This window comes from Lampris incognitus, chromosome 3, assembly GCF_029633865.1.
Source record: "Lampris incognitus isolate fLamInc1 chromosome 3, fLamInc1.hap2, whole genome shotgun sequence".
In the NCBI taxonomy this organism is placed as follows: Eukaryota; Metazoa; Chordata; class Actinopteri; order Lampriformes; family Lampridae; genus Lampris; species Lampris incognitus.
Window position 1 is genome coordinate 23473069 of NC_079213.1, and position 144179 is coordinate 23617247.

Sequence of the window (144179 nt, forward strand, 5' to 3'; positions counted from 1 at the left end):
CTCGTACAATTTCAGCGTTTTTTTGTTAATTACGGCTATATTTAAAGCTTACCTTTAGTGCAACGGTTTGATTTAATCAGCTAATTTGATCAAAATGACCACATCAACCCGAGCGAGCGGAAAAAGTCAGGCACAGTGGACTTCTTTGTTCTCCGAAGACAATGTAGCCAATTGGTAAATCTGTTAAATATGTTAAATGATTTTCCACTTAAATTTAGTATAGTTTAACTGTTAATATATGTAATTGTTACACTGTCAAGCCATGTAAAATGTCATTTGATGTATTTAAATTGTGAAGCAGATTGTGAGTGTATTTTTATAGTTTTGGTTGTCATTGCATGTTTTGACCAGTAAGTGGCAGTGTTGCGGACTTTTATTGTAACTCCGTGCAAGTCATCCAAGTGCATCTTGGGTACTCTTTCTGCAAGTTATCCAAGTTCATCTTGGGTATTCTTTCTTTTTTTTTCTTGTGTGGAGCACCTGAAGATTGCGGTGTGACGGTGCTCTGACTCCGCAGTAAGTAAGGACGCTACTGGAGTTGATGTTCGGTGATTTTGGGCGCGAGCCGTCGACCACTGTTCGCCATTGCAGGCATGACAAGGTAACTGACAGAGTGAGAAGTTGCGCGATCTTCAGGAAGTTCCACATGTCTTTGTTAAACCCTGTTTAACATACATAGTCCACTGCCGTATTTTGCACCGTATGTTGTATGTTGTATTTATTTTCCTTTTAAAATCTTTTCTGTTAAACGTGCCACATCTGTGAACATTTATGAGCTGTTTGCTCGAAAGACACAGGAATTTATGCACTCAGTAAAACGATCTGCATTCGAAGGTTCAAACAATAAAATTAAAGCTACAAGAACCCCGGAAGTAATTGTGTCCTGTGTGGTATCTAATTCCACGGGCTACAATAAGACTAACGTTAGCAAGAAGGCGACCGGGCCCCCTGTCACGCTGGAGACGCTAATCATTGAGCTGGAAAAATCCAGGAAAAGCATGACTGCTGAACTCACAGCCAAGATGAACGAGACTCTCGCCCCGATTCATTCAGTTCTTGAATCCATTACCACAACCTTGGCCAAACACACCTCTACTATATCGGAGATGGAAACTACCCTCTTGACTCACTCGGACAGCATTGCGAGCCTGGAGCACGAAGTCGTGCAGCTGCAGTCTAAGGTGGCTTCGATGACATAAGAGCAAACTACACTTCAAGCGGCTATGGGGGATCTGATTTGTCATTCAAAGCATCAGAACTTAAGAGTTATTGGTCTGCCCGAGGGTATTGAAGGCAAGGATTCGAGAAAATGCATGGCAGATTTATTCAAGGAAGTCGTTGGGGGCGCACTGCCGGAATCCAGCCCTAATCTTGATCGGGCCCATCACGGCGTCGGTCCGAAGCCTTGCCAAGGGTCTCTCCCTGTGATAGTGCACTTTCATCGATACACCGAAAAGGAGGGATTACTGCAATGGACAAAGGAACACCGCAATATGGTCTATCGAGGCCACAACATCAAGTTTTATGAGGACTTCAGCGCTACAGTGGCAAGGAAGCGAACCGCTTTTAACGCGGTGAAATCCTCGCTCTTTCGGAAAGGTATACGTTTTGGCATGCTATACCCTGTCCGGCTGCGCATCACCTTCAACGGCATGGATCATTTCTTTGACTCCCCCGAGCAAGCTGAGCAGTTCTACCAAAAATGCATACATAACTCGTGTACGACTGAAGCTAAGTAAGCGTCATGGCCATGGCTTTACTTGACTTTATATGGGTCTTTATTTTATCACTTCTTGCTGGTAGACACGAATATAATGTCTAAACATGCTGAGGAAGTTGATCTATTTTGCCTCTTGAATGTGAATATGAGCAGTAATTTAAATCATGCACTGTTTGAATTACATGTTATATATGATAGTGTTTTATTGTCCTTGCTTTATCATCGTCTCTATTGTTTTATATCACTGACGTTCTTGACCTGAGGCTTTGCTTAAATTGCGCAGCCTTTGTGCTGCTTACAAGGGCTAAACCTGCTTCTACTTCCATCTAGCCTGCATGGCCCATCCACAGCGTTAACTGTTTTCTGCGTAGTTGCATTTCTGCTTTGTTTCATAGGAAATTATCTATGTAAGGTGTGTGTATGTGGCTATGCTGAAATCCATCGCTTTCTTTGCATGAAATGTAGCACCCGCAGGGGGCTAATTTAATTTAATTCATTTTATTTATTTTTCAAAATTTCTCGATTTTTCTTCAAAAAGTTCCAGTTGTTAATTGCTATTATTTTTAAGTGTTCTGCTACTTTTACTACGTGCAATCTAGCCAGAGTATATATCTAGTCTGATACAGCTGTTTCATACTAACAACTTGTACTGTTTTTTGTCGCTTCATTGATTTTTTTCCTTTTTCTCTTCTCTATTTTGATTTTATTCTTCTCTCTTCTCTTTCCCAAAACATTATCAGTTCGGCTGGCCTGCTATCTCTGTCTGCTCTTCAATTCCTGTTACAATGTCTCTATTTAACTGTTAAAAGTGTTCATATGGCGTATATTCTGGACTGTCAAGAGGCGAAATCTGCTGCATAGCAAATCGGTTGTGTACTATCCTATCCTGCAACTTGTCTTGTTCTGTTATGGCGAGCTTAGGAAATTATTTGTTGATTGATTTCAAATGAATTCACTGTGTAAATTTTTGTTTTTGGGAGAGAATATTGATTACTGCAATGCACTGGGAGGTTTTTCATGTTTTTTTATCCTATGTTAATGTGCCTAGGATGCTTCTGGGATGGTCACCTCATTTCTGCTTCTATCTTAAATGCTTTAGAAGTGATCAATGGCTAATCCAAATACACCTCAGAGAGGAACAGATGGGTCTTCTATTAGGCTGATGAGTTGGAATGTCCGTGGATTGGGGGGGGGGGCAGTAAAGCGATCCAGAGTGTTTTCCCAACCTTAAGTAGATACCATAAACCCAGGTTTTGCTAAGCCGGCGTTTAACTCTCGTTATGTTCGTCCGTCTGTCTGTCTGTCTGTCTGTCTCTCCCTCTCTCTATCTATCTATCCATCTATCTATCTATCTATCTATCTATCTATCTATCTATCTATCTATCTATCTATCTATCTATCTATCTATCTATCTATCTATCTATCTATCTATCTATCTATCTATCTATCTATCTATCTATCTATCTATCTATCTATCTATCTATCTATCTGTCTATCTGTCTATCTATCTATCTATCTATCTATCTATCTATCTATCTAACTATCTATCTACAAAAGTATTGTGTTTATTAACCCTTGCATAACTTGCACCTTAGATGCACCGTGACTGCCTTCAGATTCGCAGTAAACGTGGTAATAATTCTGAGGTGCCTTTTAGTTAGATTTGTGGGCCAACCTTAACCAGTGATTATACCTCTACTCCTGTATTTTCAGTGTGTCTGGTGTGTGGTGTGTGTCCTTGTGAGAGTCTATAAACGGCCAAACTAAAGCACTTGGGGCCTTGATTCTTTTTGGAGGTTATTGGGGATGATCAGGGGCACCTATAAAAAACAGCAGAAAATTAAATTAAAATTATGCATAAATATGCAAAATATGAATATTTATAAAAATGGCTAAAAACCACTTTTATCGGCATTTCAGATGATTCTGAGCATCTTTGATTTTTTTCCCCTATAAAAAATTTCTGGGACTTAGAAATGTTTGGGCATTTTGCAAAATATGCATTTTTGCAAAAATGCACTTATGATTATCATTTTTTTTGAAGGTGGTAGGTATTGTTCCAGAGAGGACCAGAAAAATAGCTGAAAATTAAAATAATTGTAATAATTACGCATAATTATGCAAAATATGCATTTTCTAAAAATGGCTAAAAACCACTTCTCTCAGCATTTCAGATGATTCTGAGCATTTGGGGGGAGGGAGTTGGAGTGGGGGGTTTAGGGGCAGGGGCAAGGCAGTTAGCTGGCAGGATGAAGAGGAGGGAGATTTAGACGGGTGGATAACCAAACCGCTACATTGTAGCGGGGTTCTTCTAGTACAGTGGTTCTCAACCTTTTTGGGGTCCTGGACCCCCTGCGTATTTTTGATCTACCCTGAGGACCCCTCCACCTGATCTTGGGGGAGGGGGGTTGCAATTTTATAGAAACAGTAGAAACTGCATTTTAAATTGCATTATAGCATTTATTCACTCTTTGGGGCAAAAATAAGAGCTTTCAGTTGTAACTTAGATTATTGTATGAGGAAGTCAGGAGTTGCAGAGAAGTATGTAGGAGTGGTGCAGGATACGTATGAGGGAAGTGTGACAATGGTGAGGTGTGCGGTTGGAATGACAGATGGGTTCAAGGTGGAGGTGGGATTACATCAAGGATCGGCTCTGAGCCCTTTCTTGATTGCAATGGTGATGGACAGGTTGACGGACAGATCAGGCAGGAGTCTCCATGGACGATGATGTTCGCGGATGACATTGTGATCTGTAGCGAGAGTAGGGTGCAGGTTGAGGAGAGCCTGGAGAGGTGGAGGTATGCACTGGAGAGAAGAGGAATGAAAGTCAGTAGGATCAAGACGGAATACCTATGCGTGAATGAGAGAGAGGACTGTGGAATGGTCAGGATGCAAGGAGTGGAGGTGAAAAAGGCATTTGAGTTTAAATACTTGGGGTCAACTGTCCAAAGTAACGGGGAGTGCAGTAGAGAGGTGAAGAAGAGAGTGCAGGCAGGTTGGAGTGGGTGGAGAAGTGTGTCAGGAGTGATTTGCGACAGAAGGGTATCAGCAAGAGTTAAAGGGAAAGTTTACAAGATGGTTGTGAGACCAGCTCTGTTATATGGTTTGGAGACAGTGGCACTGACGAAAAGACAGGAGGCGGAGCTGGAGGTGGCAGAGTTGAAGATGCTAAGATTTTCACTGGGAGTAACGAAGAAGAACAGGATTAGGAACGATTATATTAGAGGGACCGCTCAGGTTGGACGGTTTGGAGACAAAGCAAGAGAGGCAAGATTGAGATGGTTTGGACATGTGTGGAGGAGAGATGCTGAGTATATTGGGGGAAGGATGCTGAATATGGAGCTGCCAGGGAAGAGGAGAAGAGGAAGGCCAAAGAGGAGGTTTATGGATGTGGTGAGGGAAGACATGCAGGTGGCTGGTGTGACAGAGGAAGACGCAGAAGACAGGAAGAAATGGAAACGGATGATCTGCTGTGGCGACCCCTAACGGGAGCAGCCGAAAGTAGTAGTAGTAGTAGTTGTAACTTAGATATAGTTAACAAAACAGAATTCTTATGCAGTAACTTTCAGATATATGTAACAAAACAGAATATGTATTCAGTAACTTTCAGATATATGTAACAACAGAATTGTTATGCAGTAACTTTCAGATATACTATGTAACAACAGAATTTTTATGCGGTAACTTTCAGATATATGTAACAACAGAATTTTTATGCAGTAACTTCCAGAAATATGTAACAAAACAGAATTTTTATGCACTCTGCAAGAACAAAAACAAACATAACTATGAAATCTCAATGGATATTGTATAGTTAAGTCTTAGTTTTGTCTGTAGAGGCAGATGGTGTGTGTGTTTTCAAAGCAAAGCATCCTCACTGTTTGTGTGCCACTTGGGTGTGGTGTGGTGAAAAGTTCATGTGTGGTGAGGTGTGCTGTGTAACCGTTAGTGAGACACTTGTACTTGTCTGCCGCTCATGAGTTTCTGTAACCTGGGTTGAATAGTGGTAACAACTGTAATGATACCTCTCTCTTGAAGTCTGTTTCTCTGTTTGGTCTTTATGTGTGTCAGAGCTGAGAAAGTGACCTCACACAAGTATGTAGACCCGAATGGCTCCAACTGGTAGAGAGCCTCTTTTGCAAGCTCTGGGTACTCCTTCTCCACACAGCACCAAAACTGTGTTAGTGATGTCTCTGAAAACTTCAGTCTGAAGCCACTGTCTGAAGACAGGTCAATGAGGCTCTCATGGAGTTGCTCTGGTGCTGTATCCATGCTGCTGGGCATGAATGGCCTGCGTATCCAGTCATGTCTAGTACACATGTCCTCAATGTCTGGGAAGTAGGATTGAAACTCAGCTGACAGTTTGGCCAGGTGCATTTTTACAGTTTTCAAAATGTTCTGTTTCATGTCAGCTATCCAAGAGTTAAGCTGAGGGAAATTACTGACATCCCCCTTTTCACACCGTCTCAACCAGAGGTCAGTTTTCCTCATGAATGCTGAAACTTTATCAAACATCTGAAGAACAGTTTTATCATCACCTTGCAAGCTCGTGTTCAACTCATTCAGACGGCCAAAAACATCAGCAAGGTAAGCCAGGTGAGCCAACCAGGTCTGGTCTTCAAGTTTAGCAGCCAGAGGATGTCCATGCTCGGAGAGGAAATCGCGCACCTGCTCTCTCAGTTCCCATAGTCTCTGTAGTGTTTTCCCCCTTGATAGCCAACGTACGTCTGTACGTAGCAGCAGCTGATGATGGTCACCGCCTGTTTCGTCGCACAGCTTGTGGAACAGTCTTGCGTTGAGAGGTCGTGATTTAATGAAGTTAATCACTTTCACAGCGTCAGTCAAAACACTGTCCAGTTCTGGGCTCATGCGTTTTGAAGCCAACACTTCTCTGTGAATTATGCAATGCATGCTTTGGATGTTGGGGTTTGCCTGCCAGATGCGAGAGACAACTCCGCGGTGCCGACCTGTCATAGATGCTGCCCCGTCTGTGCATACATGCGAGCAGCGCTTCCAGTCCAACGCGTGCTCCGTGAAAAAACAGTCAATCAAATTAAAAATGTCCTCACCCGTAGTTTTTTCAGGTAGTGGCTTGCAGAAGACGATGTGTTCAACTATATCGTTGACTGTGTCATCTTTGAAACGAGCAAACATGACCAACTGGGCTTCTCCATTCACATCAGTAGACTCGTCTAGCTGTACTGAAAAAGAGCCCGCTCTTTTCAGTTTATCGGTCACCTGCTGAACAATGTCACCAGCCATCTCATCCACTCTGCGGCATATTGTGTCGTTAGACAGTGGTACTGACCGGATTGCATCTGCTGCTTTTTTATCCACCATAGTTTCAGCTAGGATAGCTGCTGCTGGTGCAATTAGCTCCTCTGCTATTGTATACGGCTTTTTAGTTTTAGCGATTAGCAAAGCTACCTGGTAAGATGCTTGAAGGAGAGTTGCTGAAGTCTGACTTGCGGCACGCATGTGATTTTGCGCTCCCCTGAACTCCGACAATTTTCGTTTGAAGAAGTCAGCAGTCTTGCCCACCGATGACTGGTGCTTAGGTGCCGCTGAAGGTGTGCCGGTTTCATGGCGTGGTTTGACAGTACCTCTCCACATAAAAAACACAGAGGCTGCTGAGGTTCCAAATCAGTTGCCGTAAATCCAAATAATATGTAATCTTCTTTGTAAAGTCTCTTTTTGCTGTCTGTTTTGGTTTTCTTTTCGGGTGGCCCCGAGTCTCCTTCGTCCGTTTTTTTTAATTTGAACCATCTCTCCATGTTGTCACGACTTCTTCTTCTTTTTCTTCTTCTTCTACTTCTTCTTCTTCTTCTTCGTTTAACTGTGCTTATCATCTTCTTCTTTGTTTGTTTATAACATTAGCTTAATTTCAAGCGCTAACCTGAATCTTGCAAGTTACTTAGTTTTCCCACACCTTCCTGCAGATGTTTCACAATAAAATCATTATTAAGAAATGAATGGTGTACGCCCACTGAAACACTAGGGGGCTCATAATTTGGAAACGTATGCAGATCGTGTTAAGTTTGTATTAACAGCGTCATGCAGTAACTTTTAACAATGCAAACGGGAGCGAGATCTCTTATTAAAATACAATAAATTACACTTCTGAAACAGATGTAATTAGAGAAAAAAGTCCTGTTACCCTTTATAGTTTAGGTAGATAAAGGTCTCAGTCACATTTGAGTAAAATAATCCTATTTCTATAAATGTCATAGGATCTTTTTTTTAAAGATATTTTATTTTCACGGACCCCTTGCAATTACACCACGGACCACTAGGGGTCCGCGGACCCCCGGTTGAGAAACACTGCTATAGACTTTACACCAAAGAAGAGGTTTCCAAAGGAGAGGTTGCCAGCAATGAAGATGATGATGCTGCAGCCCAGTATGAAGCTGCTGTGAATAAGGCATACAATGAGCTGTTCCTCTTCATCAGGATGGAGCTTTTTGGCAATCCTCAAGTGATGACAATGACTGATCTCTCTTCTAGACTGGTAGCTTCAATGAACTCCCAAGGCTTTGCCCAAGTCAAGGAATCAACCAAGAAGCACATAAGGCGAAACCTGGAGAGTGAGTTTGCTGGAGCCTTGCAGATATTCCCTGATGAGGAAGGAAAATTCCTCCTCTATCCCGATAACTTGTCCATGAGGGAACTTGCCAAAGAAAATCAGTCTCTCAAAAGGGAGCTGCAGACCCTGAAAAGTGTCAGTGCACAAGATGTTATAGCCAAAGCAGCCATCAAATTGAGAGCAGACATTAAAAGTCAAGATGTTCCTCAAACCTGGCCGCCTGAAGTCAAACCAGAAGCAGAATGTCCTACCATTCCAGAGTCGCTCATTATCTTCCTGTACTCTCTACTCACAGGCTCAAATGATCCTGATCATGCATCCCAGAGAGTGCAGTGCCTTCCGCAGACATTTGGCCATGACATAGTATATGCAGTGACATGTGGAAATACCAAGCCTTCCAAGCACATTGTTCTGCCATTCAGTGTCAAATCGTTGACAGGAAATGTAGAGTTGATAAACATCCTCAACCGACTTGGTCACAGTGTGTCCTATTCACAGATGGAAGAGATCAACACTGCCCTGTGTCTCCAGAAACTCTCATCATCAGGGAGTGGCATTGCCCTTCCAGCTAACATCCATCCTGGCATATTCACAACTTTAGCCTGGGACAATATCGACCGTCTTGAAGAAACTGTCAGTGGTGAGGGAACATCTCACAGAGTCAATGGGATTGCTGTGCAAGCAAAGCCAGTCAACCCACTTCCTGTCCAACCCATGCCCACTGTTCCCAAAACAAAGAAGAGAAGCATTGATGGACCCCCACCAATGTTACCAACTTACAATGCTGGACAACGGGTAGGGCCACCACAAAGCAAAAAGTCAGATGCCGATACTGCAGCCAATACTAAGCTTGCCAGAGAGAAAAACCTTCTTTGGGTCCTAGCACGCATGTCACAACAAGAAGAACAGTCAGTCAGCAGCTGGACAGGCTTCAACATCCTGACTCGAGGAGAGATGACGGTCATCCCCGACAATATAGGCTATCTGCCTACCATCAATGCTCCAGCGACACAAATGTCTACTGTCAACGAGGTGCTTAACCAGTCACTGAGCATCATGCAGTGCTTAGGCCTGAGGAAGATTGTCTGTGTCTTTGACCAAGCCCTGTATGCGAAGGCTGTCGAGATCACATGGAAACACCATGACAAGTTCCATGATATCATCGTTAGGCTTGGGGTATTCCACACCATCTGCACACTGCTGGCAATAATAGGAAAGCGTTTCCAAGATGCTGGACTCAAAGACCTCTGCATTGAGTCTGGCATGATTGCAGAAGGCTCAATTGCTGGTGTTATGGATGGCCGCAAGTACAACAGGGCAGTGCGACTACACAAGCTCCTGTATGAGGCTCTCATGCGACTGACCTTGAATGGTTTCCTGTCCTGGTTGGAAGAAACTCACAGGAATGACATGGTTCACCTGAATGAGACACTGAAGACCATTGACAGCCTTAGGAAAGAAGTCTCACAACATGCTTTGAAGGAGGTCCTCGAGAACAGCTCTTGTACACGCATCATGGATCTATTTGAAGTCTACCGTGAGTTCCTTAGAGGTGGAAACAGCAGCCTCTCGAACTTCTGGATGTCCTATTTGGACATGGTTGAAATCTTGTTGGGGCTCATCCGAGCATCCAGAGAGGGAGACTGGATGCTACACTTGGCTAGCATTCGAGCAATGATCCCATGGTGCTTTGCTTATGACAGGATGAATTATGCACGCTACCTCCCCTACTACTACGCCCAGATGTCTGAGCTGCCCATCACACACCCAGATGTGTACACAGAATTCATGGAAGGAGGCTTCTCAGTCCAACTGGGCTCCACCAATCCCTTTGGCCGAATCCCTGTTGACCAAGCTATAGAAGAAACAGTGAACAAAGACACCCAAACAGCTGGAGGGACAAAGGGATTCAGCTTGAAGCCAGGAGCTGTGACCAAATATTATCTCACAGCTGAGTATAGAAGCATGTACCTCAGACAGCTGAGAGACCTGACAGGTCAAGGCAGGTGCAAATGGTCTCATCCAGATCTACAGAGTCCAAGGATCAAGAGAGATGAAGCAGATGTCCAGTCTCTCATGGACCTTATGGAGAATAACTGGCTCAATCCTATGTCCCCTGATGAGATTGATTTGGTTAGCCTCTCCACTGGCAACATGGCTCCACCTGATGTGACCATAGATCTCTTGAGAGCTCTTGAGAAAGGAGAAGAGGCCTACCAAGCATTCCAGCAAACAAGGTTAGATGCAGACCCACCACCTGTGAAATTCCACGACAAGATGACCAAGCAAAGTCTGAAAACATTCTCCAATGTCAGCACAAAACAAGCTCATGGAAAGAAAGCACAGGATGTGGTTCTGAAGGCAGATAGAAACCTTTTCAGTCACATGATCCTGGTGGCTGAAAGCAGGAAGGTGAATCTGAAGGATGTCCTTGCCTACCCATTGGGCCCACTACCATGGGCACTGGCAAATGCTGATGGGTCCTTACGAAAAACAAACAAGGCTGCACTTGCCAGAGAGCTTGAAAAGAATGTATCTCCTGCAGAAGACATCCCAATCCCATCTACTTCCATCATTGATGGGATGAGCCTGGTCCAAAAAATGAATGACAACAACAAAACCTTTGCACAGGTGGCAGAGTCAGCCTTGACCCAGGTCCTCCATGAGGGAGCACAGAGAAGGAGGATTGATGTTGTTTTTGATGTCTATCACCAGACTTCGATCAAAGATGCTGAACGACTGAACCGGGGTGGAGACATCACTCTCCAGTACAAGAATCTTGCAGGGGGACACCCCATCCAGCAGTGGAGAAAATTTCTGTGCAGTTCCTCCAACAAGACCAGTCTCATCAAGTTTCTGGTGGAAGAGTGGAAACTCCCACGATACAGAGCTATGCTGCATGGCAAGGTGTTGTACATGACCTGTGAGGAAACCTGCTACAAGTTGACAGAAGATGGGTGTGAGGAAGCAGCAGAACTGCACTCCACACATGAAGAAGCTGACACCCGTCTGCTCCTGCATGCATTGCATGCACCAAATGCGGGCTCAAAGTCAGTTATCATCACAGCTGAGGACACTGATGTCATGGTGCTTTGTCTTGGCTTCCAGAAGGACATCACCTGTCCCATCTACCAGAAGTGTGGGACTCAGAACCGCACACGGTTTGTCGACATCACCAAACTGGCAAGTTCACTTGGAGACAGCATCTGTGACAGCCTAATTGGCTTACATGCCTTCACAGGCTGTGACACTGTCAGTGCATTCGCTGGTCGAGGGAAGCTGAATGCCCTGAAGATAGTGAGAAAGCACACTTCCTGCCAAGAGACTTTTAGACAACTGGGACAGACATGGAATGTGAGTGATGAGCTGTTCCAGAAAATTAAGCAGTTCACCTGTCGGATGTATGTTGCTAATAGCAGCACTGCTGAGGTGAACAAACTGCGTTACCAGCTCTTCTGCACCAAAAGGGGAGAGGTTGAGTCCAGCCAGCTGCCACCATGTAGAGACTGTCTCTTTATGCATGTTCAACGAGCCAACTATCAGGCAGCAATATGGAAGTGCTGTCTGCAGGCTAACCCTGTGGTGCCAAGCCCTACTGAGTATGGATGGACAGACGATGAAGGCAAGCTGGCCATTTACTGGATGCGCTCCCCACCTGCACCAGATGTGGTCTTGGAAATGCTAACATGCAAGTGTTTGCATTCATGCAAAATGCCAAGCTGCATGTGCCTGTCAAATGGACTTCCATGCACAGACATGTGCAGGTTACAGACCTGCAGTAACCAAAAACAGCAGGATGGTCCAGAACTGGACTTTGAACTTGGGGAGTCAGATGATGAGAGAAACGAGCAGTTTGATGAATGACAGTGTGATGATTCTGATGGTATTACTGTGGTAGTAGTCTATTGATGCACAGGATGTTGATTCTGGACTTGGTTACCCAGAGCTTGATAACAATAATGTAACCATATTCACATATACCCATTACCCTACCCATTACCATTACATATACCCACTAATGATATGGGATTACATGTATCATTGACTAAGTATATGTAAATGTCAATGTTGTTTAAAATATTAAAATAGTTCATTACCTCACTATGGTATTCCTTTTTATCATGTATTTTGATTGTGTATTTAAACAAATGTATAGAGACCAGTTTGTGACCTAACTGGCTTTGGTCTAGTTCTCATTTAAGGCTCACAATCACCTCACACAATGAAATAGTATGGGTATATTATACATTTTCTGAATCTTTACAGTCCTGTGAGTATTCCAGTTTTTGTGTTTTGTGTCCCTGATATTCCTAGATGCCACAGGGCTAAAAGAAAGTATATAGTTTAGGCGAAAATTGCAGAAAGATGTGTGTTATTGACGGGTTGAAGAGCTCAAGTGACCTCTATATTTGTGAGAAATATCCACAACAGGGCTTGAATGAAAGCTAAGAAGGTCCCCTTTAAAATGATACCAAAGACAATATTATAGAACATTGAAAAATGTCCTGACCATGAGGCTAAACCAGGATATGCACCAGCGTCTAAAATGCAATTTAGTTTAGCGGGTGGTTAACTTCATGAGCTGATAACTGTGATACAGCTGCCACTCAGGAATGGTTAGCATACCAAAATATCATCTACAGACATGGATCCTTTCAAAAATTATAAGTAAGTTTTGCCACCTTGAGTGTACCGAAATAGGAAATTTTGGGCTCTGGCCCATGGACTAAAATATTTTACTCCGCTCTTAACAGCAAATCCAGGGTGCTGCTATTTTGATTAGCAAATGTGTCCAGTTCTCCCCCACACCGATTATTTCTTTCTTTTTCTTTTTCTTTTTTGAAAACGTTATTTTCAAACTTTCAAGTTTTTTTGGAACAGGTATATATACAAGACACACGAACAACAACAACAAAAAAGAAACGTGTAGGAATCCCTCCTACCCCTCAAGGCTCAAAAAAATAAAAAAAGGACTATTCAGGGATTTCTCATTCCAATTCCACATCTACTCATATATTTTCGGAATGTGTGTGTGTGTGGTGTTAGTTTGTGTGTGTGTGTGTGTGTGTGTGTGTGTGTGTGTGTGTGTGTGTGTGTGTGTGTGTGTGTGTGTGTGTGTGTTAGTTAGTGTAGCTAGCGGGACCGAAAACTAAAGCATTTATGATCCTAATTCTTTTTGGAGGTGGTAGGTATTGTCTCAGAGAGTAAGGGGAAAATCCCAGAAAATTCAAATTATGCATAATTATGCATAAATATGCAAAATATGAATTTTTCTAAAAATGGCTAAAAACCACTTTTCTCGGCATTTTAGATGATTCTGAGCATTTTTGATTTTTTTTTACCTAAAATTTTTTTATGGGGACCCCCCCCCCCCTTTAACCTGGAAAATGTGACCCTCTCCGCCTTTAATGTTATTGTGTATGCAATGTCATGTATGTGAAATATGCTTGGTTGGAACAACTATTGGCCTCAAAGGGGCAGTTAGGGCACAGTTAGTGACAGGTAGCAAGCAATCTACTCATATTTTCGTAGTGTGTGTGTGTGTGTGTGTGTTAGTTAGCGTAGATAGTGGGACCGAAAACTAAAGCGTTTATGATCCTAATTCTTTTTAGAGGTGGTAGGTATTGTCTCAGAGAGTAAGGGAAAAATCCCAGAAAATTAAAATTGTGCATAAATATGCAAAATATGCATTTTTCTAAAAATGGCTAAAAACCACTTTTCTCGGCATTTCAGATGATTCTGAGCATCTTTGATTTTTTTCACCTATATAGAAAAAAATTCTGGAACTTAGAAATGTTTTGGCATTATGCAAAATAAATGCATTTTTGCAAAAATGCACTTATGATCCTATTTTTTTTTTGGAGGTGGTAGGTATTGTTCCAGAGAGGACCAGAAAAATAGCAGAAAATTAAAATAATTATAATAATTATGCAAAATATGCATTTTCTAAAAATGGCTAAAAACCACTTTCCTCGGCATTTCAGATGATTCTGAGCATTTGGGGGGAGGGAGTTGGAGTAGGGGGGGTTTAGGGGCAGGGGGAAGGTGGTTAGCTGGCAGGATGAAGAGGAGGGAGATTTAGACGGGTGGAATAACCAAACCGCTACATTGTAGCGGGGTTCTTCTAGTAATAACCATATTTTTGAAGACGATATAAAGTTGTACACATAAGTATTGTCGTTACAACCAGGTAAATAAAAAGTACATTCAATAAAAGGGAAAACCTTCAATAAAGTCTATGAAAGGACTCCAGGTCAAAGTAAAGTTTTTGCGGGTTTTACATATTTTATATCGGAGCTTTTCTAAAGGTAGAAAGGACAGCACCTCCCTTAATGTATTCTCACATATCTGTAAACAGACCATAAACCCTGATTTTCACACAGCCACCTTTGGCATACCATCCCCTAACTGTAAGGTCACAACTTTGCAGGCAAATGCTCTAGCATTTGCCTCGTTACTAGCACACAGACTTATCCTATTTAACTGGAAGTCGAATAAAGCTCCATCATTTTTGCAGCAGTTAAATATCTGTCCCCAATAATTGTTGAGGGAGGGGCATGCCCAAAACATGTGTCCCACCGAGGCTGGACTATGGCTGCACCTCGGACAGCCAGGGTCTGTGGTGGGAAAGATTCTGGCAAGCTTGTCCCCTGAGTAGTGAAGACGGTGAAGCACCTTAAACTGAATTAACCCATGTCGTATACACAATGAGGACGTATGTATACGAGTTAAGCTGTCCCGCCATGCCTCTTCAGAAAGCTCTACACCTAAATCTCTCCCATGCAGTTTTTGTTTTGTCCCAGGATATCTGTTTTAATCCCTGTATCAGTGTGTAAATTATAGAAACCCATTTTTTCCCCAGAGGGATCCATCTCTAGTATAACATCTAAATGGCTCCTGGGTGGCAGATACGGAAATGAGGGAAACACTTGCTTGGCAAAACTACGGATTTGAAGGTATCTAAAAAAAATGGGATCTGGGTATGTTATGGTCTTTGGTAAGTGTTTCAAATGAGGCGAATGTTCCGTCTTTAAATAGATCACAGGAAAAACACCAGTCCATTTCTATGCCAATGTTTAAATGCATTATCTAATACAGATGACGAGAAGAATTGACTATTTGCTACTGGAAAAAGACCGCCAGCATGCTTTAATCCAAAATGCCTCCTAAACTGTAGCCATATCCTAAGTGAAGCTTTAACCACCGGGTTTGGTATTGGTATGTTATGATTATGTGGTAGTAGAGAGGTGAATATCGGTAAAGGATTGGATAAGAGTTCCATGTGAACCCAATCTGTACCCTGTTGATTCTTATATGTAAATGCCCAATGTAAAAGTTTTACAATGTTCGCAGCCCAGTAGTAACAAATAAAGTTAGGCAAGCCTAATCCCCCTGTCTCCTTAGGGACCTCCAAGTATATTTTCTTCATCCTGGGGTTTGAATTGATCCAGATGAGTGATGAAATTAATCTAGCTAATCGTTGAAAAGTTGTCTTAGGTATGAATATGGGAATCATTTGAAAAAGAGAAATCTGGGTAAGACTGTCATTTTAACCATATTAATGCGGCCTGCTGATGAAATTGGTAGCGTTGACCACTTTTTAAAATCTTGTTTTGTTCATTCTATTAGTGTTTTAAAGTTATGGTTATATAACCTCCCCATTGTATGGGTGACTTTGATTCCTAAATATGTAAATACATTATGTTCAAGTTTAAATGTAAAGCTAGAGTAGTCTCTATCAGTGTGGTTAATCGGAAAAAGCACGCTCTCTGAATAGTTTATCTTATAACCTGACAGGTGACCAAAGTTATCCAGGGTAAGTAATAGTCTTGGTATAGATTTTATTGGTTTGGTTATACAGTGGCTTGCAAAAGTATTCATACCCCTTGAACTTTTCCACATTTTGTCATGTTACGACCACAAACATAAATATTTTTTATTGGAATTTTATGTGAAACACCAACACAAAGTGACACACAATTGTGAAGTACAAAGAAAATTATACATGATTTTAATTTTTTTTTACAAATAAAAAACTGTGCAAAAGTATTCAGCCCCCTTTTCTCTGAGTGCAACCAATTGCCTTCAGAAGTTGCCTGATGATTGCTGAATGATCGAATGTTGACCTAATGACTAAATAGAGTCAACCTGTGTCTAATCTAATCTCAGTACAAATACAGCTGTTCTGTGACGGCCTCAGAGGTTTGTTAAGAGAATATTGGGGGGCAAACAGCATCATGAAGTCCAAGGAACACACCAGACATGTCAAGGATAAAGTTGTGGAGAAGTTTAAAACAGGGTTAGGCTATAAAAAGATTTCCCACACTTTGAACATCTCACGGAGCACTGTTCAATCCATCATCCGGAAATGGAAAGAGTATGGCACAACTGCAAACCTACCAAGACACGGCCGTCCACCTAAACTTACAGGCCGAACAAGGAGAGCACTGATCAGAGATGCAGCCAAGAGGCCCATGGTGACTCTGGACGAACTGCAGTGATCCACAGCTCAGGTGGGGGAATCTGTCCACAGCACAACTATTGGTCGTGCACTGCACAAATCTGGCCTTTATGGAAGAGTGGCAAGAAGAAAGCCATTGTTCAAAGAAATCCATAAGAAGTCCCATTTGCAGTTTGCCAGAAGCCATGTGGGGGACACAGCAAACATGTGGAAGAAGGTGCTCTGGTCAGATGAGACCAAAATTCAACTTTTTGGCCTAAATGCAAAACGCTATGTGTGGCGGAAAACTAACACTGCACATCACTCTGAACACACCATCCCCACTGTCAAACATGGTGGTGGCAGCATCATGCTCTGGGGGTGCTTCTCTTCAGCAGGGACAGGGAAGATGGTCAGAGTTGATGGGAAGATTGATGGAGCCAAATACAGGGCAATCTTGGAAGAAAACCTGTTGGAGTCTGCAAAAGACTTGAGACTGGGGCAGAGGTTCACCTTCCAGCAGGACAACGACCCTAAACATAAAACAGGGCTACAATGGACTGGTTTAAAACAAAACATATTCATGTGTTAGAATGGGCCAGTCAAAGTCCAGACCTAAATCCAATTGAGAATCTGTGGCAACATCGGAAAACTGCCGTTCACAAACGCTCTCCATCTAATCTGACTGAACTTGAGCTGTTTTGCAAAGAAGAATGGAAAAAAATTCAGTCTCTAGATGTGCAAAGCTGGTAGAGACATACCCCAAAAGACTTGCAGCTGTAATTGCAGCAAAAGGCGGTTCCACAAAGTATTGACTCAGGGGGGCTGAATACTTTTGCACACCACTTTTCAGTTTTTTATTTGTAAAAAAAATTTAAAATCATGTATAATTTTCTTTGTACTTCACAACTGTGTGCCACTTTGTGTTGGTCTTTCACATAAAATTCCAATAAAATATATTTATGCTTGTGGTCGAAACATGACAAAATGTGGAAAAGTTCAAGGGGTATGAATACTTTTGCAAGCCACTGTATATAACAACACGTCATCTGCATAAAGTGATACCTTGTGCAATTTACCGCCTGGTGAGATACCTTTAATGCAATCCTCTGCCCTAAGAGCTATAGCGAGTGGCTCAATTGCCAAATTGAACAGGTAAGGAGAGAGGCTGCAGCCCTGTCTGCAGCCCCTATGGAGTGAAAAATAATCAGAAATAATATTATTCGTCCGCACTGCGGCTGTTGGTGAGCAATACAATATTTTAACCCATGCTAGGAATGAGGAACCAACGCCAAACCTTTCTAGAACAGCAAATAAATATTGCCATTCAATGTTGTCAAATGCCTTCTCAGCATCTAAAGAAATCACTACTTCTGTCTGTTCTACGGAATGTGGTGTGTACAGTACATTAAATAGGTGGCGCATGTTGTAGAATGACTGCCTGCCTGGTATAAAACCAGTTTGATCAGAGTTAACAACCGTTGAGACTACAGTTTCAATACGGGTGGCGAAGATTTATGTAAGGATTTTGTAGTCGCAATTCAACAAGCTTACAGGGCGGTAGGAGCCACACAGTAGGGGATCTTTGTCTTTTTTAAATAACACTGATATGATTGCCTGCATCATAGTTTGGGGTAATTTCTGTTGGTTAAAAATTTCCTGATACAACAGGTTAAGTATTGGTGCCAGCTTGGTAGCAAATTCTTTATACATTTCAATTGTGAAACCATCCGGACCCGGTGCTTTGTTGCTCTGCATGGATTTAATCACTTGTATCACTTCCTCTGTTGATATCTCTCTGTCTATCTGTACTCTGTCCTCAAGGGACATTTTTGGTATGGTCAATGAAAATATGCGACAAGTTGCTGGGCGGTTTTGAACTATAAAGGGTAATATAAAATTGTTTAAACTGGTTATTGATGGTGTCAGGGTTCATAGTCTTTACCCCAGCTGCTGTGCAAATTTCAGAAATAGTGTTAGCGGCTGTGGACTATCTAACCTGATGGGCTAATAGTTTTCCAGCTTTCTCTCCATGCTCATAAAATGTCTGTTTTGATTTAAAGAATAATTGTTCTGTTTGTTTAATGGAGAGATTGTCGAATTCTGTTTTTAATAATAATTTTTTCTTATAAAATTCAGGTGGTGGGGAATCAGCATATGAACGGCCCACTTCCACTATACTATGGGACAGTTCTGTTAGATGTTGTTTATGTTTCTTTCTCTCATGTGCTGTGTATGAGATTATTTGGCCTCTAAGCTAGGCTTTGAGAGCCACCCAAAAAATAGTTGGTGGCATATCCGGAGTATGGTTATTTCTGACCCCAGAGGGCGTTATATCATGGTAAATGGTACATTATATCAGACTTCAGTGGTGTTGGCCAGCGTTTATGCCCCTAACTGGGACAACCCACATTTTATGATCTCCCTTTTTTCCCATATTCCAAATTTGGATACCCACTGTCTTATTTTAGGGGGGGGGCATGGATTTAGTGATAGACCCTAAACTTGATCGCTCACACCCTAGAACACTCACACCCTCCACCATGTCAAAGACAATGTCATCCCTCATGAGTCAGTTGGGCTGCATAGATCCCTGGTGGTTTTTTCACCCGGTCACAAAGGAATTCTCCTATTTCTTGAAGGTACACCAAGCTTATTCTCGTATTGACTATTTTCATGTAGACAGGGCTCTTCTCTCTGCTGTGAAATCTACTGAATATTCTGCTGTTATTATTTCCGATCATGCTCCACTTAGTTTGGATTTAGCACTCACGCCCAACACTAAGAGCCAATGGAGATTCGATACAGGACTACTAGCTAGTGAGGAGTTCTGTGATTTTATCTCAAAAAGAATCAGTGCCTTCCTTGAGATTAACAAGACTAAGTCAACTTTGCCCTCTTTATTATGGGAAACTTTAAAAGCAGTAACAAGGGGAGAAATTATCTTGTACAGCATACATTTAGCCAGGAAAAATAAACAAAAACATCAGGAGCTAATTGATGCAATTCTCAGCATAGAGTATTCCAACTCTCCCAGTCCAAACCTGTATATCAAAAGGGTTAAACTACAGTCTGAATTTGATTTGCTCTCTACGAGCAAAACAGAATACCTCTTGAGACGTACTAAAGGGACATATTATTAATATGGCGACAAGGCTAGCCGCCTTTTAGCTCTCCAACTTAAACATCAGTCAGCCTCCCGCTTCATATCTCAAGTCTATGACTCATCTCACTCCCTATCTGCCGATCCAACTGAAATAAACTCGTGTCTTCACTTCTTTATGCCAATCTCTATAAATCAGAACCCCCTTTAAACGAGACTATAATGGATGATTTTTTTTAGATAGTTTAGATTTCCCTACTATAGATGCGAATAATGAGAGGGATCTGGACAATCCTATACAGCTAGAGGAAATAGTCACTTGTCTTGGATTAATGCAAATTAACAAAGCACCAGGTCCAGACGGATTTCCAGTTGACTTTTACAAGAAGTTTTCCCACCTTATTGCCCCTTTATTACTAGACATGTTCAACGCTTCGATGGAAAGAGGATCCCTCCCCCCTACCTTAAACCTAGCTTAAATTTCACGTATTCTTAAGAAAGACAAGAACCCTGAAGAATGTGGCAGCTGGAAACCAATAAGTTTGTTAAATTCGGATGTAAAGCTTCTAGCCAAGGCCTTGGCACGCCGGTTGGATCCTTGCCTGACAGACATAGTTTCTGAAGATCAAACAGGGTTCGTTAGAGGTCAGCATATTTCTTCTAATATTAGAAGACTTTTAAATATTGTGCTTTCTCCTGGTGCTTCTCAATTTGCTGAAATGGTTGTATCATTGGATGTGGAGAAAGCCTTTGATTAGGTTGAGTGGGCTTACTTGTTTTCTGTTCTGGAGAAATTTAGTTTTGGGTCTAAATTTATTTTTTGGATACGGCTTTTACACTCTGCTCCTACTGCTTACGTGATGACTAACTCGCAAAGGTCTGACTACTTCCCTCTAACAAGAGGTACCCACCAAGGTTGGCCAATCTCTCCTCTGCTCTTTGCAGTAGCTATAGAACCTCTCTCCATTGCTCTCAAATCCTCCCCACTCTTCACTGGTATTTGCAGGGCTGGACAGGAACATCGCATTTCTCTCTATGCTGATGACCTTTTGCTCTATGTCACAGAACCGGCTAACTGTATAGAGGATATTTTACAAATCTTGACGACCTTTGGATCTTTTTCGGGCTACAAGTTAAACTTTAGCAAAAGTGAGTGTTTCCCTATTAATGAGGTGGCGAAGCAAATCTCACCAGGTACCCTACCATTCCAACTGGCCCTCACCAGTTTCCGTTATCTGGGTGTCAACATTGCTCACTCCCTCCCCTCTCTCCATAAACATAACTTCATGAAGTTGGTTTTGGAAATTAAATCTGATTTGAAGCACTGGGATTCACTCCGTCTCTCTCTGATGGGCAGAATCAACTCTATTAAAAATGAACATTCTGCCCACTCTTGTTTCTATTCCAGTCCCTTCCAATATTTTTGCCAAAATCATTTATTCGAATGTTAGGCAAAACAATTTCACAGTTTATTTGTGCTGGCAGGAGTCCAAGGGCTCGTAGATCGGTGTTGCAGAGGGGTAAACGGGGCGGGGGCCTTGCGTTGCCTAACTTTCTATTTTATTATTGGGCGGCCAACCTTCAAAAAATCCATGCTTGGTGTAACTCTCCCAACCTCGATTGGTGCATAATGGAGGATAACTCCTCCTGTCCTTCATCTCTGAGGGCTTTGGTCTGTGCCCCTCTGGCTTCTTGCTGTCCTAAATACATTAGAAATCCAATTGTACTCTCTACTTTGGAAATTTGGAAACAATTTAGGCAACATTTCAAACTTTCAGCCCCCACTCCATGCAGCCCCATTGGTAATAACCACTTGTTTCCTCCCTGTAATTTAGATACAGCTTTCAGTCTGTGGAGAGGGAGAGGCCTGGCCCATTTCTCAGATTTATATTTAAAGGACTCATTCAACACTTTTAATGATCTCTGTTTAAAGTACAATTTACCTCAATCTCACTTGTTTCGGTATCTTCAAGCTCATAATTACAGTCGCACACACTTCACATCTTTCCCTCAGCTTCCAGTAGGCTCTCTTGTCTCTAAGGCACTTTCTCTCCCCAGGGCACGTGGCAGGATCTCAATTTTATATAACCTTATATCAGGGGTTCTCAAACTTTTTCACACCAAGGACCACTTGATCATAAAAAAAATTTCCGTGGACCACCTAACCAGCCGGCCAACACCCCCCCCCGCCCAAAAAAACTTATAAAACAGTCTATATTGGGCTTACAATAGCATATTATGTTTTATATTACAAATTATGTCTGCAGAATATTACAATACAAAATATGTAATAAATAGGCTACTAGCAAAATTAGGCTAGGCTTCTACCATATACCTTGACCTTGATTTTTGTGAGATGTATGTGTAATTACTGTTTCATATTAATTTTGTTCAGAGCTATTGCCTTTGGTTGTGATGTGATGAATAAAACATGGGAATTTATTTGCAATACCACTGTCAGGGTGAACTCAATGTGAATTCATCATTAAAAGAGTGAACTATTAATGTTAATTTAACAAAAATTCGTTTTAATAGGAATCAAATCTTTGTACTGGCTCTTGTGAAGCTATGAAATTACACATTTCAAATAAGCATAACAGCTTTACAGGTAGCAGCAGTCAACAACTAATGGGAGGAATGCTGTTGCTTTTGCTGTTGCATCACTGACTCAACGTCTGGCTCCACACTAGAGAGTTTCAGTCTCATACAGGGGGCTACATCGATCTTGTTCCTCTGCTTAGTTTTCAAACCAACCAGTGTGGAGAACCCAACTGCACAGTTGTAGGTGGTTGAAAACGGCATTAACACTTGCAAAGCAGACTCAGCCAGCTCAGGATGTTCAGGTTGGATGAGAACCCCGAAGTCTGTCAAGCATTTTTCTCTGAACGCCATTCTCCGTGTTCCATCTAATGCAATGTCCACAAGACTATCCACCTTCCGTGCTGATAGTTTGGAACTGACGCGCTCAATGTGAGGTTGGTCTCCAAATGGATTTCTGATCCATTCAAGGTCCACATCCAATTCTGGAAAGTATCTTCCCAATTGCGTGGGAATGCCTTGCAAATGTTCCTTGAAGGCTGCAAGTGTGTTGCTATCCAGAACCTCTTCAGCTTCGAGGACAAAATCGGCTAGAATTGGGAAACAGTCAAACTCCTGGCGATCAAGACGCGCGCACCACAGATCCATTTTGATGCGAGTGGCTTTAACTTTGCCCTGCACTGTAAAAACCGTGACCGCTTTTCCTTGCAGTGCTAAATTCAGGTTATTAAGCGTGCTGAACACATCCGCAAGAAAGGCTAGTTCTGCCATAAATTTCATCAGTTTGATGCAAAAACAGCTTGACTTCATCGCGCAGTTCAAAGAGGCGGGTGAGAACTTTACCACGCGAGCCAGCGAACTTCTTTGTGGAAAAGAAGTCTTGTGTGCTCACTCCCCATTTCTTCACACTGAACTTTAAAAAGACGTGAGTTCAGTGCCTTGCTTTTAATTAAGTTGACAATGTTTACGGCCTCGTCCAAAACCTGTTTAAGACAGGGAGGCTTTTTTTTTTTACTGCCAATTGCTCTCTGTGGATACAGCAGTGCGTCGATGCGGCAGAGGGAGCGACAGCGCGTACACGCGTAACCAGGCCCTTGTGTTTGGCTGTCATCGCCGTGGCACCGTCAGTGCACACGCCAGCACACCTCTTCCAATCAATGTTATTCTGCACAATGAAGTTATTTAGGGACTCAAATATCGCCTCTCCTGTGGTGTTGGTAAGTAGGGATTGACAGAAAAGAAAATCATCGTGTTCAGCACCCGCATGTATGTACCGCACAAAGCAGAGGAGAATAGTCTCGTTACCGATGTCCGTGGACTCGTCCAGTTGGAGAGAGAAAAAAAGACTCTGACGCAGACGTGTCACCAGCTGATCTTGGACATTTGCAGCCATGGATGTTATTCGCCGCTTGACTGTATCATTGGACAGAAGTACTTTGTAAAGTTCCTCACTCCCTTTCTCCTCTAGCATTATGTTGGCCATAGCCTTTGCAGCTGGCTCAACCAAGGTCTCGCCGATTGAGTGAGGTTTGCCAGCTTTCGCAATGAGTAGGGAGACCTTTTATGAGACTTCGGTAGCTTTCGTGTTTTCCCCTGGCATAAAAAACTGTGTGGCTTCCTTTCTCGTGTGTCGCTCAAGCTCTTCACGTTTTCTCTCAAAAAATTGCACAGGTTTCGAGGTGTATTCCTTGTGTTTTGACTCGAAGTGACGCTTGAGTTTGGCAGGTTTCATTGCTTCATTAGCTAATATGTCATAGCACACAACACAATGAGGTTTTGGATCCTCAGCATCTCCAGTCCAGAAAAATCCAAATTGAATGTAATCGCTACTGTATTTACGTTTCACTTTTGCAGTGGCTTTTTCAGAGTGTTGTGCTAGCTAGCTCCTGCTGCAAACTGTTAGCACTATGGGACTCGATGCTAACACTGACGCGCTCAATGTGAGAAGGAAGTCTTTGCACCTTGTTGCTTACATTTGTAGCCGGGTGGTAAATCTGTTAAATATGTTAAATGATTTTCCACTTAAATTTAGTATAGTTTAACTGTTAATATATGTAATTGTTACACTGTCAAGCCATGTAAAATGTCATTTGATGTATTTAAATTGTGAAGCAGATTGTGAGTGTATTTTTATAGTTTTGGTTGTCATTGCATGTTTTGACCAGTAAGTGGCAGTGTTGCGGACTTTTATTGTAACTCCGTGCAAGTCATCCAAGTGCATCTTGGGTACTCTTTCTGCAAGTTATCCAAGTGCATCTTGGGTATTCTTTCTTTTTTTCTTGTGTGGAGCACCTGAAGATTGCGGTGTGACGGTGCTCTGACTCCGCAGTAAGTAAGGGTAAATATCTTGTGAAATATACCTGTAACATTATTCCAAACAATATTGTATGTCGGTAATTTGACTTTAGACGCTACTGGAGTTGATGTTCGGTGATTTTGGGCGCGAGCCGTCGACCACTGTTCGCCATTGCAGGCATGACAAGGTAATGTTGGCGTGCATAAAGCCACACCATGCCATTGTATTTGGGATGTAAAGGTTTTATATGCATTTTAATTCTGTTTAAAGGTAACTGACAGAGTGAGAAGTTGCGCGATCTTCAGGAAGTTCCACATGTCTTTGTTAAACCCAGTTTAACATACATAGTCCACTGCCGTATTTTGCACCGTATGTTGTATGTTGTATTTATTTTCCTTTTAAAATCTTTTCTGTTAAACTTGCCACATCTGTGAACATTTATGAGCTGTTTGCTCGAAAGACACAGGAATTTATGCACTCAGTAAAACGATCTGCATTCGAAGGTTCAAACAATAAAATTAAAGCTACAAGAACCCCGGAAGTAATTGTGTCCTGTGTGGTATCTAATTCCACGGGCTACACATTGTTCGTCGTTTCTCCGGATTTTCTGTTCAGCCACCGATCCATGATGTTTGTATTTTGAAAGGTTCACTTCACTCTTTGTTAGATTCTACTTAATTTTCACAATAGTCAGGAGGTCTTTGATATGAAAATCCTGTTATTGGAATGGAAGCTAACTAGGTAACCTAGGTAACACAGGCTAACTGAAGAGACAACTCAAAACGCAGGTTTGCATTAGACAAATTGAACAAAATTCTTAGGCTTATTTAGGCTACCTTTTGATTCACTTTTAATTTAGAAAACATTTAGAAAACAGCTGTACTCGTAACTTTGCATTGGAACGCAGATGGTGATTTGAGAAACACTATTTTTTGCAATCCTCCCGCGCACCACTTGGGGGCGCTCACTGACCACACTTTGAGTATCACTGCCTTACAGCATCCTCGGATTTGACTTCTCTTGCAGGAGTTAGGGGTAGTTGGGAACAGGAGCTAAAACGTGATGTGACAGATGAATGGTGGGATAGGGCACTAGCCAGGGTCAACTCTACATCCACATGTTCCCGTTTGAGATTAATTCAGTTTAAGGCTTGCATAGGGTTCATTTTACAAAAGCTAAGCTTTGTATGCTGTTTCCAGGCGTGAGTGATACCTGCGATAGACGTGGCTCATCACTGGCGGATCGTAGTCATGTTTTTCTCCTGTCCAAAATTAGTTGAACTCTGGTCCCTTTTCTCTAAGATGATAGGTGAAGCCCTCAAAATTACACTGGATCCCTGCCCCTTGATAGCCATCTTTGGGGTACCCCCTATGCCAACCAGTCTTACCAAGGAAAATTCTGATGTTGCCTTTGCCTCACCCATTGCCCGTAGATGCATTCTGTTACAGTGGAAAAGCCCAAATCCACCTTCCGCTACTTCCTGGTTAAAGGATTTAATGTCATTTCTCCCATTAGAGAAGTTGAAGTATTCTTTAAGACTCTCAACTGCTCATGTAAATTCTCTTACCTCTCTGGGCCCCAACTGATTATCAATGAATCCATTCCTTGGGGTGGGCATCCTGAGCATCCTTTTTATTGCACTGACCTCCCTACTTTATTTTATTTCATTTTATCAAGTGTGTGTGTCTTATTTAGTTCTCTATGTGCATTATTTTTTTTTATTCCCTGTTTTCTTTAAGAATTTGGGATGGGCGGGGGGTTGGAACAAGGTGTTATTGTAGTTCTCTGTTCTAACACACCAAAAAAAAAGAAAAGGGGGGGGTTGTTGTGAAACACTGATCTGTTCTTTGTGTCTAACATGTATATAACACTGGTTTCCGATAAAGAAAAAAAATCCATTCAAGATCCTCCCTGTGAAACGAAATCGGCCAAAGAATCAAAGCATGAACTTGAATAGGGAAGACCCAAAACATAGTGATGAATGATGACAAAGCCAATTGCAATTACCTTAAATTCATTTACTTAAATTAAAAAAAAATGTACATCACATTTTTTTTACAATAGACATCTTTTTTAAAAACTCCATGGTTTTTTTCCTTTTATTCACTGTACAATACAACATTTTGTATACAAATTTGTCTTTCCAAAAAAAGTGTGATCAGACTCTGGTGAATTACATTAATGTACACTGTATCAGAACTCTCTTTGCAACTGCTGGAGCATTTTAAACATGAGAATAGATGCATGGGGCAAGATTCACCAATTGCACTTGGAGCAGCTAGATGGCCTTGTTCAGTTCCCTGTGTGTACAAAATATTGGGGTATTGTCTGCTCAATAAATAGACAAACCTTGACCTCTTATTATTTTCATCTGTTAAATTCAATTTACCTACGAAGGGGAGATTGACGTTTACAGAAAGAGTTATCCATCTATCCAATCAGGGTCACAGGATGCTGGAGCCTAGGCCAGCAGTCATTGGACGGCCGGCGGGGAAACACCCTGGACCAGCTGCCAGGCCATCACAGGGCCAACACATTCACACCGAGGGACAATTTAGTATGGCTGATTCACATGACCTACATATCTTTAGGCGGGGGGAGGAAACCCACGCAGACACGGGGAGAACAATGCAAACTCCACACGTGGGATGACCCTCAAGGTTTGACAGCCCCGGGCCTCGAACCCAGGACCTTCTTGCTGTTGGGCGACTGCGCTAACCACTGCGCCGCCACAGTAACATTTGGGAACTTGACACCAGCACTTAATGAAGGGAGCTTGTGAGGACAATACCCCCTGATTTTGCCATGTGTCCTGACCTTGTCATGATAGCGGTCGAATCCACAGAACAGAGATCCTACAGAAGTACCAATGAGCTGTTCTACGTCACAAAAGACGTAAAGACACAAGCACGTCCACCGTTGTTGTTTACCTGGAGCAGCCGGTGATCGCGCGCTGTCAGTAATTCAATGGCGCCACGACGAAGACTCTCATTTCAACCAGTTGATTCAAATTTGTGTTCATTTATTACAAATGCAAAGCTTCGGGGAGTTAATCCAGCCTAATCAACAATAAAGAGTAGCATTAAATATCACGCATTATTAGTGGCGAAATAGGCACCATTTATCCCAAAACATCAGCACAGAAGCAATCTCAACGGGATCATACCATTTCTTCTTAGCCCCCTTGTTTACAAATATTATTATGGGCAAACTGTAGAAATATCACTCAAATCGAGAGAATATTTTGTACTGTGATGCAATAAAAAGATGCAACATTCCCCATCTGAACGCCATCGGACCTCACTCCGAGTGAGACTTGAACTGAACTGTTGACATTGAACTGAACCGAAAAGAAAGGGATACCCTGTTAAGAGTAACATTGCATTTATTAAGGTTAAAGTGTTAATGTTACTGACTGTATATTGATGTTTTGAGTTGAACATAAATTTCGAGAGAATATTTTGTACTGTGATGCAATGTTAAAAATATTATGTAACACTTGTGTGTTACCTAATTTTATTTTTTTTATTGCATCAATCTCACACTTGACCAGATCTAGGCTCTTATGGAGTGGTTGAGCAACAAAATAGCAGACCAGAGACTGAGGCTACAAAATGAAAAAGCTGTCAATTTCAGGACAAAATAGTGTAAATTCACTTGAAACATGAAAATTATTCACAACTGTGTCACACATTCATACATTTAGATAGACTGGAATTATAAAGGGATTCAAACCAGGGATTTTCAATTTGGTTGTTTTAGGTTCAGGTTGCTAATAAGTTTAGTCAATTATCTATTTTCCAATTAACATGAGACCGGTCTATATTTTTCCTAGGGTAATAGTCTATTTTATCAAGCTAGACCTATTTTGTGTCAGTTATTTTATCCTTTGAGTTAACTCTTTTTAGTTTCGCGTGAATCAGGTAAGTCCACACTCTAAAATCCTTTTGAAACCATTCAAGTTCACCATTCAACTCAAAATATCAATGTACAGTCAGTAACATTAACATCGAGAGAATATTTTGTACTGAGATGCAATAAAAAGACACAAAATTCACCGATGGAATCGGGACGATTATGCCCGTCCTCGGCTCGAGGGTGTCTTTGCTTTTACTACTGCAGTGGATGCCATGGCAGTAATCAGCCCCTTTACGAACGACAACAGCATTTTCGCAACTCATTATGAACTACAGTCCATGAAAACAGTGTGAAAACACGCAAAATTCGCAATATTTTAGCTCCAGTCAAACAGTAATGGCGGCGGTCCAGTGACGTCACGTTATGTCTTACACGTCGTAAACGTCATTGGTACTTCTGTTTTCTGTGGTCGAATCCTCGGGTCAACTTTCCTTTGCCACGAGTGTCAAAAGATACCAACATGCCATTACTGGTTGAACGTGAGCAGAGATAGTCCAATAGTTATTAGCCAAAGAGAGTTCTGACAATTTTTCATAAGTCCAGTTGTCATAACTCCAAACCTAACAGAGTTCAAACTAGATGTTCCACGCACACAAACGCACTGTTTGGGAAAAACAAACAACCAAAATTTAATCAAGGTTTTTACCAAACCCAACTTTCTGTAAACATGAGCTTAGGCAGAATATGTCAGGCGGTAACAGAAAATACAGATTTGGCAAAAGGAAAAAAAAAAAGACATTTACAATGCAATACATTCTGTGCTTTGTAGCGCACCCCTTGACAGGGTCTCCAAGACCCAGAAAGCAGAATTTTAGAGTCAATAGACTCATGTAAAAGCTAGGGAGCAGACTTGTGTAAAAGCGTGTAAAAGGCTTCATGTAAAAGCTTTGACTACATCCAGCCATCCAATGATGGTGAGATGGTTTTAATTCTCTAATGATCCAGTATCCAACAGGTTCCACATGAATAGATCAGATTTATTCCTAATCAGAAGCATCAATCCATATGTGGAAGAGAAGCCTGATTTAGAACAGGCCTTGCTCTAGTCACTAGAAATGAAGGTTAAAAGAAAACCACAGTTGTGTATCTTTCAAACCCCTGGGTATGAAGTAATCTGGATATCTGAAACTGGTCCATTGTGTCTGTGACAACTTCATCTCCAGTCTTGAAAGTCTATCTATGACCAGAAAACTTCTAAGACTTAAATGTCTACCTTGACGTTGTTTCAAATTCAATGTCTGTTTGCTTCTTCATCATGTACTTCAGCCCAACCAGGATGCATTTTTAATATTTCCCATAGTTTCTCACAGCTTTCAGTGAGGGGATCCTGACCACCAAAAAATCTTTTTTGAGGCTATCCTAAGGACAAGCTAGAAACAGGCGACTGATAAGGTAGAAAATGACCACTTAATATCATGTAAAGGTATCCTTTTGAACAGTGCTAGAAGATTGATAGACGATGCAAGCTTGCGGCATGGAATGACTACTCTGCCCTACTCTGCGTCTGTGTAGGCAGATAAAGGCGGCAGCTTTAAATTACAACCTCAAGTCTCGTATCATTTCACAAAACACGTTAAAGTGACCAACATATTTTGGCATTTCAGTTCAACACATTGAACCACTCTGTGTGAATAAAGACCAGCTTTTATTCACACAAATGGTGCCTTACTATAAAGTGACGGTGAGATATATTCTGCTTATCCCAGTACCCGCATCATCAAATCTTTTGACATCCTTTCAAATACTTCCACTGATCCTGCCCAGTGCACAGGAACCAGTGAAAAAGCACCCTGCTTAATCTCGGGATTTGAGGCAGGCATCAGTAAATCATAAAGTTTCAAACCCTCTCTGGTCCAGATCTGTCTCAAAACTCCACCTACTATCCTGAACATAAAATAACAACAAAAACGACAGAAATGTGGTCAGATTCGATTTTACAATAAGATTGTGAGATTACTCATGAGAAGAGCAATGTTCCCTGCCTGCACAGGGAGCCACATTGTGCAACTTGACTCATTAATTAATCTATGATAAAATCTCAAACTAACGCCTTGACTTTGTGAGCATTTAAAGAAGTGGGATCAACTAGTTAACCAGACAGCAGAAAGAAGGGGGGAAAAAATCATTATTTATATATATAATTTTGGAGGATTTGGGTAATTTATCATATAAAATTCAAATATTGGTCCTCTGAGAAGTCTCTCCTCATAGACAAAATCTGAGAAGCAATTTTAAGATCATAGACTGAAGTTCAACAAGCCCATCCCTTTCTCTCTGCCCTTTGGCTCTCATGGTTTAAGTTTCAAACCAGAGATATGAAAGCATTTGAAGCTGTAGATTTAAATGGCTACTCAGGTGAGGGCCTGTGTGAGCCCAGGTACAAAGTCAATTTGTCTGAATAAATGGCTGTGTTATCTGCATGCCGAAATGCCTGCTCATCCCTTTTATGGTTATTTTCAAAGTTGTCTGGCTCAACATAAAATCCTGCTTGGGGCAACCATCCATCCAGTGTTAATACTAAGTACCAGTCGCCTATGCACTGCTCTGTGCCTTTGCAAACAGTGGGGTCGGGGACAGTCCTTTCCCAACAAATCAAAGATGCCCCATAGGCATAGTTATTAGGGTTTTTTTGGGGGGGGGGATTTTCTCCCCCTTTTTCTCCCCAGTTTTTCTTGGCCAGTTACCCCACTCTTGCGAGCCGTCCCGGTTGCTGCTCCACCCCCTCTGCCAATCCAAGGAGGACTGCAGACTACCACATGCCTCCTCCAATATATGTGGAGTCACCAGCCGCTTCTTTTCACCTGGCAGTGAGGAGTTTCGCCAGGGGGATAGCATGGGAGGTTCACACTATCCCCCCCAGTTCCCCCAAACAGGCGCCAGTGCAGTGACTAGGACACATACCCATAGACACAGCCAACTGTGTCTATAGGGATGCCCAACTAAGCCGGAGGTAACATGGGGATTCGAACCGGCGATCTCTGCATTGCTAGGCAACAGAATAGACTGCTACACTACCCAGATGCCCCTTCTTGTTAGTTTTTAATCCAGCAATTGTTTGCAAATGGTAACAAAATAATTTCTATTCACTTAGTACACATCCAAGAGCTGGTCACAGTAACCAACTAAAGAGTTAAGTTGGAATTATATTCGAGCTCAGGGGGAATATCCCTGTAGAGAAATCAGACACTACGACTTATAGAGGGAACTTTGCACATGGGAGGCTTCGTTTCCTCAAACACCAACCGTAAAGAGCATCAGGCTCTCTGACACATTCAGCAGTTCCAGGACCAATGAGCAAACCAACACATCCCACATTTTGTACAAAAAGACAATAAAATTATATTTTTCATTTTTTAGAGGAAAAAAAAGGAATTTTGAAAATAACTTTACTCCACTTCACATATACACACTTGAGAACACCAAAGCTGATGCTGAATGCAGCGTCCTTTTTTTTTTGTTGAAAACATTTAAAACTGTTGATTCAGAAATTAGCTGCTTAAAAATGAAACTACAGCAGCAATGTAAACTAACAGAAAGGCTCCATGTCAGTCAAATAGTTATTTGACTTATTCACAGCTAGTTAAAACATCTAGCCCCCAATCTCCCCCCCACCCCCCCAAAAAAAAACAATCAAAAAGAAAACTCTCCAAATATCTACGCACACCCATACAACCATAGGTCTATGCCAAGAAGACACCATTACCCAGTTATTGAGGAAAGACAATTTCAACGTTGAACTTTTTTCATGAACGTCTTAACACTCATGGCCAGATTAAGTACTTCTTTAAAACACAACTTCGCCCTTTGCCCTGATTAAAGACACAAAGAGAGGTGCTGCCACAAGAAGCGTTTGAGATCCCCTACACAAAAACGCATACCGTGCTCATGTGTGCGGCACACAGTTATCTGAAGAGAGAGAAGTGCATCAGCAAAACCAGCAAGCCAGTCAAATAATTTTTTCAGTCGGTCTGTCAGGTCAGGGAGGAGAACCAGCCCCCTACACCAGCCCTTTTGCCGATCGCTAAAAACCACAACCACACCAGCCCTTTTGCCAATCGCTAAAAACCGCAACCACGTGTCTTACACCCCTCTCAATCACCCACACCCCTTCCTTTATCCCATCACTCTCCCACCATCAGAAACAAATAGCGGATTGATTTTGTGCATCATCCAGCCTGAGTGCGCCTTGACATCAGGCAAATTCACCAGTGAGACATTTCTAAATCCCAGCTCCCACATCCGCATATCCACCACCTGCCCATCCCCATAATGGCCTAAAGATTGTGTCGGTGTCCACAAACCAAAAGCTGGACGAAGACCCTCAATCATATGGAGCTATTTTCAACTCGGGGGATAAAAGAGGAGCAGCTGCAGGTCACGTGAAACAGAGAAGTGACGTGTCTGCGAGTTTTGTTTTCCAGCCCAGATGAAATTCAAGGTGGAACGTATGTAGGGGTGAAGAGCAGGGAGGGTGTTCCTGCCCTTGGCCCTAGCGTGGGACACAGTCTGGCTAGAGCTCTGGGTTGGCTGGAGGTTTGGTGGTAGTCATGATCTTCATGTACTGGGTGAAGATGGCCTCGAAGGCCTCATCTCGGTGGATCATAGCACCAAACACCAGAGGCTGGAGGGAAAGATGCACAGGTAGCATTTACATCTTACACATTAAATGCATGACATATTTGAATGGCAGGGCAAAATTCATTTTGAATTAACTGTATTTCATTGCTGGATGGATTAAAAAAAATGTTCTTGCCTCCATGAGAAACTTAAAGAAAAGCTGCTCAATAACAGCCTGAAAACATACCTTTTGAGTGGAGGGAGTGGCTATAGAGATACCCATCCCACTTCCTGGTAAGACTGACAGCACCTTGTACTAGGGAGCAGACAAAGAAACAGATGTTAAGTAATATAATCTGAGGTTAAACATAAAATTAGTTGAAAATATTTTTCAAAAGTAATACCCTTTTCCCCTAAATGATCTGAATGGTACCTTAAAGTATCATAGATCATGGAATATATTGGTAGAAAAAAAAAGTGCCTACAAATTAACAGTCTGAACCCATACATTTTTGGAGTTATTGAATGTTTAACTACAGCTATTTAATTCCTGTAATGGATGTATAGCAATGTCATTTGAGTAGAGTTGAGCATTAGGCTGGGGTCTGGAAAAAGACAGGAGTTGACCAGCTGGTCTAACACCTGCCTGCGTCCATTTAACCATTCTCTATACACGTGTGTGTTTCAATAATTATAGAGAAAGAAACCCAAGAAACCTTGATCATGGACTATGCCCGGGAATACTGAGCAGGCTGTACTTTGGACTATTGCTTGTGGCTTCTCGTGTACTTCGCTGTGCGGTCGCATTAAACAAATTTGACATGGTTCACTAGAATGTTTTCTCTTTGTGTCCCTCTTGAATTGAGCCTTAGATTTGGCACAACATAGTTTTGCAAAGGTTTTTTTTTTTTTTGGTGGATTTTCCCCCAAATTGTACTTGGCCAATTACCCCACTCCTCTGAGCCGCCCCGGTCGCTGCTCCACCCCCTCTGCCGATCCTGGGAGGTCTGCAGATTACCACATGCCTCCTCCGATACATGTGGAGTTGCCAGCCGCTTTTCACCTGACAGTGAGGAGTTTCACCAGGGGGACATAGTGCGTGGGAGGATCACGCTATTCCTCCCACTTCCCCCTCCCCCTGAACAGGCACCCTGACCGACCAGAGGAGACGCTCGTGCAGCGACCAGACCACATACCCACATCCGGCTTCCCACCCGCAGACATGGCCAATTGTGTCTGTAGGGATGCCCAACCAAGCCGGAGGTAACCCAGGGATTCGAACTGGTGTTCCTCGCGTTGGTAGACAATGAAATAGACCGCCAGTTTTACTCATTGCTTTATTCGAACTATTAACTTGAGGTTTGAGAGTCTGTCTCCAGGCCATTATGCTGTTACTGAGACATGCAATTTACAGCAGTGGAGTTACCTTCTGTATGTCAGTTATGTCCACCAGCTTTATGACTTTATTCTTCTTTGAAGAGCTGGATCTAGAGCTGGAGCTCTCAAAGCATAGGTAACTGTGAGAGAGAGATAGAGAGCTCTTTATGTGTTGATATTTGGGAGAGATAGAAAAGTGAAAGGAGTCTGGAGAAAGATGAGCAGCCTGGCAACAAGCAGGACAAAGAGAATACACTTATGGCTTATCAGTTCACTTTATCCAGGAAAGGTGGAGAGATTAAAGATATTTAGAAAGGAATAGGACCAACAGGAAAAAAGAGGAGCAGCTGAGGCTCATGTGAAATGGAGAAGTGAAGTGTCTGAAATTTTTGTCTTCTAGTCTAGATGACAGAAGGGTACCAGCAAGAGTTAAAGGAAATGTTTATAAAATGGTAGTGAGACCAGCTATGTTATATGGTTAGGAGACATCGGCACTGATGAAAAGACAGGAGGTAGAAGAGTTGAAGATGCTAAGATTTTCATTGGGAGTGATGAAGAAGGACAGGATTAGGAACAAGTATATTAGAGGGACAGCTCAGGTTGGACGGTTAGGAGACAAAGCAAGAGAGGAAAGATTGAGATGGCTTGGACATGTGTGCAGGAGAGATGCTGAAGATGGAACTGACAGGCAAGAGGAAAAGAGGAAGACCAAAGTGGAGGTTTATGGATGTGGTGAGGGAGGACATGCAGGTGGCTGGTGTGACAGAGGAAGATGCAGAGAACAGGCAGAAATGGAAACAGATATCTGTTGTGGCGACCCCTAATGGGAGCAGCCGAAAGTAGTAGTAGTGGTAGGACAGACAGACATACAGAGAGAGAGAGAGAGATTTTAAGCTCAGAGACATCTATGGAATGATGCACAGACAGACGGAGAGAGTGATAGATATATTTACAGGTATGAGATTAGAGTGTCCCACTTACTTCTCCGTGGCATAGAGCACTCCATTCCTGATGTAATCAGTGGGCATCTTCCGGTCTCTGTTGATCAGGCAACACCGCCAGCCATTCTCACATACTGAAAAGAACATGTGTAAAAGCGTTTTTTAAAAATGCTAGTAATTTAAAAAAAGGGTTAAAAAACATAGGCGAAAGATGCAATAGGTTCAATACAGAATCTGGAAAACCAAGCCATTTTTGCTCGCCCATTTATTTGTTCATCCATCATCTCTCTCCTGCCTTACTGTCCTGCTTGGTGCATTTGCGTGACGTATATCAACAACAAGGATGAAAACTCAAATATAAATACATCAAATGTAAACAACAGTAAAAGATAACGTTCCTTTTAACAATTACTTATTAAATATGTTTTAATGAATGGAACATCGATGAAGAGGAGAAGCAAGCCTAGGAGAGCCCATTAAACTTTGAAACAGTTGAAAAACAGAATGGACAAAACAGGGTTCAGTTCAACAATACTGGAAAAAAAATATATATACAGACAAGTAGTTTATGTGGTTTTTGGAAATTAAATAATAATTTGTTAAATGGCAATATATTTTGCGACTGCGTTTGAGTTCTGTTCCTGTTTATTGAAGTGAAATTCTTTTCTTTTCTTTTTGCCTGTAAGGCTCTGTTGAAAGACTGACATGTGCATGGCGTTATAATAGCGTCATATTAATGTGTGTGTGAGCCCTGTGATGGCCTGGTGGTCTGTTCAGGGTGTCTCCCTGCCTGCCGCCCAATGACTGCTGGGCTAGGCTAGGCTCCAGCATCCCCGCAACTCTGAGGATAAGCAGTTCAGATAGACACATCCAGCTTCCCACCCACAGGCACGGCCAATTGTAGTTCATCTGTAGGGACGCCCAACCAAGCCGGAGGTAACACGGGGATTCAAACTGGCGATCCCCATGTTGTTAGGCAACGGAATAGACTGCTATGCTACCCGGATGCCCCAGAGCTGAATATATTTTTGAAATCAACAATATCTGTATAGTGTTTTGCACACTTGTGCATTATGTATATGATGACATGCTGCAGTGAGTCCTCTCACCAGGTAGAGGGCGCTCTGTCTCCGGCAGATTGAAAATCTCGTGGAAGGTTCCCTTCTTGGTGCTGTGGGAACGTCCCATCTCCTCCTCCCTGCTCACCCCGCATGGGACGGTGGCCAAGCTACTGCGAGAGATCACGGGCTGGACCTGGTAGAGGAAGAGGAAGGTAAAGGAGGGTGGGGTGAGGTGTTTGGGGTGGCAGCCAAGAGGGGATGGAAATTAAAAAAAAGGATCAGATTGAGAGAACAGAGGAGAGGTGGTGGAGAACGATGAAGGAGAGAGAACAAGGGGGATGTATGGACGAAAGTGAAGCGGAGAAAGGTGGAGGGTATAGTGGGAGGAATATTTATGAGCACACACTGGATCTAGACACCAAGCACGGTCCCCAACTATGACTAGAATAATCTCCCTCCAAAACAAGGACGTCTTCTTTTAATACGACTTTATATACTTTTTACAGTGTGCCATCTTTGGACTTGTGTTTTGAGGAAAAGAAAATATTAAACCCCTCAGCTTAGAAATACTCAGTGTACAACAAATATATCTATACCTTCTACTATGTTAGTTCTCAAAGATATTAGCATAAATGTAAATTTCTTGTTAATTTACAGGAAAACTAAGAAAAATATATAAACTGAATACAAAACCTGATATGTGTGTATAACTTGTAGTATATATTAGTATGTTAAGGGCTGGGATCTGGATGCAGGTACAGTAGTATGTTAATTTGCCATGCTGAGTATAGCACCTTATCCAAATGCACAGGCAGTAAACACAACCTGCAGTACAGTGCCGAGTCAAGGACTAAAATTACACCTTCCTCTATTTAAGTGAAACTGTTCTTTATATTTGATTGTTTTGGGGGGGGGGGTGCATTTATGTTGCTGTTCTGCAAAAGTAGACGCAGACTTTTTACAGGGGCCAGTGTTAAAAAAAAACCTTCACAGCAGGTATTCTATCAGGTTAGCTACTACAAAGTGGGGAAGGGGGATTTGGTGAGCTAGTATTAAATTACTATTGGTCAAGACCAGTCATGTCCAACCCTGTACCATGGAGAACCATGCATATACAGGTAATTTTTTTTTGGTACTATTCCTTCCTTGGTTGAGTGTGGGCTAGTAAGTGAAATTGGCAGGTGCCAGTGTGGCAATGCTGAAAACCTGAATATGAGTGGCTCCCATTGGCACAGTGACCGCTGGTCAAGAAGTCTATTCCAGATATGGCTAACAATGTGCCATGGAGAGTCAAGAGTATGTGTGTTTCCCTTCCAACAAGTTACTACACCAGGTGGTTTTCCCGACTACAGCACCTTCACCCTAAGAACACTGCACAGTGAAATCAGCTGGTGTAGTTATTGGTTCACAGGAAAACCCGCATCCTCTTAGCACTCGGTGGCACATAGTTGCCCGATCTAGTTTACATACAGTTCAGCTTCTAAATGCATTGTAGTTTCTGAATGATCACAGCACACTGCTAGTTCTTATAGAGCATGTTCGTGATGATGGATTCAAAATGTCACATGCACCAAAAAAAAAAAAAAAATCCCGTTGTCACTTCAAATTACGCCTCAGGAGCGGCACAATTCAACTGCGTTTATTTTCACCGAAAACGGTAGATTGTGAAATTACAGGTGAGTATGACATTTTGATCTGGGGTTTTTTTTCCAGACGCTCTCCGTTAACTCATGTTGTGAGGTATGTCACAGACTACGCACACTTGCATTCACAAAAACAGGCACACACTTGTGCACACACACAAAGTTCGAGGTCAGCTGGTGGCAAACCCAGGTACTAACAGGGGAGCTGAGGGGGGACACAGCAGAGAGAGCAGCCTACCTTCTCAGAGCCAGAGAGCTGAGAGAGAGAGAAATGATAGGATATGCCTGTGACTGATGCCAGGACAGAGAGCAGAGCAAACACAAGGGCATGCACGTGCACACTCAGAGTGAAGTATGTACACCTACACAGACACACACCTAACTGTAAAGTCCAAACAGAAATAAACACACTGCAGTTAGCTGAATGAAACCAACAAAAATCAAGAGATTTCCTTTTTCTTTTTATCTCTTCCAAGCCGTCCCAGTCGCTGCTCCACCCCGCCTGCCGATCCTGGGAGGGCTGCAGACTAACATGCCTCCTCCGATATAGCCCCCAGTTCCCTAGGCGCCCTGACCGACCAGAGGAGGCGCTAGTGCAGCGACCAGGACATATACCCACATCCGGCTTCCAACCTGCAGACACGGCCAATTGTGTCTGTAGGGACGCCCGGCCAAGCCAGAGGTAACATGGGGATTCGAACCGGCGATCCCCGTGTAGGTAGGCAACGGAATAGACTGCTACACTACCCGGGCGCCAGAACCTTTTCTTGCACACACAAGGGCAAGTATTTGCATTAAATTATATATTGGGGTATTGATATTGTGAATTTTTAGTTTCTGACAAGAAAATAGGATTAAATGTTACCTTCTGTCATTAGGAATTAAGCTGGTCTAATGATCGTAGTGTTTTATGGAAGTTTCTTTGGGATAGTCTGAGCTGTGTTGGCGGCTCAGACAAAGCTGGGTCACATGATCGATATGTGCGCGCCTGTGTGAGCGTGTTGGTATGGACACTTGCGTTGTTATGTGAGAATAGGAGAGATGTGGAAGAGAGAGAGAGATAACAACCAACAGAAGTAGAGAGAGGAGGTGTGTTTATGATGTGACTTCCTCACCCGTCGCGACACAGTGGCATTAGTCCTCTCTTTGAGCTGGGGGTCAGTGGGCAGGCTGTTCCACACGATGTACGGCGTGTCGTACTTGTCCCGCAGCTTGGGGCAGCTCTTAAACAGGAAGTCTATAATGAAGAACTTAATACCAGCGTACAGACCTGTAGTGAGAGAGGGGAAAAAGAAGACCGAAATGAGGGGTCAAAAGCAGGGTGGGCAGAGGGATTAGGATGCAGAAGGAGAACGAGAGAGATTGTGGTGAGTGTTGGGAGAAGAGGAAGAAAAGAGAGGGAGAGAAAGTTAAATAAAAAGAACAGAAAGCGGAAAAAAATTCAATAACAAAGCTACAGCATTGCAACATTCTTGGGCTGTTAAGTTCAGCATTCCTCTGGATGTTTCATATCATTTTGCCTTTCAATATCAGGAGTTTTTTTTAATGAGTCAGTATCGTACATATTAAAAGGAGTTAAAATCCAGTGTGTCCTCTGCAAGATTTAATATCATCTCTTTTCTCCTCAAGTGAACCCTGGGGCAATAAGGGCTAATATTGCATGTAAACACTCGTTGCTTTCAAAGAATAAAAAGCAAAATCCCCCCCCCCTTTTCTCCCCAATTGTATCCAGCCAATTATCCCACTCTTCCAAGCCTACCCGGTCACTGCTCCACCCCCTCTGCCGATCCGGGGAGGGCTGCAGACTGCCACATGCCTCCTCTTATACATGTGGAGTCACCAGCCGCTTCTTTTCACCTACAGTGAGGAGTTTCGCCAGGGGAACGTAGCATGTAGGAGGATCGCACTGTTCCCCCCAGTTCCCCCTCCCCCCTGAACAGGGGCTGTTGCAGCGACCAGGACACATACCCACATCCGGTTTCCCACCCGCAGACACGGCCAATTCTGTCTGTAGGGACGCCCGACCAAGCCGGAGGTAACGCGGGATTTGAACCGGTGATCCCCGTGTTGGTATGCAACGGAACAGACCGTTACACTACCCGGACGCCCTTAAAAGCTAAAAACCTGCAGCAACTCTACTCATGGTTGCATTTCTGTCCTTGCTTTGCTCACCTGTCCCCCATTTCCCTGACTGGCTCTCCATCAATTATATATTCCCCCTGGTTGCGCTGACTCTTTGTCGGATCGTTATGTTGACTTTTGGTAGCCAGATGCTTTACGCCTTGTCTCTAGCCTTCCTTGCTGCCTATATCTGTGTTCCTGTTTTTTGTAAGTCTGTTTGCTTTATTAAAGCTTTGTTCTAGCCCAGCCTGTCTCCACTGTCCGCATTTGGGTCCTAAATTCCTGCTCCCGGCCTAACGGTACGATCCAACCAACTGTGGACCTAGCAGATCTGCTCAGCCTGCTGTTTACTTGGGAGGATTTCAGTGTTGAGGGACACCTTCCTGAACGAGGGGCCAGGCGTCTTTAAACTCCTCACAGCCATCTGGAAGAGGGACCCTGATTTTGCCAAAGAAACAGCTTTTTCGGGTGGCAGTTTTTTTGATAACCCGGTTCCTGACCCCCCCCCCCCCCCCCCCAAGTCCGGCATTTCGGCCTCTCATGTTTCCCCAGAATCTCCGCTGCCCAGCGGTCCCGCCACCTCCAACACCAGTACCCCAAGCAGCCCTGTCTCTGATACCAGTTCCCTGAGCGGCTGTCCCGATGCCAGTTCCCCGAGCGGTCCCACCGCCTCCGATGCCTATACCCCGAGCAGTTCCGCCTCTGTCCTGTCCATGCCACTGATCTCCCAAGCGGCTGGCCCATCCACGTCACTGGCCTCCAGGTCATCCACCTGCCTGTCCACCGGAGCTGCTGCGCCCTTCCGTCATGGTCGCCCTCCCCTGGACCCCCTCCGCTGACCCTGCTTGATGCTCCTTGTTCATTCACTTGGGATATCTGCAATCCGTCCTTTTGGGGGGGGGGGGGCTGTCATGGTTGTGTTTCTGCCCCTGTTTTGCTCACCTGTGTCCCATTCCCTGATTGGCTTGCCATTTCTGTTCCTGCCCTGCCTTGCGCACCTGTTCCCCATTTCCCTGACTGGCTCTTCATCAGTTATATATTCCCCTTGGTTGCCCTGACTCTTTGCTGGATCGTTATGTTGACTCACCGATCATGAAACCCATGAGTTTGTACGGCAGAACACAGGAAGTGATGAAAGCCACCCACAGGCCAATGTAGAGCTTCTGGGTGCTCTCTGGCTGCACCCATGTGAACAAGCTGACGACAGACAGAATAGGAGAATGCAAATAGTACATGACACTTGATCCAAAAAGCCTTAAATGCTTGAGTTCAATTTTCTCATTCATCCGAATCACAGAATTTACAGCAAAATGACATTTTGCATGACTTCACTCACTTCTTTATCTTCTCCAACACATCCGCCATCTTGCCGAAGAGGTTCTGCAAAGAGAAGAACTGAATTGTGAGAAGTGTTTTGCAATATGTGCAGAGTGAACTACACCATGGATAGAGTGCTACCTGGGCTTTCTGTGCGACATCGAGTACAAGCTGGAACTTCTCAGATACAGTCAAGTCTTCCTTTGAAGGCTCCTGCGTTTGAGGAAAACACAAAAAAGGTTATTCAATAAAGGCAGTGCAGAAAATAACTCATGGCAGCATTTTGAGTTACTTCCAATAAAAATCAGAGAGGGGGACTTGTAATATTATTGATGGACAAAGCTGGGAAAACGCCATATCATTTCAGCATTTAGGACACTTATGGAGGGGTGCAGAAGTTTTACAAATAAGTACAAGCTCTAATAAGGCTTACTGCATGATTTTCACAGTGCAGACAAATACTTTCATCAATGACTTTAAATGAAGTAATCACAAAATAATAAATAAAATTTTAATTTTTGCTTGGTTGGACTTGGAATATTTTCTGAGGACTTCATGTTTACACCAAAGGTCGCTAACCCCAAAGCTGAGCTCACTTGCAACTGTGATGAAAAGACAGAAATAACATGCATTTTCAGTGGATCCAAATAGGAACAAGGCAGGAAGTGTACAACATCTCACCCATAAGAGATTGTATAAAAGTACACCTGTCATAATCCCAATTCTAGTGGTTTATGGTCATCCTTGCTCTTCCTTCTAGCAAAGACACATTTTGTAGTGAAAATAAAGAGCAATCTCACTGGCAGTACAATATCAAATAAGCTGAAATGTTGGCCTAAGTGAGTTTTGTAAACCTGACTCACCTATTTTATGTACCCCTGTTACGTCTGTCCCAATGTCGGTGGCTCCTCAATAGTTTTTTCTCAAGACAGAAATGTTAGTTGTTTGACAGAAAGTAAAACATCTTACCACAGGGTCAGAGACTTCAGGCACAATACTCCACTGAATCCTCCAGCCTCTGAAACAACAACACCACCAGAGTGTACATTTTTATAACTCAATTGCTAAGAACCGGACGTCTCAAAACTCACTCTCAACAACCTCCGTCCCGACACTGGGTTAAGCCAATGTCCCATTTTGTCCAGAGATGGTCACAGTTTGAAGCTTCGAGTCCAGACAAATGTGTAAAGAATGCTGTTACATCCCAATTTTGTAGGTACATCACAAACATGCCACCTAGACAATGTACTGACTGTTACATATGCTTTTTGAGCACATGGAACATCTTGCATGTCTTCCGCCCCACTGATCCAGAGAACTTCATGTATGTTGTAACTGTATAAGCACCAAATGTTTAAATGTCACATGTCACGGGAATATATAACAGATTCTAAGTTTGATGGCTGGGAGAGCTTGGTCTGGCTCAGGGACCACGGCCCTGCCTGGAGCTGCGCCCAAAGAGGAAACACCGAGAGTGGTCTGACAGGACGTGGAAGCGGCACAGGCTAAGCTAACTGCCAGCCCATGCAGACCGGCAGTTTCGACAGTCATCCTGGCTGGCGTTCGTTGTTTTTTTTTTTTGTTTTGCTTACTTTAAAATATGTGTTTTGTTTTTTTTTTGGATATGTGTTTGTGTGTTGCACTGCTGTGAGCTGGGGGAAACAATTTTTCATGTATGCAAGTACATGAAGTGAAATGACCAAGTGTTCCTGATTCTTTGTGTATTTGTATTAGTCTTGCTCTGGCTGCTGCAGCAAATTCTTTCTGAATGTTATCAGTTGGATTTGGATGGGCATAATAAAACACATGATATTTCTTTCCTTGAGTCTTGAGCCAAGATTTTCAAATGGCTACTGCGCACCAGTTGGGAAGCCAGTTTATAGTAAAGTGTGCTACTTACACAGTGGCTGTACTTGTGCGATACAGAGAAGTGAGAATGAGCACTTTACCTGGCAATGAGGTAATTCAAAGACAACCGCAGGATAGCTAGGAATAGGAACATGGGGATGGCCCAGCCATGCCATGCAGCATTCATGTAGATCTGAAGCCAGAATGAAGGAAAGCACAAGACACAACAATGTGAAGGGGGAAAAAAATAATCAAGGGAGCTTTCCAATTAAACTCTGAGGGATGAGTACATTTCTTTTTATATATATATATATAACTGATATACCAAATGATCAGTGACAGGTCTTTGTTTGAGATCATTGTAAAGAGAATATAGACACACTAAAGATACAAAGTCCTGTTCCCACTCCCCTTTCAGAGGAAATACGGCTCTATGGTGGCCAGTACACCCTGTAGCCATAGAAATACAGTATTCTCATATTTCCCACATGGTATTTTGTCAGTAGTTTCCTTGTGAGTTTTAGTTGCTTACTGGGGGAGACAGAAAGAAAATTATGCCAAAAGTTTGGCACTCTTTGCTTTGCATCCAACACACTGTACAAGCCAAAAATGAATACATACTGTATCCATACCAAGAAGTACAACATGAAACTGAAATCCCTGCAACAGAACGGTGTATCACGTGAGAAATTAATAGAAACTAAGAAATTAATATCGAGTGTGCTCACAATAAAGGCAATAGCTGAGGTGTAGACAGAGTGCCAATTGGATAAGGCGGAGAGGTTCCTTAAGAAGTTGGTGACAGGTCTGGCTCCTCGCTCTGAAACAGAAGGCATGATACATATATCATCAGCTCACGACTAAGCCAGCATTTGTTGCTGACAGTTGCTTTTGAGGCATCAAAAGGCACTGAAAATGTTCCATTCTAGGAGATACACAACGCCCAGAGGAACATTTGGGTTGTGATTTTATGGTTGAGATCAGTGGGGTATGGTTTGATTCTCCCTAGGAAAGCTGGTGGCGTGGAAATGCCGAACAGAAGACGATGTACTCCACTGAATACTGAAATGTGCTTTCAGCCAAAGCAGAGCAATAAGAGGAAACTCAATGTACGTCTGATGTATTGAATAATATGCACATATTTTATGCAAGCTACAGAGCAATAAAGCAGAACGAGCAGGGCCAGTGTGTGTGTGTGTGTGTGTGTGTGTGTGTGTGTGTGTGTGTGTGCATGTTTAGCTATCCTTGTGTGGGATAGCAAAACCTGACAGCACCTACCTTGTGTGGAAATTTCAGAGGTCCTCACAAGGAAAAGGGTCTATTTTAGGGTTAAGACTTGGTTTTAGGTTAGGTTACGGTTAGGATGAGGGTTAGGGTTAGGCGTGTAGTTTGCGTGGTTAAGGTTAGGGTTAAGGGCTAGGAAATGAATGTAGTCAATGAGGGGGCCCCACAAGTACAGTGAAACACGAGTGTGTGTGTGTGTGTGTGTGTGCATAAACTCACTAAGTCGTCTCATATTCTCCGTCAACCTAGGTTAGAGTGGGAACACAAAGAGGCGAAGGTCAAAACAAGCATGGATGTGCGTGCACACACACACACACACACACAAACACACACACGCAAAAAAATAGTTCCTTTGTGCTCAGTGGAGGTGGAGAAACTTTGGCCGTCAGTTTAGCATGACTCACTCTTCCTCGAGGAGGATGAAAGAAAGGAAGAGGTGAAAGAGAAGATCTCACTGCTCTTGCCCCCATCTTGCGTCTGCCATGATAAACAAGGCTAACCACAGCCAGCACTTATGACTAATTCAAAGACATTTCATGCAGCAAGCTGTCTTTTTGTCAAGTGCGCTGGTCAGGCAAACCCACTCAACACTGAGAGCTGTGTTGGCGAGGCCAACCCCCACTCGGTCAAATGTTAAAAAGGCAGAAACAGAATGTTTTCTGTCGGGGATTTTCAGCATTTCACGTTCAAGGTTGCCTAAACACATTTCTGTATACACAGACATACATGAAGACACACTTGATAGATTTACACAAAGAAGCGCCATTTTTGAGTAAAATGCCACATTGCGTTACATTGCGAATCATCAAGATTTTGCATCACAGTTTTACAACAGACTATGATTTCTAACAGAGCTGGTGTGTGTTCATTATAGTGTGTTATCCCGTAGAGTTCCTGAGAAAATGAGAAGAGTTCTAGTTAAAGGGTTAGTTCGGTTTGTTTTTTTTTTTGAAGTGGGGGTGTATGAGGTACTTATCCAGTCAGTGTATTACCTACAGTAGATGGCGGTTCGCCCACAGTTTGGAGGAGCAGGCAGCAGTACAGGGAGGGTTAGCAAGCAATGTACTGCTGTGGATGGGGGCAGAGACAAAACGTATTTTAGCCACCTAAAAAAGGCCCGCCTAAAAAAAAATCATCCATCCATTATCCTGCACTCAGGGTCACAGGGATGCTGGCGCCTATCCCAGCAGTCATTGGGCGGCAGGCGGGAAGACACCCTGGACAGGCCGCCAGGTCATCACACAGGGCTCACACACGCACACACACATTCATACCTAGGGGCAATTTAGTATGGCCGATTCACCTGACCTACATGTCTTCAGACTGTGGGAGGAAACAGGAACACCCAGAGGAAACTCACGCACCCAGGACGACCCCCCAGGTTGGACTACCCCGGGGCTCGAACCCAAAACCTTCTTGCTGTGAGGTGACCGCGCTAACCACTGTGCCACTGTGCCGCCAGAAAAAAAAAAATCAGTTTTAAGTGTATGCTATATTTAGAATATTTTAACCTCTTTACCTTGGTGTCGGACAGCCTTTCTTTTTTTTGGCACTACATTTTCTCAACCACAGAACTTCCATATTCCTACGCATAAGCACAGCTGTGCTGTACTTATACTTGGGCTGCACTGTATTACGCTGCCCGCAGATCAACTGTTCGGGTCAGAAAGTGCTTTTGTGAGCTCAGGCTGAAATCAAGCAACTCTTCTAAAGATTTCAAAGATGGAGTGCGCTTGTGCTTTTCCTGGCTGTTCAAACAAAGAAGTGTCCTGGTCATCATATGGATCCCACTGTCTTCCGTTGAGGGATATTGCCCTTTGACAGCTGTGGCTAGCTGCACTGAATATAGACCTCAACACTGCACCTGTAACACTGAGACAACTCCGTGTTTGTAGTGATCATTTTTCTGAAGACGACTGTGTAAAACCACCGATAAATAAGGCAAATATACACTTGCTGAAGGGCACTGCTGTACCCAACCATCAGGTAAGTAAGATGGCACTAATTACCTACAAATAAATGAAGCGACTTAACAACCAGTAAAGAAATGCTTACGATGTTTTTTTTCCTCTCTCACTTTGAATATACCATTGCATTACAAATGTCTACCTATACAATACAACTACTGTATTGGCTATATTAAGAGTAACATCTTCTTGTGATAGCGATATAGGCCTACAAGCTGAAAAAAATCAAAGTCAAAGCATTTATTGCCATATGCATGGTTAAAAACATGTTTCCATGTACAATTAAATTCTTCCTTTGCCATAACGGCATTTAGAGTGGAAACAAAAGTCATTAGGGGATTCTTTTTTTTTTTCAATTATCTTTGGAAAATTGAAGAAGGTCCGGCATTCGGTAAGGCAGGGAATTCTGGATGGTTGTTGAGGCAAACTCTATGTGAGGCACTGGCATCCCCCGACTCAGAAAGATCCTTAAGCTGTGTTGTAACCAAGTCCCGCTTCATGGTAGCAGTAGCTCTCTGGGTCTGTGGGCATGGGCTTCCACTTTAAACATCTGCACCACCAGGTAGCTTGGCTCTTAGCCTGCAGTTTCCACAGAAGTTTCCCCCTCTCTCTCTCTTTCAGACAATTCAGTCTCCATCTGCAAAAGCTCTTCTGTATACTCCTGTTCGTGAAGTATCCTCTTGGTCTACACAGTGGACGTCATTGCTGTCATAATCAATCATTTTTATTTTCTTGTATTTTTTGTCTCCCATAAACCTCCGAAACTCTGACCCAACCAGCTGATCTGCGGGCGGCATAACAGTGTGCAGCACAGCTGTACTTACGTGTAGGAATATGGAAGTTATACGGTTGAGAAAATGTAGTGCCAAAAAAAGAAGGGCTGTCTGATGGCAAGGTAAAGCTGTGAAAATATTCTAAATATAGTTTACACTTAAACTAACATTGATTATTTTTTAGGTGGGCCTCTTTCAGGTGTCTAAAATACGTTTTGTTTCTGCCCCCATCCACAGCAGTACATTGGCTGCTGTACTCCTGCCTGCTTCTCCAAACTGCGGTACCGCCGACCGCCGTCCACTGTAGGTAAAACACTGACTATGGATAAGTAGCTCGTAGCTCATACAACCCCACTTCAAAAAATCCAAACTAAACCTTTAAGAACATTTCTGCTGGATTTACATGATTACCTTTGAATGTTCGTAATATGTCAACGTCTACTTGTTTTTGTGCGTCCGGTGCGCCTGATGGGGGCTGCAGTGGAGTCTACCTATCACTAGATGGCGCACACAGTCCATCTATTGGTCTGCTTTCGTGCTATGACGCCTCCATGTCTGTGACCTTCTGTCTTTGTGACCCTCTGTGCCTCCTGCACTGTGGTTCCTCCATCATTACACCCTCAAACGCCACTCTCGAGGTCATTTGAAGACTTTCATTTGCCCTCGTTTCCACAGTCCTTGCAGAGTCAAATACGGTGGCCTTCCTTTTATCTGTGCATTTTAATGTGTTAATCTGAGTTGGTTGCAGCCTGGTTCATTTGAAACACAGAATATAAGGTCTGGTATATCATCTAAAAAACATTTTAAACCACGTATCACATGATGGCTATTGCGAAATGCGATAATGGCGACGCAGGGCACAGTGCAACAATATTTTCTCTCTCATCTTGAGTGTTTTGGCGCCCCGAACATCAACAGCATCAGTCATCAACGACACAGTTGCCATGTTTTACTTTAACCTCGACTCCTATCCACCTTTTAGCACTTAGCGGCTCCTCTGCCTCCACGGTGCTCTCCTCCGGCTGGAAGCGGAAGTCCTCGATGTAGACCCCAAAGCGGTCGTACAGCCACTTCTGTAGCTGCGAGCCCCACGTCTCTCTCTGCTGCTTATCTGGTGAGGTATGCACATGCATGCAGAAGGAGTGTGTGTGTGTGTGTGTTGGGGGGGTGGGGGGACAGATGAAAATCAAGTACAGTTAATTTATAGTAATTTCTTCATTATGCAGGTAGCTACTGCCTACAGATGTGCCACTTTTGCCACAGACACACACCTCAGGGTAACAGTTCTTAGACCAACCAATACTGCAACCACCTGTTACTGGAGAGCCGTGTCATGTTGTCATGGCTACGAACACCATTTATCCGGCAGCTAACTTGGGACCCCGATAACTTTACTGTTAGAAAAGCTACACTGTTGTAGAAAGACGGTTTAAGATCCGGGTGGGGGAAAGTGAATTGAGAAACTATTGCCTCTCAACTACTGTAGAAGTACCCTTGAGTAAGGTCACTAAATGAAGAATGGATTTAATACACTGCGGTGGGATTGGATGGAAAACAAAGTTGCTATGTTAAGATTACTGTTCTCTATACAGTCAAAACACGTCCTCTATACAGCCAAAACACAACTTTCATTGACATGAAGCAACAGAACGAAAATAGGCAGAGACATCATGTGGTGAGAGAGAGAGACGGAGAGGGAGATAGGTGGAGAGATAATGTGTGAAGCCTTCATAATACAGCTAATATCACAGTCCCATTAGCCTAAATGACTCACTGTTACTTCACATTTTGGAGAAGATGCTATCTGCAGGAGAGTGGCTGTGTAACAAGAACAGGAATAGGGTCATACTTATATTATCTCTTTCTCTCATGCACACACACATGTGCACACGCACACGCACGCACGCACGCGCACACACACACACACACACACACACACACACACACACACACACACACACACACACACACACACTTGCTCACTACCCGGCACACACAACCCCCATTACAGAGCTGCTCTTCATTTAAATTTTAAAAAAAACACACACATTAAAAAACACAAATCATCCGATACTCGTTCACAGCGTAGGCATGTCTGCCCTACATTAAATGATCTACAAACACAACCCATTTTCCAAAATTAGCCCCTCTCCTCTATCTCTCAATATCTTTCTCTCTCTCTTTCTCCCTCTCTCTCCCCTTCTCCTTCTCCCCCCTCCCGATAGCAGACAGACATTTGGAAGGCAAGGTCTGGCAAGCCTTACCATACAAATGCAACTCAAGACACACACACACACACACACACACACACGCATTAAAAATATCATCTGACTGTTCTGTGCTAAAGAGCTCACCCATTCTTCCGTCATCGGCATACTTGCACTCCATGTACACGAAGACGGACCCAGAAACACACACGCCCGCGCGCACACACACACACACACACTCATATGGGTGGCGCTGAGCTTGGCAGTGCATATCTCCAGTAATGAGGACGATTACCATGGAGCCTCGAATGAGTTTTGTAACATAAAAGCTATTTTTTCTGCCCCCAGCCCCAAGCTGTTCTCCTCCATTAGCATGTTATGGGGAAACTAGAAGTGTGTCCCCGTTGCCTGGAGGAGTCGCCTTTGGACAAAACAGACCATATGTTCTACCAAAAACACACACACAAATAAACAAATACACATGCACACACGCACACACACACACATATTTCCAAAAATAGACCATCTGTACTTCCAACATCCCCCCCCCACACACACACACTTAATCATCTCCTTCCACCGACACCCCCCCCCCACACACACACACACACACTCTCTCTCAATTCGCCCCTGTACTCTGTAGGTGTCAAAAGAAGCACGCCCTTCTATCTGCCCTTCTTTCTTTCTGTCAGCTTACCAAAAACCCCACCCCACCCATATCTCTCTCTTCAATACTCTTTCACACTCTCTCTCTCTCACACTCTCTCCCTCTGCAAAGACTGTCAGTTTCTTTTGCTTGGCTTCAGCTCTTTTCAGTGTCTTGAGGACAGTTGGGGGTTAGTGGATGGGTGGTCTTGGTTGGATGGATCAGCGGTTTATTAGTTAAACAGCTTGTGGAAAATGTCAAGTGAGCGATGTCCATCCCCATACATGTTTTACTCCCTTCGCCTTCCTTCAAGATCTCACCTGTTGCGCTGTTGGAGGGCGACTGCTGTTTTCGGGGCGGCTGGGGTGGAGAGTCCTCCAACCTGAGTGAGAATAAGTCAGAGAGAGAGAGAGATTTTTAACAATACTTAAAATAAAAAATTCAAAATGTTACAAAACAACAATAATAAACAGGATAAAACCCAACACGGTCAGTAACAAAGGTTTCACAGAATCCAAAACATCTCAGTTGTGATGAGCTGATCCCAAATATCAGCTCATCATCCACAACACCGCAAAGCACATCGTTGTAACACCACACACTGCAAAAACTTTCCAGATTTTTCATCATTTTGTAATAATAAAAGAAAAAAATCTACTTTTTAAACGAGTTTTTAACCTTTTTACAAACACAAAAACAGCATCATCATATCATCCCCAGCTTTCTCCATTCTGTTTCTTCTGCTCAGATACACGGCCATCTTTGCCCTCCCCAGAATGACATTAAAAAGCTGACATTTGTCTTTTTTCTTCTGTAGCCCAGTAGTAGTTCTGTAGCTCTATAACCTGTAGCCCAGAATGAACATGGGTTTAGAAAAGACTTCCCCAAACAATCCAAAAAACATTTTCCAACATAGTAAAAAGTGGCAGCAGTCGAGAGCATTCCATGAAACAATGAAAGACAGTTTCACGATTAATGCAAAATGGGCAATCATGGCTCACATCGAGATTAATGACAGAGACAAAAGCGTTAACAGCCAGGATACCGTGTAAAACCCTCCACTGCAGCTCTTTTGATCAATGCTGGTTTGTACAGCACTCTCCACTCGGGACCAACACTCACTCAGACTTAAGTGAGCCCTCCGTGGAGTGTCAGTTTTACCATTTAATTTGTCCCTGTGCAAAACTTTAACAGACATTTTATACACCGACCTTCTATTTGAACCTTTAAAAGAAAACTCAGAGGACTTCGCACTTGTTAAAAAAGGTCCAGGACAGTCCTTAAATCTGGGGAAACTTTCATTGAAGGGAACTCATTCTCATTTGGTTTAACAGCCAGTATAATACTGATTCAGCAGTGTTCGCTCACTACCTGTAAGTTTCCCTCCATTTATTGCGCAACAGAGTGATAAGACGAGTTGATCTCAGCTCTAAGGGGGAGGAGGCAAGAGGAGATGCATTGTCCATGTTTGGACCTGCAAGATGAACTACATGTCCCAGAGTCACCACGTTAAACACAGAACTGCCTGAGCAGAGTCGACCCCACTGAAACGGATGCCATGTATGATTGGTTCCTGGAGCTGTGTTGTCTCAGTCTCTCTTTCTTTTTTTACAAGTTCCACACCTTAAACAGTCCACGATAGAATTCAAGTAGTTCCTTGATGTTAAGCCGCTTTAAGTCCATCAAAAACAAAGATCTGTTCAGTCCCAGTCCACCTAGCTGACTCAAAATGGTGCAAGCCAGCGACCTCTACACCAAATTAGTAGGATTGCACAGAAACCTTTGTAGGAACTGGAAACAGAAGGTAGCCCCCCGGCTGCTCAGGCGGATCAAGCCCTGTACTCCTTCAATCCTCAGCAAATACAGGATACTCCAAGGCACCCTGTGCAGTTTGTCCCGAAAGGAGTTAACACGAAGAGCCTGGATCTTGGACAGCAGGTCTGGTGGGGCAGCCAACAACTGACAGGCGATGCCATAAAATCGATGATACTAATTCATTAGTGATGAGGACTCGACCTCTGCAGGACATCTTGGTTAAAATCTACTTCCACTTTGCTAAATGACCTTTGACTTTTTCAAGAAAATGTTCACAGTTTTTAAGATCAAACGATTGATCACCAAAAAAAACACTCCTGAATATTTCAGCCCCCCCCCCCGCCTCCCAAATCAACCCCTCCAGGCAAACAGAGCTTTTTCTCTAGTACACCTCCAACACTGAGAGCTTCGCTTTTGATCCAGTTAACTTTGGCTGAAGATATTAAGCCAAACTGGATGACACCCCTCACCAACATGTCAATATCCTGCTGACTGTTCACCAGAATTACCAAATCATCTGCATAGGCTGACAGTTTCAAAGGTGCATTACAACCTGGAATAGTTCTACCCTGAAGGTCAGATCTAAGTTTGTGCAACAAAAGCTCAAATGCTAAGGAATACAACATGCGAGAGAGGGCACAGCCTTGTCTAACTCCCATTTGGATTTGAAAAGGGGCGCTCAAACCACCACCAATTTTCAGCACACTCTGAATGTCACAATAAAAAACCTTTGCTAATAAAACCAGGACCAAAACCAAATAAACTCAGCATGAGCCATAAATATTCATACTCAACATGATCAAAAGCTTTTTCCTGATCAACTTATATGATACCAGCTTGGAGACCAAACAGGTTACAGATCTCTAAAAAGTCTCGAATCAGAAGGATGTTATCTGAAATCAACCTGCCAGGTCCACAGTAGGTCTGGTCACAGTGAATCTCTTGTTCCATTACTTTATTCAGCCTGGTTGCTAACTGCTTTGAGAGGCGCTTATAATCAGTGCAAAGCAGTGACATGGGCCTCCAGTTTTTAATGGACTGTAAATCACCTTTCTTAGCCAGTAAGGTAAGAACCGCCCTCCTGCAGTTTAGCGGTAGACACCCTCCGGCAAGACTATCATTTAGCACTGCCAGCAGATCTCCCCCAACCACTGACCAGAAACACTTTTAAAAGTCAACAGGTAGACCATCAATTCCGGGAGCTTTCCCACTGTGCATACTCTGCAGAGCAGCACAGAGTTCATCAGAAGAGAGAGCTGCTTCCAGCTCTACATTACTCAGCTGTTCAACCTGAGGGAGATCATTATAAAAACTCCCGAGACACTGTCTGCTCCTCTCCATCCTCACATTTAAACAGGTTACTGTAAAAACTGACGGCCCACTTACAAATTGCAGTATGGTCAGTCAGCACCTGCCCAGTGTTAGATTTTAAGCTGTGAATGAACCTCTTCTGTCCATTCTTACGCTTCAGACCAAAGAAAAAGTGTGATGGGACATCAATCTAGGCTACATTTTGAAAGCGAGACCTGACCAGAGCCCCATGAGCTGAAACACCGAGCAGGTTATTTAAACGAGACTTTTTCCACTGCAAGTGCCTCGGTATGGTGTTGGTCTCCTGTGGCCTCAGCTAAGTCTTGGAGTTCCTCTACTTCAGACTCCAGAGCTTTCACTGAAGTCATTAAGGTTTGTGGGACATTCCGAGCGTACTGTTGACGGTTGTCTTATTTGGACTTTTCTAATATCCTACCACTGTTGTACAGACATAAAATCAGATTTTACACTTTGGTGGTTTTTCCAAAAACAGACAAAAGCTTCCTTGTAGTTTTTATCATCTAGTAAAGCCATGTTAAAATGCCAATAACAACTACTGGGTTTTACACATTTTATAAAGACAAAAAACTGTTAGAAGTGAGTGATCAGAAAAACAAGCAGGGCTGGTAACACAACATTTTGAATACAATAAACTGATGTATGAAACAATAAAAACAATGAAGCCTGGCCGTAGACAGTAAGTTATCACTAACATGTGTCCAGGTGTATTGTCTCGGTTTATTATGAAATCTTCTCCACACATCACACAATTCACCAGCCTCAATTAGATGAAACAGACGACTGCGAGAGGCAGCGTGAGCCTCCGCATGGTTCCTGTCGAACCTGCTGTCCTCAGTACAGTTAAAATCTACACCAATAAATAAATATTCTTCCCTGTTACATTTCTCATAACTTCATTTAAAACATCTACAAAGACTAATCTCTCCACTCCCACAACTGGAGCATAACTATTAATAAACATTTTTACATTTTCATACACTGTTCTTACCTTTTCTTTTCTTTTTTTTTTTACCCCCACTTTTTCTTCCCAATTGAATTTGGCCAACTACTCCACTCTTCCGAGCCATCCCGGTTGCTGCTCCACCCCCTTCTGCTGATCCGGGGAGGGCTGCAAACTACCACATGCCTCCTTCTTTTCACCTGACAGTGAGGAGTTTCGCCAGGGGGACGTGGCGCGTAGGAGGATCACGCTATTCCCCCCAGTCCCCCCCCCTAAACAGGCGCCCCGACCGACCAGAGGAAGCGCTAGTACAGCGACCAGGACACATACCCACATCCAGCTCTCCACCCGCAGACACGGCCAATTGTGTCTGTAGGGATGCCCGACCAAGCCGGAGGTAGCACAAGGATTTGAACTGACAATCCCTGTGTTGGTAGCCAATGGAATAGACCACCATGCAACCCCACTGTTCTCGATTTTAACAGATGGCATTTAATGACTTCTTCAGACTCAACAGACTGAGGAATAAAATTCCTGAAAAAAAGAATTACAATCCCACAACTGTTGCTGGTTTTGTCACTTAAAAAGGTTTCACCAGTCTATTCTTTTCTCCAGTCAGCCTTGTTATCAGCAGTACTGTGTCTCTTGTACAAAAAAAGACATTTAACTTTTCAAGAGCACACGACTTGAGAAGGGCGGCCCTTTTCTCATCATCCCTTGCACCGTTTAAATTTAAGCTGTCTATTCTTATGTCCCCTATAATACAGAAAAAAAGTTGTAAAACAAAAACAAATGAACAAAAAAAGAAGTTGAAAAACTTGTTTCCTCACCCTCGAACTGTTTTTTTGACCTTTTGAACTTGCTTTTTTAGACGATAAGTCTTGTTCAGTGAAAGCTTTCTCCCACAATCCATCAGGACTTCTCAGAAAAGCCTTCACTGAATCAAAGAATTGTAAATCAGGGAACATTTTCTCAATTTTAACATTTCTAGCTCCCTTACTATCCGGCAGGAACTTCTTAATACTCACTAAAGAGTATCATTTCTTCTGTGAAGAAGCTACAGACTCCACATCACTCTCCTCATCACCTTCACTTTCATCTGACTGCAGACACCTCCTCTGACTAGAAATTTTATCGCTTTACTAGAAGACTGAAGCCCATCATCAGGTTTCCTCCTCTTAGCCTTGTCATTAGAAGAGTCTCTGTTTATCAATGTCTCACTTTCCTCCTCCAGAAAGCAGTCTGCTTCCTTTGTTTCAGTGTGTCCACTGTGTCACATTTAATACCAGTGTGACACTTTTCAATAACCTCTACATCAGCATCTTTATGTGTAGGACTCGGATCAGCAGCACCTGAATCAGCAGTCCCCGGACTAGCAGCCCCCGAACCAGCAGCCCCCGGATTAGCAGAACCCAGATCAGCAGCACCTGAACCAGCAGTCCCCAGACTAGCAGAACCCGGATCAGCAGCACCCGAACCAGCAGCCCCCGGATTAGCAGAACCCAGATCAGCAGCACCTGAACCAGCAGCCCCCGGATTAGCAGAACCCAGATCAGCAGCACCTGAACCAGCAGCCCCCGGATTAGCAGAACCCACCTGAACCTGCAGCCTGAAACTCAGCTTCACTCTGTTTTTCTCCCTGCGGTGTATTTCCCGTTTTGAGCTCAGTGCTGCAGTCCCAGTTTGCTCGGGGCTCTGTGCTGCAGTCTCACCATCATTTGACTCAGTAGTTGGTGTCCCTGGACAGGAACGGATGAGGTGACCCTCCATTCCACAGCCAAAATATTACAATTTCTCAGTGTTGTTCTTCAGAATAATAAAGACCTGCCTTCTGAAGGAAACATGTTTTAAACATGGAGATCTGCAGCTCAGAGGACTCAGTTTTATAGGGGACATTAATTGTCCGTGTCTCGCCAGTTCCCTCGGCAACATTCTGCTGCTAATGAATGGAGGAACTTTGGACAAAATGATCCTTTTGGCCGGATTAACCAACGACACCACCTGAACAAAGGTGTCTTGGATCACCACACCTTGCTCAACAACCCCGTTAACTTTACCGACACTATCCAGAAAACATAACGACTCCAGTATTCATTCTAGAAGCGGACGTTACACTGTCGTAACCGACAATTTCCCCGATCACTAAACTGCAATTTTCTACAGAGCAACAGAAAGTCAGACAGAGTTTAACTCCACATTGGCAGAAGTAGAAATGTCATCTGATCACACGCACACACACACACACACACACACACACACACACACCAGCATAAAATCCAATTATACACTCAACAAAAACTATACCCAATAAGCAATAATATTGAAATAGGCAGTAGGCTACTAGAGTCCGACATTGTAAATTAGCTTAGTTTTGAGGATGACAGCGAGACACGATGGGGCTTGGTGTTAAATACTGAAATTATTTCATTACAATCCAACGAGTCACTTAGTTCTCTTTCAAAGGACAGCAGGGACAAAGAGTTCAGTCTATATGTCATCACTGATGCCCTGATGCCAGTTTTTATCTTTAAGCACAATGTACAATAACCATTTCCCAGGGGCGTCTAGATGGTATGGCGGGCTATTGCAGTATCATTGGTTCGAATCTCCATGTTACCTATAGCTTGGTCGGGCGTCCCTACAGTCACAGTTGGCTGTGTCTGCTGGTAGGAAGCCGGATGTGGGTATGTGTCCCGGTCGCTGCACTAGCGCCTCCTCTGGTCGGTCGGGGCGCCTGTTCGGGGGGGGGGGGGAATAGTGTGATCCTCCGACCCGCTATGTCCCCCCGGTGAAACTCCTCACTGTCAGGTGAAAAGAAGCAGCTGGCGACTCCACATGTATGGGAGGAGGCATGTGGTAGTCTGCAGCCCCCCCCCCCCCCCCGGATCAGCAGAGGGGGTGAAGCAGTGACCGGGATGGCTCGGAAAAGTGGGGTAATTGGCCAGGTACAATTGGGGAGAAAAGGGGGGGACTCCCCCTCGCAAAAAAAACAACTATTTCCCTGTCATCCAGTGTAAACTCCATATCGCCGAGGGCCTTTGGGGCGCATACTGATGTATGTACGAACACACACACACACACACACACACACACACACACACACACACACACACACACACACACACACACACACACACACACACACAAGGTCAACTGGTGTCTCACTGTCATGGGCCATAGGCTTTTCCTCACACTGGCTTTAGCTACTATGTTTGGACTGGGCTGCCAAGGCCTCCATTTTTACCTCTGACAACATTTGTGCCGACACATGGACAGTAGTACACATGCAGATACACACAAACAAACACGCGAGTACACGTGCGCTCTGTCATGATCAGTGACGGTAACCGTGAGTTTGTGCAGAGCAGAGGACAGGATGACCCACTTCGTTCTTCCAATTCATTTGTACACTTCACTCCGTCTCATCCCGTCTCTCCCAAATTCTTACTTCCTCTCTCTCTTTTCCGTCTCTGACTCCCGCTGACAGTTGAAGTGGCTGTGGGCCATCAGCCTTGACTCGCTTATCCCTCCTTCACCTCATTCCTATTCATCACACACTTTTTATGCCCATCTGTGTTAGTCTCTCACCTTGGCTCTCCCCATTCGGTCATCTTCGCTGTATTCTTCATGCATCTGCCCCCACCCATGTCCTCCCCTCTATCATGTGTTTTCTTTTTTTATTTCTCTCTCTTACCTTGACTTGAGCACCTCGTTCATCTTCTGCTCCAGGTCTATCCTCTTCCCCCGCTCCCTCTCCAGCTCCTGCCGCAGGGAGTCCACATTGGTCTCCTCCCGAAGTTTCCTCAGCTCTTCCTCTGGAAAACAGAAAAAAAAAAAACACACACACAATCAGCACGTGTGTTACAATAAGTGTTGTGCTCTATTAGATTATGGTGGTTGTTTTTTTGGGGGGTGGGGTGTGTGTTTTCGATTCCCCCTCCCTTTTTCTCCCCAATTGTATCTGGCCAATTACCCCACTCTTCCGAGCCGTCCCCGTCGCTGCTCCACCCCCTCTGCCGATCCGGGGAGGGCTGCAGACTACCACATGCCTCCTCCGATACATGTGGAGTCGCCAGCCGCTACTTTTCACTGGACAGTGAGGAGTTTCGGCAGGGGGACGTAGCGCATGGGAGGATCATGCTATGCCCCCCGGTTGCCCCTCCCCCCCAGACAGGCACCCCAACTGACCAGAGGAGATGCTAGTGCAGCGACCAGGACACACATCCACATCCAGCTTCCCACTCGCAGACATGGCCAATTGTGTCTGTAGGGACACCCGACCAAGCTGGAGGTAACACGAGGATTCGAATCAGCGATCCCTGGGTTGGTAGGCAACCGAATAGACCGCTACGCTACCTGGACGCCCCCTATTGTGGTGGTTGTTAAGCGTAACAAACGTGGCAGGTAGATTAAGATGTGAAGATGATAATCAACATTCCTTCAATATCACCACAACTTCCACCATCATTACCACCAATGAGAATGCAACCATTAATATAAAAGGTACAATCTTAGAAGATTTACATCCAAACCTAATGCCCTTTTTGATACTTCCCATCGTTGGCGTATTTAAGACAACAGCTAATCCACAAATACCCAACTCATGAAAGCTTTTGTAGTTGCTCATGTTGATGGTCACTGTCAGGTAGGACTTGGATAGCTTTTGAGTTCTTCAAAACCACAGACGAATGTGGAAGAATTAGGCAGGCAGCAGTGTGCGTGAAGAAATTTTTTTTTTGTGACTAACATGCAGCTATATACTAAGTGGCCAACTTTCACGAAGACCTTTACCAACAGATCATAATCATCGGCGGTCACTTGGGATCGAGTAGGACTGTCCTCCCTCTGGGTTCCTCTGGGTCCTTCTCAGTCTTCAGGTTGGTGTAGAGGCCAATCCTGGAGCTGCATAATGAGAGGACACCTGCACATGACAGCTTTGTATGTGGAGTGGCTGATGTGCCTACAGCCACCACACAGTCCTTGGCAGGGGTTGGCCAGAGTCCAACGGCATGGAGAACCAAGACGATTGGGGACCACCCTCTGTTGCAGCCTTCATCTGCCTTCACTGCCGTTGTGACCTGGAGACATCTTCCGCCAGTTCTGCCGTTGAGGTCTTTGTTGGATCACGCCTTGTGTGGAATCTCCCCCTTGACCTATCTGCCTTGAGATCATTGGTACACGCAAGTTTCTCCACCATAGCAAGGTGTGATCCAGGAGAAGACAGACAACAACAACAGATACTACAACATCAACAACTAAAATGAAGGTTCGGGCCTCCAGGTATTGTAGCGGTCTATTCCATTGCCTACCAACACGGGGATGCTGGTTCGAATCCCCGTGTTGCCTCCGGCTTGGTCGGGCATCCCTACAGACTCAATTGGCCATGTCTGCTGGTGGGGATCCGGATGTGGGTATGTGTCCTGGTCGCTGCACTAGTGCCTCCTCTGGCCAGTCGGGGCGCCTGTTTGGGGGGGGAGAGGGAACTGGGGGGAATAGCGTGATCCTCCCACGTGCTACGTCCCCCTGGCGAAACTCCTCAAAGTCAGGTGAAAAGAAGCAGCTGGTGACTCCACATCTATCAGAGGAGGCATGTGGTAGTCTGCAGCCCTCCCCAGATCAGCAGAGGGGGTGGAGCAACAACCGGGATGGCTTGGAAGAATGGGGTAATTGGTCGGATACAATTGGGAGAAAAAAGGGGGATAATTAAAAAAAAGAAAAAAGAAAAAAATGAAGGTTCAACCATATTTTGTTATTAGACAGCGGCAAGGGTACAGACACAACAACCCTGAAGACTGATTACAAATGGAGCGGAGGGATTTGGAGGAGCAAAACACACAATGCAATTACCCGTACAGGTGTCAATAAGTCACAAAAAACAAAAACAAAAAAAACCCTACAATAACTTTAATGGAATCATCATGCTCATTAGTGAGAGCGCTACCATCATCATCATCACCACTGGAAGAAGGCCTTCATCCTCATTAGCAAGATCATCATTGATCACTGCAAATATTTACCGTCAGCTATTGCTGACATCATCAAATACTTTTGATCATCTGCCGTCCAGAAAAGGGATTCGTTACCTGTTCTTCACACCACAGAGCGGAAGCGTGGGCAGAACGCTTACACAAAACTCTCGTTTCCAACGGCAATGTGACGAGAACGGCGCGGTTATCCATTCAAGTGTGGTGCAGTTTTGATTACGCTTTGCACAATGCGGCGCAGGGGTGATATGTGAACTATTGAACTCGAACGCGCTAATGAAGCCACTGCTGGAATTTCGCTTCATGTTTGCGACGCCGCTGCTGGCCCGCTAGCTGGGGGCAGCTGGTATTACAATCCGCATCGGTTAACGTGGGCGCACAACAGCACCACAGATGTGTGTGCGCCTGATCTGAAATGGGGGTTTGGGGGGGGGGGGCGGGGGTTTACTGACAGCGGCCCAGTGTTACTCACCGATGCCCCATCTTATTTCAGCAAGCTTTCCAGCGGCCGAGCCTGTGAGTATGTGAAGGGACTGGAGTGGAAAAATGGACAGACCACTGCCAATAGCAACAACAAGGTAACAAAACAATCCACTGATGGTGTGCGTGGGCCCATTTATGAGGAGACACACACACAAAAATGTGAAATGTACTTGCTTACACAACCAACGCATAAATATGCAGGCAACAGTGTCAAAAAGAATGTTTACAAAAACACAAAACTACAAGCAAAAATGGCCCCCACCAATGTCCGCCACATGAATATATTCAAAAGTTGAAGTTTGAAATGCATAAGTGTTTTCATTTGTTTTGCCCGGTACACACACACACACCAAAAACATGTTTACATTCATCCATACAAACTCACACAAACACATTTCTATGAAAGATGTACAACCACCAGGATACAAAGATTGTCTTAAGAGTAATTTTCTTTTTAAAACCTGGTAGTTATAAAATCAACTAGTAATTTTATCACACACACACACACACACACACACACACACACACACACACACACACACACACACACACACACACACACACACACACACACCTCAGTGACGGCCTTTATGGTGATTGGACTGCACCCTATAATTTTCTTATCTTCCTCTCCTCCATCAATATTTGTCTCTTGACCCTTTCCTGCTATCCAACGTCTCTGTCCTTCTTCCTCTCTGCTGTCCCTCGTCCAATTTCCTGTATCGGTGCTTTCCCAGGTCTTCGGTTGCAGTCTCTTCAGCAGAGTAGGCTAGATGGTCAGATAAAACATGGCCGCATGCAGTATGCCACACTGGGCTAGCTAAGACAGGTTTCTACGCCGTTTCACAGATAACTGAAAATCATTGGATATCAAAATTTTTGTTTCTGCAATTCATAATGGTTGTAATTTGGTGATCTTGAAGCGTTTGAAATACACTCACTGGCCACTTTATTAGGTACACCTTGCTAGTACCGGGTTGGACCCCCTTTTGCCTTCAGAACTGCCTTAATCCTTCGTGGCATAGATTCAACAAGGTACTGGAAACATTCCTCAGAGAGTTTGGTCCATATTGACATGATAGCATCACGCAGTTGCTGCAGATTTGTCGGCTGCACATCCATGATGCGAATCTCCTGGTCCACCACATCCCAAAGATGCTCTATTGGATTGAGATCTGGTGACTGTGGAGGCCATTTGAGTACAGTGAACTCAATGTCATGTTCAAGAAACCAGTCTGAGATGATTCGAGCTTTATGACATGGCGCGTTATCCTGCTGGAAGTAGCCATCAGAAGATGGGAACACTGTGGTCATAAAGGGATGGACATGGTCAGCAACAATACTCAGGTAGGCTGTGGCGTTGACACGATGCTCAATTGGTACTAAGGGGCCCAAAGTGTGCCAAGAAAATATCCCCCACACCATTACACCACCACCACCAGCCTGAACCGTTGATACAAGGCAGGATGGATCCATGCTTTCATGTTGTTGACGCCAAATTCTGACCCTACCATCCGAATGTCACAGCAGAAATCGAGACTCATCAGACCAGGCAACGTTTTTCCAATCTTCTATTGTCCAATTTTGGTGAGCCTGTGCGAATTGTAGCCTCAGTTTCCTGTTCTTAGCTGACAGGAGTGGCACCCGGTGTGGTCTTCTGCTGCTGTAGCCCATCTGCCTCAAGGTTTGACGTGTTGTGCGTTCAGAGATGCTCTTCTGCATACCTCGGTTGTAATGAGTGGTTATTTGAGTTACTGTTGCCTTTCTATCAGCTCGAACCAGTCTGGCCATTCTCCTCTGACCTCTGGCATCAACAAGGCATTTTCGCCCACAGAACTGCCGCTCACTGGATATTTTCTCTTTTTCGGACCATTCTCTGTAAACCCTAGAGATGGTTGTGCGTGAAAATCCCAGTAGATCAGCAGTTTCTGAAATACTCAGACCAGCCCGTCTGGCACCAACAACCATGCCACGTTCAAAGTCACTTAAATCACCTTTCTTCCCCATTCTGATGCTCGGTTTGAACTGCAGCAGATCATCTTGACCATGTCTACATGCCTAAATGCATTGAGTTGCTGCCATGTGATTGGCTGATTAGAAATTTGCGTTAATGAGCAGTTGGACAGGTGTGCCTAATAAAGTGGCCGGTGAGTGTATGTTTTCAATGGATCCGAAAGTCTTTACGCATCAAATCAAGCACTGCGATTGTGCACGAGCGAGTGTGCAAGGTGCACCCGTGTGAGCAAAATGAAAGAAGTCAGCAGTAACAGGTGAAAATAAGCATCATTTGGTTTTTTTTTGTTTGGATTTTTTTCTCCCCGATTGTATCCGGCCAATTACCCCACTCTTGTGAGCTGTCCCTGTCGCTGCTCCAACCCCTCTGTCGATTCGGGGAGGGCTGCAGACTACCACATGCTTCCTCTGATACATGTGGAGTTGCCAGCCACTTCCTTTCACCTGACAGTGAGGAGTTTTGCCAGGGGGACGTAGCGCGTGGGAGGATCACGCCATTCCTCCCAGTCCCCCCCCCCCGAACAGGGGCCCCGACCGACCAGAGGCTTCCCACCTGCAGACACAGCCAACTGTGTCTGTAGGGATGCCCAACCAAGCCAGAGGTAACACGGGGATTCGAACCGGCGATCCCCATGTTGGTAGGCAACGGAATTGACCGCCACACCACCTGGACACCCTGAAGTATACACTTTGTAAGACTGCAACCACCTTGTAAGCAAAAAGTTTCTTCCTGTCATTGCACCATAATTTTTTTTGGTTTTGTTGTCTTTATATGGTAACTAACTTTTTCTGTTGGTTGAACGTCTCGTGTGAGGACAAAACTCGCTCATGCTACACCGACACTTATTCTCATCACCACATCCTGACTTGTCGGGGAAGCGGTAGTGTATAAAATCTGACATCAAAACATTTCTGGCGATACACCAGCCCTCTTACTTTTCACCCTCTCTGACCCAACTTCTATTTTCTTCCTCTCATTTTCCATTCAACCCTTTTCAACTCCCCCCCCCCTCCTCCTCCTCCGGCAGGTTGGTAGGCAGCTACCGGCAGCAGGTGGATTCGGGTATCGCAGCGTTCCGTGCACAGGGGAGCGACACAAGCGGTGCTTCCTGTCAGTCTTTTGTCCAGGACTAAAGGCATGCATGAATATTGGAGGAACGAGGGGGACCACGGTGTGTGTGTGCAAACACACTCGCAGGCACAAGCCCATTAAACAGAGAAACCACGGATGTGTGCAAACATGCAGGCAAAACCTTGCATGCCGTCGTACACCACCACATTTGCACATACACAACAAACATGCATGACTGCACAATGGACACACTGACAAATAGAAGGAAACTTAAAGGAGTCAACTCTGTTCATATCATAATTCACTGACACCACAGGCAAAGCAAATATTCACACACACACACACACACACACACACACACACACACACACACACACACACACACACACACACACACAGTTGTTTTGATGAGGGCTTTGGGTGTGTGAACCGATAGTGTAGAGTCTCTCTATGGTTTTTAAGCATTCTGTTTGTGTTTTAGCTGCAGTCTCGCTGCAATGAGAGATCTCTTGAGCTCACTTCCTGGTCCAACATCTGAGCCCATAAATAACCAGTCTTCTGAGGTGCAGAGTGACAGCAATAATTACAATATTTGTGTAGCAATTTTCTGGGGGAAAAAAGCTCAGAGTGCCTCGCAATTGAAACAAATAAGAGGCAGGAGAGCAAGACCTCACAGGTCACAGGCTACAAAGGACAGCTGGACGAGACAAAAGAAACAACAGTAGAAAGCGAATTGTCTTTGCATGAAAGCATGTTTGCAAAGGAGTTAGGTTCTGAGACAACATGAAACCCCATAATTAAAAAAAAAACCCTGGCCATGCTGCAATGCTCAAAAAGACCCAGTATGCCTCCCTGACATGGTTTTAGTTGGAGCATAGTCACATTGATATTCAAACTCATACAATTGCATGTCCACACTAGTTAATAGCTACTAAAATCAAATAAGTATACCAAGAAACAGAACTGAAAGAGGGTGAAAGAGAAGTAGAGAAAGGAAAGAAATGAGTCACAAATTGCACTTTCCTTCAGACTATTTGCACATTTGTTTAGAGATATTTATCAGAGTTTAAATATACAAGCCAGTGCATTCTTAGTGCCGGTTCCAAGCCCGGATAAATGGGGAGGGTTGCGTCAGGAAGGGCATCCGGTTTAAAACCTTTGCCAAATCAAATACGCAGATCATAAATCAGATTTCCATACTGGATCAGTTGAGGTCCGGATTACCAATGACCGCCATCAGTACTGTTGGCCAGCAGGGTTCCTGTGGAAACTATGCTACTGTTGGACGAAGGAGGAGGAGAGGGGGACGGCATGTGCAGAGGCAGCAGGAGAGGAGGAAGGGTAGGAGTGTGGCACCATGTTGGCACCATGACTGGTAAAGGGAGAGAGCTGGCTGATATGATGGAGAGAAGAAAAGTAGGTATACTGTGTATGCAACAGATCAGGTGGAAGGGGAGTAAGGCCAGGAGCATCGGAGGAGGGTTCAAACTCTTCTACCATGGTGCGAATGGGAGAAGAATGGGGTAGGAATAATTCTGAAGGAAGATTATGTCAAGACTGTGCTGGAGGTGAAGAGAGTGTCAAACAGATTGATGAGTATGAAGCTGGAAACTGAAGGTGTATTGCTGAATGGTGTCAGATCATATGCCCCACAAGTTGGATGTGAGATGGAAGAGAAAGAAGAATTCTGGAGTGAGTTGGATGAAGTGGTAGAGTGTGTTCCCAAGGGGCAGAGAGAGGTGATTGGAGTGGACTTCAATGGGCATGCTGGTGAAGGGAACAGAGGTGATGAGGAGGTGATGGGGAGGTATGGTGTCAAGGAGAGGAATGTGGAAGGACAGATGGTGGTGGATTTTGAGAAAAGGATGGAAATGGCTGTGGTGAATACATATTTCAAGAAGAGGGAGGAACACAGGGTGACGTACAAGAGTGGAGGAAAGCTAACACAGGTGAACTATATCTTATGTAGGAGGCATGATCTGAAAGGGACAGGAGACTGCAAGGTGGTGACAGGGGAGAAAATAGCTAGGCAGCATCAGAAGGTGGTCTGTAGGATGACTTTGGAGACCAAGAAGAGTCAAGTCAAGTCAGTTTATTTGTATAGCCCAATATCACAAATTTGTCTCAAGGGGCTTTACAGCAACACAAGTGACGGCAGTGCCAAGGATCAAATTGTGGAAGTTGAAGAAGGAAGACTATTGTGTGGAGTTCAGGGAGGAGTTAAGACAGGCACTGGGTGGTAGTGAAGAGTTGCCAGATGGCTGGGCAAGCACTGCAGAAATGTTGAGAGAGACAGCTAGGAAGGTACTTAGTGTGTCATATGGACAGAGGAAGGAAGACAAGGAGACTTGGCGGTGGAATGAGGAAGTACAGGAAAGTATACAGAGGAAGAGGTTGACAAAGAAGAAGTGGGATAGCAAAAGAGATGAAGAAGTAGACAGGAGTACAAGGAGATGCAGCATAAGGTGAAGAGAGCAGTGGCAAATGCAAAGGTGTATGGTGAGTTGTATGAGAGGTTGGACACTTAAGGACAGGATTAGGAATGAGTATATTAGAGGGACAGCTCAGATTGGACGGTATGGAGACAAAGCAAGAGAGGCAAGATTTAGATGGTTTAGACATGTGTGGAGGAGAGACACTGGATATATTGGGAGAAGGATGCTGAATATGGAGCTGCCAGACAAGAGGAAAAGAGGAAGACCAAAGAGGAAGTTTATGGATGTGGTGAGGGAGGACATGCAGATGGCTGATGTGACAGAGGAAGATGCAGAGGACAGGAAGCGATGGAAACAGATGATCCGCTGTGGCGACCCCTAACGGGAACAGCTAAAAGTAGTAGTAGATTTATTGGAGTACGCCATCTGTATTCTCCCCGGATTTTTAACTTCTCATCTCATCTCATTTCATCATCAGCTGCTTCTCTGGGGTCGGGTCACGGTGGCAGCAAGCTAAGTAGGGCACTCCAGATGTCCCTCTCCCCAGCAACGCCCTCCAGCTCCTCCTGGGGGATCCCAAGGCGTTCCCAAGCCAGATCGGACATGTAGTCCCCTCCAGCGACATCTGGGTCCACCCTGGGGTCTCCTCCCATTCTGACGTGCCCAGAAAGCCTCCAAAGGAAGGCGCCCAAGAGGCATCCTAATCAAATGCCCGAACCACTTCAATTGGCTCCTTTTGATTGACAATTTTTAACTTTTTACATTTCATTTTATTTCTATTCACTTTTTCTATCTCTTCTTTTGCACAGTTTCAGTGTTTGCCAAAAAGCATTGCACTGCTCCTTGTACTTGTACGTGAAGTATGTGACAAATAAACCCTTGAATCTTGAAATGCTTTACAATATATTTCTTTATAGGGGTATATGTTGAGTGTATGGGCTCTCTACTAGAAACCCCCCCTTAAGATCAACCCATTTACTTCAACACATTGAAAGTAGAGGATTGATATTACTGAAACCAGGCAGGCTGTCTCTTTCTTTCTCCCTCTCTGTTCATCTCTCTCACTCCACATCTAACATCACCTCTTTGTCCCCTACCATTAAGGCTAATGAAACATTCATTGCAAGCATTCCCTGCAAACCAACAACCGTTTACATAATGACTTGTACTGTAACGTACACTGTATACTGCTACTTTGACCATAAGCTCAGCTGCCATACAGTACCATCTGTATAGGAAGTCTGTATGTTCCTAGAGTTTCATCCTGGCTTAACACCAACACAAGACCACGTTTCCAAATAATCTACATTTGCAGGTTTTAATTTACCTATTACAAAAACAGGATATGACATGTAATCGATCAGAGCAGACAAACTGCAACCTTTTAAATATATATATACTATATGAACAGTCACAGCATCTCTCTCATCGAACTTCTTCATACACTAAGTTTGAACGAGTGCTTGAGCGAGACCAACTCATTGATATGGTCACTTACTAGATACATGTGCAATTCTAACTCTGGTCCCTGAATATTTACAGCAGGTTAAAATGTATGCCACTGTGTCCGAGTAGGATGGCGGTCTATTCCATTGCCTACCAACATGGGGATTGCCAGTTCGAATCCCCGTTTTACCTACGGCTTGGTCGGGCATCCCTACAGACACAATTGGCCATTGCTGTGGGTGGGAAGCCAGATGTGGGTATGTGTCCTGGTCGCTGCACTAGCACCTCCTCTGGTCGATCGGGACGTCTGTTCGGGGGGAGGGGGAACTGGGAGGAACAGCGTGATCCTCCCACGTGCTATTGTGTTACTTTCTATGGGGTGGTGGGGTTTGAGTTGTGTTTAGTCAGAGATTTTAGTTTAGTTTAAGTGCAAACTTGTGAAAGTTATTTCGTTTACATGTAGTTAAATTGTAACATTGTTTGAATTGTTAGGTACATAAGTGAAACTGAGTATTGATAATAATAATGATATTTATTTCAGTTCGGATATATGTGTTTTTTGTGTGCTTGATAAGGACTTTTATTGCGAAATTCTATTGTTGAGAAATGTGTGCATCCGGGGTCTCAGTTGGGGAGCTGCTGTGATTGGGTGATTTACGTTCTGGGGGTGACGTCAAGAAAGTTAATACAGCTTTAGAGCGGAGATTCTTTAGTATGACTGGACGAGAGGACGGACTGGTGAGTGATTGCGGGAGTGAGTGAGTTATATTGTGTGTTAGCATGGGGTTGAGGGGTATTTGAATGATGTGTTTGTATTTTGTGTGGTTTTCTTTTCAAGGTTCGTAACCTGTTGGTTAAAAATAAAGAAATTTTCGACCATTGAGTGACGTCCTGTTCATCCTCGCCTCAGCTGCGGGGCTTGTTTGAGAGTTAGCAGCACAGCTATGTCCCCCTGGCGAAACTCCTCACTGTCAGGTGAAAAGAAGCGGCTGGTGACTCCACATGTATCGGAGGAGGCATGTGGTAGTCTGCAGCCCTCCCCGGATCGGCAGAGGAGGTGGAGCAGTGACCGGGACAGCTCAGAAGAGTGGGTTAATTGGCCAGATACAATTGGGGAGAAAAAAAGAGAGAAAAAAAATGTATGCCACTAGTGATAGTTCCACCTGTTATCCTATTTGCAGTACACTATGCACATCCTACACAGTCGCCATTGTGTTATACAAACCAGGAATATTTGATAGCGGTGGAGACTGAGGGGTAATTCCAGTGGTGGAACCAGAGTTAACTTTAACTCACAAAAATGGCTCTATAATCTGGATGGTTGTATCACGCCGTGGGAAATATCATGTGATGTTATTAGTGACATTTCACATAGTGCCGTAGACTACTTCCTCAAGGGGTAAACAAGTGTTTGCTGAAGAGCGTAAACTATGAGTTGAGGCGTCGTGCTCTCATTTCATCCGTGTCCTCTCCCTTCGATTCATTCCCCCATCACTCCCTGTACTCCTCCTCCTCTCTGTATGTGACCCAGTCTCTCACAACCCCCTCCCATTACACCATCTGTTTGTATTTGTGTGTAAACGAGTTGGTGCGACTCCGCGACTACATATCTTTGTGTATGTGTGTGTCTATGTGTGAGTGACAGAAGAGAGAAAAAAGGCTGGCCAAAGGTCACCTCGCGCTAAGTAGCTTAGCATCGGCTAAGTCGCCCTGTGCCAGCAGACCCATGGCCAACAGTAAACCTATTAGACATACAGCTGACACCAGAGGAGCACCTTGGGTAATGTAGGCAAAAATCACATGCACCTGGAAATAAGCTTATATAGGTGCAGTAGCTGTGTGTGAATAGAGAAATGTATTATATTGTCTCTCATAATCATCTCCAGTACTACTTAAAACAGTTGTTGATATTACAGTGGATAGTCATAAGATTTAGTTGTTATCATTTACGGGCAGAATTTTATGGATGTGGGCGTCCAGGTAGTGTAGCGGTCTATTCCGTTGCCTTCCAACACGGCGATCGCCGGTTCGAATCCCCGTGTTACCTACGGCTTGGTCGGGCATCCCTACAGACACAATTGACCATGTCTGCAGGTGGGAAGCCGGATGTCGGTATGTGTCCTGGTCGCTGCACTAGCGCCTCCTCTGGTCAGTCAGTGTGCCTGTTCAGGGGGAAGGGGGAACTGGGGGGGAATAGCGTGATCCTCCCACACGCTAGGTCCCCCTGGTGAAACTCCTCACTGTCAGGTGAAAAGAAGCGGCTGGGGACTCCACATGTATTGGAGGAGGCATGTGGTAGTCTGCAGCCCTCCCCGGCTCGGCAGAGGGGGTGGAGCAGCTTCCGAGCCATGGGGATGGCTCAGAAGAGTGGAGTAAATGGCCAGATACAACTGGGAAGGAAACAGGGGGAAAATTTAAAATAATAGTAATAATTTCTATGGATGTAAAGTCTACGCCCAAGTCATGGCCTTTGAAACACACCAAACAAAATGACTGCTTGAGTATTTGCCTTTGCAGGAAAGTGTTCACTACTTCATCCATACCTTCTGCGTCATCTGTCCATCTCCTCTGTTTCATACTGCATGCCACCCTTTTTTACTAGCTTGCCCTTTGCCATCACTTGCTCAAAAATGAGACAGCCAACATTTAAGAAATCTAGACACTTATTATTCCATAACGATTGATTGGAAAAAGTTTGGCAATATCAATAATTAAGACACACTAAATGACAAAATCCTCGATTAATGATTTTATTTTTACACCCAACGAATATAGAGAATTGTGGACTAGAATGGCTCACATATATACAGCTGTGCTGCTGATCTCCTCGTCTCTCCCTCTCCCTCAGCCTCTCCATCTCTAAGCGTCTGCCCATTTTGCTGTGTTCTGACCCCTAAATCCTGTTCACCTTTCGTCCCCTACCAGCCTGACCACACTGTTCTGACCTTCCTCTCTCACCTTTACAGAGTTTCCTCTCCATCTTTTATTTTCTACAAGTCCTCTATCAATCACCCTACCTTTCTCTACCTGAATTCTTCCTTCTCCAACATCTACCCAATCATCCATTCATCCCTCTCTCTCTTCTGTGATAGTTTCTGTGTGGGACCTGCATGGTCTTACTGGATGGAGACACGCATAGTGATTGCTACAATGTCGAAGTGCATCTTTGTGTTCGTCTGATTTATGGATCAGTAGAGTATGATCAGTCACCTGTGGTGCGGGGAACCCAGGTTCGATTCCTGGCTGCCCCCTGAATTCGCTACATTGGTGTCAGAAGTGGGATGGAGTTCAGGCAGGAGTTAAGACAGGCACTGGGTGGTAGTGAAGAGTTGCCAGATGGCTGGAAAACCACTGCAGAAATAGTGAGGGAGACAGCTAGGAAGGTACTTGGTGTGTCATCAGGACAGAGGAAGGAAGACAAGGAGACTTGGTGGTGGAATGAGGAAGTACAGCAAATTATACAGAGGAAAAGGTTGGCAAAGAAGAAGTGGGATAGTAAGAGAGATGAAGAAAGTAGACAGGAGTACAAGGAGATGCAGCGTAAAGCAAAGAGAGAGGTGGCAAAGGCAAAGGAAAAGGCGTATGGTGAGTTGTATGACAGATTAGACACTAAGGAAGGAGAAAAGGACTTGTACCGATTGGCTAGACAGAGGGACCAAGCTGCAAAGGATGTGCAGCAAGTTAGGGCGATCAAGGATAGAGATGGAAATGTGCTGACAAGCGAGGAGAGTGTGCTAAGAAGCTGGAAGGAATACTTTGAGGGGCTGATGAATGAAGAAAATGAGAGAGAGAGAAGGTTGATGATGATGTAGGGATAGTGAATCAGGAAGTTCAGCGGAAGTGAGGGCAGCTATGAAGAGGATGAAGAGTGGAAAGGCAGTTGGTCCTGATGACATACCTGTGGAGGCATGGAGATGTTTAGGAGAGATGGCAGTGGAGTTTTTAACTAGATTGTTTAACACAATCCTGGAAAGTGAGAGGATGCCTGAGGAGTGGAGAAGAGGCATTCTGGTACCGATTTTCACGAACAAGGGCGATGTGCAGAACTGTAACAACTACAGAGGTATAAAGTTGATCAGCCACAGCATGAAGATTTGGGAAAGAGTAATAGAAGCTAGGTTAAGAGGAGAGGTGACGATCAGCGAGCAGCAGTATGGTTTCATGCCACGAAAGAGCACCACAGATGCGATGTTTGCTTTGAGAATGTTGATTGAGAAGTATAGAGAAGGCCAGAAAGAGTTGCATTGTGTCTTTGTAGATTTAGAGAAAGCTTATGACAGAGTGCCGAGAGAGGAGGTGTGGTATTGTATGAGGAAGTCAGGAGTTGCAGAGAAGTATGTAGGAGTGGTGCAGGATACGTATGAGGGAAGTGTGACAATGGTGAGGTGTGCGGTTGGAATGACAGATGGGTTCAAGGTGGAGGTGGGATTACATCAAGGATCGGCTCTTAGCCCTTTCTTGTTTGCAATGGTGATGGACAGGTTGACGGACAAGATCAGGCAGGAGTCTCCATGGACGATGATGTTCGCGGATGACATTGTGATCTGTAGCGAGAGTAGGGTGCAGGTTGAGGAGAGCCTGGAGAGGTGGAGGTATGCACTGGAGAGAAGAGGAATGAAAGTCAGTAGGAGCAAGACGGAATACCTATGCGTGAATGAGAGAGAGGACAGTGGAATGGTCAGGATGCAAGGAGTGGAGGTGACAAAAGCATTCGAGTTTAAATACTTGGGGTCAACTGTCCAAAGTAACGGGGAGTGCAGTAGAGAGGTGAAAAAGAGAGTACAGGCAGGTTGGAGTGGGTGGAGAAGTGTGTCAGGAGTGATTTGCGACAGAAGGGTATCAGCAAGAGTTAAAGGGAAAGTTTACAAGATGGTTGTGAGACCAGCTATGTTATATGGTTTGGAGACAGTGGCACTGACGAAAAGACAGGAGGCGGAGCTGGAGGTGGCAGAGTTGAAGATGCTAAGATTTTCACTGGGAGTAACGAAGGAGGACAGGATTAGGAACGATTATATTAGAGGGACAGCTCAGGTTGAACGGTTTGGAGACAAAGCAAGAGAGGCAAGATTGAGATGGCTTGGACGTGTGGAGGAGAGATGCTGAGTATATTGGGAGAAGGATGCTGAATATGGAGCTGCCAGGGAAGAGGAGAAGAGGAAGGCCAAAGAGGAGGTTTATGGATGTGGTGAGGGAAGACATGCAGGTGGCTGGTGTGACAGAGGAAGACGCAGAAGACAGGAAGAAATGGAAACGGATGATCCGCTGTGGCGACCCCTAACGGGAGCAGCCGAAAGTAGTAGTAGTAGGTGTCAGAAGTGGGATGGTGAGACCATCGGAAGTGCGTGTCTCCAGAGACTTGGGGGAGCTGATATGCTGAAGCGCAGGGACGCACATCCTGGAGGACGGGGGCAGTGTAACGATCATGAATGAGTAGACTCACTAGCCAGTTGGCTAACCGGTTGGACCCTTCAGTCGACTGGTTAATGCAGTCGCCTGTGGTGTGGGAGACCCGGGTTCACATCCCGGCTGCGGCTGCCCCCTGAATTCACTACATGAAAGGATGGGCCAGACCTTCAGTGAGCTGTTTGCAGGTACAGCAGCAGCAACGATACTTAAAAGTACATGGGGCCATTATTGTGTTCCACTGCGTAAAAATGCTCTCTCTGTGTGTGTACAGTAATTGAGTGTCTCAGAGAAAGAGGAGAGAGAGAGATATTGTAAGTGTGACCCTATTCCCGTTCCAGTTACACGGAGTCCTACTCCCGTAGACAGCATATTAATAATACTGTCAACATGGCTACTTCGCTCCTAACACTGGAATGCCACCGTCGCTAAATACATCTTCATCCTGGTTCACCATGGCATGGGATTTTTTTTTTAAGTCTCTGTCTCTTTCTCCACTCCGGCAACTACGCCATTTATGCATAGTACAGAGTCAAAGAACTGCCAAACGCCATGCAAGAAATGTCACTATTAAAACAGATCTGACCCTCTCCGCCATGCAGCTTTGCACAAACCTCTCTTCCTCGCCTCTTACCACGTCTAAAATCCGACAGCCACACAAAGTACTGCATACATTACAGTTGTGTTTTTAAACCCTTCTGTACTGTTACCATGCCTCTTGACATTGGTTAGAAATTGATTAGAAGACAATATCACCATTCGCTGCGACATCTTAAAATAGTCCTCTCAGGTACTGATGACAAGACATGACCCCAGAGGTTTTACCAAGATGTCTCCATGAAGTGCTCCTCTCATCCTCCACTCCCAATCCATTTCACACGTCTGGAACACGCCCATTAACAGACCGAAAACAATGATCTGTAATGTCCTCGGATGCAGCACATGGCAGAAGCAAATAAATAGTACCTTTTAAAAAAACGGACCTACTCAAAGTCATTCCTCTTTCTCAGTACAGCAATGCCACCACAACGCAACCTTGAGGTGCCAATTTCACAACTTATTGTTTGTAAGTCTATAGGTTACATACTCGGGGTTTATCAGTACAAAGGGGCCAATAACTTACTCAGGTTGAGGTTGCTTTTGTGGCGCTTGATCCTGTCGGCCGCTCCATGGTAGAGAAGCTCAAAGCTGTCATGGCCGCAGTCCTCCATCTCAGACACACCTGTCCCGGTTTATACCGGACAAGATCCCTGCCTGCTCATGCACCCATGGGGCCGCAAAGTCGCCGGTCTGTCCCGGCCCTGAGAATGAGCCACAGCTACCGTCCCTGCTGTTCTGGACCAGGTGAAACAGCACCTCTCACCAAGTACCCCTACTACAATACCCTTTGACCTCAGGCCCTTTCAAAGTCTATCTCCATGCTCGCATACTCCATCCAGAGACACGACAGAGAACTCAATCATGGTGTTTACGCCCACGTTGCTGCAGACACAAAAGGACAGGCTGCCAACTTTAACGGCACAACAACAAACTGTTCCAGTAGATCTGCACAAGCTAAATGTGAATATAGAAGGTTGCTTTGTGATCCCAGCTGGTCTGAGTTGGACTAAGCAGGGGGTAGAAAGAGGAGAGCGGTGGAGGCAGAGAGAGGTGGAGCATTTTTTTTTAGTGGCTAGTTATCTAAGAAGGCCTGGAATCTGTGAGAGACAAGTACCAGTGGAGTGTTTGGTCCAGCCACACACACACACATACACGTATATACCATACCCTATGTGTTTCAGTCAGTTTTGTCAGTGTTTGTGTACATTGTGTTACAGCATGTGCTAATGGGTCCCCAAATGTTTAGCAATGTGCATGCATGTAGATGTGTGCAAACACATGCGTGTGGAGTCGAGGTTATTTGCGAGTTTGTGCAAATATTCTACGTAACTGCAGAAAAGCCCTCACCATGCACACCGGCAAAGATTTTCAGACCTCAAAGGAAAAGTACTGTGAGAGTTTTTCAATCCAGGACGAAGACAATGGCCCCTTTCACTGAGGAGAGTCGGAGGAAGGTTGGAGGGAGGGGGTGACGCTCACGCAGGAGAAAGAATATCTGCCATTTTACACTGGTTTCCCATTGTTCCCACTTTTCTGTGGTCAGTGCCTCAACACTGGTTAACCGTAACAGCGAGGAAGGTTCAGCTCTGTGGGCCAAAGCTGAAGGGCATGGCTCAATGCAGGATTCCGAGAACTGACAGGCAGTTAAAACTATTATGAGAATGTGCAGGAAGAGGGCAGGGTTCACAGGACAGAAACACTGACTTGGTGAAAGGGTTTCTGAGAGAAACTATAAAGAATAAACAAATGTCATTGGTGGAGAGGATGCCTAGTTTGGTAAAACTGAGGGGGGGAAAAAAAACACATCCTGTATCCTTTTGTCTGATCAGGTTTGGGGGAGGGAATCAGTTTGGGATTTTTTTATTTGTCCCACCTCAAAACAAGATGAACCATGAAAGCCTAGAGACTGGATTACAGGGTCCCTGGCTTCAACATTTTGACACCTTCTGTAGTTGTCTAAGTTCAAGTTATTGTTGTTATTATTGTTTTGTTTTTTGTTTTATTTAGAAATCCCCCCCCCCCAAATGAATTTGGCCTACTACCCCACTAGTCGCTGCTCCAGCTCCTCTTCTGCCGATCTGGGGAGGGCTGCAGACTATCACATGCCTCCTCTGACACGTGGAGTCGCCAGCCGCTTCTTTTCACCTGACAGTGAGGAGTTTCACCAGGGGGACGTAGCATGTGGGAGGATCACACCATTCCCTCCAGTACCCCCCCCCAAAAAAAGCCAAAGCCCCAACCAACCAGAGGAGGCACTAGTGTAGCGACCAGGACACATGCCCATATCCGGCTTCTCACCCGCAGACACAGCCAATTGTGTCTGTAGGGACGCCAATCCAAGCTGGAGGTAACACGGGGATTCGAACTGGCAATCCACATGTTGGTAGGCAACGGAATAGACCGCCTCGCCACTCGGACGCCAACGTTATTGTTATTTTTATAATTATACCGGCAGCCATACCAACATGTACCCTGGCTCTGCCGAATGACAGAAGAAGTGTGGGCTTGGCTAATACTTGGATGGGAAACCTCTCAGGAAAACTGAGTTGCTGCTGGAAGTGGTACTGGTGGGCCAGTAGGCGGCAGCTTTCCCTCTGGTAACAATAAACAACAAAAATCGCAATGCCCCAGTGCAGTGATGGGGACACTGTGCTGTAGGAGATGCTGTCCTTTGGATGAGACGTTAAACCGAGGTCCTGACTCACTTTGGTCATTAAAGATCCCGTGGCACTTATCGCAAAGAGTAGGGGGTGTCCTGGCAAAATTCCCAACCTGGCTCTCTCCATCTGGCTGCCTAATCACCCCCCTGTGTAATTCGCTCAAATGATTCCTCGCTCTCCACCTCAAGTGCACCAGAATGCTCACCACCACCTCAAGTGTGGTGAGCGTTCTGGTGCAAAATGGCTGCTATGCATCACCCAGGTGCTACACATTGGTGGTGGTTGAGGTGAGTTTCCCCTGTCACTGTGAAGTGCTTTGGGTGTCTAAATAAAGTGCTATATAAATGTAATCCATTATTATTATTACAACATTCTTTTATTCTTGCTTAACCTCCTCTTCTCTTCCTGTTCCCTTACATGGGACCGCTGGTGTCTGGCTGCTCTCAGCCAGGCCCACAGGTGGGCGATCAGATGTCAAGCGCATAATGTTTGCCAAGCCGTATCAGGAAAAATTAACTACAAGGTTAGCAAGCTTCCATTTTTTTCAATGTGACTGCGTTCGCAAAACATTCAAGTTATAAATGGAAGAACACAAAGAAAGTCATTGATTTTCCCTTTACATTTTCTTTTCACCTCTCCCCATCTCCATCCTCTGTGGGCCCGACCTAGATTTGGCTCACGCGTTTCGCCTGCCGTACTGAAGTTCACAATTTGAACCACTATCTCGACTTCTTGGCCAAATCTCCACACGCACTGTCGCTCTGGGCAACAAAAAAAAAAAAACATACACCCTTCCTTTCTTACACCATGCTGACCTTCTGTTCCCTAAGGATAACTCCTGGATATGCAGTTTTTGGTGAATACGTTTTTGTTAACATTGTCTCTCTGCAGACTCAGTGTGTATAAGTATGTCTATGTATGTGTGAGCATGCACACTCAGGCACCTGTGTGGGATATAAACATTTAATAAATCCTCTGGATAAGCAGCGCCGGGTAATTGAATGTTGCGTTGACAGGTAGAGGGGGAGTCCATTTGCTTTCAGGGCAGTAATCAGATCAGCATTTGTCTGGTCGGGGCTCTGCAGTCTCCTTTAGAGACAAACAGGAGTGATGACCAAGGCATCCTCACAGCCTCCAAACAGCCGGCAGGGGTGTGCTAAGGGCACGATGCAAGGGATAGAAGACATTTAAACTAAGCCTCTCATGCTGCCAGATAGCACTTATGAGAGTACACCTATAGCCCATGTGATAAGTAAAACAATGCTCAGTGTCAAAGACTGCCAGCCGAGTGAGTTTTCTTTCATGTTTTTTTTACAAAAATACACTGGAATAGTGGAAACCACTGTATCTTAACTTAGCCGCAAGGGCACAATTGGTACTCAACTCGGTTTATCAAGGTCCCCCCCCCCCACCCCCACAGGGCAATAAGTTTTACAAACTGGTTTTTCGTGGACTGATGTCTTCAGGGACCAAAACTAATATAAAATGCGACATTGCACAGCCCCGGGACAAATACGAGTTCAGGAAAGACAGCTCTTCCAAGTTAATATGTCTGGACGTTACCAAATGAGCTGCATTGCTTTGAATTATGTGTATAAGAAATGCAACTCTACAGTCTTTACCGGTCAGTGGTTAGACTAACACGGTGGAAAGTTGCTTTGGAGTGGAAAAAGCAAGACCTGTTAGTTCCAGTGCGCCCATTCCAGTGAATCTAATTCATTCTAAACTGGCCCAGAGAACACAGTCAATGGAATTTACCCATTAACAATTTCACTTTATCTTGTTGCACTGTCAAGAAGAAGGCATGCCTATTTTTGTTCTCAAAAGACCGTTGATTGACAAGTTGATGACAAGTGAAACACCAGTCAAACACTCACATGAAGCAGATTTTTGTCTTTGGGAATTTTCAACAGCTACGTAATACACAACAACGGACATTAGCCATGTCTGAGGTAGTGGCACTGTTGATAAAGTAATTAGCAATGGCTAACTGCGCTAACAACTAGCTACTAGCATACCAGCAACTAGCAGGTGACAGACAACTTGAGAACATGGAGGGTACAAGTTCAGCCGAACTATGACAGGCGGGACAAACAAAATCAAACAAATGTTAAGATCAAAATTTGTGATGTAATGTACGACCATCACAAATTTTGATTTCGAAGCACACGGATGACCCCAAATGCCCCAAAACCACCAAGAAAAAAAAGAAAAGAAAAGAGGGTAACCATATTTCTCTACTGGAATGTGCCTTTAACTTTACCACAGTAATAAAAAAAAAAGGCTTGAGTCAAGTTGCATTTGATTTTTAAAGAGGGGAGACACAGATCATCAACCTGCTACATAGAAGATTTGTGGCATCCGCCTCCCTATACACCGCCCGTGCAGGACTATTTGTTTTTTATGTTTTCTCCACACAAGAGTCCACCAAGTGACAATGATCACAGTTCCTTGATAAACCACACATCTTTAGAGTATTTCCTCTACATTAATCTGTGTCTATATCTCAGCACAGGAACAGTCAACACATCCTGTCTCAGTGACGTAATTTCCTGTCAAACATGAGCCACCTATACAAAGAACGACAGGCTTGGAACAACTCATAATACAGCCAGTTGTCGAGAGGAAAAATAGCTGTGCATTTGTGAGGATAATGAATCCTCATTCATTCTGCACAAATAGCTTTGGCAGCATTAGCATAATAGAATACTGATTTGCATAATTACTGTCAGTCTAAGACAATACAACTAGAGATTTTATGTTTTCTGTTATCTTTCCATTTTCAAAACATTTTCAACTATATTAACCCACTGCCCCATACATCAGTTTAATATTAAATCCCTCCATGTTAAGACTGGTAATACAATTATCTGAACGGCCGAAAGACAATTACAATAAACTAACAGCAAACGGACGTATATAGATAGATGGATAGCTGACTTTATTAATCCCCGAAGGGAAATTAAAACGTCATAGCAGCCAGACACATTAAAATACAAATAACAACAGATAAGACTAATAAGCAATAGAAAAAAAGTAAGTTTCAAGTGTTCTTGTAAAGGCATGTTAGTACACGAGCAGTTCAATGTCAGCAGGCCTGGCAAAGGCAGATGAATTGTAAAGTCTGATATCACCCAGCAGGAATGGCCTTGTGTCACTCCTTAAAATACCAGGGTTGAACGGGTCTGTTGCTAAAGGTGCTCTTTAGCCTGGCTAACGTGTTGTGTAGGGGATGGGAGGCGTTGTCAAGGCTCACCAGTAGTTTAGCCAGCATTCTGTCCTCCACCACCTCCTCCAGTGTGGCCAGCATGGATCCAGTGACAGGCCCAGCCTTCTTTATGAGTTTATTCAGTCTGTTGGCAAAGAGTTTTCTGTTGCCTTTGCTTTGATGCCTTCACCCCTGCACACCGCAGCATAGAAGATGGTGCTCGTAACAACAGACTGACAGAACATGGGAAGCATCTTATTGCATACATTGAAGGCCCTGAGCCTTCTCAGGAAATAAACCTGGCTCATGCCCTTCTTGTAAATGACCTCGATGTTGGTGGACCATTCCAGATTGTCGTCTAGTTGAATACCCAGGTACTTGTAGGACTTGATGATCTCCACGTCACTCCCACTTAAGCAGACTTGAGAAGGTGGGGCCTTCTTCTTCCTGAAATCCACCGCCATCTCCCGTCTTGACCACGTGCAGCTGCAGGTGATTTCCCCTACACCACTTCAGAAAGTGGTCTACCGGGCCCTTGTACTCCTCCTCCTGGGTACCCTCCACACACCCCACAATGGCAGTGTCATCTGAGAATTTCTACAGATGACAGAATTCAGAGTTGTACTTGAATTCTGACATATAGATGGTGAACAGGAAAGGAGATAGCACAGTCCCCTGGGGGGTCCCAATGTTACTCATCAGATGTGCAGAAACAGCTCTGTAGCTTCACAAACTGTGGTCTGCCCATCGGGTAGTCCTTAATCCAGAAGACCATGGGAGCATCCACATACAGGTCCTACAGTTTATACTTCAACAGTCTAGTATGGATAGTATTGAAGGTGCTGGCAAAATAAAGAACATGATCTGCATCATACTGCTGGGCCTGTCCAGGGATGAGTAAGCCCCCTGCAGCAGGTATATTATTGCATCATTCACAACCACATGTGGAGCAGGTAGGTCAGGTGAATCGGCCGTACTAAATTGTCCCTCAGTGTGAATGTGTGTGTGTGTGTGTGTGTGTGTGTGTGTGTGTGTGTGTGTGTGTGTGTGTGTGTATATCAGCCCTGTGATGGACTGGCAGCCTGTCCAGGGTGTCTCCCTGCCTGCCGCCCAATGACTGCTGGGATAGGCTTCAGCATCCCTGCGACCCTGAGAGCAGGATAAGCGGTTTGGATAATGGATGGATGGATGGACAACCACATGTGGCTGATACGCAAACTGTAGGGCGTCTAATGATGAGAATACCAGTGGTCTGAGGTATGCTAGAACCAATCTCTCCATGGCCATCATTATGTGAGAGGTTAGTACTATTGGCCTGTAGTCATGCAGGAATGTGGAATGCCCCTTCTTAGCCACTGGCACCAGGCATGATGTTTTCCATAGTACAGGAACTCTCTTAAGGGGCAGACTCATGTTGAAAAGGTGCTGGAGTACTCCACATAATTGGTCAGCACACGCCTTCAACATGTGGTCTAATGCCATCTGGTCCAGCAGCCTTACCCTGGTGAAGTCTCTCCAGCTCTTTCTTAACCTATTTGGCTGTTACGTATAGTCCAGCTTGGGGAGGGTCTACAGTGGTGGTCAGTGAGAGGGAGGGGGGTGAACGAGACCTGGGGCCTCCACTGAGGGTGTCAACAGGGGAAGAATGAATGTCAGAAAGGGACAGACCTTGGGGCTGAATGGGTAGGCAGCTCAGAGGGATACTGTGGGGGGCTGCTGGAGGTGAGGTGGCACGAGTCAAACCTGTTAAAAAACTGGTTCAGCTCGTTTGCCCGCTCTAAATTCCCCTCAGCAGCACCTCAGCCCCTCCTCTGGAAGCTGGTGGTCTCTCTCATCCCACTGCAGACATCCCTAGCCTTATTCCTCTGCAGTTTTTCCTCCAGTATCCTTCTGTAAGAGTCCTTGCTCTCCTTCAGTCTCTGATTTAGTTCCTTTTGTACATGTTTGAGCTCCGCCCGGTCCCCTTTCCAAAAGGCTGTCTTCTTTTCATGAAGTAGGGTCTTCAGGCTGCTGATAATCCAGGATTGATTGTTTGGGTAGCAGCAAACTTCTTTTGTGGGGATGGAGTTGTCAGTGCAGAAGCTTATGTACACAGAGACGCAGTCTGTTATACCATCAATGTCCTCACCATGCAGCTCATACAAGGCATTCCAGTCAGTGGCTTCCAGGGCACCACGCAGCGTCTCCATGGCCTCGTGAGACCACTTCCTCACTGTTCTCACTGTCACCGGTTGCTGCTGAACAAAAGGCTTGTATGATGGTGTGAGCAGAACTAAGTCACAGTCTGATCTACCAAGAAGGGGCAGGACAGTGGAGCTGCAGGCATCTTTAACATTTGCATACAGCAGATCCTTTGTTTCTCTTGATAACAACAGAAGCCCACTAGCGGGAACTGGCTACTTTATCAACCTACTTAATCAACCTTGAATTACTCTGTTCCTGTTTGATTGCTACTTGTTATGTAGCATTTTGCTGTAATGACTTGCAAAGAGAATGTGGAACTGCCTGTGGCTGTTATAGTGAAATGTATTGTGGATCGTGGTCCTGTCCTGTGCCGGTGTTGTGGGTTCAGCATCTAGAGGTATAAAAATGGTGTAAATTCCCTCATGCAGGATGCCCTTTAACAAAACAGTCACACTCTAACCCTTCAGCATGTCTAAGTATACGCTGGGGGGGGGCTGTATAGGTTGTCAGCGACAGGCTTAAACCCCCCCCCCCATTTTTTCTCCCCAATGTATCCAGTCAATTACCCCACTCTTCCGAGCCATTCAGGTTGCTGCTCTACCACCTCTGCCGATCTGGGGAGGGCTGCAGACTACCACGTGTCTCCTCCGATACATGTGGAGTCACCAGCTGCTTCTTTTCATCTGACAGTGAGGAGTTTCACAAGAGGGACGTAGCACGTGGGAGGATCATGCTATCTCCTCCCCCCGAACAGGCACCCTGACTGACCAGAGGAAATGCTAGTGCAGCGATCAGGACACATACCCACATCCGGCTTCCCACCTACAGACACGGCCAATTGTGTTTGTAGGGACACCCGACCAAGCTGGAGATAACACGGCGATTCAAACCAGTGATCCCCATGTTGGTAGGCAACGGAATAGACCGCTATGCTACCCCGGACACCCACTGACAGGCTTAAATTTGACGTGAGCAACTACAGCTGGGCGATAAAATACACAAATCAACGTTACAGCATCAATGCAACAAGGCATCATCTCCATTATTCATTCCGTCCTACTTGGGAAAGAACAAACAAACCTACGCCATCATCTCAGTTACAGTTAATTAACATCAGCTGTGACAGCGCGACAACAGGGTACCATTAACCTAGCACCATCAATCAAACTGTAGGTCGGAATAACCTTACATCCCTTGTTATTATGATCGATCCCTGTGTCCAACTGCTTAAAGCGGTATTGTTGCAGCAGTGTGTGCGTGTGCATGTGTATATGTCTGTCTGTGTGTGTGTGTGTGTGTTAAGTAGGACAGCAGCTAGGACACTGTATTGATCAGCAAGTTGCTGGTGAGTCCACAGCCTGTACCCCCTGCAGTGACCTTCGCCATGGCCTCCCACCCACATGCACCACTAAGCACGTGCACGATAAACCTGTACTTGAGCTGAACGATAGCAGAGCGCAGAAAGAAAAACAGAACACAAAAGGACACAAATACTCACTAACTCAGGCTTGAATGTGCCGCGGCCTTGTAAGCACAAGGTCGGCCGTCAGCAGGGATAAAGTATTGGTCTTTCTGATTATCCGCCAGACTCGTGTACAGTCCATATGTTTAGGTTGTGTGTTTTCTTGTCCGCTTGCCAATATTCTTTCACATCTCTGAGTGAAAACGAGGCTCTTAACGGTAGGGGAAAAAAACGTCATGGAGAGAAAGTCAGATAGATGAATGAAGGTGAGTTAAAGAGCAAAGCATGACAGAAAACCTGAGGAAAAGACAGAAAAGAGAACGAGATATACAACAAGAAATGAGTGACCAAAAAAAGAAAGAGAATAGAAGAGTTAGATATTAAAAAAACAAGGCTTTAGGATTAGTAGGTGTTATGTCAGTAGTGTTGCCCTCCACCATTTCATCATCAGTAATCGTGACAAGCTCAGTGTTGCAGCCCAAATTACAGAATCAATATATTCCCCCATCTTTTCCTGTGGTCCTGTTTTTTAAGGTTTTGTGTCTTTGCACGTGTATTGTTGTTACTGTTCCACAACGCGTGACATTTTCCTGCATGTATATCGCCATCTTGGGATTGTACCAACACCTGAAATGGAACAGGACAATCCTAAAACCATCGCAGGATCACAGCTCAACAAAATTATGCTTCTCACTGTACAAAATTATGAATCTTGGCACACATACATGGGTACAAACAAACGCACAAAGAGGCATAAACACACGTATGGACATAGTCACGACACACGAGACACATGCAGGTAGGCACAAATGCTTTGCAGTTTCTCACACACACACACACACCCACACCTAGCGCAGTGCAGATTCAGTGCAGTTCAGTGTGTGGAGCTAAAACCCCTTACATAATTTACACCTCCATTGTGCTTGTATCATTCTCTGCTTGGTGGCTGTGACCTAACAGAGCTCTGTACAGACAGGCTGCAGCCTGCCTGCCTGCCTGCCTGCCTGCATGCAACAAGGAGATGTGTCAATAGCTGACCATCTGATGGCTGAGGACTTCCAAAACTGATGTTGAAACCCATCTAAACTTTGTTTCAGATGTCTTGATGCATGCTCAATAATCCAGGTAAGAAAATAGAAGGTTGGGGGCATCCTGGTAGCATAGCAGTCTATTCCGTTGCCTACCAACACGTTGGTTTGAATCCCTGTGTTACCTCCGGCTTGGTCGGGCGTCCCTACAGACACAATTGGCCGTGTCTGTGGGTGGGAAGCCGGATGTGGGTATGTGTCCTGGTCGCTGCACTAGCGCCTCCTCTGGTTGGTTGGGACGCTTGTTTGGTGGTGGTGGTGGGGGGCGGGGTTGGGGGGAATAGTGTGATCCTCCCACGCGCTACGTCCCCCTGGCAAAACTCTTCACTGTCAGGTGAAAAGAAGCAGCTGGCGACTCCACATGTACGGGAGGAGACATGTGGTAGTCTGCAGCCCTCCCCGGATCGGCAGAGGGGTGGAGCAACGACCAAGATGGCTCAGAAGAGTGGGGTAATTGGCCGGATACAATTGGGGAGAAAAGGGGGGGGGTCGCAAAAAAGAAAATAGAAGGTTGAATCTGTTCTTCTGGATACTTTTATTGACAGATATGTTTCATCACCCAACTAAGTGACATCCTCAGTCTAACCTGACTGCAAGTACCCCCATCCCTTATAAACAATACAGCTGCATAACGACCGAAACCAACGACTAGTTTCATGTGCAAATATGGGCGTGACCATTAACTAGAGTTTCAATGGCCATCTGTACTATTCACAGAGGATGCAAACATTCCCAAATCCTCTGTGATGGCACACATGGCCATTGAAACTCTAGTTAATGGCCACACCCATATTTGCATATGAAACTGGTCGTTAGGTTCAGTCGTTATGCAGCTGTATTGTACTGTATTATTTATAAGGGGTGGGGATGCCTGCAGTCAGTTTAGACTGAAGATGTCACTGAGTTGAGTGAAGTTGTATCCAGATGAACTGATCCAACCTTTGATTTGTTTCAGATGACTAATCATCTACTTTTTGGAGCACTGTTGAATATACTACACATTGCAGGAGATGACAATTTTGTAATAGCAATGCACATTCATTACCACACAAAAGCCAGTGTTTTGAAGTGAATGAAAGGAATTATCGGCTCTCTCTCTCTCTCTCTCTCTCTCTCTCTCTCTCTCTCTCTCTCTCTCTCTCTCTCTCTCTCTCTCTCTCTCTCTCTCTCTCTCTCTCTCTCTCTCTCTCTCTCTCTCTCTCTCTCTCTCTCTCTCTCTCTCTCTCTCTCTCTCTCTCTCTCTCTCTCTCTCTCTCTCTCTCTCTCTCTCTCTCTCGCCTAGAATGCTTTGCAGAAAGCCCCATTATTTTGTTGCTGAAAACTGGAAAAAACAAAAAACAAATCTTTGGTCAAGTCTATTCTCTGTGGGTTTAACATGTTTCTATGTTTACTTCTATTTCTGGTTCCCTGTTACCATGCGGATGACTTTTTTTCCCTCTTCCAAGTTTTACTCAGCCTTCTTTCATGGACAACACAAGATAGAGACTAGTTTTCAACACTTCCCACGCACAGCCACCCCTCCTGCCGCTGTGCAGACAGAGTACAGCAGGAATAAAAGAGATAGTTTCTTAAAGTTCGGCTGTATAAAGTATAATTATAGCCCATAACAACTGATGGCAGACTGATAAACGCTTTTAACCCCAATCTTTTACCCTTCTGCAAGGTCAAAGTAGCATAAAATTACATTAGACGCCATCGGTTACACTTTTCCTTAATTACAGAGCGAGAGAGAGAGAGAGAGAGAGAGAGAGAGAGAGAGAGAGAGAGAGAGAGAGAGAGAGAGAGAGAGAGAGAGAGAGAGGGGTAAAAAACTGTGTGTGTGCCTCCTTGTGTGTGATCTTGCATCCAAAGACTTGCATGGTTGCTAATTAACCAATTAAGTGCCCTCAGAATAGTACTGATCATGTCACAGCGGATGCTAAAAATAAGTGTGGGACACACACAAAAAACAAAAACAACACACACACACACACGTCCCCCATATGGAATGGAAACTCGTGCCTTCTCTGTAGGTGGGTGACTAGTGGTGTTTGTTCAAGAATACTGCATGAGTTCAAGGCATTTTTCTGAGAGAGGGAGAGAGAGAGAGAGAGAGAGAGAGAGAGAGAGAGAGAGAGAGAGAGAGAGAGAGAGAGAGAGAGAGAGAGAGAGAGAGAGAGAGAGAGAATACACTTTCTCTCTGTTTGAAAGACTATCATGGAGGCCTACCTGTTTCCTGGGCGACGTTTTGCTAAATACAACTTTGTAAACAATTAAATTAACATTAAACTGATAGTCTTCACTCACGTCCATCTTTCTTTGTATTCTCATTTAACCCACTAACCTTCACTAATAGAATTGTTATGTACCGAGTCTTTTCTGTGTTGTGAATATTTTGACTGAAGCAAAAACTTAATTGTGAATCAAAACAGTAAAATGGTGGGCGTCCAGGTAGCGTGGCAGTCTATTCCGTTGCCTACCAACACAGGGGTCAACGGTTCGAATCACCAGACACAACTGGCCGTGTCTGCGGGTGGGAAGCCGGATGTGGGTATGTGTCCTGGTCGCTGCACTAGCGCCTCCTCTGGTCAGTCGGGGCACCTGTTCAGGGGGGAGGGGGAACTGAAAGTAATAGCGTGATCCTCCCATGCGCCACGTCCCCCTGGGGAAACTCTTCACTGTCAGGTGAAAGGAAGTGGCTGGTGACTCCACATGTATTGGAGGAGGCATGTGGTAGTCTGCAGCCCTCCCTGGATCGGCAGAAGGGGTGGAGCAGCGACCGGGACAGCTTGGAAGAGTGGGGTAATGGGCCAAGAACAATTGGGGAGAAAAAGGGGGAAAAAATCCACCCCCAAAAAAACAGTAAATGATCAAAATATATATATTTTCTCAGACAGACAAATACTAAACTAAACAAAACAAGTACTAAACAAATACTAAACACGGAGGCTACGGTGAGATCGTGGGAGCTAAAATTGTGGTAGTTGTTTACCATGGGGGTGTTTGGCCAACATTCTTGTTCCGAGTGACGGAGAAAGCAGAAATTCAGGGTCCAGCTTAAGGGAACTTTGACGGGACAAATTGGTGAGGAAACTTTTCGACATTTCCGTTGAGTTGCCGGTCTGCCTGACGGCTAGGTCAAGACCAATTATGTCAACGAAAAACTACCAAGATGGAAGGGAACGGGGCAGGATGTTCGTGTTAGACTGAATTCCACTGTTTCATATGCAACATCCATCAGAGCCCATCTAACGCAGCCACTGTCTTCTCGCTTTTTGCTTTGCTTCATTTGTTGAGGAAATGAATTAACGCGGGTTTTGTTAAATACTTGATCGGTCCAATCTCCATATAAACTGGATGTGTAACCTTTTTTTTTTAAGATTTTTTTTTTTTGACATTTTCTGCCTTTACTTGATAGTGATAATAGAGAGAGACAGTACAGGCAGGGGGGAGAGAGGGGATGACATGCAGCAAAGGGTCCAGGCTGGACTGGAACCCAGGCCGCTGCGGTAAGGACTCAGCCTTATGTGGTACGCGCTCTACCAGGTGAGCCACCGGGGCGCCCCCGCAGCCAATATTTTTGTTCTTACTGGTCTCTATGTAATACATAGTATTTTCCTATGTATACTATGGCCGCTCTTCTGACAGTTTGTTAAGGGGTTTCATGGCGTGTTTCCATACTGCATTGTTCTGCTGATGGTGAACTATAGCAGGGGTCTTATGCAACTCAGAGTTCAGCAATGAACAGCAACAGCACGTCTTGTTTCTCCCACATAATCTCATTAGGGCTCATTAATGACACACACATACATATAAAGCCCATTCCAAGGCCAAGAATGAAGAATACATCTCACTATCAGTCCCAAATGGCAAACTGCAACACGTTACAAATAGCATGCATATAAACAAACACACACACACACACCCACACACACATACACAACTGTTTTGAGCAGTGGGGAGTGTGAGGGAGCAGAAATGGACAGCTCGACAGAGCAGAGCAGGGCAGAACACGACATATCACGAATGAAGGGCAGCGAACTCAGGGCCGCATTAGGTGGTAATGGGCTGTCACGCTTCACTGTTCCCAGAAGTATCATTACAATGGCCAGTGATGGTAGCAAAGATAAAGAGACACAGGAGAAATGGATAACCAGAGACAGAGAGAGAGAGAGAGAGAGAGAGAGAGAGAGAGAGAGAGAGAGAGAGAGAGAGAGAGAGATTGGACAATCAAAAAACAGATAGAAACCAGAGGAAAAAAATCAGATGGACTGAGAGAGACAAAAAGAGAGCATGTACAGATGGACCACGGCACAGGGGGGGAAAAGCAGCATGGTTTGAAGCCCCACACCTTCACAGTTGTACACTAAATTCCAAGGCAAGGTCTGATTAGCTATTTAACCTAGCCATTTTGCAGCAAATTCGCTAGAAAGAGAGAGAAAGAGAGAGAACGAGAGAGAGAGAGAACGACTCTCAGAAGGAGAGATGATGAACCATGGCTAATTATACTGCCATGTCTGACTGTGAGAGGGGGAGAGGGGAAAAAGAGACACAAAAAGGTGCAGGAAAGGGAAGAAAAAAAAACGGAACGGGGGGAAAATAGGAATGAAGGGACGCAACACTGAGGCAGACACCCGCAACGGGAGAAAAGGGAGGGGGAGAGAGGGAAAACTGGAGATCAAACATATAAAGGAGAACACGAAAAGGGAGGCAGAAAAAAAGAAATCAAAGGAGCTGAGGGAGAAAGCACACTCAATCTCAAAAGTAAGCAACAGGGAAGGAAGGAAGCAAGGAAGGAAGGGAGGAGAAGGAGGCGGAGCGCAGACAGAAAGAGCAAAGAGTGAACAAGAGGAAGAAGGCTCTTTGTAGGGAGCACTAGTCTTGGTAGCATCCTGACACTAACAATACAACACACACACACACACACACACACACACACACACACACACACACACACACACACACACACACACACACACACACACACACACACACACACACACACACACAGTTCTAAATAACGAGGGGGCAAAGGACTTCAGTCCGTCTTGATGCATGCTCACTAACCCAGGTAAGGAAAACACAGGAAGTTGAATCAGTTCATCTGCACATCATTTACTGGGAGAAACGTTTCATCACTCATCTAAGTGACCTCTTCAGTCTCAAGTGACTGCAGGTATCCCACCCTTATAAACAATACAGTGGCATAACGACCGAAACCAACTGGTTTCATATGCAAATCACTGTGATCATTAACTTGAGTTACAATGGCCATGTGTACTATTCACAGAGGATTGGGGAATAGTTGCAATCACAGCATTGTAAGATGGCGACATATGTACGCATAGCCCCCCCCCCACCCCACCCCACCCCACCCCCTCGGTTCAGGGATGGTCATTCCCTCTTCACATAGATGGCCTTTTTAACTCCCCACTCCAACCAGCGTTCCTCTCTATCAAGGATGTGCACATTCTCATCCTTGAACGGGTGGCCGCTGGCCTGTAGATGGGTGTAGACTGCGGCGTCCTGGCCTGACGAGGTAGCTCGTGTAATGGTGTGTAATGCACTTCACAGTCCATTACACGCCATGGACCCATCCATGTGCAGCACTATGGTACAGGACAGCCAGTTCTTAGAAACTGTGTGTGTGTGTATGTGGGGGGGGGGGCTTTCCATTTATTTTCCCCATTATTACACATCTGTACATGGAACCAGCCACACCCATACGCATTTAACCAGAGTGGTCAAAGGGCACAATTTATGACACCAACGGAGCAGGAAACAGGTCTGTGTCAAGCCCAACACTTTACACTATGACCTGGACTGGACTCACGTTATCGCATGGACTCAAACCAACTTCCACCTCAGACAGCAGTCCTACGACTCACAGGCCACGCTGCAGCTCAACCCTGACCCGCTCCACGACACATGCAACAGCCTGGCATTGGCTGATTATGAAAACAAATTCTCCAAGTTAATCTCAGCAGAGCAGAGTTTAGCGAGGTCTGGGTGGACTTCTGCACCAGTTATGGGGGCGATCTGATCAGTTGCACTCTGCAAGACAAAGGACTTGAAAGCACTTTGGTGGGTTAACCCCAGGCTTTGTGTGTGTGTGTGTGTGTGTGTGTGCTCATTTACTCACGCAGAAAATGTTTCTCCAATAAGGCAATTTCCAGGTGACCTTTCACCTCACTGAGTCGATCTGACTCCGTCCTCTGGAAGTCCTGGATGGCCGAAGCCATGATTGGCGACCCCGAACCTGCCTGCACACACACACACACACACACACACACACACACACACACACACAAACACACAATTTTGCATGTGGACGTACATGCAAATACACACATATATTTATGAGCACAGGCACAGTCGTGCATACACAAGCACATTTACAATCACCACCAAAATGCACAGACACAGAGAGAGAGAGAGAGAGAGAGAGAGAGAGAGAGAACGAAGATTAAGTGTTAAAACTACATGACAAATGTATAGAAGCCCATATTAGGAATATCTAATTTAATCACACTTCACATAGACTCGCACACACACAAAAACATAAACACACATGCTCGAACATGCCCAGATCATCTAGCCATGACTCACGCTAACGTCTTCCCTCCTGAGTCAGAGTCCACACGGAGAGCAGCGGAAGGAGGAAGGTGAGAGAGGAGAGAAAAGAGAAAGAAGAGAGGGGGAAATACCTCGTTTTTCAGAAAATGCAAGAACGATGACTCACACACCCCTTACTCAGGACTCCAACCTGGCTTAAAACACACACACACAAACACACACACACACGAGCGCATGTGGGTGTGTGGAAGAGCCGAGCAAAAGCGATGGAGACAGGAGGAGAGAGGAGTGAGCGATGACGAAAGGAGAAAAACAGTGGGAGAGAGCGAGTGAGATGGGACGGGGAGAAGATGGAGGGAGAGAGCAGACTGAGCGGAGGAAACGGAGTCCAAAGAAAGGAAAGGATCAGACGTGCTCGCATGGCAGTTGCTGCAGGTTGAGCGTCAGCGCCCGACTATGGCGAGGATGTCACTTTAAGAGACTCTTGCCCCACACACACACACACACACACACACACACACACACACACACACACACACACACACACACACACACTGCAGCAGCTTCTTCACAGTAGCAATCAGCATCGTTTGTGCACACCTAAACACACACACACACTTGTGCCCTGATGCACTGTGCTTACTCTGAGTGAGAGTAAGGACCAGGAAAAAGAGCGAGTGGATCATGCAGCAGAAACAGACAGTGACCTGCAAAAAAAAAATTGCTTGGGAGAGAGCCAAAAGCCTGACAACACAGGCGGGTGGAGAAAGAAACAGACAGGAAAGGGGAGAGAGGGAGAGAGCAAGTGGAAAAAAAAGAGGTCCTTGAATAGAGCACTTTGAGTCCTTTATGGAAGTATGTCAGGGAGAATAAAAGGATGGGATGAGAGACAACGAGTGAGAGAGAGAGAGAGAGAGAGAGAGAGAGAGAGAGAGAGAGAGAGAGAGAGAGAGACACGCACACACACACACCAGGGGAAAGAATGAGAAGGACAGAGAGAGAGAGAGAGAGAGAGAGAGAGAGAGAGAGAGAGGGAGGGAGGGAGAGAGGGAGAGGGAGGGGAGCAGACCGTCGAGATGAAATGGTCTGTTGCCGCATCGGGATTGTTCAGTGAAAATTATGTTATTTCATCTATCCGCTGGGCTAATCGATCTGGATATGGTTTATATAATACACTCCCCGATTGTTAAAATGCGATACACAACTCAAACCGCAAAGACCTGCAAATACCTATGACTCTTTCACTACCTGCAGTGTGGATTATTTTAACAACATTTGGTGCCAACTCACTAAATTTTCAACCAGGCCTAAATGTCTTTGTTCAGAGTAAATTTACCCCCGTTCTCTCCCGCCCGGCACAGGATTATTGGATTACTGAATTACTGCCAATCGTTCCTTGGAAATGTTGAATATTCTAAGTAAAGATGACACGTGGAACAGTTATAATTTATCTAAAAGGCCTCGCCATATCAAAGAAACATTAATAAATGCTACGTCAACGGCACAGACGTTGTGTGCTCATTCTGATAGCAGGACCTGGCCGATCCTGTAGCCTGTTAATGACAGCTACGCTTTTTTACATGCCCGGATAATTATCTTTTTCATCCCAAGTAATGCTTCCATTTTTCCCTTCTGAGCTTCAGCATTTGACGCTACCGTGATACCAGAATCAGGGTGGATGCTTGCAGAGACGGCGACGCTAAGCTAAGCGACACTAGCCGTTTTAAGCCCGTCAAAATCCATCTCAACAGATGAAGAAACGCACAATTACGGTATAGTTGAAGGCAAACATTTGCCTTGGACGTAGTAAGAGGCTTTATTTTGTACACCCCCTAGCCATTTGTTTATTCTATTGAGTGGAAATGTGCACATACCCTAAGTTCAACATATGAGCATCAAAATGGCACACACTTGGGCTGCACAACGTATCGGTCAGCTCATCGGTATCAGCAAACAATTTCTCCCCATTAAAATCCCACAGAATTCCCACATTAAAGAGGCCCTGGTTAAGTGTGGCTATCCTAACTGGGCGTTTGTCAAAGCCAGGAAGGTGCACAAACAGTGCACCAGCTGATTGAAGAGAGAAGGACAGCAGCTGTCAGAGGTGATTCCGTATGTGGCAGGAGTGTCAAAACAGTTGTGACGCGTATTTTCCAAACACCGCGTCTCAGATGCTGTCAAACCCTAAAGCACGCTGCGCCAGAAGTTGGTCCACCCCAAGGATCGGGTCCCCCGACACAAACAGTGTACGCTGTTAAGTGCCAGGAGGTTTACTGTGACTTGTACATCATGAAGTTGGTCTACCCCAAGGATTGGGTCCCCCGGCACATACAGCGTACGCTGTTAAGTGCCAGGAGGTTTGCTGTGACTTGTACATCGTGAAGTTGGTCCACCCCAAGGATTGGGTCCCCCGGCACATACAGTGTACCCTGTTAAGTGCCAGGAGGTTTGCCGTGGCTTGTACATCGTGGAAACCAAACAGACGTTGACCAAGAAAATGGCACAACACGTCAGGCCAGGACTCCAGTCAACACCCATCTACAGGCCAGTGGCCACTCTTCCAAGGATGAGGGTGTGCACATCCTTGATAGGGAGGAACACTGGTTTGAACGGGGAGTTGGAGAGGTCATCTATGTGAAGAGGGAACGACCATCCCTGAACCGAGGGGGGCTAAGAGTACATCGCTCGCCATCTTACAAAGCTGTGATTGCAACTATTCCCCCAATCCCCTGTGAACAGTACATGTAACGACCATGGATGACTAGACTCACTAGCCCTTGGCTAACGGGTCGGATCCTTTAGTTGACTAGTTAGCGCAGTCACCCATGGTGCGGGCTATCCGGGTTTGGTTCCCGGCTGCCCCGAATTCGCTACATACACAGGGCTATTGTAACTGTAGTTAATGTTCACGGCAATTTGCATATGAAACCGATCGGTTTCGGTCGTGATGCCAGTGTATTGTTTATAAGGGTGGGAATACCTGAAGTCAGCTGAGACTGAAAAGGTCACTTAGATGAGTGATGAAACGTTTCTCTTTCAATAAATGTTGTATCCAGATGAACTAATTCAACTTTCTGGGATTTCCTTACCTGTATTATTGAGCATGCATAAAGACACACCTTGCTGTGTTTTCAGGTAAAACTACTGAGCTGAATTTATTTGCACAAGGATTAATATTACATTACATTATATTACATTAGTCATTTAGCCGACGCTTTTATCCAAAGTGACTTACAATAAGTGCATTTAACGTAGGAAATCAGGAGAACTACTAGTCATCAGAGGTCATAAGTGCATCTTCTCTCTAAACAAGCATCTAAGAGCAAAACCAGTGCTAAAGTAAAAGCGCAAGAAAGAGATTTTTTTTTCTTTTTTAAATGAGTGAATACAGTAAGTGCTAAGAACAAGTAACAGAGTAGTAGTTCTTGAAGAGGTGAGTTTTCAACCTGCGCCGAAAGATGGACAGCGACTCCGCTGTCCTGACATCAGTGGGGAGTTCATTCCACCACTGTGGGGCCAGGACAGAAAAGAGCCGTGACCGGGTCGATCGGCAGCAGGGGCCTCTGAGCGACGGGGCAACCAGGCATCCCGAGGCAGCAGAGTGAAGTGGTCGGGCGGGGGTGTAGGGCTTGACCATGGCCTGGAGATAGGGAGGCGCTGTTCCTTTCACTGCCCTGTAGGCTAGCACCAGAGTCTTAAACTGGATGAGAGCAGCTACTGGGAGCCAGTGGAGGGGCATGAGAAGGGGAGTTGTGTGGGAGAACTTAGGGCAGTTGAACACCAGACAAGCTGCAGCTTTCTGAACAAGCTCCAGAGGTCTGATGGCCGACACCAGGGCGCCAGCAAGGAGGGAGTTGCCGTAGTCCAGTCGGGAGATGACCAGAGCCCGGATGAGCACCTGTGCCGTCTCACCGGTGAGGAATGGGCGAATCCTCCTGATGTTATACAGGAGAAATCTGCAGGAGCGAGCAACCGATGCAACGTTTGCCGCAAACGACAGTTGGTCGTCCAGGATCACACCCAGATTCCTCGCAGTCTGAGTTCGCGTCTCCACTCGGACTATTCTCAACATATCCTGACTGCTGAAGAAAAACCTTGAAAATGCTCGAGATCCTGCAAAACACATTTCCCTATATTGCTACTGTAACTCTCAAAATAACCAACTTCAAAATAGCGTGCCATTACTATTCACAAAATGTTCAATCCGTTAAATTATCGGACGGCGCAGCACAAAAGGAAAAAAGAAAATAAATAATAAACAACCTGAAAAATTGTACTGTTGTTCAATTTATTTGTACAAATTTAAGAAGAAAGCCACTTTATTTTTGTCATTGTAGGTCACAATGAAATGTGTTCTCTGCATTTAACCTATCCTATTGTATAGGAGCAGTGGGCAGCTGCAGAGCCCAGGGACCAACTCCGGTTCTTCTTTCCATTGCCTTGCTCAGGGGCACAGACAGGAGTATGAACACTAACATGCATTTCTTTTTGATGGTGGGAGGAAACCGGAGCACCCGGAGGAAACCCACGCAGACACTGGGAGAACATGCAAACTCCACACCGAAAGGATCTGGGATGGCCTGGGGTTCGACTCAGGACCTTCTTGCTGTGAGGCAACAGTGCTAACCACCAGGCCACCATGCCACCCAGATGATTATGATCATTAAAAACAATTACATGGAAAATGTAGAGCTGAAAAGAAATACAGAGGATGCCACATAAATCGTATTTATTATTTATATGCATGCATTCTTGTTTTTCTACAGACTTAAACACAATAAACTTGTAATAAAAAGCGATTATACAAGAACCCCTGAATATTATTCACAAATTGTTTTCAATTACAGAGGGTACCAAATACAGCATGTAAAAGTGAAGGGATTTAGGTGATTACTGCCAAATTAAACATTTAATCTGACTGTTAATTTTAGAGTTGTGGTTGTTCTTTGTTATTAACAGAACAGATGACTAATGGGGCACTGTTTAAATCATTCTTTTTCAGGCCAGGGAAAAAATATGGGTAGAGAAACTCAGTGAAGTTGCAGCCATAGAAGGAGTAGATATGTGCTCTGGCCTCCACATCATAGAAGGAGACCAGATGCACCTCATAATCAACCAACACTCCCACCTTCTGCGGCCTCCCTTTCACAGTAAGGGTCTCTATGGGATCAGTGCAAGCCCTGTACCGGTTTCCATCCCTCAATGATATGGCCCAGTATCCATTCTCTGGTATCAATATAATTTTGCCCTTTCTTTTGGCAGACTCTGTGGCCACTCCTAAATCCCATTCAGTCTTCCAGTTCACCTCAATCTCATAGTAGTACAATCTCCCCGAGGAGAAACTCTGCTTTCCTAAAACACAAAAACAATACGAAAATCTCTTTGGGCTGACTGGAAGATTTTTCTCCCCATTTCCAATTAGTACCTCTTTCCCATCTTCAGAGAGGATGAGTTGGGGATGTGCCGTATCAGGGTCCAGTGTCACATCCACAGCATACTGTTGGACCCTCTTCAGCTCAAATTCATCACACAGCTTCCCCATTTCTTCACCAAGTGTTTCCCTTAGCTTGACCAATGACATACTAATGTTTCCCAGACTCTGATCCCTCTGAATACTAATGTCAGACCAGTCCCTGTTGGATGAATGGACGGGGAGGGAGGGGGCTCTCTGGATGAGATAGAGGAGGTCCTCATGGTAGAGGAGCTGCTCTACCTCCAAGGCTCTTTCCTTAAAGTCAGCGATTTCCTTCTCCAGCTCCTCGATGAGATATTTGGCCCGTCTCTCAACTGCACTCTGCTCCTTGTCAATTGTCTCAATCAGCTCAGTCTGGCTCGCCTGTATGTAGGCGACCAGGGCAGTGAAGACCTCAATGGTGTCTGAAATCTCTTGTTTTGCTTGCTTCTTGGAGAGCTCTGCTGAGTAAATGATCTCACTCACTTTCTTCTGACAATCCTCAATAATCTGCTGTATTTCTGCCCTTCTTTTTCTCCACTGATCCCTCCTCTCCCTGCACTCTTCCTCAAGAGGAACCATGTCATGGGTCCGGTGGTCCAGCTCAGTACAGAACTGACACACACAGGTCTGGTCGGTCTTACAAAACAGCTCCAGGGGTCTCTCGTGATTGTCACACACCCTGTCCTTTGGGTTTTCGACAGGATTGATCAATATGTGCCTTTTAAGGGAGGCCACTCTCCCATGTGGCTCCAGGTGAATCTGGCAGTAAGAGGCTAGACACACCAAGCAGGACTTCAGAGCCTGGAGCCTATCCTCTGTGCAGATGTCACAGAAAACCTCTCCTGTGTTGGAAGGCTGCAGGTGTTGGATGTTGACAGTTTTCTTCTTAGCCGACTTTGTAAACTTGGCAGCCATCTCTGCTAACAAAACGTTAACAAACATATCTGGTTTGGAATGTAAAGTCCTCTTACACAGTGGGCACTGACACACATTGCCATCCCAGTAATCTGTAATGCAGGTCTTGCAGAACGTGTGCCCACATGGAATGGACACGGGCTCTCTGAAGACATCCAGACATATAGAGCAGTGAAACTGCGCTTCACACAGGAGACTGCTGACTGAGGCCATATCTAGAGACAGAAAGCAAAAGTGAAAGCACAAGTCTGCAGAATTATATAACTATGAGGCTGTGCAACACAAAAGTACAGCATTATACAATCAAAGAAACTATGGAGTTTTTAACGGGGACTTGAAATACAAAATCATCCTCTGTATGGAGTTTGCATGTTCTTCCCGTGTCTGTGGTGGGTTTTCTCCGGGTGCTCCGGTTTCCCACACCATCAGAAAGACATGCATGTTAGGGTTAATACTCCTGTCTGTGCCCCTGACCGAGGCATGGCAAGGCGAACTGGAGTTGGTCGCTGGGTGCTGCACGGCAGCTGCCCACTGCTCCTAGCTACACAGCTAGGATGGGTTAAATGCAGAGTGCATTTTCCCCACAGGGATTAATAGAGTATATCAAAAATTTAAAAAAATAAAAAAGCTATTAACCAGTTGGTTTCATCATAAACTGAACATTCAGCTGTTATGTTCACTGTATGTCTCAGCAGTGTCAGCTATTCAAATGGTAAACCAGTGAACATCTGCCGTTTCTATTTTTATTACAAATCAATACAAAAGGCAGATACAGGAAATTCCCTGGATAGAATTCATAACAGCATTCCCAGTCAAAAGCCTGAAAAACACAAGACTTGGCAAGACTACTTTTCAACCCAACAATTTGTTTAAAAAAAATCCCTTGCCACAATACAATGCTTTTTAAAACATTGGCATCTTATTTATGCATCTCACACAAAATGCGTCCCCCCCTCAAATTCTTCAGCTGTCACGCAAGTTTAAGTTATTCACTTATCTATTGGCCTGGCAGACACTGACATGGCCTTCAGTGTCTGCAGTGGATGACAATACCAACATCCTGTTAATGGTTTTCAGTCTGCCACCACAGACACAGACCCGGTTAGCTCGATAACGGCTAACCTCCAGAGAGGATTGCACACAGGAACATTAATTTTAAAATGTACTGCATGAACGAATAACACGAAGACAGTGGAGAAAATTATGATACACTTTCTTGAGGACCGTTGCTACCGCAACAGGAAGTATAGGAAGAGCAGCCATATTGTAGATCGATTCAAAGAAGCTACACATTTGTCCAGATTTTGTAGAAATCAGGTTGTTGCAACCCGTATACACACCCTTTAATGCAATTTTTTACCATTAACCAGCTATTCACAGTAATCGCATTATTAGTTTAACAGACAGGGTAACAACAACTTATCTGCACATGAGCTGTGTTATAAACATGGAGAATTTTTACTCACCTGTTGTGTTTCTTTGAGGTTCTCCTCATCCACGGAGTTGTCTTTTGAAACAAAATGGTTTCGTGTTTAGAAGCGAAAGGGATCCGTCTGCACACGAGGATAAAAATCAGCCTTTCCATCCCACTTTCACTTTTAAACACGGTGAAAGCATGCCCTGCCCCTCTCTGATTTCCTGTTTACTGATCACGTGACCTTTCAAACGCTCCACCGAGCTGCCTTCGGCCACTTAAGTCTTTCCACTGGCCCAAATGAGCCTTCAAAAAGGCGAATCGGACAACCGAAAAGCCAAACTGTAGAGTCACCAAAAACCTTTTTTCTTTCAACTAGGACGTTAAACTCTGGGAGAGCTTGTCTCTCATCCCAGACGGCGCTTGCATGTTATGAGGTGGCAATAGCTGTCGGTTGGCGTCATCCTTTTTAAACATGAGGGGAAATGAAGTCTGAAATTGTAGTTTCACACACGTTTCAATTCCTGTTTAAAAAAAAAAAATCAGCTGCAAAAAAGTCAAATGTTCAGTCACTTTATGAAGCACAGTTCATTGCCTGGATTAACAACTTGTCTTTTTGGCTTTTCTGGCCAGGTGTGTGCATCTTTTTGTAAATGAAAACAGGCGGAATGTGCAAAAACGACAGTATTATTATTTTTCATTCACACAGTGAGAAAGAAAGAAAGAACAGATACATAGGAGAGAACATGAAGTCACCAGAGGCTTGCGATGAAGAGACTCACTTGACTACAACTGATCACCTAATGTACATCATGTAGTCTCAGCCATTTGCCTCTTTTTTTGTTTTGTTTTTTCCAAGGACCACTCAATGCAATGTTAATGCCAGTTCAACTGGTGTCAGCTTGGTAGCTAGCTAGCATGCTAAATTTGTTTGAGGATAAACATGGACTGTGCTTCACCAGTGCAGTAAATACTGCTGGGGAGCAGGACTACCATTCCACCAGCACGAGTATTGAACTGCTGCTTGCCAATATTCATTTCAAAAGACGGTCTTTGAATGTTCTCATTCATCCAGGTCACGGTTATCCAAAGGAATTGAATCGAGTGCAACTGGACTTGGTATACACTACCGTTCAAAAGTTTGGGATCACCCAAACAATTTTGTGTTTTCCATGAAAAGTCACACTTATTCACCACCATATGTTGTGAAATGAATAGAAAATAGAGTCAAGACATTGACAAGGTTAGAAATAATGATTTGTATTTGAAATAAGATTTTTTTTACATCAAACTTTGCTTTCGTCAAAGAATCCTCCATTTGCAGCAATTACAGCATTGCAGACCTTCGGCATTCTAGCTGTTAATTTGTTGAGGTAATCTGGAGAAATTGCACCCCACGCTTCCAGAAGCAGCTCCCACAAGTTGGATTGGTTGGATGGGCACTTCTTTGAGCAGATTGAGTTTCTGGAGCATCACATTTGTGGGGTCAATTAAACGCTCAAAATGGCCAGAAAAAGAGAACTTTCATCTGAAACTCGACAGTCTATTCTTGTTCTTAGAAATGAAGGCTATTCCATGCGAGAAATTGCTAAGAAATTGAAGATTTCCTACACCGGTGTGTACTACTCCCTTCAGAGGACAGCACAAACAGGCTCTAACAGGTACTATTTAATGAAGATGCCAGTTGGGGACCTGTGAGGCGTCTGTTTCTCAAACTAGAGACTCCAATGTACTTATCTTCTTGCTCAGTTGTGCAACGCGGCCTCCCACTTCTTTTTCTACTCTGGTTAGAGCCTGTTTGTGCTGTCCTCTGAAGGGAGTAGTACACACCGGTGTAGGAAATCTTCAATTTCTTAGCAATTTCTCGCATGGAATAGCCTTCATTTCTAAGAACAAGAATAGACTGTCGAGTTTCAGATGAAAGTTCTCTTTTTCTGGCCATTTTGAGCGTTTAATTGACCCCACAAATGTGATGCTCCAGAAACTCAATCTGCTCAAAGAAGTGCCCATCCAACCAATCCAACTTGTGGGAGCTGCTTCTGGAAGCGTGGGGTGCAATTTCTCCAGATTACCTCAACAAATTAACAGCTAGAATGCCAAAGGTCTGCAATGCTGTAATTGCTGCAAATGGAGGATTCTTTGACGAAAGCAAAGTTTGATGTAAAAAAAATCATATTTCAAATACAAATCATTATTTCTAACCTTGTCAATGTCTTGACTCTATTTTCTATTCATTTCACAACATATGGTGGTGAATAAGTGTGACTTTTCATGGAAAACACAAAATTGTTTGGGTGATCCCAAACTTTTGAACGGTAGTGTATATCCGTGAAGACGTGTACAAAATAGCAAGACAAAATAGTTAAAGTATGCGTTTCCAAATGGTTTGAAATACTTTACTGAACAAATCATTCATTAGAATTATTTTCCCCACCTATTTTTCTCCCCAATTGCACTTTGCCAATCACCCCACTCTTCCGAGCCGTCCCGGTCGCTGCTCCACCCCCTCTGCCGATCCGGGGAGGGCTGCAGACTACCAAATGCCTCCTCTGATACATGTGGAGTTGCCGGCTGCTTCTTTTCACCTGACAGTGAGGAGTTTCGCCAGGGGGACGTAGCGCGTGGGAGAATCACGCTATTCCCCCCCTTCCCCCTCCCCCCTGAACAGGCGCCCCGACCGACCAGAGGAGGCGCTGGTGCAGTGACCAGGACGCATACCCACATCCGGCTTCCCACCCACAGACACGGCCAATTGTGTCTGTAGGGACACCCAACCAAGCCGGAGGTAACAAGGGGATTCAAACTGGCAATCCCCGTATTGGTAGGCAACGGAATAGACTACTATGATACCCAGACACCCTAGAATTAGAATTTTAAGTAGCTAATTAAACACCCGAGGTGTCCAGTTGAAACAGAGATTTGTGTTTTTGGGTCCTGTCTGCATCACATCGTCCTGTTTCTGCATATGAGAAAATGTATCATGGGCGGACAGAGGACAACAGTTAAAGCCCAGGGACGCCAACAGGTAATCCTTTGCTGATCTATGATAGAATAAAACCACACAATGACATTTTACCTATTCAGTGTGGAGGAAAAGGGTTAAATCATCCTATTCTCCCTCTTTTTTCTGATGCGGAACATGAGACACAGACCCAAGTCATGTGATCTGGTCCTGTAGAGCGGATAGACAGACGGCTGTCAACATAGGACTGGTGGCCTCAAGTCAGATTCACATCAGCCTTCCTGCAGCTTTTGAGGACTAAATCAGAGAGCTCTCAGTTACACAGATAGATGGACATGGAGAGATGAGGGAGTGTCTCTGTTTGTGGGTGGGTCTGTGTATCCCAGAGGGGAAGGGAACTAGCTTAGCTCGGCCTATTTTGGGGTTTCTGCGAGTGTGACTCATCAATGCTGTGATGTGGCCAATGCTTTCCTAGTGTGCACAGAGGTAACAAACACACATATTAAAAGGCACACGCACAAAATCCAGCATACACACCCACACAAGGGCACACCCAGGCACACACACACGTTGTCATGCACACCGTTCAATAAGGGCTAAATGCGTTCTCACACTGAGAAAAACAACACACACGACATACTATGAGACAGACAGACAGAGAGAGAGAGACAGACAGACTGAATAGATCAAGGGGAACTGCCAATGCTGGCTCAGGATCCCAGAAACTTTTTTTTAAAATAAAATCAAAGGTTTGCTTTAAAAAGTTCAACTGTGTGACACAATCTGACCCGATATTGTTTTTTTTACTGTCATAGCATGACATGATATGGTACAGGAAGTGCACTGGCATTGTATGGGAATAACATAACGCTGCATGACAGAATCAGCTAGATACCAACGAGGCACGGTATTTGCATAGCATTTGCATGGAAGGACTTGGTATTACCACGGCATATTATTTACTCATCATGGCAGTAACAAGGGCATTGCATGCCGTGGTATTGCAAAATGCGAATGTGGCATGGTTATAACATGTCTTTTAAGACCACTGGCATTCAGCAAGCCAATTCAGTAGTAGGTTTAAAAAGGTGGGGCAGAAAATGACTCGGTTGAAAAAGAGCCGCGGTGTCCCAAAGGCAAAGCCTTCGCCATCTCTGCTGGTACGTTAGAAAGCACCACTTGAATCATACATCACCGCAATTCATCAGATATGGCCAGCATGCAATTATTTTACTATGATTCATCCAGGCACTACGGTCACCACCCTCACTGCTTGTTCTTAAGGTGCATTAGCAATCATATGCATGAAATTACTTTCGATGGCTAGTGGGTTAGATAAAGCTCCCCTGCTCAATGGAACGTGACGGCCATTCCAGTTTGAATGGGGCAGGAAGAAACGTTCACACCCGAGTACCGCTGCTAAATGGCTCCACGTTACGTGCAAATGCGAGTTTCTTTTTTGGAGGGACAATTTTTCTACTGTTAACTGGAGCTAGACAGACCTAAATGCGGCACTGTTACATTTGGTAGATGAGCAACGCAAGTAGCAAATGTCTCCCACTTGCATACAGACGGACAGAATTCTGCTCCCCCGGGTCATCTTTGCAGAAAACCACACAACCATCTTACAACGCTGTGATTGCAACCATTCTCAAATCCTCGGTGAATAGTACATATCTGCTCACGGCAATTTGCATATGAAACCGATCGTTATTTTCGGTTGTTATGCCACTGTATTGTTTATTACTGTTCTCTTCTCTAACATGTCTTTTCTCTCTCTCTCGAAATGACGTCTTCTCCTTTCTCTTTTTCTGTGTGTGAATGGTGTCATACGAGTCTCCCTTGTGTGCACGTGCAGTCGGTTCTCCTCCCGGGTCTCCGTGGTGATGGGGGGCCGCCACCTGGACGCTGCTTGGGATTCCCTTCATCACATTTTCTTTTTATATATCTTATGAATCCATATAATTTTTGTTTTTTGTTTTTACATGGTGATGCTGGTCACGTGGCTTGGGTCCTAGATTGTTCCAGTGGCATCTGGACACTGCTTGGCATCCTGTGCATCATATTCTTCATAAATTTTCATTTCAGTCCATTATAATTCTGTTTATCCTCTTTCAATGTTGTATTGTGTAAATTGTGTAAACACAACATCCATTGCACGTTGTCCATCTTGGGAGAGAGATCCCTCCCCTGTTGCTCTCCCTGAGGTTTCTTCCTATTTTTTCTCCCTGTTAAAGGTTTTTTTTTTTTAGGGAGTTGTTCCTTATTCGATGAGAGGGTCTAAGGACAGGATGTTGTGTTGCTGTAAAGCCCACTGAGGCAAATTTGTAATTTGTGATATTGGGCTAAATGAATAAAATTGACTTGACTTATCAGGGTGGGGATACCTGCAGTCAGTTGAGACTGAAGAAGTCACTTAGATGAGTGATGAAACATTTCTCTCTCAATAAACGTTATATCCAGATGAACTGGTTCAACTTTCTGTGATTTTTTTTAACCTGGATTATTGAGCATTATTGAGCATAAAGATGTTTTTTTCAGTCCACTACAAGGACGAGAGGGGCTGCAAATATCGTGACTGCGCTGCTGTAATGACACAGTACTATCAGAAAATTAAGTCAAAATCATGTTTAATATTGAGGTTGTGTGTAGGCGTGTTTGTGTCTGTTTTCAGTGCCTTGCTATTGAGGTGATTCGTCCTTCACCATCCCTCTCTCTCTATTCGGTTTCCTCTCATCCTTCTCTCGCTCCACCTGTCCAGTTTTCCATCTCCCTGTCCTCATCTCTTTCTTCAAGCTATCCAGCATTTTGGACGTTCCTCACTTTTCTTCACGTCGCCCTCCATCATCTCCCTCCCTTTTTTTCCCTGCTTTGCTTCTTCTATACATTTCTCCCATTCAAAAATCTCTGATCATCATCTGCATCTCTTCCCTCTACCCCCTCATTTCTCTCCATCCCCATCGCTAACCCTTTATCTTCCTCTCCCTTTGCCTCCCTCAGCAGCACAGAGTGGTGTATTCAGAAACAACGGCACTTGGATCAAACAGCCCAGTGTTGTTTCTCAGTCCCCCACAACCGGTAAATTAACTTGGAGTGTTGAGACAACATCCAAAAGATGAAACACGCCGCCCATTTTCCTCCCTCTTTTGTTCTTTAGTCACTCTCTCTCCCCCTTGTTGTCTGTTTGCCTCGTCTTCATCTTCTCTGGAAATAATGCTCGAGTCAAACTTGGGTCACAGCATCCTTCTCAGACAGAACTAATGAGTACAAGTGAACACTGCTCTGAGTGTGTACGCATGTGTGTGTACTAGAAAACCAAGGCTGAATGTAGCTACAAAATAACAAAAAAAAAAATCTACTTGATAGACAAGACTCATACAGAAAGAGAGACAGCGCGGGGCGAGGGAAAGTGAAAGGAGAGGAGCGAAAGACGAAAAGAAGAAAGTGCAAGAAATAAGTAATGAGGGACTAAGTGGCCCCTCCTCCACTAAGAGTGATCAACAGAGGAACTCGGGTTATGACTCAGGAGTCTACCATCCTTCGCACATGGTCTAACGCAGTGCTTCCCAACCCAGTCCTCAAGGAACTTCTATCCTGCGGGTTTCCTTTGCAACCCTGAATTAGGTACCTGTTTGTAGTTATTCAACCAATCAGCAATGAATTATGTCAGATGTTGCACACCTTGCATAATTAAGTGCTGTGAGATGATTGGTTGAGTAAGTACAAGCAGGGCTACCTATGCAGGGTTACAATGAAAATCTGCAGGATAGGGGTTCCTTGAGGACTGGGTTGGGAAACGCTGGGCTAATGCATACTGTCACACACACACAAACACACACACACACACACACACACACACACACTGAATGCTTACAGGGTCTCGCAGCAAGTCCTCCATTTCCCTGGTAGCTGCTCTCGGCCTAGGCTGAATGTCGTCACTACATTCGTTGTCGGAGGCAGGGGGCGACTCGGCCAGATCCGGAAACTCGTCTCTCGTCCTGGGGCCTCGGAAGCGGATCTTGTCCAGGCGCTTGAGCATGGTCAACACCGCGCACCTGGGCTTTACCTTAACATGGCGGACGGCAACCCTGTAGGGACACAAGACACCAGGGCTATTGGAAGGGATGAGGCTCTGAACATGCGTGGACAAATGCATATGGAGCAGCCCTGCCAGGAAATGCAAACGTCACAGAAAAGGTTTCACCCACAAAGCAGACACTACAGGAAATCCACAAATTGTGTGTTTCTTTTTTTGGATTTTGCCCCCTTTGTCTCCCCTATTGTCAATTGTATCCATCCAATTACCCCACTCTTCCAAGCTGTCCGGGTCACTGCTCCACCCCCTCTGCCGATCCGGAGAGGGCTGCAGACTACCACATGCCTCTTCTGATACATGTGGAGTCGCTAGCCACTTCTTTTGACCTGACAGTGAGGAGTTTTGCCGGGGGGGGGGGGCATAACACGTGGGAGGATCACGCTATTCTCCCCCAATTCCCCCTCCCCCCTGAACAGGTGCCCCGACCGACCAGAGGAGGAGCTAGTGCAGTGACCAGGACACATACCCACATCCGGCTTCCCACCCGCAGACACGGCCAATTGTGTCTGTAGGGACGCCCGACCAAGCCGAAGGCAACACGGGGATTTGAACCAGCGATCCCCATGTTGGTAGGCAATGGAATAGACCACCATGCCATCCGCACAAATTGTGTGTGTCGACAAGTAAATACCCTATATATGATAATATTTACTTGAAACAAAGCAAGATCAGCTTTGATAAAAAAAATTTTTTAACACATTCAAGAGAGTTTAATCTAGATAGGAATTACATATTTAATTTTTTATGTGTGTAAACACATTTAATCTAGATAAGAATTACTTGAAACAAAGCAAGAACAGCTTTGATTAAAAAAAAGAACACATTCAAGAGAGTTTAATCTAGATAAGAATTACATAAATTACATAAGGTAAAATGGAACAGCAAATCAGTCCATGGTATGGCCCCCCATCCTGTCTATGCTATTAAAATTAATTCTGTCACATCCCATGTCACTGAAATAAACATGCCCACATCCTCACGAGGACGAAGAACACGAAACAAATTAAATCAAGGTGTCCATTAAGTTTAAAAAGGTGACATGCATTTAAAAAAAGGATGCTTGTCACGAGGGGGTTGCCAGTTGAAAGCCCAGACTGCCTTGGGAAAACACAGGGTAGTAACTGAGCAAGAAACATACTGTCGAGTCATTCTGAAGAAAGGCACAAACAGCCGCATAATGCACCACGGCGTCTCATTTTGGAACAGCACTTCAAATTTGGGCAGGGCAAACTTCCTGTCAGTATGTTTTGACAGGCGCAGCCCTTTCCTTTGCTCACTTGGACCCGATGGTGACGGAGAATTGAAGGAGAAACCCCTGGCAGTCATTCAGCCACACGGCACGACCGCGCCTGTTCCTACAGTTGACGGCAGCATCACAGCTGAACCCATTTACAGATTAAATTTCTGCTGCAGCAGTAGCGGCGGCGGCAGCCCCGGTGGGAAGTTGCAAGGGATTAATAGCTGTGTTTTAGTGTCAGGAGGCAACTCGTAATGATGACAGAGGGTCGGGCTGAGTCTTCCTACACAAAGTCACAGAAGTCGGACGGCTGCCGTGTTTCTCTACTCGTACAGAAACCGGCGGCTCGCCGCTGCTGGAGAAAGTGCAGCCGCTGTCAGAAAATTATGGAGGATGGAGATTTATTACCCCATTCGCCGAAAACAAACCAACAGAAGACAACTACAGCTGTTCCCTTTATCACGGTCTGTTTTAAATGACACCGGGTTCTGAAAGTGTGCCTGGCAGCAGGTACAGCAGGAGGTCCAACTGCTCCGGCCTCGTTTGCAAAAACTATCATCCTGCATTGCAGCAAGGCTCGTTATTTTGTCTACTGCTGAATTCAATGTGTTCTTTGGCCACCAAAAAGAACAAAATGTTTTTTTTAAATGCACAAAATTGCCTTGTTTGCTTGCTTAAAGTATTTGACTAGGTTCCTAAAAAGCCTTGCTTTGAATAACAGCTAATGTGAAATTCCTATGTAAAAAATGAGTCTATGCTTATGAGGAGCTCATTTTTGGATAAGAAAATGTCCAAACCATAGTTATAACCATTCATCTTTTCTGCAAACAGAGCATAGAGAGAAGCAAGCGTTACTGAGTTTTTATTTAATTCTTCTTTACAGTGGCTATTTGAGGGGTTAAGTGTGACTCTTCTTGGGGTAATCCCCAGATTCACTCAACCAACGCCCGCCTGACGGAAGGACGAGCCGTCTGACCACCTGGCTGTCTTTTCTGGTCATCTGACTGTTTTGCTGACCTCATGGTGAACACACATGCTGACTGGTAGTCTTCCCAGCTGATGTTTCGGCTGGTTTGCTGACTGTTGCTGACTGCTGATTGGCCGACACACTATCTAACTACCGAGCAAGTTCCTTGTCTGACTTGGTTATAGGACTGATTGTATAGCATTTTCAACCCTAGTTTGGTGTGGAAAAGTTTTTTTTTTGGTTGTTGTTGTTTGGATCCCTTTTTCTCTCCAATTACCCCACTCCCGAGCCGTCCCAGTCGCTGCGCCACTCCTTCTGCCACTCCGGGGGGGCTTCAGACTACCACATGCCTCCTCTGATACATGTGGAGTCACCAGCCACTTCTTTTCACCCGACAGTGAGGAGTTTCGCCAGGGGGACATAGCGCATGGGAGGATCACGCTATTCCCCCCAGTTCCCCCTCCTCCCTGAACAAGTGCCCCAACCGACCAGAGGAGGCACTAGTGCAGCGACCAGGACACATACCCACATCCGGCTTCCCACCCGCAGACACGGCCAATTGTGAATTGCATCTGTAGGGACGCCTGACCAAGCCAGAGGTAACACAGAGATTTGAACTGTTGATCCCTGTGTTGGTAGGCAACGGAATAGACCGCTACGCTGCCCGGACACCTGGAAAAGGGTTTATGTGATTGATTTTGGACTGTTAGCAGGCAGTCAGTCATTCATTCAGCCGGCTGACTGACTGACTTTGCCTACAAATAGTCGAGACATTACTTCAATATGTCGGGCTGCAGACACCGAAAGTGCCAAAGCCTTGAGGCTCTAATGTAAATCAAGAAAACTGAGACCAAGAGATGAATAAGCACCCAGTCCAGTAGGATGACAGACACATAGGCAGAGGGAGGTGTGTGTGCATAATGGCAACCTCCTACACTCGCACAATACAGAAACACGACTGCATATAGACAAAGGTGAAAATAACACGGTCTGCTTTTCCTACTGAAATGTTTAAACTTGGTGGGTGGCAGGTTGACGAACGTCACCCCCCCACCCCACCCCCGTCTGACAAAATAACAACATGACTGTCACACAACGGGCAACCCCAAACTCATTCTGCTTTACCCCACCCTAAATGAGTCACCAGTCACCTATACCCACAGATGCCAGTAATAAAAGTTGACCTTTATGGTATCGTATGGCCATCATATATAATTCATAAACCAAACAACAATATTAAAAAAAAAAGATCAAAACTTCCAATTAAGAATTCCATTCAGAGACACTAAATATCAATTTTGAGTGAAGGAAGAAGGAAGGAATATATGTTGAAGGAAGAAAAGGAAGGAAGTAAAGATGGGGAAAATTAGAGTAACGGATGGAAAAATCAATAAATAACCTCAAGCTCATCAAGGCTAGACCAGGATCCAGTCTGTGCAATTCTGCCAAACAATATCTTAGGATTGAATGGTGAATTATCAATAGGTTCTAAGGGTCAGTTAATTGCCCATCTCCCCCTCCCTCCCTCCCTCCCTCCCTCCTATATGCTGGATTTCTCAATTTGTACTGATCCAATTTAATTTGAGCCAATATTAAATATTTAGTGAGCTTCTTCCATTGATTTCGATCTCCCGCACTCTTCCCTATCGGCTTTTAATTCAATGTTCGGTAGGGCCACCTCAGGACGCGAAAGGGCTACACCCCCACCCACCCACCCCTCTCAATCTGGAGGCAGTTTCAACCGCACTACTAGTTTAAACGGGAGGATGAACAGAGAGAGGAGGAGGAGGGTAAGAGTTTCATCTCAAGGTCTGAACTTTATACCAACCCAGCCACTGAGGATGCACAAGCCAGTGCATCCTTAGTGCCGGTCCCAAGCCCGGACAAATGGGGAGGGTTGCGTCAGGAAGGGCATCTGGCGTAAAATCTTTGCCAAATCAAATATGCGGATCATAAATAAGACTTACATACCAGATCGGTCGACGCCCGGGTTACCAACGACCGCCACCGGTACTGTTAACCAGCAGGGTGTCGGTGGAAACTATGCTACTGTTGGGCGAAGGAGAAGGAGAGGGGGAAAGCATGTCCAGAGGCAGCTAGAGAGGAGGAAGGGTAGGCATGTGGAGGTGAGAGCTGGAACTTTGAATGTTGGCACTATGACTGGTAAAGGGAGAGAGCTGGCTGACATGATGGAAAGAAGAAAGGTAGGCATACTGTGTGTGCAAGAGACCAGGTGGAAGGGGAGTAAGGCCAGGAGTATCGGAGGTAGGTTCAAACTCTTCTACCATGGTGTGAATGGGAGGAGTAATGGGGTAGGGGTAATTCTGAAGGAAGAGTATGTCAAGAGCGTGCTGGAGGTGAAGAGAGTGTCAGACAGAGTGATGAGTATGAAGCTGGAAATTGAAGGTTTATTGCTGAATGTTATCAGCGCATATGCCCCGCAAGTTGGGTGTGAGATGGATGAAAAAGAAGAATTCTGGAGTGAGTTGGATGACATGGTGGAGAGGGTACCCAAGAAGGAGAGAGTGGTGATTGGAGCCGACTTCAATGGACATGTTGGTGAAGGGAACAGAGGTGATGAGGAGGTGATGGGAAGGTATGGAGTCAAGAAGAGAAATGTGGAAGGACAGATGGTGGTCGATTTTGCGAAAAGGGTGGAAATGGCTGTGGTGAATACATATTTCAAGAAGAGGGAGGAACACAGGGTGACGTACAAGAGTGGAGGAAAGTGCACACAGGTGGACTATATCTTATGTAGAAGGCGCCATCTAAAAGGGATTGGAGACTGCAAGGTGGTGACAGGGGAGAACGTAGCTAGGCAGCATCGGATGGTGGTCTGTAGGATGACTTTGGAGACCAAGAAGAGGAAGCGAGTGAAGACACAGCCGAAGATCAAATGGTGGAAGTTGAAGAAGGAAGACTGTTGTGTGGAGTTCAGGCAGGAGTTAAGACAGGCACTGGGTGGTAGTGAAGAGTTGCCAGATGGCTGGACAACCACTGCAGAAATAGTGAGGGAGACAGCTAGGAAGGTACTTGGTGTGTCATCAGGACAGAGGAAGGAAGACAAGGAGACTTGGTGGTGGGATGAGGAAGTACAGCAAATTATACAGAGGAAAAGGTTGGCAAAGAAGAAGTGGGATAGTAAGAGAGATGAAGAAAGTAGACAGGAGTACAAGGAGATGCAGCGTAAAGCAAAGAGAGAGGTGGCAAAGGCAAAGGAAAAGGCGTATGGTGAGTTGTATGACAGATTAGACACTAAGGAAGGAGAAAAGGACTTGTACCGATTGGCTAGACAGAGGGACCAAGCTGCAAAGGATGTGCAGCAAGTTAGGGCGATCAAGGATAGAGATGGAAATGTGCTGACAAGTGAGGAGAGTGTGCTAAGAAGGTGGAAGGAATACTTTGAGGGGCTGATGAATGAAGAAAATGAGAGAGAGAGAAGGTTGGATGATGTAGGGATAGTGAATCAGGAAGTTCAGTGGATTAGCAAGGAGGAAGTGAGGGCAGCTATGAAGAGGATGAAGAATGGAAAGGCAGTTGGTCCTGATGACATACCTGTGGAGGCATGGAGATGTTTAGGAGAGATGGCAGTGGAGTTTTTAACTAGATTGTTTAACACAATCCTGGAAAGTGAGAGGATGCCTGAGGAGTGGAGAAGAAGCATACTGGTACCGATTTTCAAGAACAAGGGCGATGTGCAGAACTGTAACAACTACAGAGGTATAAAGTTGATCAGCCACAGCATGAAGATTTGGGAAAGAGTAATAGAAGCTAGGTTAAGAGGAGAGGTGACTATCAGCGAGCAGCAGTATGGTTTCATGCCACGAAAGAGCACCACAGATGCGATGTTTGCTTTGAGAATGTTGATTGAGAAGTATAGAGAAGGCCAGAAAGAGTTGCATTGTGTCTTTGTAGATTTAGAGAAAGCTTATGACAGAGTGCCGAGAGAGGAGGTGTGGTATTGTATGAGGAAGTCAGGAGTTGCAGAGAAGTATGTAGGAGTGGTGCAGGATACGTATGAGGGAAGTGTGACAATGGTGAGGTGTGCGGTTGGAATGACAGATGGGTTCAAGGTGGAGGTGGGATTACATCAAGAATCGGCTCTGAGCCCTTTCTTGTTTGCAATGGTGATGGACAGGTTGACGGACAAGATCAGGCAGGAGTCTCCATGGACGATGATGTTCGCGGATGACATTGTGATCTGTAGCGAGAGTAGGGTGCAGGTTGAGGAGAGCCTGGAGAGATGGAGGTATGCACTGGAGAGAAGAGGAATGAAAGTCAGTAGGAGCAAGACGGAATACTTATGCGTGAATGAGAGAGATGACAGTGGAATGGTCAGGATGCAAGGAGTGGAGGTGACAAAGGCATTTGAGTTTAAATACTTGGGGTCAACTGTCCAAAGTAACGGGGAGTGCAGTAGAGAGGTGAAAAAGAGAGTGCAGGCAGGTTGGAGTGGGTGGAGAAGTGTGTCAGGAGTGATTTGCGACAGAAGGGTATCAGCAAGAGTTAAAGGGAAAGTTTACAAGATGGTTGTGAGACCAGCTATGTTATATGGTTTGGAGACAGTGGCACTGACGAAAAGACAGGAGGCGGAGCTGGAGGTGGCAGACTTGAAGATGCTAAGATTTTCACTGGGAGTAACGAAGAAGGACAGGATTAGGAACGATTATATTAGAGGGACCACTCAGGTTGGACGGTTTGGAGACAAAGCAAGAGAGGCAAGATTGAGATGGCTTGGACATGTGTGGAGGAGAGATGCTGAGTATATTGGGAGAAGGATGCTGAATATGGAGCTGCCAGGGAAGAGGAGAAGAGGAAGGCCAAAGAGGAGGCTTATGGATGTGGTGAGGGAAGACATGCAGGTGGCTGGTGTGACAGAGGAAGACGCAGAAGACAGGAAGAAATGGAAACGGATGATCCGCTGTGGCGACCCCTAACGGGAGCAGCCGAAAGTAGTAATAGTAGTAGTCTGAACTTTATAACACTGTGACTGTGGTTACACAAATACAGATAGACGCAAATGCATGCGCATGTGCACACACACACACACACACACACACACACACACACACACACACACACACACACAAAGTCTCCGTTATCCCTTCACTCCGCTATATGAAAACTCAAAACATCTCCATTCACCCTCACACATTCACTCAAAACACCTTAATGATATGCATGCTGGAACCCAGGTAGATGCTCATTTATCAGAGGAGGGCACATGGAGGTGTGCGCGCATGCACGCACAGAAAGCGCGCATGCACGCACAGAAAGCGCGCATGCACACATACACACACACAATTTCACTCTCACCTTATTAGATGCTCCAAGAAACCAACTGTGGCAAAAGCGTTCATGAAGTCACCATTAAAACATAGAGACGCACCTTGTTTACACCTGCATACATTAGTCAATGGTGGGAGCCCTTACGAGCGCCTTGTGAATCAGCTGCTCAAGCTTAAGGCTTTTGCGCGCGCGCGCGTGTGTGTGTGTGTGTGTGTGTGTGTGTGTGTATATGTATGCATGCTTTGTGCATTGGCATGTGCATTCACGCTCGTCTGCCTGAGTAATCCCCTGCTAATGACCTATAGTAACTTAAGGTTACTCCTGGTCACAGGAGTCACACACTGATAACCACTCACAAGCATCCATGGATATTAGGCTGTTTTCCCCCATCTTTGCTCAAGGCACAACGGTATACAAAGTGTCACTGTTTTGTATCTAAGAGAACGTCAAAGAGAAAACTTGCCAATGCATTTACAATTTAGAAATTGCAATCATCCGGCACATGTTTCCTATCTTCCTTTCCTAAATATGCTCACCTGTCTGAATGGAAAACACTCAGATGGCACCTAGAGAGCCTTGATGAGTCGTTCCCTGTGCATCAACACTGCATAATTAACCATGTCTAACGAGTTACTGCAAATTGAATTTCATGAGCAAGCATCAAACGTGAGTATTATTACTGGCCAAATAGTTTACATTTTAGTCAGACATTCATTTTTAAGTTGAAAAATAGTAAAGATGCAAATACAGGGCTCCTGACCCAGAGTCTATCAGCTGGTAGCGCCAGTGCCTAATTTGGTGGCACCTCTTGCGTTTTGTGGCATGACATAAAAGAAAGGATGTGTACTGTCCTATAAATGTTGTAATGTTCCTTTACCATCACAAGTGTGTGTATTTATGGGGAAATTAGGGGAGACTTTACAGGAAATGAAGACTTGTGCAACTTTAATGTCTCATTGTTTGAAGTTGGTTGTGGCTGTAGTTAAGTTTGTGTTGCCAGCACTGGAAACGCCACACTGCACACGGTGCCTTCCGTTCTTTTCCGTGTTGGATCACAACCAGGGAAATTCAAGTAGCCATTCCTGTCGGGAAACGTCTTTCCTTTTGGCTGGCCTACAAACGCCAACGTCCCTGACTGACTGACTGACTGATCGGTTTGACACGATTGGGCCGCTGGATCAGGTGACCAACAATGGTTCCAGCTAGCGGCGGCCAACGACGTCACTGAAGTTACACGATTGGTCGGCCGATCAACGACGCCACTGGTAAACACGGAAGTGGGAATTTCGCTATTGGCAAAAAAAAAAAAAAAAACAAAGAAAAGTTTCCCTATTGGCTGTGAATCGGCCCTGTGGTTCGTAGTACAGTCAAGTTTATTTGTATAGCCCCAAAAATCAAAATCACAAGGTAGTCCCTAAGTGCCTCTTTTTTTTTTGCTCCGCCAAATAAATAAAACGATATAACTGCGTCTCTGGTGCAAACTTGACTCAATACAGAGTAAAGGAGATTGGATCACAAACAACACCCCCCCCCCCACACACACACCTGTAGAACTATTCACAACTCCTACAGGTTTCATGTGAAACTCGTAGGGGCGGGGGGGGGGTTGCCAAATAGGCCCATTTCAGCTAAACAGTGTGCCAGGCTGAGTAACAAAAGTTTGCAATGAAGGAAGGAGTGCGGTAGGCAGGATGCCACAGCAGCCTAGAGGAGAGGCTCCTTAGATATGCCAAAAAAGCTATAAAGGCAGGTGACTAACACCCAGCTTTCTTTCTCGTTGAGTCACACCTTATTCTCATTCAAACAAAAGTCGATGAACTCGCCGTCCATTAAATCACACGTGTCACTCGCACGGACTCCGCACCACTGACAATAAACGGACAGCAGACAAACGATCGGGCCTCGTTTATTTATCATAGTACTTGACAAGTTGTTTAACGCTGGGGACTATGACCTCGGTATTACTGTTGGCCAGAGGTCGCTATTCAAAAATGAAATTCTAAGTAGTTTATCCTCCGGATTAGTCCGGTCACCGACTCTTCTGCCAAATACATTTGAAGTGGAGTTACAAGTCAGGCCTTTGGGTTTTACTGGGTAAAGTCTCACAAGACCAGCCATCACCTCCTCCTTCATCCTGTTTAAACACCCCCGAGAGCACTCAGGGAGACTAGACCCTAGAGGAGTAACAGCGAGTTCACCTCGATAATTACGCAATGGACAAATCTTCTTAATCTGACAGAGAGAATGGATTTGCCTTACCCTGCACGTAAATCGTAGCAAAGTTTCATGAACACTGCGATTGCCTGTGTTAAATCCCCCGGTTACACCTGCTGCTATCTGTAGACAGTGTGCTGCTGCTGCTGCTGCTGCACTCGGACCAGACGCCCGTTTCTCTCACGGTACGAGCGGCTTACACGTTCCGTCCGTCGCAGTCCTCGGTTCTGCGGACCGGAGGGTCCATTATTATAAATCAATCCTATCTCCCGCGGTCCGAACAGAAATGCCCTCCTTATTCTCTTCCTCCTCCCGGAGAGAATAGTTGCTCCTGCACGCAGAGTGAACCAGCGCTCGGCGACACCAGCCTCCCTCGTCTCTTGTTGATTTCGCAACCGCGCGCACAAACTCACGCGCGTCGCGGAGGCGTGGAAATGTCGTCAGTATCGGCGGCTGCTTTCTTAAAGGGGCCGCTGGTGACGCTGGTTCAGAGGCCGGGCTCTCTCCTTACCACCTCCCCGTGGTCGCCCTTCCACCACAAACCTGAATTTGTGACACCCCCCCCCCCCGCCCCTGAGTCAAGTAAACCCAGATTATATTTCTAAAACCCTATAATCTCAATCCAGTCCCAGAGGTCTTTACAGTTGCACCGCATTCTCCCAGATAGATACAAATACAGATTTACAATAATCAATGAGGCACTGAATGACTATGTGAGTTATAGCCAGAAAATGCGGAATGCATGTATAATGATGACATAAAGTACAACAAAATAAGCGAAACTCAATAATCACATATGTGCCTTTGTATATTTGTTTGTGTTAATTTCTGTGTTACAGCACATTCGTTTGAATGACGCCCATGTCTAAATACTGAAGGGCCCCACGTGTAAGAAGAAGTCAAAGTATTCCTGCACTAAAGGGCAGAAGTGTCGTTTTACCAAGCCTGAAAAGTCTTGATACAGGTGCAAGAATCGTGACTGAATCATGACCGAGCCATGCACCAAAACCTCAGATGCTGAGTCTCAAGATTTCTTCTTCTTTTTTTCCACACAGCAGGGAATTACGTAAATAAAATTCATATCAATAAATACCTCCCAGAAAAACTTTAACATTCTTCCACAATCAAATCATAAACAAACAAATCAATAAGCATGTCATAGTTTTTGAAGAACCAACCTTTGCATGTTTCTTTCCAAAGAAACACGATTCCCCTTCTTTCTTCTACAGTGCCTGAATGAAGATCCCAGACAGAAGCCTTGATTGAGGTCTATATGGTCATTCTGTTTCACTGATTGAGTCTCGACTTGACAGATTCCTCTGATGGTCTCCTTGTTGCTGAACCTTGGACAAGAGCCACAGGTCGAGTGAGAGAGAGAGAGAGTGAAAGATGGTCGAGAGGAATGAGACAAGGGGAAAGAGAGAGAGATCTCGAGAGAGAGAAACTAGAGTACAATGACCCTTGACCTTTGAGATGAGACTATAGATTAGGTGGATAGAGTCAATAGTGCTTTCTAAAGGTATCTCTGTTTTCAGACTACTGATGAGGCCAGCGGGGCTTGGCGTAGCTGTATTCTTACCAGAGGTTTTGCCCGGTTGTACTGCAGCTACCATTTTACCTCCCTCTCCCTTGCACTGGAACGAATTCATTCCAGTTATACTACAATCTCCTATACATTACACCTCAGGATTATTACAGTGTGTGTGTGTGTGTGTATGTGTGTGTGTGTGAGAGAGAGAGAAAGAGAGAGAGAGAGAGAGAGAGAGAGAGAGAGAGAGAGAGAGAGAGAGAGAGAGAGAGAGAGAGAGAGAGAGAGAGAGCTATATTTATCTAGGTTTATGGTGATTTCTTTAAATTGAATCTCAAGAATGGATGAAAAAGAACGTCAGTATCTTACCCTCTTCCTTTGTGCCGTCTCTCTGGCAAAGTGGACCATCCATCCATCCAGGCTGTTTCATGTCCTAGTACCTCCTCCTAGTACATCCTCAGAGGCAGATAGATAGGCAGACAAGGAGAGAGAGAGAGAGAGAGAGAGAGAGAGAGAGAGAGAGAGAGAGAGAGAGAGAGAGAGAGAGAGAGAGAGAGAGAGAGAGAGAGAGAGAGAGAGAGTGTGTGAGAGAAAGAGAAAAGAATATAACTTGAATGTGTGTGTGTGCACCTCTGTGTGCCCTCCTCTTCAATAAATGAGTGCATCTGAATGCATCACCACCGTGCATGCATATTTGTACACTACCGTTCAAAAGTTTGGGATCACCCAAACAATTTCGTGTTTTCCATGAAAAGTCACACTTATTCACCACCATATGTTGTGAAATGAATAGAAAATAGAGTCAAGACATTGACAAGGTTAGAAATAATGATTTGTATTTGAAATAAGATTTTTTTTACATCAAACTTTGCTTTCGTCAAAGAATCCTCCATTTGCAGCAATTACAGCATTGCAGACCTTTGGCATTCTAGCTGTTAATTTGTTGAGGTAATCTGGAGAAATTGCACCCCACGCTTCCAGAAGCAGCTCCCACAAGTTGGATTGGTTGGATGGGCACTTCTTTGAGCAGATTGAGTTTCTGGAGCATCACATTTGTGGGGTCAATTAAACGCTCAAAATGGCCAGAAAAAGAGAACTTTCATCTGAAACTCGACAGTCTATTCTTGTTCTTAGAAATGAAGGCTATTCCATGGGAGAAATTGCTAAGAAATTGAAGATTTCCTACACCGGTGTGTACTACTCCCTTCAGAGGACAGCACAAACAGGCTCTAACAGGTACTATTTAATGAAGATGCCAGTTGGGGACCTGTGAGGCGTCTGTTTCTCAAACTAGAGACTCTAATGTACTTATCTTCTTGCTCAGTTGTGCAACGCGGCCTCCCACTTCTTTTTCTACTCTGGTTAGAGCCTGTTTGTGCTGTCCTCTGAAGGGGGTAGTACACACCGGTGTAGGAAATCTTAAATTTCTTAGCAATTTCTCGCATGGAATAGCCTTCATTTCTAAGAACAAGAATAGACTGTCGAGTTTCAGATGAAAGTTCTCTTTTTCTGGCCATTTTGAGCGTTTAATTGACCCCACAAATGTGATGCTCCAGAAACTCAATCTGCTCAAAGAAGTGCCCATCCAACCAATCCAACTTGTGGGAGCTGCTTCTGGAAGCGTGGGGTGCAATTTCTCCAGATTACCTCAACAAATTAACAGCTAGAATGCCAAAGGTCTGCAATGCCGTAATTGCTGCAAATGGAGGATTCTTTGACGAAAGCAAAGTTTGATGTAAAAAAAATCTTATTTCAAATACAATTCATTATTTCTAACCTTGTCAATGTCTTGACTCTATTTTCTATTCATTTCACAACATATGGTGGTGAATAAGTGTGACTTTTCATGGAAAACACAAAATTGTTTGGGTGATCCCAAACTTTTGAACGGTAGTGTATATTTGTCTCGGCAAATGTTGGAAGAAACTGGAGAGAGATACAGTGCAAAAGGGAAAGAGTGAGAAAGCATCATAAACCCACCCGTTAAACTGGAAAGTGGACTAAGCAAGCTTGACAAGAGTGATGAGACCACATGTCAATGTAGACCTCTTGTATAAAAGCAACTGGACACCCCCTCTCTGGCGTCAGACGTATTAGCTTGTGAGAATATGATTGTATTATAGTTTGAGATTTCATGCAAGTATGAGTGGGTTTACAGGCCTGCTTATGACTTGATCTAGATCTTAGCTAAGTAAACATCTTAGCCTGTCTGCATCCATTCATTCAAACTATTATCACAGGAGTATTATAGTGACAGGAGTATTATAGTGACCATATTATTGCGTGCATATAATAATATGGTCACTATAATACTCCTGTGATAATAGCACACAAAGTAGGTACCCTACTTTGTGTTTCCACTGAGTCTATATGAAATTGAAATGTTTGTCCGTAGGTGCATGTGTCAGTATTCTTGTCCAGCTCATTTGGTTGGCTGCTGTTTGGGACCGCACCAAATCTAAAACCTCATGTAAGAGATCTGTCAAGGAGTTCCCGGAGACATCAGATTAGCAGGAGGAGAGAATCTGGTATTCCCCTTCGACACAATGCACGCAAATATGCACACATGTCCACGCGTGCACGCACATACACGCGCGCGCGCGCACACACACACACACACACACACACACACACACACACACACACACACACACACACACACACACGTCAGAACGGCTTACTGGCTCATGACTCTATACAGATGTCTCTTATCAGGGAAAGTGCTGCTGAGATTCCCTAAATCCTCCTTCTGTGCTCTCTTAGGAACCCCCTTAATGAACCTTTTAATCCCACGCCAGCATTTCATATGGGATTGTACAACCTCCCTTGTTTTATGCAACCAGCAGAGCAGGGAACCATGGATGAGGAGGGAACCATGGATGTGGAGGTAACCATGGAGGCGGAGGGAACCATGGATGAGGAGGGAACCATGGATGGGGAGGGAGCTTCATGATGCAAACACATTTTTGAAAGAGATTCAATTAAAGGCTGCTACTATAGTCTTAATAAACAGCTGATTAGAAATTTGAAGAGCTGTGTTCCTCTGTAAACACTGCACAAATTACTGTGCACAAGGTTAAATTTCTGAACACGAGTCTTCTTCACGTTTTGACTGATATTTAGCTGATGTTTTTTTTCGCAACTCCCTAACTGCAGGTTAATAATCACACATGCGCGCATGCGCGCACACACACGCAGACAAGTATACAGGGTTTGTTTTTCTTCCAGTAGATGGCGCAATTGGATTATTCAAATGTTCCTCCACTTCCTTTGTCTCTTATCTGCACCACAGACCCAACTGTGGCCCTCAGGATTGTGAATTATTGAAACAGCCTGTCAGACGGGACAGAGATAAAGAGGAGGCTGGAGGGTCAGCCTGGAACAAGCTCATAAAAGACAGTGGAGAGGGAGAGAGACAGCTGCTGTTGCCTTCAGTACCGATCAAATTTCAATCAGCGGTTTAATCCCCGACAGTTAAAGAAGACTGACACCTTCTCTGACAAAATGACGGCGGGTATTAAAGTAAAGCACATCATGGATGACCACTGACATTAGAAGAACTCCCACTTACAGCACAGAAATGTTTGGCGACAGACCACACGAGTTCTGTGTTTTGGAAGTGGTCAAAGTTGAAATTCAACTGCAATGTTTTTATTTCTTTTTCATATGGAGAAATAGACACACACACACACACACACACACACGAAGAGATGGAAACGGATGATCCGCCGTGGTGGATGCTCAAAGAAAAACAAGTTTTAAAGGTCGACTAAGGCGGTCATTTTTACCGTTTTGGATTTTGTGTGTGTGTGTGTGGGGGGGGGGGGTTACAGACCTGCCGCGCCCTGAACGCTCCTAAAATTGCCTGTATTTGTATTACGAGTTTTAGATCAATTGCACAAAAAAGTTTTAAGAACTACGACCACGAGCGGTTAAAATGACCGCGCGTAATTTGTGCGTCATCATGCGCGTCATGTCACTATTCATGACGCGTGTTGTCGCGTCATTTCCTTCGCGAGGTTCGTTGCTCTGTCCTAGAAAAAACAGCGTTCTCCGGTGCAGAGAAATATTCTAAATTTGATTTTTGATTATTGCCATCATGTCTGGGTACAGCCGCCGTTACAGACATGACCACCACCGACGCGTTGCGGTATTTACGGGCGTCGGACAGCGGCCATTTTTAATTGTTTGAAAAGTAGTATTAAAAGTTGTTAAAATGTTAATTTTTATGTCAGTCGTTTCTGAACAGACATACAGACATATGCAATGCACTGATATCTCAATTTGGTATTTATCTTGACAGAATATAGAGGTTAATAGAGGTTGATTTCATTGTTTTATTGTGTGAAGCACTTTTTGTTAGTATGAAAAGTGCTATGCAAATAAAATCTGATTGATTGATTGATTGATTGATTAAAACCCAGCGGTCAGTTTGACCGCCCATGATCGTTTTAGGTAGGCGTGAAATCCCGGTCGTTCTAGTGTTAAACCATCTAAAAACTTTTTTTGTAAGCCAAGACGCCGGTGAAGCTGCTTTTCAGTCTGGAATAACAAGAGATGGGGGGGGGGGGAGTAGACAGACAAAAAAACAAAGCCACAGTCAAAACAAAGAGTGTTATTTCATAGTTAATTTTGAACAATGCAGTTTTGGGATAAGAGACTTGAATCAAGTCAGATTGTAGATATAGGCTGCCTGTGGAAAAACAAAACCCTGTCATCCCACACGTAACCCCATCCTCCACCTGGGAGCTGGTTTTATTTGGCAGAGACCGTTTTTACTGCAGACAAAGTAGGAGCATTAATCAAAACGTTTGGGCTTATCAGCGCATTTTAAGTGAGTTAAGATGGCATTACAATGTATCTTTTAGCACACAACAATAAGAAGGTGTTCTCCTTTTTTTCCCAGTTATGATTGTGGTAGCCCGTGTTTTATTTTGTTTTTTTCCTCCCCCTTTTTCTCTCCAATTGTACTTGGCCAATTATCCAACTCTTCACATCCGGCTTCCCACCCGCAGTCACGGCCAATTGTGTCTGCAGAGACGCCCGACCAAGCTTGAGGTAACACTGGAATTCGAACCGCCAACCCCGTGTTGGTAGGCAACGGAATAGACCACTAGCTACCCGGGGTGATAGCCCGTTTCTTTCTTTCTTTTTTTTTCTCCACAATTTCCTCCCCTTTTCTCTCCAACTGTATCTGGCCAATTACCCCCCCCCCCCCCGCTCTTTTTTTTGAGCCCTCCAGGGGCCCCGACCGACAAGAGGAGGCGCTAGGGCAGCGTCCAGGACAAATACCCACATCCGACTTCCCACTCACAGACACGGCCGATTGTGTCTGTAGAGACGCCAATTGTGTCTGTAGAGACACGGGGATTCGAACCTCGGACCTCTGTGTTGGTAGGCAACGGAATAGACCTCTACGCTTCCCGGGGTGGTAGCCCCGTGTCAGCATCAACATTAGCTCCGTCCATCACGTCGCCGGAGGGGAGGCGGGGCCACTGTTACTGCGACAACCAGCGGGCCGACATGTGTCTGAAATCTGACACTCCCATCTAACCTTTCACGCCGGCTGTTCTCTACAATAATATCCCTGGTCATGCTCTATGCCCGGGGTGTGTGTGCGTGTGTGTGTGTGTGTGCGCGCGCGCTTCAGTATGAGGTCCTGACCAGGCATCAGCCTCGGCATCATAAATAATACTCTCCTACTTAAACCCAACATCAGAAATTCTGGAATGACCTCAGCTAATCCAGTTTTAACTCTTCAGAGAGATGTCGAGAGAGAGAGAGAGCACAAAAAACAAAACAAAAAGCCCTAATCCGTGATCTCGTCCTTTTCTCGACACGATCCCTCCTCCCTGTTCAGAGGTCTAGATACACAAGTTCACGAGTCACGGACCGGTGAGGTAATTCACTTACACGCACCCAGACAGGGAGACTTTGATGGTCTGAATGTGTCCCCTGTGGCCTCTCTTTCTCCAGCCTTCTCTGATCCGCCGCCGCCGCCTAAGTGCATCTCGCCTAATCTGGTACACAAGACAAATTCGCGGAGACACACAGCAGAGCCGGGAGTGCTGCAGCCTGACAGGCTTTCAGAGTTCAGCCTCGACTCCACCGAGACAACGTGTGGAGTCAAAAGTTTAACCGGAAGGGGCTCGGCGGTGTCTCGGTGAAATATTAAAGAGAACCCAGTGGGGATGACGTCAGCATGATCATATCGCTTTAATCAGTAACACGTGTAAGAAAACAATGCATCGCCTCAAAAGCCGCTGTGTTCGAGTCATAGCACAAATAATAACACAAAACTACCGTGAGAGGGCAGGGGCGTCCGGGTACCACAGCGGTCTATTCCGTTGCCTACCAACACGGGGATCGCCCGTTCGAATCCCGGTGATACCTCCGGCTTGGTCGGGCGTCCCTACAGACGCAATTGGCCGTGTCTGCGGGTGGGAAGCCGGGTGTGGGTATATGTCCTGGTCGCTGCACTAGCGCCTCCACTGGTTAGTCGGGGGGGGGGGGTAGTGTGATCCTCCCACGTGCTACGTCTCCCTGGCGAAACTCCTCACTGTCAGGTGAAAAGAAGCGTCTGGCGACTCCACATGTATCGGAGGAGGCATGTGGTAGTTTGCAGCCCTCCCCGGCTCGGCAGAGGAGGTGGAGCAGTGACCGGGACGGCTTGGAAGAGAGGGGTAATTGGCCAAATACCCCCCCACACACACGACCCCCCCCAAAAAAAAACGACTTTGGGAGACCCGAGGTACTACCCAACCACTTCGTGTCACTTTCCTGATTGCAACTGAAACGCAGCAGCAGCCCCGAAGGCCCCTCATTCAACATGTTCTCAATGTCTCCTAAGTCAAGGGCAGAGAGAGACGTTTTAGTTAGAACATGTCGTCTGCATTAGTAAATGGATGGATGATGTGCAATATCTTGTTGGCAGGGTAAATATGGCACATATTCTGCCATGGCTGCTTTTGGCTGGAACTGTAAGGGCTGCTTGGACAGTTTGATGTGAGAGACACGCAGATAGTGACAGACTGTGTGTGTGTTACATCTACAGTGTCCACCTACCGGTATGAATGGGTTAGCATGCTTGTGTGTGTGTGTGTGTGTGTGTGTGTGTGTGTCCCCAAATATAGTCTTGACTGAAGCAAAACAACATGTTGACTTGGAGACAGCCATGTCCTGCAGGCATTAAAGCATTGACTCAGACACACACTAACCTTATCACTCTCTTTCTCTCTGTCTTTCTCTCTCTTCTCTGCATGACCTTGTATGGAGAATTTCTCTGTGGTATATACTACAGCGGTAGGCCCTCAGTGTCCTCTATACTGTTGGAAATCACAGTGTTTGTTTGATTCATTCAAGCCTTCTCCCCCATCTCTCCTCCCACCATTTCCCCTGTCCACGGTATTGTTGTCTTTTCACTGAGGATTCTTTATTTTACTGTAAACTGGCTTCCCCTCTCAAAATGTAGATCCTGAGTTCAGCTCTTGCTCCAAAGACAAGCAGAAGCTCTTTGCTCAGGTACGGTGTAAGTGCAGTGTGACAGTCTGCATTTTATAAAACTAAAACATGCAAAACATCACCGTAATTGCACAATACAGTTTGCAGAATCCCTGTGCAGACATGTTCTGGAGACGCACGGTCCCCCGCTTCATCGTCTTCCTAGTGCCGAGGCTCTGAACCGCAATGCCGGGACCGAAATGTTCACACGAGACAGACTAAAATTCAACGTGTCATCTTTAATTTTACAATCACAATCATCTTTTTTTTCCAGTGTCTTCAAACCATAAAAAATAAATATACAATATGTTACAAAACATTTCCAGTGTCTTGGATCGTACAAACAACAAAAACAAAACAACAGCATGTTTACTGAGAGCACTGATAACACCAGTACACAACACTGGGCACTGAACGGGGAATTACGTGTGTGTGTGTGTGTGTGTGTGTGTGTGTGTGTGTGTGTGTGTGTGTGTGTGTCTGTGTAAGATGTGTGAGACCTGTGTGTGTGTGTGTGTGTGTGTGAGAGATGTGTGAGACCTATGTGCGTGTGTGTGTGTGTGAGAGATGTGTGAGACGCGTGTGTGTGTGTGTGTGCATAAGACTTGTGGGAGATGTGTGTGTGTGTGTGTGAAAGACCTGTGTGTGTGTGTGTGTGTGTGTGTGTGTGTGTGTGTGTGTGTGTGTGTGTGTGTGTTTGGTAAGTCAGCACAGGGTGTGTGGCAAATGTTACATGAACTTTACACTGAGTTAACCGGGTGCGGTACACTGCCGGGGTTGGAGTCAATTCACTTTCCTACTAAGCCACTGAGGAAGAGGATGGTGAACAACAGATATTATTGTTGTTTTGTTTTCTATGACGGGCTTTATTACACAATGCTACACTCCTGTTTTAGAAGAAAAAATACTGAATTTCTTGAAATTGTAATATTTAAAAAAAATAAACCCCTAAAAAACTTGTTCAAGGGCCGATGCCATTTTCCCGGCGGATATCTCATATCCCCGCTAATAAATTAATGGAAACGAGCGCTTAATGAAGCACATAAACACTGGCGTGAGTATCCGTCTCCGTTTTCCACGGAGCTCAAAGTGAACGGACCCCAACCACGCTGTGCGCCGTGCTGTACTTTGGTAACCAGTAGGGTGTTGGACTCGACACTCGGGCAGAGCAGGACACTGGAAAAGAAGAAGGCTTGAGGGTTCAGAGTAGTGCTTAAAAAGACACAGTTTTGAACAGTGGGGGGGGGGGGGTCCCACCCGGGGGTCCCACCCCACAGAATTACCGTTCATTTGGGCCAAAAAAAAAAGAGCGACTTTGTTCAAACACTTTAGGACATTCTGGGTTGCATAACACACACACACACACACACACACACACACACACACACACACACACACACACACACACTGGGCGCATGACATGCACATGTGTGTGTGTTAATGTGTACACACAGTGAGTGTGTATATGCATATTTCATGCATTCAATGTCTTCATATGTGAGAGAGATGATGTGTGTGTGTGTGTTTCTATGTAATTGTGGTGTGTATATGAGTGCGGGTGCTTTGCCCTCAAGGGGGCGCACTCATATGTAAGGCCTCATGCCGGGTTCATGGAACAAAGGCACACATTTGATCCCAGGAAGATGTTGCTGTCAGTCGGTTCAGCCAGCATACGATAGGATGAGCTGTCCCATCAGGATAGGATGAGCTGTCCCATCAGGATAGGATGAGTTGTCCCATCAGGATACGATGAGCTGTCCCATCAGGAAGTGTCTCTGCCTGACGATCGTCTCTCAGTCTGCAAACACTTCTCTGTTGTTCTTTCCACAGTTTCAGTTCAAAATATACCACTTATTCTTCTCTTTTTAGAAATATCTACACATTAATTACACTCTAAATGCACCCGCGGTGAAAGGCCACAAAACTGTCCGTCTGAGGTTGGACAAGGGAAGGCCACTTGGTAAGCCTGTCACGTCACGTCCGTAGGTGTCCACAATGAATAAGTAGACGAGTCCCAGGTTGCAAATCCTGTTACGGTGCACGAGCCGTTATCCAAAAGCGAGGCAGGTTGGTGAAAAAAGTTTCTGCTGTCTAAAATGAGAATGTATTACAGTGTGGGATTAGCCACCACCCCCCACCCTCCACTGCCTCCACCCCGATGCAGGGCTTCCTTTTGTGCATTTCATGGGTGTTGTAGCTCCTTGTAATCCATTTAGACTACAAATAGGACCGTGCCGGCATAGATCTGAGCCCGGTCAGTAAAGAGTCAGCCGTGCATCTGTGGCAATGTTGGCAAAAACTGCCCCATGGAGTCGAGGCTAGAGATCTGCTATCTGCCCTGCTCTCTAACCTAGCTTAGTGTGGGAATTAGTAATATAAAAAAAGACCCCAAAAATCCAGCACAGAGGAAGATGTTGCTCTTTCAGGAGTTCACAGAGCACGCCGGGGGAGATGAAGCTCTTCTTTTTTTCTTCCGATTCCACACCTCCATTTCCTTTAGTGGTTTTGGCACAGGAGGTTTCATGTTGTCCTCTCTTGGACCAATGTCCATCACTTGGTGTGGTCGAACATATCATTCCCTTTATTGTTACTCTCTTTCTACTGTTCGTCATGTCTACTTCGGCAGTCTTTAGGTCTGCAGTTAATACTGCTCTCGAGAGAGAGGGAACACCAGAAGAAGGGTGGACGGTCGGATGTAGGGATGGATAGAAACGGACTTCGAGACACAGTCGGACCCTCTCTTTCTTTCCTCCGAGGCCTCCACCGCTGCTGAAACAGCCCTCCTTCCGATTCTCCTCCATCCTCAAATCTTCTTCGTTTCCGTTCTCCTCTTGTGGGGGGTGTGATCGCCGCCACCCCCTTCTCCTCCTCCTCTTCCTCCTCCTCCTCCTTCTCTCACAAGGGCAGGCTGGTCTGGGTTTTCCTAACAGGTCAGATCGAAGTCTCGTTACTGCCGCTGTCAGCGGGAGAGAGGGAAGGGAGGGAGGGAAGGATGCGAGGGGATGCAGGAAGAAAGGTGAGAGGGAGAGGTGGATAGAGAGAGGGATGTGAGGAGAGGGAGAGGTGGATAGAGAGAGGGATGTGAGGAGAGAGGGAGGGAGGAAGAGGGATGGAGAACATGCAAGGTTAGAGGAGTGCAGGGAAGTGAGTGTTTCTCATGCAGCATCAGAGGAGGACGCTGGCGTTCATTCATGCTACGCACGACTCATTTTTTAGATCAGGTGCGAATTTGCTTTACGATGCATGCAAGGTAGCATCAGCTGGCCGGTACGGTCAGCTGATGCATGTTACACAGCAAATCACAAGCTGAACAGGGGTTATAAAAATCTTAAAAACGATCTCAAATTTATGTTGAATACATCTTTTGGGGGGATTTTCCCTCCTTTTTCCTCCCCAATTGTACCCGGTCAATTACCCCACTCTTCCAAGCCATCCCAGTTGCTGCTCCACCCCCTCTGCCGATCCCGGGAGGGCTGCAGACTACCACATGCCTCCTCCAATACATATGGAGTTGCCAGCCGCTCCTTTTCACCTGACAATGAAGAGTTTCACCAGGGGGATGTAGCGCGTGGGAGGATCACGCTATTCCCCCCAGTTCCCCCTCCTCCCCGAACAGATGCCCCGACCGACCAGAGGAGGCGCTAATGCAGCGACTAGGACACATACCCACATCCGGCTTCCCACCTGCAGACACGGCTGCGGGTGTCTGTAGAGATGCCCGACCAAGCCGGAGGTAACACGGGGATTCGATCCGGCGATCCCCCTGTTGGTAGGCAACGGAATAGACCGCTACGCTACCCGGACGCCCACTATTGAATGCTATTGATATTCATGTGATATAGCAACATGACAAGACAAGAGACCAATGTTTGTTACTCAAAGCAGTATTCATTGCTTAGCTCTGATGGCTTAGCTAGATATTTTTTATCCACCTATATTGCACCAAAATATTTTATGATTATTACATTAATGTTGTTGAAGTTGGTCCCATCACGGACTAAATAAAGAAAAATCATGCTGAATATCATTACATGTGAAAATAAGATGCGGAACAGGTGGAGAAAAAAAACTGATTTGAGTTGGGAGCGGTAACTCTGCCTCTGACATCATCATCATCAGGCGACAAACACTTTAGAGGACTACTAACTCGGAGTCGGACTCGTTGCTTCCGTTGACTGTGCCTGACTTCAGGTGCATGGCCACGCTGCCGTTGGTCTCCCGGTAGACGGCGGTCGAGGCTGGAATGGAGACCTGCGGCCGTGGGGCTACGGGCGGCTTGATGACCGAGCTGTTGCCATGGTTAGCGGGCCGGACCCCATCGTTGGAGGCCAGCGAGGGAGGCCGGCATGAAGGGGTCATGATGTTGATGGAGGAGGGAGGGGGGGAAGTGGGTGTGGTGGCGTTGTGGTTGTTGGGAGGCGATGAGGTGATGGTGGGTGAGTTGTAGTCGCTCAGCTTCTCCCTTAGCCGGTTCTTCATGTTCTTGTCGGTCAGTGGGGGAGGGTAGCTGATCTTGTTCTTTAAAATACCTGAAGGGGAGCAACGGCGAACCAAACAGTTCAGTTCAATCCAGTTTAGTTCAGTTCAGTTTACATCGCTCTAGTGTAGTTTAATTCTAGTTCAACTGAATTCAAATGAACTGAACTGAGTTGAGTTCAATTCAATTCAAACATGCAGACTGAAGTGTGGATTCTCTTCTCTAACCTTTTCTCTGCTCCGGCTGGTGGTTGGTGTTGCTGTTGGCTTGGCTAGGAGGCGCTGCTTCATTTGCATTGGACGGCATTTCTCTGTCTCGCTCCTGAGGAGTCTCCCTGTCTTTCTCCCCCATCTGGTTGAGTTTATTCTCTGGGTGCAGCTCTACATTAACTTTGGTCTCTACCCTCAGCCTCTCTACCCCACCTGGATCCTCGCTGTCACTGGCAGTGGTGGCCTCCACCGGCCAGTAAGGCCTCACGTGATTGGACACAGAGTCCACTAGGAGGGGAAAAAGAAGAAAGAAAGAAGAAAGCTACTTTATTGTTGTCATTGTACAGTTGTTTGGTTACAGTGAAATGTGTTCTCTGCATTTAACTCATCCTATTGTGTAGGAGCAGTGGGCAGCTGCAGCGCCCGGGGACCAACTCCAGTTCTTCTTTCCACTGCCTTGCTCAGGGGCACAGACAGGAGTATTAACCCTAACATGCATGTCTTTTTGACGGTGGGAGGAAACCCATGCAGACACAGGGAGAACATGCAAACTCCACACAGAAAGGACCTGGGACAGCCTGGGGTTCAAACCCAGGACCTTCTTGCTGTGAGGCAACCGTGCTAACCACTGGGCCACTGTGCTGCCCCAGGAGGCAAACTCAACCCAGCTCTATTGAAACTCAAGTTTATGTTTCCATCTGTCTAATCTGTCCACAGTATCTGAATATATATAGTTATATTTTTGATGAATGAATTAGTTTAAATAAGGGTACCTGACACTCATCACTCAACATCCCTAATAACGACTGGATGCATGGTAGCTAATGTGCCTTGAGTAAGGATGAGAAAATACAAGATTTCTCAAAGACTATGTACATTTACAAGACCCATCCTTACCATGCTTTGGAAAAAGATACTTAATCACAGTAAAAAACTATGGCGGCCTTTTTCCTTTTGAATAGAACATCAATTTCATATCCGACAATATCTTTTCTGTAGGAGTGTGTACATACTGGATGCTATTTGGTGGACACCGTTGTTCAAGTCGCCTCTTAGCATTATGAGCACAAATGACGGGAACGCTAGGTGATTCAAAATCTTCCCCCTGAAAGTGTTGAAGTCACGCCCTACTCATTAAACCAGTGGTTTTCAATCTGTTTTTCTATTCTGACAGGTCGGCCATTGCCATCATCTGTTGCTCCAGATGTAAAACCTGCAGCAGTGCTGGTGTCGTGCTTTATGGAGTGTGTTACACAGGACGTATGTGTACCTTTGGGTGTGCTGTGCACAGGCTGCCTCTCGTTGTTCCACTTGGGTTTGATGTCGATGTCGTCATCCTCGCTGTCAGAGGAGTGGGAGGAGGCGTAGGATGAGCTGTTCTCATCCGCCGACAACTCACTGTCGGTGTCCGAGTCTGACATGGAGTGGGGAAAGAGAACTTGATCAGTAAAATCTAATCAAACAATAACAACAAAAAAAATTCCCACATTAAGTACGATGCTTTTGTTTGTGGTTGTATTTCCCACCATCTTTGTCCATATTGACTACAGCTTATCACATCTCACCATCTCCTTTGTTGCCGTTCCTATGGAAGAGAGGGCTGTCCAGGTCTGTGTGTCCTTTAGCTGCTCCTGAAGACACACTGGGCTTCTGACCAGTGTCATCCCTGGAAACAGAAAGACAAAGACAGAGGGAAAAAGAGAAGAGAGAGAAGGAAAATCCAGGAGGGTGGAGGGAGAGAGAGAGAAAGAGAGGTTAAGAGAGGGGGAAAAATGATGGAAGAGGGAAAGAGACAGGAATGAAAGGAAGACAGAGGCGGAGAAGAGGAGAGCTTAGCATCTCAAACTCAATTCAAGTGCATTCTTCATAACAACTGTCACAAAAAAGACGCTGCACATCTCCCGGTTGAAACCACTCACTTCTGTTGGTAACAAAGAAGATGAAAACATGAGACTCAAACAAAAGCACTCGCTTAAAGTGCAGTGTTCACTGTTTCAAAGGGTAAGACAATTCCCCCTGGAGATAGAAAAACATGATTTGTACAACTGGATAAATCTACCAAGTGCTTCGGGAAAACAAAATCAAACATTTATACTAGATTTAAGATTAATGGGAAAAGCACCTTAAAAAAAACTATACCCCATAATGAGTGGAATCAGAGCTTCAAAGGTATTTTCCTATACATAAGATCCCCCTACTAGAAGGAATGTGCATCTCTGATACATTCTCTGCACCATTGGACTTTATCACCTCTTTTTTTGCTTGTATAAAGTCAATCCTTGTGTATATATCTGAAGGTTGTCGTGTTGTAGTGTGGTTATTCTATGTTAAGTACACTGAAAGAGCCACGAAACCAGAGTCAAATTCCATGTACAGTGCTGCTTGAAAGTATGTGAACCCCTTGAGCAGTTTAGATTTTTCTGTTGTTTTACCATGATTTTCTTATTCTATCATCACCAGTTTTTATGTATGAAATGTCAGATATATGTTTATCAATTTCATGTACTTGTTTAGTGGGACTTGTTTAAGTAGCCCAAAAACTACATGAAACATGGAATTAGTGTATGTGCAAAAGTAAGTGAACCCCCAGCTGCATTGGTTAAGTCAAGCAGGTAACAGACTCGGGTGAAACACATTTGGGTGCTTAATTAATCATTTAAGCAGACCAATGAAATGAGACATCCTTGGGAAAGAGTTTGGCCTGCACTAATTAAAAGAGAGAGGAAACCAACCAAACCACTGTGGTCCCATACAAATCAACAATGCCGAGAGCAAAGGAGATATCCGAGGACATGAAGAAGAGGGTAGTGATAGCCCATCAATCTGGGGAGGGATATAAGACCATCTCCAAAAGATTCCAGCTCCATCCATCCACTGTAAGACAAATAATTTACAAATGGAGGGCCTTCAACATGACAGCAACTCTGCCTAGAAGTGGACGCCCATCAAAACTATCACCCAGAAGCACCAGAAAAATAATAAATCAGGTAAAGGCCAACCCACACATCACCTCTAGAGAGTTGCAGACGTCTCTGGTAGCATCTGGGACAAATGTGCATGCGTCTACAATCAGACGAAAATTGAATAGCCATCAGGCACGTAGCCATGTAGGTGGTTTTCGTGTCTGAACCCCCCCCCCGAAACCCCACGGCCTGTCTGAAATGGCACCAATAATTATTTAGTTATCGTTTTGATTATTTGTCACCGCCCCTCTATCCTACTCATACACTGCATCTATCGTGACTGACAGACGTTAAACCTGTCAGTTAATTTGTTTCCAAACATGATGTATCTTATTGGTCTGTTTCGTAAAACAAATAAAATCACACGCTTTTGATTGGCTCAGGGGTCTGACGAGTCAGCTAAGCAACCTGCCACTGGTTATGCTAGCTAAATGGTCGATCTATAGTTTGCTTTTCAAAAGCAATGGAGCCGCCGAAAGCTACCTGTAAATCAGGCAAGAGCAGTAAAGTTAATATTCGTAAAATCAGTGACTTTTTTGTTTCAACGTGTCCCGACTCAAAAAAGAAAAAACAAGAACATTACAGATGATCTGGTCACTAACGTTACCGATTTCCCGGAGCAAGTGTTAGCAGACCCACTGCCCTCCTCCTCGGAAACGGAGCCAGAGTTAGCAGACCCGCCGTCCTCTACCTCGGAAACGTTTTCACACGACTTTGTGGATTATATTGGTGGGAAAATATCAGACGAACAGAGAAGAGAAATATACTCACTGGACTGGACGGCCAATATCGGACAAACATTCCCTACAAAACTAGGAGGTAAACTACGTTTCCAACGTCATTGGATTGACCAGTTTAGCTGGCTAGTGTACTCAACAAGGTCCGACGGTTGTTTTTGTAAGCACTGTGTTGCGTTTGCAGTCGAGCATGTGGGCAAGGGAGGGCACAGAAAAGCTGGCAAGCTAATTAATGTCCACTTCTCAGACTGGAAACATGCTTTAGAGACGTTCAAAGACCATGCACAAAAGGCATATCACAAGGATGCATGTTTCAAAGCGGACAATTTCCAAATGGTTCTCAACACTAAAATGGATGCAATTTCACTGAGGCTAGATTCTGAGAGAAAAAGGCGAGTCCAAGAAAACAGAAAAACTCAAAAGCATCATTGCAACGTTGATTTTTTGCGGTCGCCAAGAACTCGCCCTGAGAGGTGATATTGATTCAGCACCAGTGACATTGAATGAGCCAATTCACAATGACGGAAATTTCAGGGCTTTACTCAGGTTTAGGGCTACATCTGGCGACACAGTGCGGTTACAAAACTTGAGTAAATGTGCAGCAAACGCTAGCTACTGCAGTCCTGATGTACAAAATGAAATAATCAGCATAATTGGAGATGTGATAACAAACAAACCGGTGCAGAAAGTAAACTCCGCGCAGTGTTTCGCTGTGTTGGCAGATGAAATGAAAGATGTCTCAGGGCGGGAGCAGCTTTCTGTCTGTGTCAGATACGTGAACCAGCATGACAGCCAATATAGCATCAGAGAGGATTTTTTGTCCTTTGTTGATATCGAGAACTTAACCGGGGAGGCAATCGCCAATTCAATCGAAAGTCAGTTGACAAATGCAGGCATTGATTTACAGTTTTTACGTGGCCAGGGATGCGACGGCGCATCTGCCATGAGTGGCCGTTTAAATGGCGCCCAAGCTAAAATCAAAGAGAAGCACAAGCAAGCAGTTTATGTGCACTGTGCCAGCCACAGTTTGAATTTGGTCCTAAACAAGTACTGCACTGTACAAATGGTGCGAAATTGCTTTGGAATTGTCTCGGAAATCTGCACTTTTTTCCATGATTTGGTTTTGCGGTCTGCATGCAGTCTGCGACACGAGACGGAGCGTCTTTTACCCGACTGCAAGAAAACGCGACTGACGAAGTTGTGTGAAACGAGATGGGTCGAACGCCACAACGCAATATTTACATTCAACGAGCTTTTAGACCCTGTGCGATCCAGCCTGCAGAAAATCAGTGAAACCTTCACAGGAGACACATCTGTCAAAGCGACTCGGCTCTTTAATTCAATTGACAATGCAGAATTCATGCTGTCCATGAATGTGAGTGAGAAGATGCTTGCAAAAACCTACCACCTGTCCACCTTCCGTCAGAAGGAAAATTGTGACTTGGTGAGTTGCGTTTCAGTTGCTGATGCTGTTATTAAGCAGGTAGTTGAGATGAGGGCTAACTCTGAGATGGAGTTCAGGCAGAGACCTCTTTCCAAGCAGCCAAGTATGGGGTTGAATTTCGACCACGAAGAGGCATGGACTGCAATGAGGATCCATTGAAGGCCTGTGAAAATCACTACTGGCAAAAGCTTTTCATAGTCATGCTTGACTTTTATTCATCACAGATGAAGGAACGCTTCAGCAAACACAGAAATGTGATCTCCAACCTCTGCTCCTTACTGCCATCTAAGGTCAGCATGCTGAACGACAGCTCAGCTCAAGCGCTCTCCAACCTGTATCCTGATGAAGTGTCACCGCATCTGGAAGTTGTAAAGTCAGAAATTGACACCTGGCGGGATAAATGGAAAGATGCAACTTGTGTTCCACAAAATGCCATTGAGGCATTAAATGCCCGTAACAGTGAGTTGTTTCCAAGCATCTTCAAGCTTCTCCGCGTTTTGACCACGCTTCCTGTCACAAGTGCCCATGTCGAGAGAAGTTTTTCCCGTCTGGGAAGGTTCAAGGACAAAATGCGCAGTACAATGACGGAAAGACGACTTAATGGACTGACATTGCTCTCGGAGCACAGAGACATTGTGGTGATGCTGGAAGAGGTACTGGACATCTTTTGCAGACAAAAAAGACGATTGGACCTGCTTTTATAAGGTAAGACCCACTTTTATTTATTAATGTATTGACGATTATCTATGAGCCATTAATACGTTGACATTTACTGTACGGTTGGGTATTAGGCTATAGTATACAGTGTGGGAATTTTATTTACCGGTAGCTTTCGGCAGTGTTGCCCGACCCCCCCCAAAATATGTTTCTGGCTACGGGCCTGATAGCCATGACATTCATGGGAGGGTTGCTAGAACGAAGCCTCTGCTCTCAAAAAAGAACAAAGCTGCCCATTTCAACTTTGCCAGAGAGCACTTGGACAAACCAGAGGCCTTCTGGAAGTCCATTCTCAGAACAGACGAGTCCAAAATAGAATTATTTGGTCACAATCAAAACCAACATGTTTGGAGAAAAGCCAACACTGCATATGAATAAAAGAACCTCCTCCTAACAGTGAAGCATGGTGGTGGAAATGTGAAGGTCTGGGGCTGCTTTTCTGCTTCTGGACCTGGACGACTCCATATTATCCAAGGAACCATGAATTCTCCGGCATATCAACAAATTCTTGACCAGAATCTCCTGCCATCAGTCAGGGAGTTGAAGCTGGGATGAAAATGGATTATGCAACAAGACAATGACCCAAAGCATTCCAGCAAAACTACAAAGGAATGGCTTCAGAGAAAGAGGATTCGTACTCTGGATTGGCCCAGTCAAAGTCTGGATCTTAATCCAATTGAAATGTTGTGGCGAGACCTGAAGAAGTTGGTACATACCAGATGTCCCTCCAACCTCTCTCAACTGGCTGAGTTCTGCAAGGAGGAGTGGGCAAAAAGCCCCATAAGCAGATGCGAGAGACTGGTTAGTGGTTACAGAAGACGGTTGGTTGAAGTAATGGCTGCAAAAGGAGGAGCCACAAGCTACTAATACAAGGGTTCACATACTTTTGCACATGTTAAATTTTCAGTTTTTGTGAAATAAACCACCTTTGTTGAATTAAATAATTAAAATATATCGCTTTTTGTGTGTGTGTCCATTATTTGGAAGGTGTGCTTTACAAATTGGGATTTGGATGTATGTGTAATAAGCTTATTTTAATGTTTTTTACAAAAACAGTGACCATGTCTGGAGGGTTCACAAACTTTCAAGCAGCACTGTATGTGCAAACCTACATGGCCAGTAAACATGGTTTTGATATGCTTGGAAGATGAATATAAGGTACTTTAGAACCCCATCGACCGTATCCAACCATATCCAAAGATACACGAAACAGCTCCAGTTGCTGGAGGGAATGTGGGGAAAACAATGCTGACCATATACCTATATATTCTTTACATGTATAAATACAAACCTACTGGTCAGATATAGAACAGATGTTCGGGAAAGTGGGGTATCTATAAAAACACCACATACTTTTGAAACATGTCCAGAAAGCTTGCAAAAGGAAGAATTATATCTTTTTTGGATCCTGAGAATTACGACACTCAAGCAAATAACAAAGGATTGGAAAAAACTGGAAGTTCCTTAGGTAAACAAGTGGCTACAAACAATAGAGGACATCACGGGCACACATAATGGGGAAGTATTCTGGGGCCCAGCCACTAGGGGGGGCCATGGAGGCCAGCAATAATATTCATCCTAAATCAGGAATCGGGAACATTTATTTGTCATTTCATTCCATGCACCTGCGCACATGAACTGAAACGAAATATCGTTTCCCCCAGCCCACAGCAGTGCAACACAAAGACAAAAACACATATCCAAACTACAAGAACACATATATCCAAACTACGAAAAACTACAAAAACTGCAAAAACACATATATCCAAAAAAAAAAAAGTTCACTGCATGGGCTAGCAGTTAGCTTAGCCTGCCCCGCTTCCGCATCCTGTCAGACCGCTCTCAGTGTTTCTTCCTCGGGTGCAGCTCCAGGCAGAGCCACGGTCCCTGGGCCCACCGGATGCAGCAGACCAAGCCCTCCCAGCCAATCCAACACCAGGTCTCCCAGCCACACACCACTGACACACCTTCTTGCACGCCACACGACGACACCAAAAACACAGTCAGCGCTAGGTGAGGCCGCTGCCAGACCGCCCTCAGTGTTATCGGCACTGCTGGTCTGCATGGGCTAGCAATTAGCTTAACCTGCCCCGCTTCCACGTCCTGTCAGACCGCCCTCGGTGTTTCCTGTTTGGGCGCAGCTCCAGGCAGGGCCGTGGTCCCTGGGCCCACAGGACACAGTAGAGAAAGCTCTCCCAGCTGATCCAGCGCCAGCTCTCCCAGCCATCAAACAAAGACACAAACTTAGATGGTACTGGGTGAGGCCGCCGCAAACAAAAGTTCGTGCCGCCATCTTCCCACACCGGTACTGGGTGTGGTCGCTGCAAACATGAATTCACGTCGCCACCTTCCCACACCGATACTGGGTGAGGCCGCTGCAAACGTGAATTCGCACCGCCATCTTCTCACACCGGAAGCAGAAGCAAATATAAGTAATGATAATGGCAAACCCTAACCTGCCATTGAGTGTGAGCACGTGTGAACCAACTTTAAAGACATTATAAAGGACATCCAGTGAGACAAGGAAGATGGCTGTATAAGAGTCAAAAAACAAGCCATAAGGTAAGAAATTGCATTTGCTACTAAGAAATGTGTGGTGTACGTGTAGCAGATCTTTGTTGACCTTGGTGTGTTTAAGTGTGTCAAAGAGTTCTATCATCGTGTGTGCCTACGTACCCCCCCCGTTACCAAGTATGTCTTTCTCAGTTTACACATTTAGTAGGAGAGAGAGAGCACGAACATGCATTGATATGAGTAAAGCAGATTGGGGTGGGGGGGGTTCCCATTCACTGGACCTTTTCAGGGGCCCAACCATTTCTATGGGTGGGCCTGGAGGACATATATGGAAAAGGTATAACTTACAAAATCAATAAGAACAAAAAGTTGTTGAAAAAAAGATGGGCTTTCTTTAAATTAAGTAAAGGTAATTGACTAACTATATATTATGTAAATATTAATGACATATTCGACGGATCATACCTTGTAGGATGATTTAAGCAATAAATGTGAAAGTGTAATAGAAAACCGCAGTAGCAGTAGTAGGCATACTTCTATAATGAATCATCAAAGCCTCACCTTTCTCTCTTTCCTTTTTTTTCTCTCGCTTTTAATGATGTGCATGTTCATACATGTGCACACATGACTGTATAGACATGTGAATATGTATGTATGGAGGTTTACACTATCTTATACTGGGACTTACTTTATTGTTTATGTATGCACTGTGTTTTCCATATGGATGAAGGATAACAAAAAGTTAAAAAGGTCAAAATTTGTGTCAAGATGTTTAAATAACAGGAAATGAGTCAACGATATGTACTGACACAATAACGTATGAAAAAAAAAGTTCAGGGGTCAGAATCCGCACTCCATGAAATAAATCCAAATAAGATTTGAAACTTTTTTTTGTAAATGAGATATAAATTAATTTTACCTCAAAGCACAAAACCCCGTTACTGTTGGTACAAACTAAGATTTGTGTGAGATATCAAATAACATATGAGGAGTTTCATAGTGTCGTTTTCTGTTGAACTAGTCATCTCTCTCTTGCTCCTTTACTCTCTCCTGCCCAACTTAATTCCTTTCCTTTCTCACTTGTTACCTCATCTCTCGCTCTTTCGCTTTCTCTCCATCTCTAACCACCTTTTTCCTTCACACTCCCCCTCTCCCGGTACCTGTTCGCACCTGTGCCATTTGTTCTAAGGTGGATTAGGAGGGTAGCTGGAGGGCCACAGCTACTGGAGACTCTGATCTGTCTCCTGTCTGATCCCAGAGAAGCTTCTGAAGACACACCGACAGCCACAGGGGAGAGCAGTCTGCATGTATGTAGGCGCATGTGTGTGCGCATGTGTGTGTGTGCGTGCGGCGTGTGCATACTTGCATGTCTGCCTGTGCCTTAAATCTCATTTACACTGCTCCAACCTCTCCTCCTTCCCTACATCTCACTCCCTTATATCGCTCTCCATCTCCCTCCTCTGCACAATCTCTCCACCTCTCCTTCCTTCTCCTTTTCCCCCCTCATTTCACTCTCTCACCATTTCTCTGCCTTTCTTTTTTTCCCACTCCTAGTGGCATAGTGGAGAGTAAATGCAGCTTACCCACCTTTTTATTTGCAGACTATTACTCCACCCACTTTTTTTTTTAATTTACCCCCTTTTCCTCCTCAATTGTATCCGGCCAATTACTCCACTCTTCTGAGCCGCCCCGGTCACTGCTCCACCCCCTCTGCTGATCCGGGGAGGGCTGCAGACTACCGCATGCCTCCTCTGATACAGGTGGAGTCGCCAGCCTCTTCTTTTCACCTGACAGTGAGGAGTTTCGCCAGGGGGACGTAGCATATGAGAAGATCACGCTAATCACCCCAGTTCTCCCTTCCTCCTGAACAGGTGCCCCGACCAACCAGAAGAGGCGCAAGTGCAGTGACCAGGGCACATACCCACATCCGGCTTCCCATCCACAGACACGACCAATCGGCTCTGTGCATAACTAGTCCACTGACTTCCTGTTTCTACTGCAGCGGTCACACCAGTTTCCCATTTTTTGGCGTGTGCTATTGACAATGGCATATTTTTCGCGATGCCTGCAAGATTTACACAATTATGAGGATGAGTATCCTCATCCTCATAATTGTGGACCTAACTTGATATGTATGACTTGAAACCTTTCACCCGTTTGCTGGTAGGTGCAGGTGAAAATTTGTCGACAATTCTGTGCATGTCATTGACATTTATCCATGATAAATCTTGCAGGCGTTGTGAAAAACATGTCATTGTCAATAGCACACGCCAACAAACAGGAAACTGGTATGACTGCTGCAGTAGAAACCGGAAGTCAGTGGACTACAGTTATGCACAGAGCTGACTGTGCCTGTAGGGACGCCCGAGCAAGCCGGAGGTAACACAGGGATTCAAACCGCCGATCTCTGTGTTGGTAGGCAATGGAATAGACTGCTACGCTACCCAGTCGCAAATGCCACCCACAGTTTTTTAGGGCTGATGTAATTTTCATTGCATAAATTCACAATATATGTCAAAGAAAATAGTATCAATCTGATGCAAGTTATAGAAAATAGTGTATTTCAATGGGGAAACACATAAATTAATGCTTTTCTGAAAATAATGTCCACATCTACTTGGTTGCCTAATGGTGATACCTGACGGAAGAGCACAGGTTACCAACCTTTTTATTTACCACCACAACGCTGTTAAATACTACCCTATTTCTTCCAATCTCTGTCTACCTCTTCATTGGTTTTTCCTCTGTTGCTCACGCTCTCACACTGTCTCTTGTCACTCACCCACACACAATGTCAGCGTGTCACACCTCCTCTTCCCCCCTGCGGGGCTTTGGAGCTCATTGACCCTGATGTCAGCTCATATTTCCCAGCCGACAGCTTTATGAGCCTGGGTGTACAAGTCAGACCCAACTTTGATTTCTGTAAAACCGTTTAGAACATCAGGTAAATGCAACACTACTCCGCCCCAAAAGACACCTAAGCCTGCCACGGCAGCCACTCAGCGGGAAACAGACTCAACGGCACACGCTGCACAAGATAGATGGTTCAACATCTGACACTTGAGTTGTACGAAAAAGACAACTTCATGGCAAGTGATTGAGATGGGATTACTTCCACAGTGATGTTCAGACAGTTTTAACCCTCTTGAGTGACTTACCTCACTCTTCGTGTCATGAAAATTGCTTTAGCAAACAACAACATCATCTCCAGCTTCTGGAAAAATTATGAATTACACTCTCAATAACAGCTGAAACATACATAAAACGCTGTGTGGATGGATCCAGGTATTCTGTTAAACTGGTGAGGATCTTTATCTGTGTTGGATCATGTTTGCCTATGGGTCAATGAGGTGCTTTGCATCAATGCCATGCATCTGCAGATCTTGCATGCTTTTGCATACAGGCAGAACTGTGATGGGAATGCCATTCTGTGGTAGCATGCATGTGGGTAAGAGAGAGAACCAGCCTCTGAAATTAGAGGAGCACTCAGAACCACATCAAGTCACCAAACGAAACTGTAGGAAGTGGTAGTGGTCAGAACTGAGGGCAAGACGGGGGGGTGTGGTGTGTGTGTGTGTTGGGCCTTGGTGAAGCATTAGTATGGGTGAGACATAAATGCAATACCAGACATGCAGAGACGAAGAACAGGCATAAAAACAGGGCAATGTTACCCATGCTTCACAGTGACAGAAAGACAGGTTTCATACAAAGAACCACACCTCCAACTACGACCATGCACTGCAGTCTTACATACACACACACACACACACACACACACACACACACACCCATCCCCCACACAGTCTCCATGCGTACCACCCCTGCAGCAGTGCATTAGAAGCTGCCATGCGGTCAGTGCGTGTATGTGCTGTACCTGAGTGTGTAAGCCAGGTAGCTGCTGCGGCTCTTGCCTGACCTGAGAGTGCTTTCCAGAGAGACGGTGGACTCCCCGATGGCCGACCGGTACAGCGGCCCGTCCTCTGTGTACGTGTTATTGCAGTTCAGTGAGCGCTGGAGACAGAGGGAGGAAGTGAGTTAGAGAAAAACGGGGAAAAGGTGGAAGAGAAAAGATAAAAACGGGTCAGAGTTCAAATGTAACACTCCCGATAAATGAATTCCCGAAAAAAAAGAAAAGAAAAAGAGATTCCTGGATTATCCATCCATCCATCATCCAAACCGCTTATCCAATTAGGGTCGCGGGATGCTGGAGCCTATCCCAGCAGTCATTGGGCAGCAGGTGGGGAGACACCCTGGACAGGCTGCCAGGCCCCACACACACACACACACACACACACACACACACATTCACATCTAGGGACAATTTAGCATGGCCGATTCACCTGACCTACATGTCTTTGGACTGTGGGAGGAAACCGGAGCACCTGGAGGAAACCCACGCAGACACGGAGAGAACATGCAAACTCCACACAGAGGACAACCCGGGATGACTCCCAAGGTTGGACAACCCCGGGTTTCGAAACCAGGACCTTCTTTCTGTGAGGCGACCACGCTAACCACTGTGCCACCGTGCCGCCTAAATAACAACTAATAATGATAAACTGAAATGGTTTTAAATGTGGATTATCTGTCTTTGTGTGTGTGTGTGTGTGTGTGTGTGTGTGTGTGGATGTGTGTGTGTGTCCCCGTCCCCTCACCGTGAGCAGAGAAGCCCTGGTGGTGCTGGACTCGTCTGGTAAGCTCTTCTTTCCAGTGAAGACATTCTTCAGGTTCTTCCTCACCTCTTTGTTGAAGATCACGTGGAAGAAAAAGATGAACACTCCCTGGGAAAGACAAAGAGAGATGGAAAGACAGACAGGAAGAAAGACGGAGAGAGAATTATTAGTGTTTTGCAAATATCTCAAAGTTCAAACTCTCGAACAGAAAAAAAAGTTCAGCACATGCGTAAGATTTAACCTACTGGAGACATGAAATAACAAGTTAGTGTATTATTTAGTGCACTGTCTAACAGTGACTGAGTTCACTTGTAGTTTGCAAAAGCAGAGGCTGCACAAAACAGGAAAACTCTAAACATAGATTTTCCCTTAATCTCCCTGCTGTGATCAGTGCAGCACAGATGTGATTTTGCAGCAAGTTAATTTTGTGGAGCGCAACAGTACTGTATTGTGTTGTGCCCACAGTGTTCATTTCTGAAACCTAGTTTGGTCAGAGGACACTCAGTCAACTCTGAGCTATCAACTTCTTCACTGATTAAATTGTAACGGAGTCACTAAAAATATCCACTGGCGTAGCCACACACAAGTCTATGTGACACAAGTCTCACACACGTCTTACCTGCAGACAGCTGAAAACAGCAAACAGGTAGTGGGAAGTCATAACGTCACTGTTGACTGCCATCAGACCCAGCAACCAGGTGGCGCTGATGAGCAACATCAACAGGAAGGCCATCCGCAGTGCATGGCTGAGGGGGTAGGGTGAACCCACACACACACACACACACACACACACACACACACACACACACACACACACACACACACACACACACACACACAATATTACATAACCTAGGTAGATCAATATTCTGAAGATTTCTGCTGCAGTAGTGGCAACACTACATTACCCTTTCAATGTTTGTTGAATTGTGAATGTAAGCAAGTAAGAGGGCTAGCAAGAGAGCAAGAGAGAGAAAAGAGACACTTACATAGCCCCTGACTTCTCAAATGCCTTCTGTCTGCGACCACAAGAGGCCTTCGCAGCCAATATGAAGATGACGATGTTCACCTGTAGACAGAGACACAGTTAGACGGAAGGAAAGAGATACAACTTTTTTTTTTGGATTTTCTTTTCTCCCGCTTTTTCTCCCCAATTGTATCCAGCCAATTACCCCACTCTTCAGAGCAATCCTGAACTCTGCTCCACCCCGTCTGCCGATCCAGGGAGGATTGCAGACTACCACATGCCTCCTCCGATACATGTGGAGTCGCCAGCCGCTTCTTTTCACCTGACAGTGAGGAGTTTCGCCAGGGGGACGTAGCGCGTGGAAGGATTACACTATTCCCCCCAGTTCCCCCTCCCCCCTGAACAGGCGCCCTGACCAACCAGAGGAGGCGCGAGTGCAGCGACCAGGACACATACCCACATCCGGCTTCCCACCCACAGACACGGCCAATTGTGTCTGTAGGGACTCCCGACCAAGCCGGAGGTAACACGGGGATTCAAACCGGCGATCCCCGTGTTGGTAGGCAACGGAATAGACCGCCACGCTACCCGGACGCCCTGAAAGAGAAACAACCCTTTCTCATACAACTGACATTCAGCAACTCTGACAACTGTGCTTTATAGCTCATTTTGGAGGGTGGTCTCACCCAGTAAATTCCAGAAACTACTGAGTTTATGAAACCAACAAATAGTCAGTCTGTGGTGCATTCTGTATGTTGCAGAGGAACCAATGGTCCAAATACTTCCAGAACACGGGGACCCGTCTTGTCCCTTGGGCCCGATTTAGTTCAGGCACTTACCAGGACGACTACGGAGATGGGTCCTGCGAAGCTCCAGATGAG

General features: G+C 45.0%; 3 protein-coding genes across 3 annotated transcripts in view; all 3 read right to left on the reverse strand.

The window, feature by feature from the left end:
• Window positions 1-32246: 32246 nt before the first annotated feature.
• On the reverse strand, window positions 32247-115942 carry gramd4a (GRAM domain containing 4a). The gene is made up of 19 exons (XM_056275920.1): window positions 115615-115942; window positions 105641-105854; window positions 90587-90707; window positions 58122-58242; window positions 50661-50722; window positions 48463-48598; window positions 44967-44992; window positions 44192-44283; window positions 43565-43656; window positions 42585-42633; window positions 41757-41828; window positions 41635-41678; window positions 41386-41495; window positions 39293-39447; window positions 36583-36727; window positions 35514-35607; window positions 34582-34672; window positions 33403-33471; window positions 32247-33219 (listed from the first exon to the last, which is right to left on the reverse strand). Exons 1-19 carry the CDS (start codon window positions 115641-115643, stop codon window positions 33109-33111), a joined length of 1833 nt encoding a protein of 610 aa, XP_056131895.1. The 5' UTR covers window positions 115644-115942; the 3' UTR covers window positions 32247-33108.
• LOC130109166 (E3 ubiquitin-protein ligase TRIM39-like) lies at window positions 95740-105761 on the reverse strand. Its single transcript, XM_056275921.1, has 2 exons — window positions 105641-105761; window positions 95740-97605 (listed from the first exon to the last, which is right to left on the reverse strand). The coding sequence occupies exon 2, from the start codon at window positions 97601-97603 to the stop codon at window positions 95948-95950; it is 1656 nt and encodes a 551-aa protein (XP_056131896.1). The 5' UTR covers window positions 97604-97605; window positions 105641-105761; the 3' UTR covers window positions 95740-95947.
• Window positions 115943-127492: 11550 nt separating the features above from the next.
• celsr1a (cadherin EGF LAG seven-pass G-type receptor 1a) overlaps window positions 127493-144179 on the reverse strand; it is a 149381-nt gene continuing 132694 nt past the window's right edge. The window contains 10 exon segments of the mRNA XM_056276325.1: window positions 127493-127520; window positions 128745-129126; window positions 129302-129571; window positions 130554-130697; window positions 130849-130949; window positions 141533-141669; window positions 142314-142439; window positions 142951-143077; window positions 143321-143400; window positions 144138-144179. The exon segment at window positions 144138-144179 is cut by the window's right edge and continues 71 nt beyond it. Coding sequence (XP_056132300.1) covers window positions 127493-127520; window positions 128745-129126; window positions 129302-129571; window positions 130554-130697; window positions 130849-130949; window positions 141533-141669; window positions 142314-142439; window positions 142951-143077; window positions 143321-143400; window positions 144138-144179 — 1437 coding nt within the window.

Coding starts and splice junctions, on each gene's coding strand:
- gramd4a (XM_056275920.1), bottom strand. CDS start 115,643: ATGAAACTTTGCTACGATTTACGTGCAGG. Junction 44,993..48,462: donor GAGCCGCTAAGTGCTAAAAG/GTGGATAGGAGT, acceptor ACTCTAACCTAG/GTTGACGGAGAATATGAGAC. Junction 39,448..41,385: donor ACTCATGGGTTTCATGATCG/GTGAGTCAACAT, acceptor CTCTCACTACAG/GTCTGTACGCTGGTATTAAG.
- LOC130109166 (XM_056275921.1), bottom strand. CDS start 97,603: ATGGCCTCAGTCAGCAGTCTCCTGTGTGAAGCGCAGTTTCACTGCTCT.